This window comes from Phascolarctos cinereus, unplaced genomic scaffold, assembly GCF_003287225.1.
Source record: "Phascolarctos cinereus isolate Bilbo 61053 unplaced genomic scaffold, phaCin_HiC Scaffold_2;HRSCAF=192, whole genome shotgun sequence".
Classification (NCBI taxonomy): domain Eukaryota; kingdom Metazoa; phylum Chordata; class Mammalia; order Diprotodontia; family Phascolarctidae; genus Phascolarctos; species Phascolarctos cinereus.
The window spans coordinates 382,463,892-382,608,070 of NW_027555625.1; the positions used below are offsets into that span (position 1 = coordinate 382,463,892).

At 45.0% G+C, this 144,179-nt stretch overlaps 2 protein-coding genes across 4 annotated transcripts; both read right to left on the reverse strand.

Annotated features, from left to right (window-relative positions):
• Positions 1 to 6,139: 6,139 nt before the first annotated feature.
• Positions 6,140 to 93,774, reverse strand: CAMK2A (calcium/calmodulin dependent protein kinase II alpha). Of its 3 annotated transcripts, XM_020964251.2 has the most exons (19): positions 93,463 to 93,774; positions 78,397 to 78,491; positions 71,427 to 71,486; positions 63,918 to 63,972; positions 62,549 to 62,614; positions 62,161 to 62,233; positions 56,217 to 56,319; positions 54,883 to 54,966; positions 51,636 to 51,730; positions 44,460 to 44,582; positions 43,358 to 43,441; positions 41,482 to 41,524; positions 37,946 to 37,986; positions 33,115 to 33,147; positions 31,961 to 32,009; positions 22,746 to 22,821; positions 19,092 to 19,186; positions 16,158 to 16,386; positions 6,140 to 11,923 (listed from the first exon to the last, which is right to left on the reverse strand). In XM_020964251.2, the coding sequence occupies exons 1-19, from the start codon at positions 93,522 to 93,524 to the stop codon at positions 11,920 to 11,922; spliced, it is 1,470 nt and encodes a 489-aa protein (XP_020819910.1). In that variant the 5' UTR covers positions 93,525 to 93,774; the 3' UTR covers positions 6,140 to 11,919. The 3 variants fall into 3 exon arrangements, with proteins under 3 accessions (XP_020819910.1, XP_020819912.1, XP_078006643.1); XM_020964253.2 differs by lacking the exon at positions 33,115 to 33,147 and having other exon boundaries at positions 93,463 to 93,767; XM_078150517.1 differs by lacking the exons at positions 6,140 to 11,923; positions 33,115 to 33,147 and having other exon boundaries at positions 16,154 to 16,386.
• Positions 93,775 to 110,742: 16,968 nt separating this feature from the next.
• On the reverse strand, positions 110,743 to 122,718 carry ARSI (arylsulfatase family member I). Its single transcript, XM_020964314.2, has 2 exons — positions 122,080 to 122,718; positions 110,743 to 113,954 (listed from the first exon to the last, which is right to left on the reverse strand). The coding sequence occupies exons 1-2, from the start codon at positions 122,409 to 122,411 to the stop codon at positions 112,538 to 112,540; spliced, it is 1,749 nt and encodes a 582-aa protein (XP_020819973.1). The 5' UTR covers positions 122,412 to 122,718; the 3' UTR covers positions 110,743 to 112,537.
• Between the last annotated feature and the right edge of the window lie 21,461 nt (positions 122,719 to 144,179).

A 144,179-nucleotide genomic window follows, 5' to 3' on the forward strand; every position in this document is an offset into this window, starting at 1 on the left:
CACTCTGACCCATGTATCCCTTCTCCCCTCCTTCCCTTTCAGGTTGGAGGAGGAGAGGGGAATATTCTGTTGCCCCACCTAGACTTCAAAGGACTTTGAGTTTGGGGGTGGAGAGGGGAATCTTGTCTCCTACTAAGATTGTTTTTCCCATCAATAGATATGCATGATCCCAACCTTATCTCCTCTAAGTATATAGGAGAAGGAATAGGTGACTGCCACAGAGTTGTAGCTGGTCTCTAGTTTCTGCCGACCAGGAAATTCTTTGAGTTCCATATGGATCTAAAATCACTGACTGTGCCCCTTCCCCTCTCTGGGCCTCAGTTTCCTCATGTATAAAATAAATGGGCTAAACTACATTATCTCGCTTCCTACTCTCCCATTCTAGGATTCTTTGCCCACACTACTAATCTTAGACACCAAAAGAATTAAGGCATAGGAGGCAAGGGTGGAGTAGAAATGCAGTGTCCTTCCCATCAACTCTCTCTCCACTTGACCCAGCCCTCAAAACTCCTGCTTTGGTTTCAATGACAAGCCCTGTGGGACTGGAAGAAATTTTCCAGCAGTCTTTCCACAAGGTTAATCATTAGGAGACTAGCATGGGGCCTTATGCTGAAGTCCCAGGAGGGGAGAGGCAATAAAATTTTATGGTCTCAAAGGCTTACTTTAACCTTGGTTCTGTTTACCCAAATTGGAGGTTTAGAGGTTAAGGCAGAACTGGGAGCCCACTGGGCCAGAGGTAAATAGAAAAATAAGCTGGGAGAGACCAGGCTGGAGGAAGGACGCATCAATAGCCAGAGCCCAATGGAGCACCATTGTTGAAGTTGGTCAAAATTGATAGAATTGAGTCCATAGAGGAGATGGGACCAGCAGGATGAATGGAGATAATTAAATTGCTGTATCCAGGGTAACTGCTGGTTGGGGAGTTTGGAGGAGTCACTGGCCTTTCTTTAGCTACAGAAGGCCCTTCTACTGGAATAGTCTGGGGCCCCACCTCCCCACTCCACCTAGATCTCCCTTCTCCAAAGGCCATGGGAAAGGTAACCAGACCTGACTGCCATGTCGTGGGGGTTCTGGGCTAGTCAATAGCAGGGGAGGAAATGGAGGACATGTGTGATGTCACCCCATAGGAGGAAGTGGTTGGCTCTAGGAGAAGGCAATTCTCGTGGGAATGGAGTGGGGGAGGGGGGAAGGGCAGAGCTCCACCCTAGCTTATGCAAATACTTGCTGCCAGGAAGAGAAGCATACTGAAGCATTTATGATAGATGAGGGTCCTGACAACTTCCACTTTTCGTAATTTGAAGAGACCATGGGGTAGCGATAGAGCAAATGAGCCGCTTCCTGGGAAAAGGAATTTCTATTACTCACATCTATACCCATTCAATACCGACTAGCTAGACAACCGTCTCCTAGACACGCTCTAGCCCCCATACTCTGCTTTTCACCCAGAACTAGGGTAAACATAGACATCATTCATATGGACCAAACGTGGATGGAAAGAAATTGATGAGTTCTTGAGCTGAAAAGGCATTGGAGAAAAGTTGCTTAAGTGGAGGGGGTGGAGGAAAGGGAATAAATACTTATGTAGTGCTTACTATGCGCCAGGCAGTTTACAAGCATCTCATTGGATCCTCACAACAACCTCTGTAGCTAGGGGTTATTGTTATCCTCATTTTATAGTTGAGGAAACGAGGCAAACAGGGTTAAGTGACCTGCCCCCAGGTCACACAGCTAGCAAGTGTCCGAGGCAAGATTGGAACTCGGGTCTTTCTAACTCCAGGTCCAGTGCTCTAACCTCTTCACCATCAACTCAGCCTCCATTGCTGTCTCCATAAATTGAGAATAATAGCAGTATGCCATACAGGGTTATTGCAAGGATCAGACGAGATAACATACAAGTGCTGGCCGGTATTATTATAGCATTATAGCGTTAGACTTGAAACAGAGCTGAGAGGCCAGCTAGTGATCCCCCTCGTCTTACAGATGGGGAAGCAGCCCTAGGGAAGTAAAATGACACTTTTATCTGTCTTTTGGGCTCCTCTGATTCCCTCAGTGAGTTCAGACCCTTACTTGACTCAGAGTGAGGAGAGTCTCTTTCCATTCCCATGACTTGCTGTTGTTTTTCAGTCGTGTCTGACTCTTCATGACCCCATTGGGGATTTTCTTGGCAAAGAGACTGGAGCGGTTTGCCATTTCCTTCTCCAGCTCATTTTACAGATGAGGTTTCTGAGGCAAACAGGATTAAGTGACTTGTTCAGGGTCACACAGCTAGTGTCTGAGGCCAGATTTGAACTCAGGAAGATGAGTCTTTCTGTCCTGGCACTCCATCCACTGTACCCCCGAGCTGCCCATGACTACCCCACTTCAAACTAGAGGAGCAAGACAGAGCTAGTCGTTTTCAGTCCTGCATTCCTACCAGCAATAACATTATTCTTTTCCTCACGCTTATAAAACTCCTATGACACAGGTTCAACAGGCATTATTCACATTTTAGAAAGAGGAAACTAAAAGGTTCAGAAGGGTTAAGTGACATATCCATGGTCACACAGCTAGCGTCAACAATCAAAGCAAAGTCTTGCCTTTGCACCAAGTCCACTGCACTATTATGCCCTCTAAGGGCTGACGTAAGCGTCCTTTCCTCTGTGAAGCCCTCTCCAAGTACTTCAGTTGATCCTGACTTCTTCATTCTCTGAGCTCTTCTTGTCCCTCATTCATTCATTCCACAAATATTTACCAAGCACTTGCTATGTACATATCCCCATTTCGGGGGTGGTGGGGACAGATGGCAAGACACAGAGAAGTGTTCCACAGCTTATAATCTAGTGGGGGAGTCAAGATACACACATAAGGCAGATGCATGTGACAAAATGGAGCAGAGTTATTTGCATTCAGAACATTGCCAAAACCACGAATGGCAGCCGATGAAATCATCAGGGGAAAAATCCTTTGGAAGACAAGAGGAGACTCAGGCCGCTCTGTTCTGGGGAGCAGCTATTGCTCAAGCACAGGGTGGAGGATACGTGGCTAGACAGTGGTTCATGTGAAAAACGGCCAGAGGGGCTTTCATGGACTGCAATTCCAATGAGTCAGTAACGTGATGCAGCTGCTATAAAAGTTAATGAGATCTGAGGTTGCACTTGGAGGATAGAAGCATGCATTCATAGCATGTCCCAGTTAAGGGGGATCTTAGAAAGCATATGGTCCGACCCTCTTCTTTCACAGAGGGGAGACAGGTCCGAAGTCATAGAAGCACTGTATCTAGAATGGGAAAGGTGGCACTGGTCAGATCTTACCTGCTGAACTGTGTTTGAATTCTGAATACCACATTTGAGAAGAGGCATTGACAGAAAAGTGAATAAGTGATTAGGGGACTTTTTGAAACCGTTTGCTATGAGGATCGGTTGAAAGAAATAATTTAGCCCCAGAGGAGATCTAAGAGGGACATAATTACCCATCTTCAAATGTCAAAAGGGTTATTATCATGGAGGGGGTGAGGATTAGAATTTTTCTGTGTTACCTCAGAGGGCAACACCGTGAAAGAGTAAAAGCAATACGGAGATAGATTTCAGCTCAATATAAGGAACAGCTTCCTAAAAATCAAGGCTGTCAAATAGAATGACCTGGTTTGAGAAATAGTAAGATCCTCATCACTAGAGGTACTCAGAGGCCATGTTATTACAGAAGGAATTCCTATACTGGGTAGAAGTTTGGATCAGACAACCTCCAAGGTTCCTTCTAAATCCAAGTCTGCTCCAATACATCTTCAACATGAGAGGCCTTTCTTTACATATTTAAAGGCTGCTACTATCCCCTCCTTTCCCCCACTCCCTTTCCCCAAGTCTTCTCTTCTCCGGGATAAACAAAGTTCGCTCTTCTGGCCACTTCCTGTTGTCCACAATTTCTCAAAAATTGCTGATAGTAGTCTGGAGATGACATCTCCAAGTTTTTTTCAAGGCCCTGGTATAGAATTTATCTAGGCCAAAAGACTGAACTCATTTTAAAAAGCTGGGTGAAGCCTCCCTCTGTTAGAGATCCCCATGGATGCCTCACTGTGGCAGGGGCAGCCCTAGGTTGCCAAGGCTATCCCAGGTTTGCATACCCCGTACCAAGACTCCAGGAATGGGACTAGTGATTAGTCTAAGAACCAACCTAAGTTCAGAAGCAATTCATTACCAGAAGTTCAGCCCCCAGGTGGTAAATTTTTGACTACATCACCTCGTGGAACTATTTGCTAAATCATGGACAGACTTCTACATCATTAGTGGCAGTACCCAAAATGATGAAATCACCAATCCTGAAAGATCAAATTGTTGAAATGAGATATGCCCTTACTTGCCGACCTCCTATCTTAATTTTCAATTTCCTTCTCCCTCTCTCTCTAATAGCCGTCTGTTGATAGTATCAACTGACATGAATTTTGTTTTTCTAAATTTCACAATACCTCTGGAAATCACTAGTGTTGTACAACTGAAGCTGAGGATCACAACTCTGAAGCTACACTAGGCCCCTCCCTTGCCTTTAGCTAGTAAGTTACAAAAAATCTGGTCCCATGATGCCACCTGCTGAAAGAAACTTGGAATAGTCTTGGCATCAACACGGAAAGAGGGATATCAGAGCTGGGGTGGGGGGAGACTTAGAACACAGAACAGAGACCACTGGAGCGAAGAGGAGACCTAGAACAGAGAAGACAGAATATCAGAGAGGGAAGGAGCCTTGGTCCAAAAACCAGAGAATGCTAAAGCTAGAAGGAGCCTAACAACACAGAATTTTGGAGCTGAAAAGATTTGAGGAGCGACTTAGTCCAATTCATTCTACAGGACCCTGGCCATAGGAAGTGACGAGCAGCAGCCCAGGCCTGAAGATCTCTCTGTATCTCTCACAACCCTTGGTCAGTAACAAGAAGTAGAACTTCTACAGTCCGCCAGGCTCCAAACTAACCCTGTTCATAGCTCTCTCTCCTCTCAGGCGCCAAAGCAGCTGCCAGAGGGATTTGCCCAAGTGGAAATGCCCCTACTACACATTTTTTGTGTCTAACAGGTCCTTTAAAGGGGAAATCTCACTTTCCTGTTACTCCTGAGTCTACTTAAGGTTCAGATTCAATGTACCCCAAATGGAATCACCCTCCACCCCATGGGAACTCTCTCCTCCTAGAACTAACTTTAACAAATCACTTAGAGCTCATCTCATAACAGAAGAGCTGAAGTACAAAAACCATAGCAATAGCAAGCTGCAGTCAGGATAGATCACATAAACTACAAACGAAGAACTGAAGTTAGGTGACTTAAGCAAGGTCATACAGCTGGCTAGTAAGTATCTGAGGAGGGACTTGAATAAAGCCCTTCCTGAATCCAAGTCCAGCTTTCTCTCTTCTGAGCCAGGCTTACAGTCTAAAGGGGAGAAGAACAAGTAGGCAGATATCTCGGTGCCCTTCGTACCAGTTAAGAAAGGAGGAGTGACCCAAACAGCCTTGAGCGTGGGGAAGACTATGGCATCAGGGATCCTGGATGGAAGAGCACTGGAGACGGGCTATGAGTAAAGACAAAGACAAAAAGAGAATCACAAAATCATAGATTTGTGCCTTTAAAATTGGAAGAGAGATCAGAAGTCTCTTAGAGAGGTAGGATGGGGCAGTGTGAAACTCTCTGGATTTCAGAGGCAAAGAACTTGGCTTTGAATCCTGACTGCCACGTATAGCTTGAAGACTTTGAGTAAGTCACTTAACCTATCTGGGCTTCAGTTTCCTCCAAGGTCCCTCCTAACTCTAAATCTGTAATACGAAGTCATCTAGTCCCAACCCTTCATTGCTCAGATGAAGAACTGGGTGACTTGCTCAAGGGGACGCGGAGCTAAATAGGACAGCTAGGATTGGAACCCAGGTCTTCGGTCTCCAAACTCAGCCCTGTCTCTCCATTTGATCGTTCTAAGACATTGTCCAGTCTATTCCCCATTCCCCAACTTGAATGCTTTCTGATGGTATCTGACAGCTCCAAGGGGGCCAGCTGGGCCCTCCAGGGGTTCTCCCTTGCCAATTAATTCTCTGAACCATGATTTGGCTCAGAGACCAGCTGCTTAGATGCTGGTGACCTAGTCTCCCCCTCACTCTATCTCAGGCTACCCAACAAGAAACAACCAAGGCTTGTCATGCACAGAAGTTAGTACTCTTTATTGCACTGGAAACATCAAGAATAAAACAGATAGCACCCTCACTCCCTCCCTCCCCCTCCCAAATAACATAAAATTGGAACAGCGATTATTCAGGTCACAGCCACAGATTCCCCAAAAACAACCCCCCCAAAAAACAGTAACAATGCAGCACGGGCACACTGGCAAACATGCCCCAAATGAGGTCCCCTCAAGCCTCATCCAGACCAGAGAGGAGCAGGGGCCAGGCTTTGCTCCATGAGCAGAGAGGTAAAGGGCGGGGGGAGGGGTGTTTTTAAATATGCTTTTAAAAATATATCCTCTGCTATTTTTTTTTTGCAATCACATGGGCTCTAGAGATCCACACACTAAGTTTGGGTGCTTGTGTCCTGCCCATTTGAGCAGAAATCATACCTCTAAAATGCGCAAGAGTTAGAAAAGAGAAAGCCTACTCTATATCCCCTTTGCCTTACCTTCCCCCAACCCACCTTCATCTGCTGGCCCTGCTTGGAGGGTGGAATGAGGGACGAGTGGGTGTCTCTGGGGCAACAGTGCTAAGGATAGAGAAGAAAGCTCACCTTAAGAAGAGAAAGAAAGGATGAATGAACGGGCATTGAGGGAAGAGCGTACTTGCTTGGTCATACGCTAATAGGATGTTGGAGCTAGAAGGAAGCTTTTGAAATCATCTAGTTGTTTTGTACTTGAGAGACCAAGGCCAAGAGAGGTTAAGAGATTTGTCCAAAGTGCAGCTAAATAGCACACAGCCAGGACTGCAAATTCAAGGTTTAGTGTTTCTCCCACCCCCGTTCTTATTGTTACTCAGCATCGATGAATGACAATACTTTTGGGGTACGGCCAGATAGCTCCATGGTTAGAGTAGGTAGTGCTAACAGTAATCATGGGATCTGACTTCACTAAGGGCTCCTGCGACACTGAGGGAGCCTGAGTGAAGATTACTCCAACACTCACCTGCTATGTGTTGCATACTCTCATTCCTCTTCCATCCCCACTGAATATCTGGTGTCCCTTTATCTGAGCTAGCCACCAAGGAGGACCAAGGTGCAATGCTCTCCTCCAATCCCCAGTCAAGGAATTTTCCCCAACACTTGAGCGATTGGGCTTGGGAGTAGGGAATGGGGCAGAGAATGACCCCAGCAGAAGAGAGACGGGTTTCCTTGCCCCCCACAAACTCTGACATATCTACAGGGACTATGGAATTACAGCCTGAGAGCTGAGGTGGGCCACCCCACTACCTGAGGGTGATGAATTGGGGAGGAGGAAGAGAGATGATCCTCACATATTCACACACAGACACACACACGCCAGCATTCCGATGACTCTAGGGTCTCTCTAGAATCACAGAATCTCAGAGCTGGAAGGGACCCCAGAGGCCCTCTAGACCAACTCATACCTGAGAAGGAATTCCCTCTACAACATTCCTGACAAGTGGTCATCCAATTTACACTTGAGGCTCTCAAGCAAAAGGGATCTCATTGCCTCTCAAACAAGCCCTTCCACTTTTGGATGGCTCTGATTATTAGAACTTTCTCTACATTGAGCCAAAATCCGCCTTTCTGCCACTTCCATCCACTATTCCTTGTTTGGACCTTGAGAGCCAAGTTGCCTTTGCCCATGGCAGCTCTACAGATACATGAAGACAGAGATCATGCCCACCCCAAGACTTCTCTTTTCCAAATTCAACATTGCCAGTTCCTTCAAGCAATCCTCATACAGCATGGTTTTAAAAGGTGTTCAAAAGACACAGGGGCATATGTGGAAATGAAATGGCCACTGACTCAGTTCCACTATGAGTGACTTTTCCTGCCCATCTAACTGTTTTGGATGCTACTATTTAAAGCCACTGCAGGGGGCAGGGTGGGGAAGGGACAGCTTGTCCCAAAGCCTATAAGGCACTAAGGGGTGGGGTGACTTGGCTCTGGAGAGAAGAAGAAGAAGTGGAAAAGAGGAGGGCTGGTACTGGAATTCCATTCAGAACAGGCATGGGGATAAGTAAATCCTTCTTCAGTTTATTATCTGTAAAACTGGGGTGGCCAGGGGCAGCTAGGTTGCGCAATGGATAGAGCACCGGCCCTGGAGTCAGGAGGACCTGAGTTCAAATCCGACCTCAGACACATAACACTCACCAGCTGTGTGACTCTGGGCAAGTCACTTAACCCCAATTGCCTTACCAAAAAAAAAAAATTAAGGTGGCCATTCCTGCCTCACCTCCCGCACAAGGCAATTTGGAAAATAGACTCAGATAACAGATGTGTAAACGTCTTGATAAAAAGTAACAGATAGAACACTGTTGGCAAGGGAATAAAAGAATACCATGGCTCAGATGCTTGTCTGGGCTGAAACTTTAGGGCTGGAAGGGACATTGAAGCTCATTTGGGCCAATGACCTACTCTACCCTCATCTTCAGATGAGGAGACTGAGGCCCCTAAAGATAAAGAGGTCAGGCAGGGAGTTCTTAGTAAAGCCAAGACTAGAATGCAGGCAGGCAGGGGGACACCATAAAGTTGAAAAAGATAAACCACAAAATTCCAGGGCTCTTTCCACGATCAGGCTACCAGGTAGTTGTTAGAGTACCAAGAAAGAGATTGAGGTTGGAGGAAAGAAGGGAAGGGGGAGGGGGCGCGGAGAGAACCCTTCTTCTCTTCAGTGTCTAAGAGAAGTCTAGAGTTTCTCTAGCTGCCCCCAATATGCTCAGGGCCCCGTGGGGGACCAGAGGTAGGAGATCATAGACTTGAAAAGAGTAAAGAGTCTCAGAGTTCATCTGGTCCAACTCCATCATTTTACAGACAGGGAAGCAAGGCTGGAGAAAGGAAATGACAAGCTCCTGAGACCTGGTCCACTGGGTTGACGGGAGAGTGGGCACTCATTCTAGGACAGGGGAAACCTATAATTGAAAGATTACCCTGGAAAAGTGGGCTCTAGGGGAAGACATGTTAGAAGCTTGGAGGAAATTAGACTGAGCAAGCTCTGGTCACTATAGAGCCCAAGAGCACAACCAGGGAGAGCAAAAGGGCTTCCTAAAAGGGACAAACAAAAAGGGGCCATCGGTGGAAGACCATTTAGACTGCAAAGGAATTAATCTGGGGAGCCGAGTGAGAAGGCAAGGACGCTCTCTGCCTGATGTTCTGGAAGATATTTCCCACTAAAACACTACGATTTAGGACAAGCATCTGCTTGTCGCTGTACTGGTAACCTGATTAGCACAAGTACACATTCCCTACCTCTCACCCCCTACCTCAGCCCCTTACAGAAGAGACCTGTAAAGCAAAGAGGACCATGACTTAAAACCGTACTGACCCAATGATGTGGAGAATAACTCGTTAGGTTTTCTGTCCCCTGCCTCCAATGACCCAACTGATACACCTCAGAATTCTAATTACCCTGTCTTTCCCCCACCTCCAGCTACAATTCCCCCACCCGCACAGGCCCCTCTTCCCACTTCCCCATCCCCACAAAAGGAGCCAACAAACCCAAAGGTGCTGGGAAATGACCAGGGATGGAGGACTGTCTGTCATTCTGCAGGAGATCACTCACAGAGAAGTCAAGCGGGGAAGACTTAAAAAATGCCCAGATTAGAAATCATTCAATAGTCCTGTGCTTACCCTCGCTCCACACACAGGACTCATGTGGAGGTCAGTGGGCTGGATGGGAGCCATGTCCCAGAGCTCAGTCTATGGCCCCTCATTAGCTGGGCCTTCCTGTCCTAAGATAGTCAGAAGAAATGATCTTGCTCTGGCAAAACATGGCCATACAAAGGCCGTGAGACACAGAAAGGCAGCAGCGCAATTCCAAATTGAACACTGAGAATACGATCTCTTTTTTTTTCTTTTTTTCTTTTCTTTTTTTTCGTCCAAAACACATGATTGGTTTTGTTCATTTTGTCAATAAACTTACTGCATATACAGTGTAAGGTCATGCAAGGAACACAGTGCAGACACAGCCCTGCTGGAAGGGCCAGGGTATCTTACGTCAGAGTCAATCCGGGGGAAAGGGAGAAAAACCAAGGGAGTGTAAGAGCAAGAAAGCAGGAAACTGAAGGGTGAAATAAACACTAGAAATACCATCAGACCCCACAGGGAAAAGGCCACACAGCATCAGGCCACATAGGGTCTCCCTGACCTCTCCCATCCACTGCTGGAATGCCCTGTTAAAGGTAAGGTCCACTGAGCCACACAGATGGCTTGGCTCTTCATAAAGGTCCAGGGGAAGCTTCTGGTGGGGAGCCAGGAGGCCAAGACATTCCTCCAATGGGCCAAGTTCTCTCTTGTCATTTCTGACATCCTCCATGGCCAGCTGTGGTCAGATGTGGCCAGCTGTTTCACTATTCACGTCAGCATGCAATGCTTCTCCCAACTCCAACTCTGTCAGCAGAACAGGAGGGAACCCAGCGGGGCTGATGCACAGGAGAGGATAGAAAGGAGAGACTCCCCCAAGGATGAGAGGTAGTGCTCACCTATACCACAGACACCCAATTGTTACACATCTATAGCTTCAGAAGTTAAGGGGAAAAGAGAGAAAGAGACAGAAGTGAAAGAAACAACTACCCTACCCTAAACCACCCTTCCCCAAAGTAATCTGAGATGTTTAGCTATTACATAAAGATCCATTTCAGCAAGTACATGAAATCAATTTACCAAATACACAGAAGTTTGGATATCAAAAGGCATGCGGGCAAAGTAGAAGAGATTCCTAAAGGTTGCTTTTAGTTTTTCTTTTTTCCCCCAAAAAGATGATCAGCTTTCCTCTCTCAAGTGTTACTAAAGCAGAAACTCTCAATCTATGCTGGAAGAATGGGTTCGATGAAATCCCTATTTGAAGCAAACGGCCCCACCAAATCAACAAGAAAGGACAAGTTCCCTGGTCTAGCACCAGTGTTCTTAACACTGATTGTTTTCCCCAAAATAAAAAAAATGAATGAATAAATAAAATCGGTTTCAATTTTCACAGAAGGAAAAAAAAGGGAGAGAGAGAACAGTAGGAGGAGAAAAGCAATTCACCAAGGGAAAGGAAAGAACATAGAAGGGAGGGATAAAGGCGGTAGCTGTATACGAAAGCCCAAGGTAAAGAATCTGGCTAGTTCATGCTTGCAGCCAGATTCCCCAGTTTCCCTGCTTTGCCATAAATGACCTTCTCTATTGGGTCAGCTGCCCTTCTCCCAAAAGTGCCTCAAAAGAGAGGCAGAAACACAGAAGGCAGGCCTGAGACCTCAGGAAGGCTGGCAAACAGGGACCTGCTCACTATGCTAGCTAGGCTTGATTTCCCCATCTACCTGCTTCTGCAAGGAGTGCTAGACTGTGGGAATTAAGGGTTGGGTGCAATCAGCAGCATAGCTAACAGAGCTATGGACTTGGGAAATTGTCAGCTCCTAGGCCTGGGGCAGGGGGAGGGAGGATGGGGAGAGGGGTCCCTTCCTTCCACATTGTTCTCTGTCCCAAGAGTTGGGAGCAGCTGACCCAGGCAGAGGAATGGTAATCTGGGCCCCTGGGCCTGGCTCATGCACACAATCCAAAACTGAAAAGCAAAACAGGGAGAGAAAAACAGGGAAAAATGCAAGTAAATAAATAACTGTGGCCGTTTGCTCTCTGGTGCATGATGGCTTGAGTTGGTTGGCAGGTTTTCTTGGCTTCTGTGGGGAGCTTGGTGGTGGGGATGATGATGATGGTGGGAATTCCAGCACATGGTAGAACCAGCAGCCACATGCCACAGATGAAGAAGGGTGGATCTCCGTGGTACAGCCAGGGAGTGCACAACCCGATCAGAGCTTCAACTGAAAAAAAGAAGTTGAAGGATTAAAAGAGAAGAACAAAGACACTCAAGGTGACAATAATAGGTAGAATATACTTAGGATTACAGGTTATAGAAGTATAGATTTAGAACTAGAAGAGACCTTAGAGGCAACTAATTCTTCCCCATTTTGCAGATGAAGAAACTGAGGCACACAGCAGCATGTAGACAATGCAGTATTTGCCCAAAGTCAAAGTCAAACTCAACTCAACTCAAACTCCTCTACTTCTGTCAAAGGCTATTCTTCCAGATCTCTGGTTTATAACCTAGGGGTCATCCTTGACTCACCCTCATTAACCTCACATAACCAACTAGTTGCTAAATCTTGCTGTTCTACCTCTACAACATCTCTTGCATCTACCCCTTTCTCCTGCCCACACAGTCACTACTTTAGTTCAGCCCCTGCCCCACCTCTCACGGGGGCAGCAAGGTGATGCAGTGAATAGGGAGCTGACCCTGGAGTCAGGAGGATCTGAGTTCAAATCTGGTCTCAGACATCACTAGCTCTGTGACCTTGGGCAAGTCACTTAACCCTGTTTGCCTCAGTTTCCTCATCAGTAAAATGAGCTAGAGAAGGAAATAGAAAACCACTCTAGTTTCTTTACCAGGAAAACCCCAAATGGGGTCATGAAGAGTTAGACATGACTAATTGACTGAACAACAACAATCCCTCCCATCACCTGTTGCCCGAATTACTGCAACACCCCCTTTATTGGCCCCCACCTCCCTGTCATATGTCCTTCCCCACTCCAGTCTACCCTCTCCACAGTTGCCAAAGTGACTTTCCTTGAGTACAGTTCTTTTTTTTTTTTTTTGGTGAGGCAATTGGGTTAAGTGACTTGCCTAGGGTCACACAGCTAGTGTCAAAGGCCATATTTGAACTCAGGTCCTCCTGACTCCAGCGCCAGTGCTCTATCCACTGGGCCACCTAGCTGCCCCTCCTTAAGTACAATTCTGACCAGGCTCTTCAATATACTCTAGTGGCTCTCTACTATTTCTAGAATAAATTATAAACTGTTCAGTTTGAAAGTCCTTTCCAACCTGGCCCCAACCTATCTTACCAGCCTCATTGTCTAACCAAGCTGGCCTCTGTTTCTCATACAGACAAGGCACTCCATCCCCCAAGCTTGGAATGTCCTCCCTTCTTACCTACAGCTCATAAAATCCTTCTCTACCTTCAAGACCCAGCTGAAAAACCATTTTCTACTCCAGAGAGACTCCCCTGATCCTCCCACATGCTAGCACCTTTCCATCCCAACCAACTTGTGTTTATTCTCTTTACAACTTTTCTGTCTATACTTATTCAGCATGTTCCAAAGGTCCCAGTGCAATATTACGCATCAATATCTACGTGACACTGTGGGCAAAGCACTGAGCCCAGAGTCAGGAAGACCTGAGTCCAAATCTGGCCTCAGATAATGACTCTTTGTGTGACCCTGGGCAAGTCACTTAACTTCTGTTAGACTTAGCTTCTTCATCTATAAAACAGGAATAATGACAGCAGCTACCTCAAAGAGATATTTGTAAAAAACCCTTCATAGAGGGCCTGACACATGTAGGAGCTATATAAATGCTTATTCCCTTCCCTAAAGCACTTAGTATAATGCCTGGCCTGTATAGTAGGCACATAATTAATGCTTTTTCCCTCCTCTCTCTCCCCAAATAGAATATAAGTTCCTTGTGAACAGAGGTGGTTTCATTCTCTGTATTTGTATCCCCATGTCTTTCTGATTCAAAGCCCAATATTCTATGTACTAAGCCATGTTGCCAAAAAAAAAAAACACCACAGTCAACATTTGACTAGCTTTCTTTCATAGATGTGGCTCCTTTTCCTCTTCCTACAGTCTAGGAACTTCACAGAACAAATCCCTTTAATAAAAGGATTTGTTCTATAAAACTTGGACTCAGTCAAAAGGCCACACTCAAGGACCCAGAAGGCCACATGTAGCCCAGAGGCTGCAGGCTCCCCACCCCTGTGACCTAGACCCTTAATGTAATAACTGCACAAGTTTCTGTCCTTGGTCTCTTCTCTTCCTGTGCTGTGTATGACAATCTGACTCATTCCCACAACTTCATTTCTCATCTCCACGCAATGATTGCAAAGTCTCTCCAGTTCTTCCCAGCCTGTCTCCTGGTTCTACATCCACACCTTCAATGACCACAGGACCCTTCCACCTACATAGATCCATAGCCTGGTACCACCTGTCTCATTCTACTTCCCTGCACATACTGCCCACTATGTCCAACATGGGCAACTTGCCACCTCCTATATATACCATATGATTTCCCAACCCCAAATCTTTGCATATGCTATCCTCTAAACCTAGAATGCAACCCCTCCCAATCTGCTAAATTTCTTACCAATATTATAAAGCCCAGATGAAATGCTACCCTTTCTGGGATGATTTCCCTAAAATTACAGTCAGTAATGACCTCTGCCTTTCAGACCTTGCTCATGCAAAATTTTGCACCTCTCTAAAGAAATCTATAGAATATGTCTTGTTGAACTCTCTGCATATATTATGGCCATATGATAACATGTGAGCTCTATGAAGACAGAGACCATATCTCATCTAATCTTCATATTTCTCAGAAAGGATGACAATGGTTTGCAAGTTGTAGGTACTTAATGAATGCTCCTTTGAATACATCAAGAGATGTCGCTATTTAAAGGAATTCTATAGTGAACCCTTTTGCAAAGTAATACAAATAAGTTTGTTTTCATAAATTCAGCTACACTACTTAGTGGTTCTGTGACCTTGGAAAAGTCAGGTCACCTTTCAGGGCCTCAGTTTCCTCATCTGTCAAATGGAGGTAATGACAACACTACTTCCCTCACTGATTTTTGTTGCAAGACAACAGGTTTACATTTGTAAACCTTAAAGGATTGTAAAAAATGAATGCGTTCATCATGGTGTGCCTAGGCAGAGCACTTTGCCAACATCAAGGCATTATATCAATGTGAACTATCATTATTAGGTGGCTTGGGAGGAGAGAAGGGCGGAGACGAGGGTGAAGATGGGGGTGGGAAGGGGAGTGTATTGAAAAGACACTGAAGTGTGACCTCTGAACTTTTTTTTTGGAGGGAAAAAAAGACAACAATCAGAATAGTTCTACTACAGAAAACATGTTTGAAATGTAGAACAATTAAACGTGTATTTTTAATGTCAACCATGTAATTATTTGGGCTAAACCAACAGGATTCATAAAAGATAAGGCAAATGCCTTTTCTTTTTTAGCTGAGTTTGGGAGTATGAAGGAGTAAGGAAGGGTGGAACACAGCTTTTATAAATGTTCTCAAATTCTAGATAGCTATGAAAACCCTAAAATCCTGTGGGGGTTAGGTTCTAAAACAGACTCCCTAACAAGGATGTGGGTTCACCTGACTCTCCCACTTACTAAGTTGTATGACCTTGGGCAAATACCTTAACCTCTCTGGTTCCCACCTTTGTAAAATAAGAGGATCAGAATATCTAAATTCTTAACATCCTTTCAGTTCTGGCACTCCATATCGTATGATCTGGAAAGAGTCTGGTATAGTGAAAGGACCACAGAGGACCCTGCTCTGACAATTACTACCTGTGTGATTGCAGGCAAGTCACTTGACCTCTTGGGGCTTCAGTTTCCCTATTTGTAAAATGAGGGTATTGGATTAGTAATCCCCTCTAAAGCCCCTTCTGCCTTAGATCCCATGATCACATGTCTAAGGCCCCTTCTATCTTTGATGTTCCGTGGTCTAGGGTTCCCCTCAGTTCCCACACTTAATTCTACGGTCTCTTCCAGTCCTGTCATTCAATGTTCTGAGTTTCCTTCTTGCTCTAACGTTTTAAAAAATACATATACAAAATAGCCTCCTACAATGCTACTTGTACTTCCTGCCTCAAAGGGTTGCTTCAAGGATCAGATGGAATAGTGTTAAGAGCTAGAGAAATGTCAGCTATTACTGGGACTACAATTGTGATAATTTCCAATTAAAAATAATCTAAAGAATCATACACTGTTTTGACACCAATGCATCCTAACCTAATTAGAATGACTGGGTTAGAGTAAGTGGTTCTGTATTAACAGAAGATTGTCTGCCTAGGAGTTAATGACTTAGGCTCTGTTTGATATTCAATCAAACCACAGCTACCCTTTCGGATTCCACCCCTGGGAAGGCTCAATATAGGGGTCAGCCTGACATGAAGAGGAGGAAAGAAAAAGAGAAAGGATCTCACTGTGGTAGGACTGAAGGTGCTCCAGATCTGTGGAAGTGGACGATCTGCCATTTGCCATCCCGGCGGTGCCAGATGCGGGTCTCCTCAGACTGGGCAGTGCGAGGGATACCACTGGCGTCCACATACTGTGTGATGCGGATATAGGCAATGCAGGCTGACTCATCACCCATCAGGTGGATGTGGGGGTTCAGGATGGTGGTATGGACAGGCTTGCTGTTCCTGGACCACACTGGAGATAAGGGAGTAGGGAGAAGGGAAGGGTAAAGAGGGAAGGGGACAAGGAGTAAAAGTGGAATGGAACCATTGGATTGTACATGAGCTGGGAGACCCTGAAGTTTCTCATCATTCTCTTTCCTTCACCAGCTCCCCCCAGAGCCCCCTTAACTGAGGGGACCTATCATCTACATTCGTCCAGAGGTGGAAACTCAACCACCAGGCCCTATCTTGCCCCTCAGACATCTGGGGGCTAAGGTAAGTTTTCTAGGAGACTAAATCCTTTTATTGGAGAAGTTTCAGGAAAATGAGACCTCTCTCTCCCCAGAATGCTCTCCATGAGGGTAAGAGGGGGCAAAAAGTTTAGGAGGAATTACTACTGCAGAAAAATACTTCCCGGTGTTGAAGAAAAAGGTCTCTCTGCAACAGATGAGGCAAGGAGCCCATCATCCCCGCTCCAACATCAGGCTAGTTCAGACAGCAATGTCCACATAGATCCCCACAGCTTAAAACCAGAGCATCTCACAGTTGGAAGGAACTTCAGGAGTCATCCCATTCAACCTTTCACCCAGTACAGGAATCTACAGAATCCTTGACAAAAAGCCACACAGAACTCTAAGGGTCCTTAGAGATCAGCTAGGTCAACCCCTAATATTTTTTCAGGTAATGACAATAGTTCCCATTTCCATTGCGTAATGACAATAGTTCCCATTTCCATTGCATTTTAAGGTTTGCAAAATACTTTGCTCACAATCCCATGAGGATGATAGTATAAATATTCTCCATTTTACAGAAAAGGGAACTGAGGCTCTAAGAGGGAAAATTACTCACTCGAGTTATGGTGAGCATGTTGCTGAACCAAGACCCTAAGCAAGAATGCTTGGCTCCCAGCTCAGTAACCTGCCTAATCTAACGCTTTGGCCCCTTAAGAACCTCAGGGTTCCTCGGGTCTCCCTTTCAGGGCAGGACAGGATTAGAAAGGGGTGCTCAGGAAAATTAGCATAGAACCAAGGGGCCAAGAAATCAGGCTGTAGGCAAGGTTGAAAATCAATGGCCCCAGAAACCAAGTCCCAGGGTATCTCTTTGGCTTTCCACCATTGCCAGCGCATATCAGGAGAACTATGGAATGTTTTGCAATTCTATAAGAGGGTTGGTTTTTATTCTATCTCTCTTACTTTTTTACATGGCAAAAATGATCCATCCATCTGTTGGCACAGTCAGGAAGAGTGGCTGAGGCCTTCTTTGCTCTCCAGGCACAGAATCTGGGAGGAAGCCCCCAAACTCCAACCCAAATGGAACATTTAATCAGCTAGACTGTGACCAAAGAGTCATGATGGAATGAAGGCTTCCTGACTCATTCCCCTCCTATGAAGAGGAGACAACATGGGGGGGGGGGTAGGGGTGGTAATAGAAAGGGTAATAGAAAGATCATTAGCTCAGGAGCCAGGAGATGTGGGTTCTAATCCTCTCACTGGCTGGGGGAGCTTGAGTAAATCACATCTCTAAGTATATTTCTTTTTCTATAAAATGTAGGTAACAATACTTACCCCAATTACCTCACAGGGTTGTTGTAAGGAAATCAAGTGATCAATGAGCATTTATTAAGCACCTACTATATGCTAGCTCAGTACTTAGCACAATTCCTGGAATACAGCAAGGGCTTAATAAATGTTTATTGATTGAGCAAGTGAGTAGGAATACAAAGACAAATGTGGAACTGTCCCTGCCCTGAAGGAGCTTAGGTTTTTTTTTTTAGGCAATCAGGGTTAAGTGACTTGCCCAGAGTCACACAGCTAGTATCAAGTGTTTGGTCTGAGGTCAGATTTGAACTCAAGGGCCAGTGCTCTATCCACTGCACCACCTAGCTGTCCCAGGAGCTTGGATTTTCTAAGAAAACACTTGGGACTCTCATAGTACTATGAAAATGTAAGCTATTATTATCATCAGTCCTGATTGTCCTGCTATCTCAGTGGGTGTCCTTGGGAAAGTCCCTTGCCCTCTCTGAGTATAAGTGTTCTCATCTATAAAAAGGAGGTTGGGCTGACTGCTCCATTAAGGTTCCTTCCAACTCTAAGACTCCATGAGGGCCCCTTAGGGTAACATAGCTGGGAGAGTTTTCAGAGCCAGTTAACAGGGAAAACAGGCAAAGGCAGAAACAGTCCTGCGGAAGCCCCAGATCAGCCCCCAGGTATCATGCTACCCCTGCTGGGGGAATGCACAGGACTAACAGACATGAAGAACAGAGACCCAGCGGCATGGCACACAGACAGGGGCGGGGTACAGCAGTGTGAGGTCCTCCCCGGCTCTCGCCCAGCTAACACACCCAAAGCTCCATCCCAAATGGCCAGCCGGCCTGCCTGTGAGATCAGAACCACGCTGGAGAGAACCTGCGTGCCCTGTGATAGCCACACTTTTCTCAGGGACCCTGGGGGAAGGGCTGCCTGCCCCCTGTCCCTCCTGTGAGCCCCGAGGTCCCTGCCTCTATCTACTAAAGGGGAGGGCTGGGGAGTGCAGTCTGCCTGGCCAGGGTTAGGAGAGGTATCTGAGATGGTACCAACCCACGTTCCGCATGGGGCTTCCTGCAGGCTTCTCGGGGTCTTGAGCTGCCCGGGGGCCCTGTCTGTCACACTGCTATTCCCAGGAGGCTGAGACACGCTGCCAGCCGACAGGACAAGCAACGAGAGGAGACAACAGGCACCACGGAGGGAAGGAATTGCTCACGGTTTTCAAAGTAGAATCGATGGAAGTCCAGGCCTTCGACCAGGTTTCCCAGAGCCTCAGGTTCAAAGGCTGTCATCCCAGGGTCACACATCTTCCTGGGGAAAGCAAGAGCAAACAGGGACCTCCCTGGACCTCAGTTTCTTCATCTGTTGAATGGGGATCCTGGGGCAGGATTTTACTAGATAGTATAATCCCTTAAGGTCCCTTCCATCTATTCCTGATAAGTCTTTCCTAAGATCCTTTCAAGCTCTGACCTTCCATGTTCTGTTTCCTAAGATCCTTCCAGCTCTGACATTCTATATTCTGTGTTCTACAGTCCCCTAGAATTCTAGCATTTTATTTTCGTACCTTATCCTATGAATCTTAATGGAGACCCAGAGGACCCTACCTTTCTTCCTTCCCTTCCCTCTGCTGCTAAATACTGGCAGAATCTCAGGGTGGGCAGGACATGTTGGCTTCTTGTGCACTCACTTCAGGGGTTCACTTTACACACTAAGATATGCAGAGATCTGAGTAAATATTGATTCACTCACCTGACCACACATGCACAAACAGGCACACTTAGGGCTTCAAAGGCCCTGTGTTCTGTGGAAGCAAGAAGCGTCTCTGCTCACTCCTAACGGGACCCTTCTCTACAGTTAGCACATAAAGTGGGCCTTCCTCATTTTGTCCCTTTCCGCAGGAGGGTATGCCACAGAGCAAACACCCTAGGCTCTCTCTTAGCCCTAGGGTTAGGTAGATCCAAAGTCCAGCACATGCAACACCAGCTCCTCTCCAGTGAGCCTGGGCTTGAGCACAAGGAAGCCCATCCAGGAATATTGATCCCCTCACCCAGCCCTAACATTTGCCCCAGATAGCTGACAAAACACGCAAGTAGGAAGTGTCCCGACTCCCAGGGGGCCATCAGCCAAGCCCTTGAAGCAGAGCATGGTGAAAGCAGAATATGGAAAGCACTCCTTTCTCCTTCAGGGCCAAGGGCCCATTTCCCCTTTCTTACAGGAATCCTGCAAGATTCTGACTGAGAGGAGTTATCCAGCCTTCTCCCTTATTCCCTATATCCAAGCAGCTACCAAATACTGAAGACTCTACCCCTACAAAATCTTCTCCATTAGTTCAGGCCCTTGTTTCTTCCCCCGGCCTATTGGAATAGCTTGACTGGTCTCTCTGCCTCCAGTTCCTGTACTCTGTAATCCATCCTTGACGCGGCTGCCAAATAAATCTTCGCAGTGCCTAGTTCTAACCAGGTCACTCCCCTGGTCAAAAACCACCAGGACTCCCCACAGCCTTCAGGAGAGATTACAAACTCCTTAGCCTAGCATTTAAAGCCTTCCATAATCTGGCTCCCTTATCCACCTTTCCAGATTTATTTCATGCTACATTGTCTCCATTCCAATCAAACCGGACTACTCACTGATGCCCAGTCTCCTCTTGCCTTCTCCTGACTTCTTGTAATTTATATAGGCCATTCCTAAACCTGCAATAGACTCCCGCCTCCTCCTCCTCTCTTCTTTTTGGAAACCATCTCTTCCTCCAAGGCTCAGCTCAAGTACTAAGTCTTCCGTGAAGCTTTTTTTGATTCTTTTTGTTTTTTCCAGCTCAAAGTGGATTTCTAGTCCTACCTAGCAATCTAGATCTCTCTTTTACCCTTTTCATATTCTGCTTTGCATTTTACACACGCGCGCGCGCGCACACACACACACACACACACACACACACACACGTCTGTTATTTCCATGCCTCCTTCCACACCCCAGTGGCTTGTAAACTCTGATATGCTTGTCATTTCATCTTTGTATCCCTGAGCCAAGCACAGTGCCTTGCACATAGTAAGTAGATGCTTAATAAGTGTTTATTGAATTGAATGTGAAATCCCAGCCCAGAGGATAAGCTAGAACAAGGTGGAATGAGCAGAGAGTGCATTAAAAAGCAAAGATCGTTCTCTAACAGTGGGTTCCAAAGGGTGGTCTGTGAACCTCTGTGGTCCTGCAAAGTCAAAATAATTTTCATGATAATATTATGATGTTATTTGCCTGTTAAAATTCTTCTTCCTTTCCCAGCTAACTATCTGTGTGAGGCTGGGTCTTCTTCACACACTTCAAGCAAAACAACATATTGCAACAGATTGAATGCAGAAACAGATATGAGAATATAGCTCTCTTCTATTAAGCCAAACATTAAAGAAATTTGCAAAAACATGCAAAATAAACCTGTGAAGACTTACACGAACTGATGCAAAGTGAAGTAGCAACAGTGTACAGTGATCATCTGTGAATGACTTAGCTATTCTCAGCAATACAATGATCGGACACAATTCTAAAGGACTTAAATGATGAAAAATGCTATCCACCTCCACAGAACTGATGGAGTCTGAATGCTGATTAAAGCATACTTTTTCTACTTTATTTTTCTCGCCTTTTTTTGTCTCTATTTGATTTCGCAACATGGCTAATATGGAGATATGTTTTACATGACTGTACATGTATAACCTATATCAAGTTGCTTACCTTCTCAACGAGGGGGGTGGGAAAGAAGTGAGGGAGAGAATTTGTGACCAAAAAAAATTTAAATGAATATTTAAAATTGGTTTTACATATAATTGGAAAAAATAAAATGTTAAAAATACAAAACAATGCCACTCTTCTCACTAAATTGTCTTCTTTTGGAAAATGTTATTTTTCATAGAAACGTTATTTATATTAACACGTAACTGGTTCATTGCTGTCATTTTAAATAAATTCAATATTTTAACCTAGAAAATAAATGTTTCATGTTTTAAAAATAAAATAAATATTTTTAAATTGATCATGCTTTAATTTTATTAATTGTATCAATTAAATAATATTTTACCATTTAATATGGTAAATGTTAATAGGTATAACACACATAGACAAAAGCCCTTCAGAGTTCTCAATAATGTTTAAGAGTGTAAAGGGGTCCTGAGACCAAAACCTTTGAGAACTGCTGCTCAGCAACGTTCTCACCATAGAGAGCATGGATGGAGAAACACCACCAACCAGTATCCCTCCAGGGAGCGTCCAGCTGCAGCCCCTCTACCCTGCAACGCATCTACACACACCCCCACATGCTCCCAGAGCACCCCGGGAATTCAAGGAAGAAATAAAAACATCTGTTCCTTAGGGAAGTAAAGGATCGTTTGGCAGCATAAAGGGAGAGTCTACAGGGAATGAAAGTTAGGAAGGCATGGGAGGGAAGGCAGAAAAAGAAACATAAATCAAGCTGCAGAGAGGAAAATTCTAACCAAGGGAAAAAAACCTTCAAATGAGTTTAATCTAAATGCAAAAGAGGAGTTTGCGCTGATCCATTCCCTCAGCAGACCTTTACAAATAAAAGTGAGATGAATAGGGATGGGATAGGGACTGGCCCTATGCTTTTGTTGGTTCAAGGGAGCTCCCAGGTGAGGAGAGCACCTCTATTAGTGCATGTTGATAACTTTCTTGCCGTTAATGGTCTTAGAGAGTCACCAAGAGCATAGAAAAATTAAATGGTTTGCCCAAGATCACACAGCCAGTCTGAGTCAGAGACAGAATTTGAACCCAGGTCTTCCTGGCTCTGAGGCTGGCTGTCCACGGAATCATTCAGTCACACTGCCCTCCTCCCTTGGCCCAGATATCCAGAAGTACCCATCAAACTCACGTGTAGGACTCAAAATCCCCATTGCTTATTGCTTCGATCAGTTGCTCTGTGACCTTAATGATTTCTTGCTTTCTCACTGCAGGGCAAAGAGAAAATACAAAGAAACACAAAACACAAAAGGAATTTGTAGCCTGGCCAGGAAGAAGCTTTAGCAATGGTCCCCAGAAACCACTAAGTGGGGGGCCAGTTCCCAGTGGCCAAATGGTGAGCCCAAAGAACTCGGCTCTGGGCTAAATTTTTAGGAGCCTCCACTCAGCAGTGGTAAGACATGACCACAAGCAGGAAGGAAGGAGATGCCTTTCTCAGCCTGACAGCCCTTCTATCCTAACTGATAGCCCTGTTTCTACCCTCCCAGTGCAGCCTTCACACGGAGGGAATCTTCCTAAGGTACGTGTCTCAAAAGCCCCAGCCCACCCCACCCCCCCCATCCCTATTTCTTTTTCTGTCCATCTCTACAAAGTCTTGACCCCTCAGCTAATGGGCTGTGGCCCCTCTTGTCTCTTTGCTACTGTCTTAGGAGAATTCTCTGCTCATGGCTCCCCCTCCCCCATCCACCCCAAGAGAAAGATTCAAGTCCCTTAGGGGGTACTGAAGCCAGCATAGAATAACAGGTGCATATGATTCCCACCAACACTAAGGGAAAAGAACATTTCCTATTAATAGTTCATAGTTACACAGATCTTAGAGCTGGGAGGGACCTTAGGGCTTCTTAACCTGGGTCTGCGAACTTTAAAAATATACATGTATGCATGTATGTGTGTATATAAAGCTGTATTTTACAGAACAAATCCTTTTATTAAGGATTGTAAAAATGATCTGGACCCATTCCCTCACTTTACATATGAGGAAACTGAGGCCAGGGGAAGTAAATGACTGAAAGGTAAAGGATCAAATGATATCATATTTATAAAAAGTGCCTGGCCCATAGCAGGCTTTATGTAAGTGCTTAGAGGCAGCTGGTTACATAATGAAAAAAGCTCTGGGCCTGGAGTCATGAAGACTTGAGTTCAAACCCAGCTTCAGACACAAAACTAGCTGTGTGATCCTGGGCAATTTGCTTCAATTTCCTCAACTGTAAAATGGGGATAAAAATAGTACCTACCTTGTATGGTTGTTGTGAGGGTCAAATGACAGGATATTTATTAAAAAAAAAACACTTAGCATGGTGCCTGGCACATAGTAGACACTCTATAAATGCTCAGCCCCTTCCTCGTCCCTTTCCTTCCCTTACTCAAGTTACGCAGTTAATAAGTCAAAGAGGAGGGGATCAAACCCCGGCCTTCTGATTCCATATTAAGCCCTCTTTCCACTTCTCAGCATGGCCTCTCACAAAGTAGTCTGCTCCCAGTCCCTTGAGTTAGGACAAGAATCATTAGCTCCAGTTTACAAAGAAGATGAGTTGACTTGTCCAGTATTTACACAGCTAATGTAAGAATTAGCAATGCAACCTAGGTCTCCTGACTGCAAGTCTTATGCTCTTTCTGGTACCCCGAGCCTCACAGAAGTGCAGAGTTGGAAGGGACTTCAGAGACCATCATACCTGAACAAGAATCCCTTTTCCATCACACCCACACAAATGGTCATCACCACTTGTTGAAACCAAAGGATGGACCACCTGGGTATAAGTCAGTCAGAGGCTAGCGACCCCCTATTCTAAGACACAGTCTGAGGGTGGGATACTTGGTCCTAAATCACAGCCCGAGGATGGACTCTCACTCTAAATCACAGGCAGAGGATGGGGTCCTTCGGAAGTCTTAAGTGATGAAAAGGGAGAACCCAGTATGAGTAATGAAATCCCAGAAGCCAGCTGGCCTTCAGGCAGTGTCTTAAATATCCTGCCCTCAGCAGTTTTCCCCAGGGGAGCCTGATAGTGAGACTGAAACCCTGGGGGAAGTTCTGGCTCTGGAGCTAATGGGAGCTGCTCTGCTGCCATCTTGTGCCTGCTGACCCACCATCAAGTAACTTGATGCTGGACACAAGCTCAAGTAGGCCAGGGCCATGCCTCTCAGGGGTAGCACAAACTTGGGCCCCCAAGGACTACAATTATAATAGCTTGTGTTCCTACAACTCTTTCCCATTGCCAGAACACTGTACTCAGAAAAATCCCCGTGAATGTAGAAAGACAAATAGTCTTTTATATTTTACAGATAAGGAAACTGAGACTCAGAACGACTGAGTGACTTGTCCATGCTTAATCTGGCTAGTGCCAGAACAAGATTCCAACTCTAAGAAGAATCACAGAATCATAACCTGAAGGAGAAGGGAAGGAGGATTTATTAAAAACCTCGTATGTGCCAGGCACTATCCTAAACATTTTTACAAATATTACCTCTTTTGGTCCTCACAACAAACTTGAGAGATAGGCGTTATTATGATCCCAGTTTTACAGTTGAGGAAACTGAGGCAGACAGAGGTTAAGTGGCATGCCCAGGGTCACGCAGCCAGTAAGCATCTAAGGACAAATTTTAACTCAGGTCTTCCTGACTGCAGGCCTGGCAATGTATTCATTGCACCACCTAACTGCCTCAAGCTACCACCTAGCTACCTGAAGGATGAATACTTTCTATGACAGAATAATAACAATGTTTGGTATTCATATAGCACTTTGCAGTTTGCAAAGGATTTTAATGTATTATTTCAGTGACTTATGGGTCAGAACCTGTGATTTCATGGGTGTAAGGACCTATCCAGTGAGGAACTTCTTTCTACCAAAGCAGATCAATGACTGCTCTGCAACCTATGACCTTAGAGAGCTTTACCTGAGGCATTGAGAGTAAATGACTTACCAAGGGTCACATGGCTAGTTGTATCAAACATGTCATCCTGACTCCAATGAGTCTCACAATAACTCTGTAACACAGGTATTACAACTATTATCCCAATTTTACAGATTAAGTAACCGAGTCTCAAAAAGATGGGATTATTTGTCTGAGGTCACATACATAATCTGTGGCAAAGCTGAGCCTTGAAACTTGGCCTTAAGATTCAAAATCTGGGGCTTTTTCCACTACCGCACCATATGGCAATGATCAGATAAGTGGTCATTCCCCATTCACGTGAAGGCCTCCAGAGGCATTGCCATGTACTTCTTGAGCTAGACCATTCTACCATTGGGCGTCTCTAATTGATTCCTTGGTGCAGCTAGGTGGCGCCATAGTGCATAGTGTTGGGCCCAGAAGCAAGTAGACCCTTCACCAACCTCAGACACTGACTATCTGTGTCTCAGTTTCCCTTATCTGTAAAATGAGCTGAAAAAGGAAATGGCAATCTACTCCAGTATCTTTGCCAAGAAAACAGCAAATGGAGTCACAGAGAGTAAGACATGACTGAAAACAACTGAATGATAATCAATACTTTTGAGTCTCAGTCTGCACATTTGTAGCTTCCACCTACTGGTCTTAATTCTACTCATCAGTGCCAAGCAAAAATACCTACTCTTTCCTCTATGTGATCAGTCATCAAGAATTTATTAAGCACTTACCTATGGGCTAGGCACCATGTTCAGTGCTGGAGGTACAAAGACAAAACAAAATAGCCCCTGTCTTTAAGGAATTTACATTCTACATTTGTTGTTGTTCAGTCATGTCCCATTCTTCATGAGCCCATTTGGAGTTTTCTTGGCAAAGATACTGGAGTGGTTTGCCATTTCCTTCTCTAGATCATTTTACAGTTGAGGAAACCGAGGCAAACATTGTTAGATGACTTGCCCAGGGTCTCACAGCTAGTAAGTGTCTGAAGCCAGATTTGCACTCAGGTCTTCCTGACTCCAGGGCTGGGGCTCTATCCACTGCCTGTGCCACCTAGCTGCTCTTCCATTCTACATTGCATTATACCAATAACACCTAGCATGTGCCAACACTGGACTAGATGCTGGGGCTATAGAAACAAAAATGAAAATCTCTACCCTCAAGGTGCTCATGTCTCCTCTGATAAAAGTATATAGAAGATAAATGGGAAAGCAGGGGAGCCAGGGGAATCAGGAAAGGCTCCATGCAGATGTTGCTTGAGCAGAGGCTTAAAGGAAATGAGTGACTTTTCCAGTGTCACAGTCAGTATGTGTCAAAGTCGGGACTCCAGCTTAGGTTGACCTGACTTCTAGACCAGCTGTCTACTGTCCTCTACACTCGCCCCTCTATGAACCCCATAATATTCCCAGGCCCGTAAGCCCTTCCTCTAACATCGTACGTCTTTTCAGAAGCTGAAAACAGATTAACTTTGGGAACCACGAATGTCTGCCCCAGGCCCCTCCTTCTGCCCAGCCCTAATGTGTGGGAATGCATCCAGCAGCTCTTCAGAGGCAGCAGGCCAGGTCCCCACTTGGTTCCTGACATTTCACATAGATGGTGACCATCCTGGCCTCCTGGTGCTTCTTTTCAGAGAGGAGAAACATGAGGCACTAAGAGGTGAAGCATGTTTCTTAAGGTCAAATAGTGAGGCAAGGGCCAAGAAGAGGCCTAAGCTCCTGGTTGGTATATTCCCATTAGGGGCAGAGCCAGGGAATGGTAGAGCAGAAAGCTTCTGTGGGGGAAATGCCAGAGCTGTAGGAGAGAGACTGGGGTCAAGGTGGTGCTTCCTACAGCTAGTAGATGTTTGTGACCCTGGCCTTCACTCTCCTCATCTGTAAAATGGAGGGGAGGGAGGTTTCTTCAAAGGATCATAGCTCTAGATCTTCAGAGCCCATCTAGTCTCACCCCTTCATTTTAGAGATGAGGAAACCAAGGTTCAGGTTGGCGAGGTCACACAGGTAATAATCCTTATACAACCTACCTCATGGGTTTGGGGGGGGGGTTGAGGCAATTGGGGTTAAGTGACTTGCCCAGGGTCATACAGCTAGTATCTGAGGCCACATTTGAACTCAGGTCCTCCTGACTTCAGATCCTGTGCTCAATCCACTGTGCCACCTAGCTGTTCCATCATGAGCTTATTGTGAGGATAGCCTTAGAAAGAGGAGTTATTGCTACGACTTCCCCCTCATACCTCTTTGGCCATCCCAGCTACTCCTCAGTCCAGTGTTCTTATTGCTAGATGGTGTCAACCACTCCAAGGGAAGATGAGTGGAGGGAGCAAGGCACAAAGATTTTTTTGTGTGTGTATCAGTAATTTAAGAATTTCTTCACACACACACAGCAGCATGCACACTCATTTCAGGTTCTCTGTAAAATGTGAGCAGTAGTCCCTTTCCTCCTAGCCCCCATCCCTCCCTCCCAGGGCTATTGAGAGGGTCAAGATCATGAATGTAAGAACCTTTGAAGAGCTAAAAATCATTCTGCAAATACAAGGAAGGATGATAATCTGGGGGACTGCATTTTGTTCTCCTGTTCTTAATGAAGGCCTTCTCAGCTCCAAAGGAAACCTCTTAGCCTTTTACCTTTGCTCAGGTGCTGCTTGTGACAACCCCCTTTGCTCCTCACAAGCCTTAGGACCGGGAGGGACCCAAGAGGTCACCTAGTCCAACCCCCATCTCATTTTATTAGTGAGGAAATCATTAGACTGTCAGCTCCCCTGGGACGGAACTGTCTTTTATTTTTCTTTGAATCCCCAATGCTAAGCACAGAGCTCTGCATGTAGAAGGTGCTTTGTAAATATTTATTGACTGACTGAAACTAAGAGAGGATCAATATTTTTCCCAAGATCATACAGTGAATAAGTTAGAATTCAAATCTAGCTCGTCTAATTCCAAATTCCTTGTGCTTCTCACTGTCTTAATCTAGAAAATATTTACAAATAAATATGTAAAATATATACATATTTACATGTAAATAGGAAAATATTTACATATAAAAATAGAGATACTTATATGCATGCATACATGTTTAATAGAAACATATAAAATATTTATATTTAAATATATTTGTATAGACATAAAATATTTATATTTAAATATATTTGTATAGAAATATATGAAATATTTATATATAAAATATATAACTGTATAAATATGTAACATATTTATATATGAAATATTTACATGGAAGTATATAAAATAATATCATTTAATCAGTGGAAATGACATTAAAGAAGAAAAATTAACATATGCTTTCCCAGCATACCCCAAGGACCTTTAAGCTTTTCTATCAGACTTGGAGGTAAAACCTTCCCTCTGCATTGTCTCATCCATTAGAACTTGGGGCTCCTTGAGGATTAGAACTATCTTACTTTTCTATTTGCATCCCCAGTTCTTTGCAAACAGAAAGAGCTTAATAAATGCTTTATGCATTTATTCATTCACACACTGCGTTGCCTCAAGTTTCCTCGTCTGTTCTTTGCCCTGAGAAGCTAATACCACAGAAACAGCCAAGGGAAACACACAAGCAAGTGTGACAATCCAGTGAATCCCTCCTTCTTGCAGCGTGTCGTGGCAGAGAGAACACTGGCTCTGGACAGAGAGGACTCGGGTTCAAATCATGCTGCTGATGCTAGCTACATGACTCTGAGCAAGTCACTCAACCGCCTTGAGCCTCAGTTTCTTCATCTGTAAAATAACAGAGTTGGGCCAGATGGTCCTTTCCACCTCTAAGTCTATGATGCTGTCAGCCCAGAGATTACTGCTCTCTCATCCCACACCACCTCCAAGAGGAGAGGCAGGGATGAGGAGTTTATGGGATATAGAATCCCAGCCAGGAAAGGAAGCTGGCCAGAAACCCTTAGGGTTCCTCCGTCTTCTCCACTCCGCCTTGCTCTACCACCACTTGCCAGTATCTCACCTTATTTGGGGTACCTTTCTTCCAGAGATGCCTCCACCCTGGTGCCCTTCTCGTTCAAAGCTAGCGTCTTTTTTGGCTCCATACCAAATCCCAAGATCAGAACTCTCTGACATCATTAGACAGCTACATTGCCAAGGCCCCATCCCAACTGACTGAATCATAGCTTGCCTCCCTCATCAGGGAAATATTTACCAGAAGGCCTTCCTCATTTATAATACCACAGATTTAGAAACAGACACATGCTGAAAATTGTGAAGTTAGCAAAAGATTGCCCACGTTAAAATCCCAGCTCGGCTACTTACTGCCTTGCAACCTTGGGCAGGTTACTTATATCTCCAGGTCTCAGTTTCCTCATCTGTAATATGAGGGAGTTGGACTAGATAATCTCTAAGGTGTCTTCTAGCTTTAATTCTATGATCAGAGGCCTAGTCCAATGACTCTCAAAGTACAGTCCAGGAACCTCTGAGATCCGCAAGACCTTTTCAGAGGGTATGTGAGGTCAAAACTATTTTCATAATAATACTAAGATGCTTAAATTCCCAAAACAGTAAATATTGATAGGTATAACACATATAAACAAAAATTTTTTGGAGATTCTCAATAATTTTTAATAAAGTCCTGAAATGTAAAGACTCCCCCAAACGGGGTTCTGAGAACCGCTGCTCTAATTTAGCTACTTTATCTTACAAATAAAAAAATTAAAGCCAAGAGAGGTTAAATAATTCATCCTTAGTCACACAGGCAACAATAAATAATAATAATAACTAACATTTATATAAGCCATAAAGTTTATAAAACACTTTACATACATTATCTTCTCTGGTAATGAGATGGTGAGGTAGCCAGAACTGGGATTCAAACCCAGTGTTATTTCCACTAGGCTACACTGAGTCCAGCAATTCCCACCAAATAGTAAGAAGCTCCCCAGAGGACTGATCACCCTTAGGATTTGTCTATTAAATCTGTGGGAGCCAGAGAAGGAAGTTCCACTTCTCCCTTGAGGCCAATAAACTCTCTCATGCCCCTCTCTCTGCTTCAGGCAGATATCACCGACAACTTTGGTGTTGGCCCAAGCCCCCTCAAACAGCTTCCTGAGAAGGGTGATATACTCTGTAGTATCAATCCTGGGTCCAGAATGGAGATGAAACCAGCCACCTGTCCCAAATCTTTTTCCTAGAAAAAAATCACTTAATCTAAAGGTTCATATGGTTCAAATTGAGCATTAAGAACTGTCTTCTCTCTGACTGTAACTGGTAAGACTTAGGAATGGTTGTTACCCTGTCCAGATGGTGATTGTGTAAAGAAGTGAAAATACCAAGATGATTTATTATTGTTTGCTGATCTGGATCTTCGATCATTATGAGGGTTTCCCAAATAGTATCAGATCCAAAATTAGGGTTAAAAGGGGAGTGGGAAATCAATGGTATCACCTCAACCTTCCAGACTGGTGGCTATAAAAAAACATGGTATCTCTATAAACTATTGGAGTGTTTTGGGGCACCAAGAAAATCAATGTGATGTCCCTTGGGACAAAGATAGTGATGAAAGGAGAGGGATCACAAGTAAGAAACCAGGTCCTACTGTGGTGAGTGATCATAGTGGAAGGTCCTTGGGCTTCAGAATGGATATGGCCTGGAGCCAGGAATTAAGAGAGGAGAAAGACTAGAATGTAGCCCTTGAGTTCTAGGTTAGTTGAGGGTTGGTGACAAACTTTAAATCATGGCCCTAGGGTGAACCAAGAAAACTGGACTTTGGGAGGGGAGTCTACTCAGTCCAGAAGTATGCCATTCTTGAATGGAGGGAGACTGACTTTCTGAGGGCTTATCCTGATATGGCACCCAACCCCTTTCACAGAGGATATAAACCCTTGATGGGATTTAGAAGGGACCAGAGAGGCAGGTAGATCTATAAGCTTTGCAACCATCCAGTTTGACTCAGGTCAATTTATTTTTATGTGTCTTTGATTACTTGTGATTCCACCAAAAAATGTCTGTCCCTTACTCTTCTCCTTGGGTCCCCAAGTGAGTGAGTGTGTTGTGTGTATATGTGGCAAAGGGGCAAAGGAAAGGAGAAGATGCTAGGAGTGCTGAGCATCTTATGGGGCATCAAGGGATAAATGGGGATCAGAGACGGGGAAACAGAACACAGTGAGTCCTGCCTGATCACTGGTGGTTAAGTGATCAAAGAGTAGTTTCTGCCTGGATAAGATCTGGAGCCTGGAAATAAAGATTAAAGAGACTTCTGGTGTCTATTGCAGCTTCGCCCTTGGAGACAGATCTGAAATTACTCTGTGGAATCAAGCACCCCAGTCCTATGGGGTTTTCCCAATAGCAAAGGAGCTTATATCCAGATACTTTTGTCCTGCTCTGATTAGACAATCCCTCTAGGCAGACATTAACTTCGGCATACAGATCCCCATTACAAAGGAACAGACTAGAACTAAGTTAGGCAAGGCTAGAAAGGTTCAACCACAGAGTCTCCCAGAAGGAAAAATGGAGCCAGCCCTCCTACCTTTGGTGTCTTCATCTTCAATGGTGGTATTGGTACTCTCAGAAGATTCCTGGGCACAGAACAGGGGGGAAAACAATAGGAAAGAAATGAACCCCAGGCTGACCATTGAGACCAAGGAACCTGCTCAGCTGATGGCAAGCACAACGGCTTCTACCGACCCTGGTCACCAGAGAACTTAGCTGAGAGTCCAAGAGCCAGACAGGCCCTGGAGCCCAGACAGAGCAGCTAAAACCCAACCTAACTTTCAGGGAGCAATGAGGAAGAGGAGGAGGAGGAGGAGGAGGAGGAGGAGAAGGAAGTGGCAGTGGAAGGGCTGTCTATGGAGGTGTCTTATGGGAATGGATACATAGACAACTCTGGCCTCAGCTGTGAGATGGGAAGAGGCTTTAGCCAGAACAGGGTCGAGGAGTCGTGGAAAGGAGCAGAGTGATGCCATGTTGACTGTACAATCAGGGGGAAATGGTACAAATTTACAGGAAAAAAAAAAAGAAAGGAGTGTGAATTAGGATGAGGGAGAGAGAATTGTGCAGAAGTGGGAGAGAACACATGAAACTACAGTCAGGAAAGATGCACAGTCACACAAAGCGCATTTCTGAGCCCCAAGCGCACCCACTGGTTACACTGACAGGCCTATGGAGATGTCAAGGAAGTCCAGGACTGGGGTTTGATCGGCCCAATGCACACTGGGCAGGCACCTCACTCCACAAAAGACCCCCAGGTGGTGTCCCTATACTGCTACACCCACAAATCTATACTGGCCACCACCGCATCATCATTTAGTAACTGGGTAATTCAAAAAGTTGGATTTTAGGGTGAAAGCTGAGGGCCTTGGGCTAAAGAACTCCAGGGAGAATGCTTCAAGAGAAGCAGACTGGGAAATGGCCTGAGGAGCTGGACAAGGGCCATGTCAACCACTGCCCACAACGGGTCAATACTGGTCCTATACTATGAAATGGATTGTTCCAGAGCACTAGTTTGAAGGTATTAACATAAACACACAAACAACATACATGTTTGCCACATAATACACATATACCACACACGCCCTTGGCCCCCTCTTCCCACCCCACATCCCCAGTGTGACCTCTAGGAGCAAGGCGGGAGTGCGCTGAGGCCCAGCATTACCGGCATTTAGGAAGACGGCAGACACTCACCATTAACTGAACACTGGAACTGGACTTTCTTTTCTGGAAAAACAAGGAGAAGAGATGGGACAGGAAGAGACACAGTGGCAAAACGGTAGAGAGTAGTGGGGAGAGGGAAGTAGAGTGGGGGAGGAAGGAGGCAATGGCCCCTGGGCCAGTGTTAGTAGTACTTCAAAGGTGTTGAAATCTGGCACTCAGAGACAGAGGGTAGTGCCCAAGGTGTGGCATGCCCATGACCCTAGGGACACTTCCCCCACTTACCATAACTCTGAGGGCCAGCCAGATCTGAGGCCCTGCCTAACTCTGTTGGGCCCTGCCATTCAAATCCTCCTAACTCTGCCTGGGCCTTACCCTTCAAATCCTCCAAATCCCAGCCCAGAATCCATCCTGAACTAGAGCTACCCACCATGCCAAGCTTTGGTGAGAGAGGGGGTATGGTGCCCTGGATGCCAGTCACCCCCCAGCAGCCAGGTCGAGACTGCCACAGTTAATTGGCTTTCAAATGGGAATTTGACTCTAAGAGTTGAGAGGCGGTGCTCTCTGACCCCGCCTGGAGCTTGTCAGAAAGGACCCTCAGCTGCTAGTATTCTCAGGGCTTAGCCTTCCAGAAACAAGAGCAGGCCAGGCTTCAGTGAAGTCTCAGAAGATTGGGGTAAACTGGTTCAGATACCAGTGACCAAGACATCTCCAAAGTATCTGAGAAGAGCTGTTAAGTGCCTCTACACAGCGCTCTTCCATCTAGCACTAATTCTAAATCAAGTTTGATTTCCATCACTTTTTTTTTCTGACATCTTACAAATCTGCAAAGAGCAGCGGACAACCCTATTTTACAGATAGAGACAATGAAACCTAGAAGAGTTAAATGACTTGCCCAAGGTCATACAATGACTACTCTAAATAGCCAAGATTCAAATTTGGCCCTGACCATGAGACTATTCCAATTCTCTTAGGCATCCAGGCTTTTTTCTTTCCCAGTCTCAACACTGAAGTGGGAGGGGAATGGGAAGAGGAAGGAGAAGAGAAGTGGGATGGGAGGAAAAGGAATAAGGTAGGAAGATGGAGGAAGAGAAAGCACGGCTCCAAATGATTTTCTCTTTCTCTGACTCTTAAACCAGAAATCCAGGTATGGACTAAGTCCCTGTGTGTCTGGGTGAGGTGGGACTGAGATGTCTCAAAAAGCTCAACAGGGATACCAGTGAGCCACAATGTCATTATGCCAAAGCTCACTGATGACTCATGGAATGCTACCTTCCTGGCAGGGTGAGTAAAGGCTTAGAAGCCACATTCAAGAGCCCAGTTGTTAGGTCCTAACCCCCTCCACAGATATTACAGCCTTCTTCTCTGAAGATCTGGGTAGCACTCCCCACTGGAGTAAGTCTAGTCGCCTATGCCTGCCTGCCCCTTCACCAAGAGCCTTTCTGGCCCAGTCTCCCCTTCCATGGGCATGGTCCTCTAGATGGCCTCCATGCCATGATGCGAGCCAGTGTATGGTGGGAGCCCGAAGGCCTCTGGCAGGGGTTGGAGTCCAGTGGCTGTTCTGTCTTCAGCTGTAACCCAAAAAGACAGGGGGGCTGAGAGACTTGTCTCTACTCACTCAGGTCTGTCACGTGGGGCAGACGTTTCAGACGGAAAAACATGATGCAAACACAGAGCAGCGACTGTACTGGGTTCTGGACACACAGTAACAGGATGGGACACGGCGGGCGGGGGTGGGGAGTGAGTGCACTTATCACAACAGGACAGGATGGGACACCACATGTTGGGGCAGTGAATGGCTTTGGTAGCCTCTGTGAGGCAGAAGGGGTGGGGGTGGACGGGAGAGGGGCCTCATTTCCCCCCCTCCCTCACCATTATATATGCAGGAAGGAGGATAGTGGGGCTGGGGTGGGCAAGAATCAGGGGACTCAGTCCCCCTGTGTAGATGAGCACAGGGTGTAGAGATGAGAGGTTTCCTGAATGTCCCCTATGAGGTTGCCTCTTCGATGGGGACGACTGTTTCTCCCCAATGTGCCCAATCCAATATGTAACCCTTTGGAGATCTATCAAGAAATAAAAGCCAGCACATGCTGGCTGTCTAAAACCTGACTCCTTCTGATTCAGGGGATGGTTTTCATTGGAGATTTTCATTCAAGGAAGAGAAGGCTAGGCTTATTCATTCTGAGGATTCCAGTGACTGGCAATGGCTCCCTGGGCATTCCTGGTCAGAGCTTGTGGCCTTCCCCCACCCCATTCCTGCCTCCCTCCTGAGGCTGCCAGAAGAGAGGAGAGGGTGGTGAAACAGCATCAGGAGGGGATCTCCCAAGGTTGTCCCAGCCAGGCCTTCCCCTGACTAAAAGCAACGCAGGAACCCCAGGATGTTGGCCCTCTTCTGCCTCCCTGCCAGTCTAGGAGACATAAATGGTCTCCGTAGGGCTTGCCATGGGGCAGAGGAAAGGGGTGCCGTTTTGGTCCACATAGGCAATGTCCACTCTGCTGCCCACAGATGGCAGCTTCAGAGTCTGGGTCCGACTACTGCCTCTCCAGCACTGAGGTTCCTTTGTCTCTCGCTTCTCCATCTCTCTGGTCTCACACACAGAGGATCCAACTTCAAAGCCAATTTGCAAAAGCCACGTTGTGGTCTCAGCCCTAAGGGGTTCAGGCCATGCCTGAGATTTGGTGGGGGTAGTCCTGGGGATGAATCACTCACTGCCCCACCCACCCAGCAGAATTCCTTCTGGTTCCTCAGACTGAAGCACCTTTGTCCCAACAGCACAGGACTTACAACCCAACTGACCATGCAGGAGCCTGGGGCCTCCCTTCCTTCAATCCCTAAAATAACTCCTCAGAACCTGCACCAAAGCCCATCAAACCCTATTAGAACTTTCTGCCCTATCTCCCCTACCCTCAAGATACAGAATACTAGGGAATTTAGTCTTGGCCGACAATTTCAGCTCAAGGCCACCTCAACACTAGGCTTTTTCCCAGGAGGCCTATCACCCCAGCTCAGCAGAAAAGACACCAGTCACCAAGGACGGCCACCATGCATCCAAAGTCAGTAACCCCTACCATGTGGCTATCTCAACACAGGCAACTCTCAATTCCCCAAGTAAACAATGATAAGCCATGGCAGGGAAAATATAAAATCATCCAGAGTCACCTCTAATTGACTCTAGAGTACAGTATATGTATATATATATATATATATATATATATATATATATATATATATATATTTATATGTATATATATATATATGTGTGTGTGTGTGCGTGTGTGTGTGCGCGCGCGCGTGTGTGTGTGTGTGTGCGTGTATATTTGTTTGTGTTGGGGGAAAGGGCTTTTTTCATCTTATTAATTAGGTTTGACTCAGGCCAATAATAAAATTAATCTGGGTTTCTGGCACTACCTCCAAACAATGATTGGGATAATCCAGAAAGGCCAGCAATTGAACACTAGAAGCACTAGAATCCACTTAGTTTGGATTATTATAGACTTCCCAAAATCCCACTGTCACTCACTTTAACACCCCATCATGGCATACAGCCCATGTGCTGGGGGAGCTAAGTGTGGTAGGGTGGCAAGGCCTAACCAGGAACAGTAACCTTGCAGAGGAAGAGAGCCAAGGGCAGGGTGAAGCCAGTGTACTTCCTAGAGGCACAAGCACCATTCATCAGAGAGAAGAGGGAAAGGATAGTAGAGAAAGGGAAGAAGTGAAGATAAAGAAGCGTCACTGGGGAACTGGCCACCAGCATGGCATGAGGGTAAGGGGGAGGAGAAAGGCAACTTATACCCATTTTTCTGAGACAGAAGGTCAAGCCCTCTCTCTCTTGGGGAGGGGACAGATATTCTTCAGTTTGGTCCCCTTAGGCCTTGGAACTCTTCAGGGGAGATGCAATAGGCAGGGGATAGAATCATTGTTCAGGTAGCATCCCCAATAGACCACTGAATATGTCTTTGGGAAAAAAAAACAGGAAGGATCTTTTTAGGTCCCAGATATCCTACATTCCTGATGAGTCCTTACTCAGTGGGGCCAGAGACTTATTCCTGCCAAATAGCCCTAAGGGAAATAGAAGGACATCATTAGCTACTTCAGTGGAATTTGGGGGAAAGTATGGAGGCCAAAGTCTCCATGTTCAACCTAATATATGTACCCAAGGCTTCCAGTAACTGAGGCTCATGGACACCTACAAGCTTTTATGGGGAACTTTTTATTATCCTTCTAAATTCCTGAGCACTCACTCATCTGTTTGTTTTCCAGCACTCTGGTTCACTTGGGAGGATTTAAACCCTCTCTCTTTTATTCTTGACCTATCCTTTTTTCCCTGTATTCAAACTTTCCTTTGCCCCCTTTCCCCTAATGTCTCCCTGACTTCTGCTCCCAGACATTCCTATGCCCTCACAGAAGGAAAGAGGGCACCCAGGAGAGACTGGGAGATGAGGAAGGTACCCATTTCTTAATAGACTATCCGTGTGACTTGATTTGCACCGACAGTCAGATGCCCCCGATGTTGGCACCTTCCCAGATGATCAACCTTACGAATATGGCAGGACACCCAGAGCGGTTGAAGTCCCACCCCCTTCTCAGCACACTCACACACACTCACACGCACACAGAGTGTGAGCTCTGTTATCATAGCACCATAGATTCAGAATTGGTAGTAACCTTAAAAATAAAAACCATTTACTCCATCCCCCTCATTTGAAAGATGAGGGAACTGAAGGCCAGAGAAATTAAGTAAACTGCCCATTGTCTTAGGTAGTATGTAACAGTTGGGATTCGAACCCAGGTCCCCTCTGGCTCCAAATCTTGTGCTCTTTTCCACCACACCTGAGGCCCTTTCAGGCATCAAGGGGAGCTTACCTTCACACCGTCATTCTTCTTGTTGCCCCCACTCTTCCCTCCTGTGATGGAGACAAAGTAGAGAGTTAAGAGCACGAGGCAGGGCACCAGGGCCCATAGCGTGAGCAGGAGCAACATCAGAGAGCAGGAAGGCAGGGGGTGAGAGGCTAGGGGAGAGGGACGCAGGGCAGGCCGGAGCCAGAACCCTCCTCTTCTTCTTCTTCCTCCTTTTCCCAGCACCAGCGTCGGCCCCCTGGGGGAAGGGGGAGTTTCCCCTCTCTGCGGGCCGCCGGATACTCGGGCACTTCAAAGAAAGAGAACTCCTCCCCCCAGGGTCCTGGCCACCACACTGCCACAGGGGTCCCCGCTCCGCCTCAGGGGATTTCCTCTGAGCCCCATTCAGCCCGAAAGCTAATCCCAGAGTCTCAAACTCCCGGGACGGTGGTGGTTTGTACTCTCTCTCTGCCTCTGCCCCCTCTCTAATTTTAGCCCCATGCTACCTTGGTCATGTGTCACCCGATCCTCCTCGCTAGACAGCTGCAGGCCCCATTTTGGCAATGAGAAGAAGCAGATGCCCACCCACTGTTGAGGCCGTAGCCCGGGCCCCCCTCCCAGGGCCAGACTGGTGCCTTCTAGCTATAGTAGCCCCTCCCTAGATGCTCAGTTCCGGAAAACATGCCCAGGGTGGGTGCTGGTTACCCAGGCACCAGCTGGAAAGGAGATAAACAGCTGCCCTGGGACTCCTGTTCCAATGAAAATTCCCAGAGGCCTCTGCCTTTCTATCATCTCTTCACCACACACACACACACACACACACACACACACACACAACTGCACTCACCCCTCCTGGATGGGGTACTTATGTTTGGATACCAGCCAGAAAATACCCCAGAATACTCATCCCATCCTGACATTCTGACTGAACCTTTCTCTGGGTATCCTGGACACCAGAGAGGGGAGAGTAAGAAGGAGAAGGGGCCCAAAGCAGTCAGGAGTTTAACCTTGATTGCCCAAAACTGCTTTAAGGAAACCTGGTGAGCCTAGCAGGGTGAATGTCTTCTCTCTCTACCTCCCTTGGCCAACACTCAACCCCACCCCAAGGCCTACCTACAGTAGCTGCTGCAAGCTTAACTGTAACACACTAGACCTTGCCCACTGGCTCCCCTAACCTGTGGGTACTCTGTGCTCACTGTCCCAGCTCAGGGGCTCTCTGATACCTAAGAACCCCACGAAGTTCCTGCTCCTGGGATCCTTCGAGACCTTTTTTTAATTGCACACCCATGATGCCTTGGAGGCTGGAACAATTCATTCCTCGTGTTGGTATTGCACTCTGAAGTTCCCAAACCCTCACATCCATTACCCTACTTAGTCCACACAGCTCTGTAATATAAGCAGGGCGGGGATTATTATGCCCATTATATGGATGAGGAAAGTGACTTGACTAAAGTCAAGTGTTTATTAAGTGGCATAGGGAGGAAGAGACCCCTGGATTACCATCTCTTTCCATTGCACCGTTCAATGTCTTGTCTTTTTTTTTAATATTCTTTTTATTTAAAATTTTAAATAATTAATTTATTTTAAATAAATTAATTTAATATTTTAAATAATTAATTCAAATTAATAATAATTTAAAATTTTAATATTTAATATATGTGTGTGTGAGGCAATTGGGGTTAAGTGACTTGCCCAGAATCACACAGCTAGTAAGTGTTATGTGTCTGAGGTCGGATTTGAACTCAGGTCCTCCTGATTTCAGAGCTGGTACTCTATCCATTGCGCCACCTAGCTGCCCCTAATGTCTTGTCTTTTTGCCATCGTCCTGGCTACCATCAGTATCTTATTTTCTCAGTCTCTCTTGGGAGACACAAATACAGTCTTCTTTAGTAGGGAAGGTCTTTCCTAACCATTTTTCTGACCCTTAAAGCCCTGCTTAGGATCTCTAGGCTGGGATGTTCATTTCTTCATGCATGTTTAAGGAGCTTACGAGGAGTTCTCTAGGAACCAGCCTGCAGAAGACAGAGAATGTAAGGGAAACTCTGGAAGGTGATACATGTTTGGCTTCCAGGCTAAGCAAACAGTATGGGAACAGATAATAGAATTGTATATTTAGTGCTGGAAAAGATCATAGATTCGCAGTCAGAGAGTTAGAGCTGGGAGGGACCTTAGAGGTCATCTTGTCCCAATGCCTTCATCTTAAAGATGAGAAAAGTCAAGGCCAAAGAGGTTAGCTGGATTGGCCAAGGACACCTGAGTATGAGTGGAGGAGCAAGGATGTGAACCAACATCCTCTGACTCTGAATCCAGGACTCTTTCCCCTGTGCAACACAGCCTCGCTTGCTGGAGATGAGCGTTAGGCCCGTCTCTGATTGGCAGCATGCCGTATCTATGCTATGCAAAGGCAAGACAGTGTTTGGCTGGGTCTGTTGGTCGGAGAATGGTTCTCCTTCCAAGTGGGCCTCCAGTTGCTGCCCATGGTGGATAAGATCCTATGCTTTCTGGGAGTAGGGAAATGGGATGAACCTTCACTCCCCTTGCCTGGGGATGGGTGGGACCAAGAAAGGGCGCCGAGCTCATACTGTGACGCAGACCCCTTCTACTGCTTTGATGTGAACTTTTGCCACCTCCATTCAGCTGCCCTGTCAGTCCTCCCAAACCCCTAGTATCTGGCAGCACTGTCACTCACTCATGTGCTCTCAGAAAAGGGTCACTTGGTAAATTCAAGTTCCCATCCTTTCCCCCTCAATGCCAGCTGGAAACCTCAGATACTGCTATGCAACGTTTGGGTGCTTCTCACACACCCCTCACAGGAAGCCCCTGCTGCATCTGCAGGCATCTCTCACCACCCACTTCTACCCTCCTGGCCATCCTCTACTGGAACTGGGGAAAGCGCTAATCGAAGCTTTGCCAGCCTCCCTCTGTGAGGTTGCCTCTAATACCAGGGCTGCTGCTACCTCTACCCCCAGCCCAGGCACCATTCTCACAAATGGCACAGAGAGAAATGATCAAAAGAATATTTTACATTCCTAGAGTCCTTTAGACTCAGTACTTTCCTGATGACAACCTCATATTATTATCCCCTTTTTACAGATGAGGAAAGTAAGGCTCTCAGAGGTTTAAATGGCTTGCCCAAGATCATACCACTAATTAAGTATCAGAGTTAGAATCTAAGCCCAGGTCATCCATCCCCAAATGTGAATCTGTTGCTGCAGCCAATGGGGCAGCTTGTTTAGAGACATATCTGTCAAGTCCATTGGGATTTTTCAGCACTTGGTCAGCACCTCATGTTCCTCTTCCCCCTCCACCCACCCCTCAGCTGTCACCCCAAGTCTTGGCAAAGGACTGGCTGCTTCCGTGTATGTGTATGCTGGGTAGGCAGTGATGGCAGTGGGTGGGGACCAGAGAATAAATTCCCTGTACTCCCTGGGCAGGGGGAGCAGGAATGTTTTCCACCCCTGAACTCTCCCGCATTCTTAGAGCACCATGGATATGGAACCCTGCAATCCCAATGCTGAGTTGGATATGTCAGATCCTGAGGACCAAAGGGTCCCACCACCTACCAGAGAAGTTCCTGGTGGCCAGCATGGTGGTAAGGATAGCTCCCTGAAACAGACAAAAATAGAACGGCAAGAGGGGTGAGGGTGGGAAGAGAGACCAGGGAAGAAAAGGGGAAGGAGGGAGGGATAAGAAAATGTGAAGAGTGGGCAGAGGGAGAGGTTGTTGTGTTCAGAGACCAGGCCTCCCATTCTCCCCCATCCCTTTGTCCATCTGTCCTCAGCATTCCCAAAGAAAAAGTGATTGGCTGGGAAGGGTGTTAGATGGGCACAACTCCAGGGACAAGATTGCGTTGGACAAGAGTATTAATAGGCAGCTCCAGCCTGAGCCAGGGTTGCTGGCTAGACTCCAGGAGGTCGGCCAACTAGGTCTCCAAAAGGCCATGTAAATCTCCTGCCTGAGTCAGATAGGTGGTCACTTTCTGGACCCTCCTTCCTCTTTCTACCCCTGCCTTGAACTTGAGTTATCTCTGCCCCTTTAGAGCATTCAGTACTCTCAAGCCAGCCCACTATCCCCCTAAGGAATTCGAGGCCTTCAGAAATGTTCTCCATCTCCTCAAATTCCACGTCTGTAAAACAGAAGGAAGGAATAAATGATTTCTACGGCCCCCTCCACTTCTGATATCATTTTATATGATAAAAGTTTCTGGCTTCTGCTTCAATTTCTAAGCTCCCTTTGGAGCTCAAAAATCCTGAAGTCAGGTGGGAATCACCTTGGTCCAGATCTCCTCCTGGGATTTCACCAGCCCTTTGGTGCCAACATCCCTTAATAAATATATTCTTCCCTTCTGCCCCAGGCCCCCCCTCCCATTATGGGAGGATGGGAGGCTTTGGGGAACAATGCACACTGTCAGGGAAGGAGATTAACAGTGAGCTCAGCACATCTAAAATAAATCATGCCTCAGCCCCATGTAATCCTGGGGGCTCATAGGCCCATTTAGCTGGATAGGAAGCACCCTTAACTCCTGTTCCTGCACAGCCCATGTAACACTAAGGGGCACAGGATATTCAGGAGCTGTTCTGTACTATATGAATATCAAGAATAGTTTTTTGGTCCAGAGAATTCCAAGTGAAGAAAGTCTCTTCACAGATTTAAATCAGCACCTGTTTTGCACCGTATAGTCAGAGACTTTCCTGGGACACTGGAAGATTAACCTGTATATGTCAAAGTCAGTACTCGAACTCAGGTCTTTCTGAATATGTTGCCTCTCAATAATGATGATACTATAAAATGACAGCCCATTTCTATAACATTTTATAATTTAATAACTCACAAGTGCATCACCTTTTTAAGGTTTACAAAGCACTTTCCTCATCGCAATCCTGGTATAGCATCATTTTCCCCAGATGAGGTGAGTGACTTGCCCATGGTCACATAATTACAGCATCCCAGATTTAAAGTTAAGAGAGACTTTAGAGTTCATCCAGTCAAACTCCTTCATTTTCTAGATGGGAAAGCTGAGGCCCAGAGAGGTTAAAAGAATTACTCTGTCACAGAGCTAGTCAGTGCAGGATTTGAACCTTTGTCTTCCAGACTCTAAGTCCCACTACTCCAAGACTCCAAGTCTAAAGCCATTTCGACTTTCCCAGGGTGGCTCCTATATGTCTGCCCTGATTCCTGTTGGTGAGGTAGTGGTGGGGAGAGATGGGTTTCCTCACAGTGAACAGCTACAGCTAACCAGGCACTCACTACCTGATACCACGTTTCCTCTTTAACTTTCTTGAGTGTGGTCCACTGTTTCTTGTGGCCTAGGCAAGGCCTGAGAATCTCCCAGTTCCCCAGGGGGCTCCCACCCAGTCTTATCCACTATTGCCCCTGGCAGAAATGTGGACCAATCCAGAGTCCAGCAGTCTCAGAGAGGGAACCAGACCAAGGGGTTACCTTCAGTTTCCTCCTTGCATTGAATTTCTTCAAGCAGTCCACGGTCTCCTGTCTGTGCATGCAGGAGGCCACTGTAGATCGGTGCTGGCGAAAGAAGAAAGGGAAAAGGACATGAGCAGGAAGGAGGGGGCTGTGTGGAACTTATATCTAAGGGACAGTTTCAGTTTCCAAACTTGGGGGGGGGGGTAGAGGATGCTTCCCCTTTTAAAACAGACAAATAGGAGCAAAAATGTGGTGTTGCAAGGGCAAAGCCTATCAAAGTCCAACCAGTAGTAAATCCCTATCGATGGGAGCTCACTAAATTATAAGAGTTAATTTAAAAGGAGTCTTCGTGGGAAGGAAGCACTAGAAAAGATATAGCTCCATGGGGAGTGGGAAGGAGGGGCTTCTCACATTTTTTTTACATTGGCTCATATTTCTATAATGTTTTATGGTTTACAAAGCATTTTCCTCACAGCAACCCTATCATTCAAGCAATGTACGTATTATTATGCCTATTTATAGATAAGGAAACTAGGCTTCAAAAAGATTAAGTAATCTGCCGACAGTCACACAGCCAGAAAATGCTGGACCCAGAAGTTGAACTCAGGTCTCCAAACATCAAACCCACTGCTCTTTCCGGTACCACATGGATAGCGCACTGGGCCTGGAGTCAAAAAGACCTGAGTTGAAATCCTGCCTCAGACACTTACTAGCTGTGGGACCCTAGGCAAATCACTTAACCTCTGTTTGCCTCAGTTTCCTCAACTGTCAAATAGGGATAATAATAGCACCTACCTCCCGGGATTAAGAGGATCAAATGAGATAATAATTGTAAAGCACTCTGCCAAAGTCCAGTACATAGTAAATGCTATATGAATGTTAACTATTGTCATTGGCTAATATTTCCAATTCACTCCTCCTAACAAGTCTTTTCTGGAGCAGGGGCCTTGCTTGCCAAGGAAAGTTACAGAGCTTCCTAAACACTCAGACTTATGTGCAGTGAACATGCTGAATGTTCTTTGGTCCCTTGAGAAGCAAACCACCCTTGGCCATGTGATCTGAAGTCCTCAAACCACACCCCAACCCCAAGTGCCCAAACCCCACTCCAGGTATTACTCACAGAGATCCAGGGGTGCTTGAGGGCTTCAGCAGCTGTGATGCGCTTGGAGGGGTTGATGGTGAGCATCTTATTAATCAGGTCCTTTGCTTCTGGGGTAACCGTGTCCCATTCCGGGGATGGAAACTGAAAGGGGCAAATGGGCCAGGTTTGGCTAGCCTGCCACAGGCCATCCCCTGCAATCAGAACAACTCCTGCCTGGCAGGGGAGCAGGCATAGGAGAGCCATGGCCCAGAGACCCTTCTTGTTGGGGTCTAGGTCTACCAGAGATACAAGCAGCGGCCACTTGGAGACCTCAACCTGTCTGAGTAACATCAAAGTTCCAACTGTCTCTGGGAGAGCACCCAGTGCAATGGGAGAGAACAGTGGGCATTTCCTCTGTAAGTGGCACCCTGACCTCTGGGAGCCACACTTTAAGAACTGTCATTTACAGCCTGGCATCTGTCTAACTGAAGGTAATCAGAACTGAGGAAATCCAGAAAGAATGTGACAGATTAATGGAAAGACCTGGGGGTGTCTTCAACATCATTGTCTATAATGCGGAAAGATGCACAGATGATAGAATCAGGATATTATAACAATAATAACAATAACCACTCACATTAAAAATCATCCAAAAAAGTCTAGAACAATGAGCTGAGTCAAACACTATGAAACTGAATAGAAGCAAATATAAAATTCTGCATCTGAGTCTATAAAATAAAAAGTACAAGATGAAAGCGACATGTGCATGAAAAAGACCTAGAGGTTTTTGTGGACCACAAATTCAATATGAGTCAATAATATGTGATGACTGCCAAAACAACTAATGGGATCTTGGGCTACGGGAATCGTATTTCATTCTATTCAATTCAATAAATTTGCAACAGTTGCCTGCTATGAGGAAGGGAAGAAAACACTAGAGTCTAAATCAGGGAAAGTGATGGTCCCACTGTACTCTGTCCTGGTTAGACCACATCCTGAGCACCATGAAGCATCGCACACTGACAAAAGAGAGCGTGTCCAGACGAGAAAGATATGAGAACCGTATCATACAAGTGAAGGAACAAGGGCTATTTAGCATGGAGAAGAGAAGACTTGGGGGGACATGATGGCTGTCTTCATATGCTTGAAGGGCTATCGTGAGGAGGAAAGATTCAATTTATTCTGTGTGACTCCTGTCATCTCAGCACACAAGGAATAACTTTTCTAAGAAATCTATCTGCCTAATAATGGAATGTGCAGCCTTCTGTGGAAAGAATTCTCCATCCCTGGAGCTATTCAATAAAAAGATAGATACTAAGTACAAGGCTTATCATTCAAGGCTTCCTGCAAGAGGTAAGAGGTTGCCCAACTTGACCCCTATGGCCCCTGGTTGCTGTTCAGTCATTTTTCAGTCCTGACCAATTCTTCAAGACCCCATTTGGGTTTTTCTTGGCAAAGATACTGGAGGGGTTTGCCATTTCCTTCTCTAGCTCATTTTACAGATGAAGAAGCTGAGGTGAACAGGGTTAAGAGACTTGCCCAGCATCACATGGCTAGAAAGTGTCTGAGGCTGGTTTTCCTGACTCCAGGCCTAGCGCTCTATCCACTGTGCCACCTAGCTGCCCCAAATGGCTCCTTAGAATGCCAAAATTTAGTGAATCTACAATCTGGGTTTTAGTCCTGGCTCTTACACTAACTTGGCTTTGCCACCGTAGGCAAGCTATTTATCCTTCCTGTGCCTCAGTTTTCTAATCTTTAAAATGAGGTTATTCTAGATGATCTCATAGAATCACAGAATTTCAGAATGGAAAGTCAACAAGTCAAGTCAATAAGCATTTAATAAGAGCCTACGTCTGTGCCAGCCACAATGCTAAGTGAAGAGGACCAGTCTCTGTTTTCAAGGAGATCACAGTGTAATGGGAGAGACAACATGCAAACAAACCATCTACAAACAAGATAGATACAGGAAGGTCGTCAGCAGAGGGCAGGCACTGGTATAGAAGGAGATCAGGAAAGGCTTATGTAGAAAGTGGGATTTTAACTGAAACTCGAAGGAATCCAGGGTTAAGCCTGGAAGAAGGAGGAGGGAGGAGGGAGGAGGGAGGAAGGAGAGAATTCTGGGCATAGGGACAGCCACCAAAAATGCCCAGAGTTAGGAGATGTAGTGTCATGTTTGAGGAACAGCAAAGAGGCCACCTTCAACTCAACAGAGAATACATGGAGAGAAGTAAGGCATAAGCAGACTGGAACAGGAGGAGGTGGCAAGATTGTGAAGGGCTTGGAACATCAAATAGAATTCTATATTTGATCCTGGAGGGGATAGGGAGCCATGGAGTTTGTTGAAGTGGGAAGGGGGGAGGTGTGATGACATAGTCAGGTTGAGTGACTTGCCCACAGTCACACAACCAATATGTGTCAGAGATGGAACTTGAACCCAGGTTTTCCTGACTCTGAAGTTGGGTCTCTATCCATTACACCACCCTGCCACTCAGTAGAGAAAGATACAAAAATCATAATGACAAGAGCTCACATTTCGCTTTATAGTTTCCAAAGTGCTTTTCCAGTAGAATGTAAGCTTCCTGAGGACAGAGATGGTTTCACTTTTGTCTTTTTCTCTCCAGTGCATGGCACATAGTAGGCACTGAATAAATTCTTACTGGATTGGACTGATGGGAATACCTCTGAAGTAATATAAGTGTGGTTATCTCCATTTTACAGGAGGAAACTGAGACTCACAGAAAGTCATTGCCTGGCCAGAGCTCACGTGTAAGTAAATGTCCAAGATGCACCAAATTCAAGGTTTTTGTCACCAAGCCCAGGACTCCTACACTATGCCAAAAAAAAATTTAATTACATATAATAACAATAACAACATCAAAATTCCTTTTTATCTGAAGCCCTGAATATGCAGAATTTTCACATGTTGAAGATTACTGGTGGGAGGACAGAGATGTATCCTGAAATCAAGGGATCTCTAGTCTGACCCACTCCTGAGAAAAGGAGTTCCTCTATAATCACCTAATGAGTGATTGACCAGCCTTTGAGCTGATGACTTCCCAGGGCATCCTGTTTCACTTTGGAAGAGCTCTAATTATTATAAAGCTTTTCCTTACATCAAATCTAATGTTACCTCTTTACAGCTTCCATCCCATTACTCTAAGTTCTACCCTCTGGAGGCAGCATGAAATCCCTCTTCTATACAACAATCCATCAGATATTTGAAGGCAATTATCATGCCCAAAGGGACAGCTAGGTGATATAGCAGATAGAGTGTTGGCCCTAGAGTCAGGAGGACCTGAGTTCAAATCCACCCTCAGGCACTTATTAGCTATGTGACCCTGGGCTAGTCACTTGGCCCTGTTTCCTAATCTGTAAAATGAGCTGGAGAAGGAAATGTCAAACCACTCTAATATGTTTTACAAGAAAACCCCAAATGGGGTCGTGAAAAGTCAGACACAACTAATCAACTAAATAACACCATGGTGCATCACTCCCAATTGGTCCCCATGTCTTCTCTTTTCCAGACTAAAAGTCCCCAGTTCCATCAAATAATCTTCAAGTGACATGAACTAAACCCTTTCACCAGCCTGGAGGTCTGTCTTTGGAGTTTATTGAATTGGGGTAGGGGAGCTTAGAGAAAAGGGGAATTTGTAGAATGCCCTCTGGATAATCTCCAGCTCACCTCTAATACTCCCTTAATTTCTAACTTCTATGATACTATGGTTAAATGATCTCTAAGTTCCCATAATCAGGAATGTCGTTGCTAAATCTTGGCCTAGGTTGATGACGTGTGTGTGTGTGTGTGTGTGTGTGTGTGTGTGTGTGTGTGTGTGTGTGTGTGTTTATAGGAAGGAAATTAAAGTCCCCTCCACATCGGATCTGTACAACAGAATCTACATGCAGCCAGGAGGGTTGATATATCAAACAATCAATGTCCCCACTCTTTCTAGGTGATCTCATCAGCTCCCAGGGTTTAATTATCTCTGTGCAGATGACTCGCAGGTCATCTCTAGCCCCAGACTCTCCTTTGCTTCAGCCTCACATCACCAACTGCCTACTGGATATTTGACACTGGATGTCCCAGAGACACCTCAAACTCAACATAGCAAAACATTACCTTCTTCCCCCTCCCAAACCCACCCTTCTGCCAATCTCACTTATTTCTGCCAAGGGCACCATCATTATTCCAGTTTCTTGGCTTCCTTGGCTAACTTCAGCCCTACCCCTGACTCTTCACACACCCCCCTTCCTCATATATCCAATAAGTTGACAAATCTTACCATTTCTAACTCTACATGGCTCCCATCCTATCTTTTCTCTCTATCATAAGGTCAGCACCTTCGCTTAAGTTCTCATCACTTCTCGTGCAGATAACTTCATTGTCCTCCTAATCGGTCTCCTTGCCTCAATTTCTCTCTCCCTGCTCAAATTCCACACAGATGCCAAAGTGATTCTCCTTAAGCATAGGTAAGCATAGATCTAACGATGTCACTACCCTACTTGGTAAACTCTAGTGGCTCCCAATTCTCTTTAAGATAAAATCCTCTGTTTGGCTTCACAACTTAACCTCACCCTATCTTTCCAGTTTCACTGGACATTAATCACCTCCCCACACCCTATGGTCTAAAAGAACTAGGCTTCTCTCTGCTCTTCATGCATGAAACTCTACCTCCCATCTCTGCACCTTTGCACTGACCATCCCCTGTTGACCATTCCTCCTCTCTGTCTCAGAATCTCTACCTTTGAGACAGAGCTCAAAAAACAACTTCTACATGAAGCCTTTCCTGATCCCCCAAACTGCCAATGCCCTCCCTCCTAACCACATTATATGTAGCTACCTTATACTAATTTGTATTTCTCCTTATATTTATTCTGCATGTATACTTTTACATGTATACGTATTCCCTCCTCCATAGAATGTAAGCTTCTAGAGGGTAGGGTTTTTATCATTTTTTATCTTAGTATCTCCATTGCCTGACACAATGCCTGGCACATAGGAGACTTTAAAATGTTTCTTGATCAATGTGAGGATACAAAAAAGAAGCAATCCCTATTCTTAAGGAGCTTAAAATTATAATGGAGAGACAACATAGACTTATGTATGTGTGTACAAAATATAGGGATAGGGATCAGGCCTGTTATGTGCTTGGTATAGGAAATTCCTATATGAATGAACTTCCTCTAACAATGCAAGCTTGCACTTCCTGTGAAACTTATACTCTTAGAGAGTTCCTAGAAAGCACTAAGAGGTTAAATAACTTGTCCAGGGTTTCCAAGCCAGTATGTGTCAGAGGTGGGACTTGAACTGAGATCTTCCTGGCTTCAAGACCAGTTCTCTATCCACTATGTTAAAACAAAAAAAACACATGATATAATGAAATATACAAAATAAAAATGTAATTTGTGGGGGGAGAGGGGTCAGAGAAGACACAAGCAGCTGTGGGGCAAAGGGATGGGAACCCTACTTGGAGATTCACAAAGAATCAGCCCCATCCCTTCTCTGTAAAAGATTGCCCTTAAAGGCAATGACCACGTCCTCATTAAGTCTTCTCTTCTCCCAAACATTCCCAACTCTTTCTATCCTTCCTTCTATGACTTAATTTCCAGATTCTTCACCACTACTAAACTGTAGGGGAATCGACTCTGACCAGGATAGGACTTCAAATTCACTTCCTGTGCTTGAGAGCCGTGCATGATATAATGAAATTATTTTTCCCTTCCCATTAGTAAAGATGATGCGTTCTTGCTTCTCCTTGTGCCATTAAGATGCTGGGAATTTATAAAAATGTGTTCCATTGGGCTTTAGAGAAAGATACTTCTGAGACTAGGGGAAAGAAGGGAGGAAAGTTCCAAAGAAAGTGAGGAGGAGAAAAAACTCATCCACCTGAACATACCTTGGTCAGTAAAGCCAGCAGTAAAGCCAGGAAAAGATATCCATTGTTTATGAGTCCTAGGATGAGTCTGTTATCTCAGCAATGCAAATGAATTGGGATGGAAAGGGGACAGGGCTAGAGAAGGGAGCGCCCACTTTGACATGGAAAAGAAGGCTGAGTTGGGGGTAGGTGCTGGGGGAGACACTCATCTTTGGTCCGTCTCTGAGGGAGCGTGGCATATGGTCATGGGATGGGGCCAGGCCCAGATGCTTAAGTAGATGAAAAGGGGAGAGACCAGACAGCCCTGGCAGCTGTACCACCCAAGAGGCTGGATTAGGCATATTTTAGAATGAGATTCCTGAGCTCTCTAACTCAACACTTCTATGCTCTATGAACTTTTTTTTGCATGATTCTTTTTCTTCATTGCTAATAAATTCCTCTTGAAAAAATCAGAAAAAAAAAAAACACAAATTCTGTCTTGGGTGTGCTAAGGGGAAGAAGTAAGCACCCATATCAAGACCAACAGAAGGTAGAGGAAAACCGGGCACACCAAAGAGCAGGCAGAAATGGATAGTAGTAGAGAGAGGGCCATGTCCCCTTTCTTCCCTTTTATCCCCACACAGATCTGAATCATGGGCCATTAGAAAGAAGCTTCAGACAGGCAGATAGTGCACAGATTCTTTACAAAGGAATGCTAAATTCTTGCTCCAACCCTTCCATCACTTTCCTTATCAAAGTACAGAATGGTTGATGGTAAGGTAACACCTGGACCTGGGTTTGTCACGGGCCTTCTTTATCTTTTTAGCATTATCTTAAGCCCATTACTTTGTTATTTTACTATTCTAATTTCTAAAATTTGACGTGTCCACAATGCATATTATGTGCCTAGAGCCATACCAGCCTTTAAGAACCAGGTCTTGAGGAGCAGCCAGGTGGTGCAGTGGATAGAGCACCGGCCCTGAAGTCAGGAGGACCTGAGTTCAAATCCAGCCTCAGACCAAATACTTGACACATACTAGCTGTGTGACCCTGGGCAAGTCACTTAACCCCAATTGCCGAAAAGAAAAGAAAAGAAAAGAAAAGAAAAGAAAAGAAAAGAAAAGAAAAGAAAAGAAAAGAAAAGAAAAGAAAAGAAAAGAAAAGAAAAGAAAAGAAAAAAAAAGAACCAAGACTTGAGAATCTCTATGCAAAGGCTGAGTTGAGAACAGGGGTCCTCCTGTCCATAAATCCCACCGGGGGACCATCTCTGGTTTAGAAATAGCAGAATCAGGCCAGAAGGACCACAGTAGGCCCAATGTGCTAAGAGAGCCAAGAAGAAGCAGCAGGATTAAGCAATACTCACATCATAGGCTCCAGCTTTGATCTGCTGGTATAGTCGGTGCTGGTCCTCATCCCAGAAAGGAGGATATCCCACCAACAAGATGTACAGGATGACACCTAGGGAAAAGGAATAAGACTGTGAGATGCTGATGTCAGGAAGAGTAGGAAATGATGAGGGTAGTATTGATGGAAGCAATAACTATGGAGGCAGAAGTATAGCTAGAGACAGATGATAACCTGATCGCGAAATTCAGTGGCCTCATCTCAATCTTCATCCTTCTTTACCTCTCAACAGCAGCTGGTACACCTCCTGGGTAGGCTCTCCTCTCTTGGTATGCTGCCTTCTCATAGTCCTCTCTAACCAGATTTTCTCTATCTCCTCTCATTCCTCTTTCTCTTCTTGCTCCCTAACTACAGCTATCCACTAAGGCTTTAGCTCTGGTCAACTGCTATTCCGTCCTTACATTCTCTCCTTTGGTGATCGCTTCTTCAAATATAGCTCTGAAAAAACAGTCTTTTAAAAAGTTCATTGCAATCCATACGGAGCTACTTTACTATGCCTTTAAACCCAAATTACTCTGGCTTTCACTGAATGGCCAGTAAATAATAGGGCCCAGCCCAAGCCTCTATTGCAATTGTTTGGATTTTGATGGTTTAGAGTGAGTGCAAATAATTATTATTTTCTTTTCAGTCCAGACACTTTGAGAGTCTTCCCCTTCCAGATTGATACTTTTGTGATGGTAAAGTAGGGCATTTTTTGTCTCTACTCTAGACCTTATTCTATGAATGGGTGTTGCCTCAAACAAACTGAGAACTGGAAAAGATCTTAATTTTGAAAGGCCAAGGTCACCCCCTGCATCTTGGGCCATGACCAATCAACAAGACTTGTCTTGTCACTGGACTTCAATGACTCTGGAGGAGAGAGTGAGGCTAATGACTTTGTTCAACTTTGTCTCACTGAAATCCAATTCACACACAAGTAACTCCCGATGTCATTGATCCTCTTTGAGAGGGAACGATGAACAATATCTTCCATTGCCACAACCTCATTATCAGCCAGAACAAGTGAAACAGGAAGAGTCCTGAAAATGAGGTCAGAGGACCTGGGGATCTACCACCTCTGTGGCATTGAGTCAATCCCCTTCTTTCTATGAGCCTCAGTTTACTCCTCTGTAAAATGAAGAGACAGACCAGATGACAACTAAGTACCTCCGATTACACATCTTATCTGTGATCTCCATGAAAATGATTCCCCAAACTAGATCTTCCAGCCTAGAATTTTCTGTCAGGCTCAAGACGCAAATTTCCAAGCACCTGCTAGACATCCGCACCTGGATATCACTGGAATCTCAAGTTAGTTATCTTTAAAGTTGGATTCATTACCTTCCTTCTATAATCCATTCCTCCTTCTCTGTTTCCTATTTCTGTCAATGACACTTCCATTCTCCCAAGCACTTAGGCTCAAAACCTGAGTCATCTGTGACAATTCCTCCCTGCCCTAGCAAACCAAATCAGTCACCAAGACCTGTCGACTCTTCCTTCATAATCTCTCTCCTATTTATCCCTTTCTTTCATTCCCAATGCTACCAGCCTAGTTTAGGACCTGATTACTTCATACTTGGACCATCCCTATGGCCTTTTTATCAGTCTACCTGCCTCCAATCTTTTTTCAGCCAGTCCATCTAATATGTAATAAATATACATAACAAATATATAATATAATATGATATAATATAACAAAATAATCTTCCTAAAGTTATGATGTCCCTGAAAATCTGGGCCTCAGTTCCCTCATCTGTAAAATGAGATAGATAGATAGATAGATAGATAGATAGATAGATAGATAGATAGATAGACAGATAAAATGATTCCAAGTTTCTTTTCAGCTCTAAATCTCTTGATCCTGTCACTCCTTTGCTCAAAAATCTTAAATGGCTCCCTATTGCTTACAGAATCAAATCCAAGCTCCTTAAGATAGCATTTCAAGCCCTCTGCCACCTGACCCTAACCTTTCCTTCCAGCTTTAACTCCCACCATTTTTCCTGTTATACTCTATATCTAGTCAAACCAGTGACCTCACCATTCCCCAAATGTGCCCTGTACTCTCTCTGGTCCTACGCTAGACCAGGTGAGTGGGTACTCTACTCTGGCTTATGACAGCAGAGACATCCAGTCAAACCAGTGACCTCACCATTCCCCAAATGTGCCTTGTACTCTCCTGCCACGACATAGTTGCTCACATCATTCCTTCTGCTTGCAATGCCTTCCCCACTCCCTCCACCTCCAACTAACAAAATTCAAGGCCCAGCTCAGAGCCCACTTCCTCCATAATGCTTGCCAGATCACCCCAAGGGGGTCTCTCCTTCCTCCTTGTCTGAATTCCTCTAGCACTGATGATCCATATCACTCATTTTGTCAGTTATCATATCCTGCCTTGGATTGCAGCTGTTTGTGTGTGCTCATTTCTTTGATTAGAGCAAGCTCCAGAGTATAGGGACCACGCTCATTTATCCTCGTAACTCCCCCAGGCTTTAACACACAGTAAGTGCTCAAGATGGAGAAGGAAATGGCCAACAGCTCCCTTATCTTTGCCAAAAAAAAAAACCCAAGGGATCACCAAGAGTCAGACACAAGTAGAAATGACTGAGCAATAATAATAACAACAAAATGCTCAAGAAATGTTTACTGAATGAATAAAGATGGTAGCAGTACTGATGGAGGTTGTTGGAAAAGTAATGATAGAGAAGGGGCCTTCATCTGATCGGTACAGCAAGCCATGAAAAGGGCAAGGAAGGGAATGAAGAGTCTCCACTTTGTCTGCTCCCATCAGCAGACTTGGACATGCCTCCTTGTCATAGACACATGGACAGCTAACAGGGCTTTTCAGGAAAAGAAGTTTCTGTCACCACCTACCATCAGCAGATGACGAGGTCCCTGTATGGAAGCCCCTGGGTCCCTGTGACCTGGACAACTATAGTCATCCCACGGGTTTGGTAATGTTGCTTCCTGGCCCACAGGGAGAAGGTTAAAGCTGATATATTATGTGCAGGGGGACATGGAGCTCATGAATGCATACCAGACAACATGGGAAAGATCCTCTGGTACACTCCGGGTTATGTGGGTGATTCTGCAGTACCTGGAACCCTCTGGGTTACCTGGATATCTCTGCTGTCGTAAGCCAGAGTAGAGTACCCACTCACCTGGTCTAGCGTAGGACCAGAGAGCTCTCGTGCCATGACTTCTTCTACTTTTACTGCAGTTGAACTTACCACATGCCCAAAGATCCACAGGCTTCCCATATGGGTCCTTTCGGAGAACTTCTGGGGAGAGGTACCCCGGCGTCCCTGCAAATCCTGCTCCCCGCAGACAAAAACAAACAAACAAAAACAGTTGGATTATTGAATCTTAATAGCCTAGAAAAGGTTCCTACTAAGATTATGAGGGGTGGACTAACAATGACTTCTCTTCTCCATTCCCATGGCTATCATCCTCATTTATCTCCCTGTTATTTAATACTTGGACTATTACAACAACCTCTTAACTGTTCTCTCTACCTTCAGACTCTTTTGCCAATCCATCCTGTATGTACCTAACCTACAGCTCTGACCCTTTCACTGCCCCTGCTCAAAAACTTTCAATGACTCCCTATTTACTTATAAAAGTCCCAAATCTTTGATCCGAGGGACATTCTCTACTGAAGAAGTTTCCCCACACACACCCTACCCCTCCAGAAGTATTCCCAGAGTTTGATTTGGATAGCACAGGCTCCAAAAATTGTAGTTGGGAAACCTCAGCCTCATCATGCATGATAGAATGAGCTAGGGAAAGAGAACCGAAAGTATAGGGAACTAAATCATTTCCATTCTGAATTTCTTTTTCCCATCTCTGCTTTGGGTGTGGTGAGTACTGTCATGGTAGAAGGAGTACTGGAAAAGAACCAATACAGAAGGGAAATCTACCAGGAAAGGAGATTCTCTGCCCCGGCCATTCTGTTACTTAGGAACAGAATCTGTCCTTGATCTTGGCTAAATGGAACTTTGAGGCTCAAGCCTAAGTATCCGCCCTACTCCAGGTCTGCTACGCTCTAGGTTGTGGCCAATAGAGTACTGGATTTCAATTCAGAAAATGAGTGTTCTAGCCTTATCACTAACTCACTGTGTGGCCTTGTTCAAGTCTTTTCCCCTCCATAAGCCTCAGTTTTCTCCTCTACAAAATAGGAATTATCTAACTTGCATGACCTCCCTCAGAGGGTCATGGGGAGGATCACGTGAGATTAGACATGAAAGCACTTTGAAAAGAACAAAGTGTTATACCAATGGGACAAAGTATGACTAAGTTATCGCAAAGACCTCAGGAAGCTATTCTGAGCAGCACTGACCAGAGGAGAGGGTAACAGTTGAGATAGCTGAGTCGGTTGGGGTGCTGCGTTTGCTTCCTGGGCCCTGGCCAGGTCGTGGGAGCCTTCAAATTTTTTGCCTTCTTTCCATCTCCCATTTTCAGGGCAGGCAGAGGTGGGGAGGGAGAGATGAGGAGGCCCTTCTAAACCACACCATTCCGCTTTACAGACACGCCAAACTCCATCCTTCCTCCAGCAGCCACTCACCAAACCACGCCTGCTGCTCCCCTTCCACCTCGATGGCCAGGCCAAAGTCAGCCAACTTCACTGCGGCCCCCTTCAGCTTTGACGCCAGGAGCAGGTTCTCCGGCTTCACGGGAGAGAGGGTGAAGGGAGAGGCAGTCAGTCCGGGAACAAGCATTTATTAAGCGTTCGATGTGTGCCAGACACAGTGCTAAGTGCCAGGGATACAAAGAAAAGCAAAAATTGTCCCTACCCTCAACGAGCTTACGGTCTAAGGTGAGACAACATAGGAAGTACACATAATGAGTAGGTAAGAGTAATCTTTGAGGAGAAAGGCAGATGGAAGGAAGGACCAAGAGGGAATAAGATAGACTAAGACCAGGGCCACTGGAAGCCCTGATTTCAAGCTGGAGGCTTCTAGGAGGAGCATCTGGATAGGCAAGGTTAGAATAACCAACACCACCACCACCACGCACATACATACACAGTCAGTTGATTTCTCCTCCAAATCTTCAGTCTCAGAACTGTGATGCCACCTCCTCCAGGAAGTTGTTCCTCATCACTTTTGAGCAGTGAATGACCTTTCCCCTCAGACCTCACATAGCAGCTTGTTTAGTGACTAAAATGTGCGTATTATGTATAATTTTGTATTATCTATGTAGACACTTATCCCCCCCAAAAAAAACCTCACGAACTTCATGAGGGTAGGGACAGCATATTATTTATTTGTTGAAAATTGGAATTGTTTCATTTTTTTACATGGGTACCCCCGGCACTTAGCACAGTGTCTGGTATAACCATTACTTATTAATTTATTACTCTACCTACTTTTAAACTCTTATTTAAACTGTCTCTCCCAGGACCCAAAACAGTGCTCTGAGGAGGCATTTAAAAAATGTTTGTTGAATTCAAGTTGCTGCTCAATGAGATCGCACAGACAGAGAAGGGTTCATATCTGGTCCTGACCCAGAGCTGTCACTAGGAATTCTAGCACCCAGGGCAGATTCAGTTTTCAGGGAAGGGGTGAGAAAATCCATGCAATGGCTAGCAAATTATTTTCTCCTCCTTTCCAAATCCCTGTGATTCAGAATTATAGACTGCCTAAATAAATTCTCCCTTCCCCTGCTACCACTTCCCAATCCTTCATCTCCATCCTCCTCAGCCCTAACCCTTCCGCATTCCCATACTGCTCTGCCTTCCGCCATGCGCTCTGGAACCTCAGTTCTATTGCTAACAAATTTCCCATTGTCTTAGATTTCTTCCACCTTCTTGCTTCTTATGGTAACCTGGCTTTACCAGAAGATACTTCATCCCCCGGCTGCCCTCTCCACGACTGGGTGTACCTTCTCTTAAGCCTCTGGATGCACAGAAGAAAGTGAAATAGGCTTATTCCTTGCTCTCACCTCAGCAACCTCTTGAGGTCCCCTCTATCCTTCTAGATAGTCCATCCAGACCATGGTATCTGCTACCCACTAACACCCAGACCATTCTCTCTCCTTTTCCAGGAAGCTCAGTACCTGAACCACAGTCTTCTCCTCCGCGTGAACCTCTCCCCTCATACTTATAAACTAACATGTTCCCTTCAATACCCTGGCCTCCCCCAGGAGTTTGCCTTCTGAAATGTCCTCTCTCCATTCCCTAAGACAGAATGTACTATGCAATGAGTCTCAAGGGCTCCCCTCTCATTTGCCCAGTGATGGGCATGGGGCTGTTCCCCAACATCACAGACTAGTAAAACTGCAAGGCTGGAAGAGATTTGAGACACTGTCCAATCCAACCCAATTATTTTACAGTCTATGGAAGTCTATGGAAGTGAAATTAATTTGTTGAAGGTCACACAGCAATTCAGCGGCTAACAAGGATGGTAATGGATGTTGCTTTTCAGCCAGAAAAATCTGTTGGAGTCAGAAGGAAAATGGCTGGATCAGTGTCCAGAGAGGAATCTAAGGCAGAGCTCTTGGCTCCTGGGATTCAACCCTTGCGAAATCTGCCCCAGTTACTATTGGCTATGACTAGTAGCATGGTGTTCAGAGAGTAACTGCCTCCAGAATGGCTCATTCACATGACCCCTGCATCTGCAGCTTCCTGGGGTCATGGGAGTCATGCAGGGCTCTGACAATGTATAAATAAGGTCAGTTGGGCTTCAGGAGACATTTCTCTGTCATCACTCCCTTGATCATTAGTGACTCCATCGAGAAGAGAGTTCTGGATCTAGAATCAAGATTTAACTTCAAATCCTGATTTTGATAACCACTACTTCTGGGCAGCTAGGTGGCACAGTGGATAGAGTGTTGGGCCTGGAGTGAGAAAGATTCATTTTCCTGAATTCAAATCTGGCCTCAGACACTTAACTAGCTGTGTGACCCTGGGCAAGTCACTTCATCCTGTTTGCCTCAATTTCCTCATCTGTAAAATGAGCTGGAGAAGGAAGTGGCATACTGCTCTAGTACCTTTGCCAAGAAAACTCCAAATGAGGCCACAAAGAGATAAGACTGAAGTGACTGAGCAGCAACAGCTCTATGATCACGGGCAAATCAATTAACCTCTATAAGTCTCCGTTGGTATCGTTGTTGTTTTTCATTTGTAAAATGAGGACCCTAATGCCCAGAGAGCCTACCTTAGAGAGCTGTTGTAAAGTTCAGATCAGAGAATGCATGTAAAGACTTTGTAAACTCCGTAAAGTACTACATAAATATCAGCTGTTATAATTGTACTGCCTCCATCTTAACTGTCTTTATTATTGCTCACCCTAGTCTACGTTATTACTGCCACTTCTATCAATACTTCCTCCATCATCCCTTCTTCTACCATCATGGCTTCCATCACTACTGACTCCATCCTACCTGCATCCATTATCACAATTTTGGGGCAGCTAGGTGGCGCAGTGGATAGAGCACCAGCCCTGGAGTCAGGAGGACCTGAGTTCAAAGCCAGTCTCAGGACAGACACTTGACACTAGCTGTGTGACCCTGGGCAAGTCACTTAACCCCAATTGCCTAGCCACAAAAAAAACCCAAAACATCACAATTTCCATCATCACGACTTCTGCCATCACTGCCTCCATCATTACTATTTCTCTCCTAATAATAGTCTTCATTTATACAATACTTAAAGGTTTGCAAAGCACTTTATTCACAATAAGCTTGCAAAGTAGGTAGAGTATTCTAACTCCCATTTTCCAGATAAGGACACTGAGGCTCTTTCCACTACACTACACCTTTTCATTCCGGTCTCCACCATTCCTGTCTCTATCATTCCTGTCCCCATCATTACTGCCTCCATAATCTCTACTTCTACCATTACTATCCTCATCATCTCTGCCTTCATCTATCATTACTATATCCATCATGACTGTATCCATCATTGCTGCCCCTATCATCTCTATCTCTATCATTACTGATTCCGTTGTTCCTGACCTTCAATCAACCCCAAATACCGGCCAGGTGAGATGCTGGGAGGCTCCCTCCCCACTAGGCATTGGCAGTTCTCTGTGGCCTAGCATACAACCACAGGTCCACCAACCATCACCTGGCCTAAAAGTACTTCCTTTCACTCATCCACGACTCTGGAATCTGGAGGGGTAAGCCAAAAGCCCTAGACCCCCAAGAGGTGACATAAGATGTCTTGAGAATTGAATGTTAGTCAGAGCTGTCATTGAGACACTTTCCCCTTTTACTTTTGGAATGAGTTTTTAAGCCCAGGCAGTTGATTTATAATTTCTTAGTGGTGGATTTCTGATTTTGTCTTCTGGGCTTCTGAGTGGACCAAAGCCTGACCTTCCAGCTGCCCAAAGATAGACTGGCCTCAGCTAAATATAGTCCCAGTCTGCTTCAACTCACTAATGGCCCATTCATTCTCCCAGGACAGTGTTCCCAAAGAGTCCCCACTCCTGGTGCCAGAGGTGCCCTGGTTTGATGAATGTGCCCCTAATTATCTCTCTGAAGTGGCCTAAATTTGAGCTGCCTTTTTTTCATTCCTGCTCCTGAGCGACAGGCTTAAAACACCAGGGGAATGGAATCAGTGGGAGGGCTCTTAGTTTTCACTTGCTCAGTCTCCTAACCTCAGCTTTTTAAGGGACACACCCAGACAATGCGGCTATCAGGGAAGCCCTAGGCTGGCAACGATCAACACATCCCAGCACCAGCATTCTTATCCAGTTCTGGGAGCCACATTTTAGGCAACCAGGATGGGAGAGATCTTTAAACTAGGATCATAGAACCAAATTTCTAAGGATGGAAGAGATCTCAGGGGCCATCTACTCGAACACTCTCATTTCAGAAAAACTGGAAAGCATGTAGACCAGCATCTCACACTGACACCAAGATTAGTTCCAACATTCTCATTTTACAGTTGGGAATACTGAAGCCCATGGAGGTTAAGTGACTAGCCCAAGGTCACACAGATGTGTCAGAGTTAGGATCCATGACTTAAAAAGATCAATGAAAAGGTCTAGCAATATTTAGTCTGGAGAAGAGAACACATGGGGCATGGTTGGGGATTGGGGTGGGGAGGAAGAGATTGGAGAGGCCATAATCACTGTCTTTAAGTCTCTGACTGTCTGCAATGTGATCAGACTTGGCTTACTTAGCCCAGTGGGGAGAACCAGAAGTAATGGGCAGAAGTTTCAGGTAGGCAGAATGAAATTCAATATAAAAAAGGGCTTTCTAACAACAAGAGTTATGCAAGAATTAAACAAACTACCTTATCAGATAGTGAGCTCCCTGTCATTGGAGGTACTCAAATACGTATGCTATAGAAGATATGGAGCAGCTAAGTGGTGCAGTGGATAGAGTGCCAGCCCTGGGGTCAGGAGGACCTGAGTTCAAATCTGGCCTCAGACAGTTATTACTTGTGTGACCTGGGCAAATCACTTAACTCTGTTTGCCTCAGTTTCCTCATCTGTAAAGTGAGTTGGAGAAAGAAAGGGCAAACCCACTTCAGTATCTTTGCCAAGAAAACCCCACATGGGGTCACAGAGAGTCAGATATGATTGAAGTAGCCCAATACCAACAATAGAAGATAACACTGCAGAGAGTGAAAGACTGTACCAGCTGACCTCTGAGGACCCTTTCAAGCCTGAAGAGTCTGTGCTTCCGTGATTTGATGTTACAGGCCCCAGGTTACTGAGGATCCAGAATACTGGTCAGAGGGAGGTGTACAGTAGAAAACGCGTCGGATTTGGGCTCAGCAGCCCCGGGTTAAACCTTAGCTTTGCCACCGCGTGTGACTTTACACAGAGCAGTCATTCTCTCTGGGTCTTTAGTCTCTTCCCCTGTCAGATAAGAGGGCTGGGCTAGGAATTCTAAGGCTCCTTCCGGCTCTAAATCTATGCTCCGATGATAATGAGTCACTGAATCCGTCTCCTCTCCCTTTCCTGACGGCAGGGCCAACAAGCCAGAAGGCACACGACTGCAGACTTCTGTCTGGCCCAAGACGGCAGAACTAGAATTAATGGAATGGAAGTTATAGAGAAGACAGATCTCAGCTAGATGGAAGAGAAAACTGAGCACAATGTTGAGCTGTCCTGCTGCTAAGGATCTTCAAGAAGAGGCTGCATGAGCTCTGGGCGGAGATGCTGCAGAAGGGGATGCTCCTCAGGGAGGGCTTGAACTAGCTGCTCTCGGGCTCTGTCATGACTGTCTGCAATGTTCTTCCTCCCCAGGCAGCCCAAGCAGGGCCAGCCAGCAGAGTCCCAGGGAAGCGTCCTCCCCACTAGACACCTCCAGCGTGTGCAGCCCTCTGTAGCCTGACCCACAGCTGCAGACACTACCCGACCTGGGAGACCCTCCTTCCAGCTCTCAGACACTGTAAAGTGAGACATCTGAGGCTTGGCTGGGTAAGTCATCAGTATGGAGATCCGTGTGTCCTCACGACCCGTTTATGCGCCACTCCAGGGAGTGGCTGGCAACTCCCAGTCCTTGAAGTCTGGGCTCCCACCCCACATCACCCACCTTCTTCCTCATCTCACCTTCAGGTCTCGATGCACCACGCCCATCTGGTGACAGTGAAGCACAGCCTCTAGGATTTGCTGGATGCAGTGACTGTGGAGAACATGAGGAGATGGGCAGGTCAAACACTTCTGGACAGAATCAGACAGGGGACACATTCTGGGTGGGGCCATTCCTGCAGGAAGGCTCAAAGGGCACGTCAGAGGCTATCTTCTCATTTGGGCGAGGCAGAGCGACTGACAGAAGATATGCAGAGAGAAGGCTTGGCTGGGCAGATACAGATACAGGGTAAAACTCCAGGAAGGAAACGGAGGCCAGCGTGGGCAGGAGACAAGCTTCCCACAAGACGTCTGAGGCTCCAGTCCCCTGAGGTCAGGCAGGAGCCAATGCTGCCTCGCTCACACTTACCTGGCATCAGCCTCACTGTAGTATTCTCGGGCCACAATGTCCTCAAACAGCTCCCCACCCGTGACCCTGAAAGTGAGGGAGACGCGCAGTCAGTCACCCTCAAGCGGCACTGACTGTCCTTCTAGGCCCCACAGCCTAATGGCAAGAGTATTCTCTAGCAAACCAGCCCAGACCCCAAACCTGAGGTCACATATACGTGTGTGCATACACACACACACACACACACACACACACACACACACACACACCCGGGGCTGGTGCACCAGCAAGGCACAGGAAAGCACATACAGCAAAAAAGCCAGGACTATCCCAAGCCTCATCTGCTTCCTCCTCTCTCTGCCTTCTCAAGCTCCTCCTGTCTTTCTCTAGCAGCACAGCGCATGGGGCTACTCTCCCTCCTTGCAGCCCCTCTCTTCCTTAAATACACTCCCTGGCTGAACACAGCCTTCAGCATGTTTGGAAACACCTGTGCACACAATCCCAGATACCAGGGGAGAGAGCTGTACTCTCTTCTCACCTCTGGGGCTCAGTCCCATGCCTCCCCTGTGCTACTAATGCCCCAGGGAAACAGCAGAGCAAACAAGGTTCACAGCATGCGGAAAATGTTTTTTCATGAAATCAAAAAGAGTACAGGCCCCTCCCTCCTTGAGGCTGAAACTTCCCTGTATTCCTGGCCTCCTCTTTGAATTTATTTCAGGCTGGGGTTTGTTCATCTAATGGAAAACCATTCTCCAACATTTGTTAGCTGTGCTACAGTGGGCAAGTCACATAACTTCTCTGAGCCTAAGTTTCTTTATCTATAAAATGACCTCCTAGCTGTAAATTTACAAGCCCAAGAGGAGACCCTACAAGCCTCTCTCAGTCTCTCTGTCTCTGTTTCTCTCTCTCTCTCTCTACAGACACACACACACACACACACACACACACACACACATACACACACACACGTACACACACACACACACCTCCACCCCGTCCAGAAACAGAGAGAAGAAGGCTGACCTGGAGCTTAGAACACACGGACAGCTAATCCACAATCAATTCTATAGTTGTTGTCGCCCCAGGAAGCCAGAAGCTGAGCAAATCCACTTTGCACCAATCATTATTAGTCGTGTGACCATGGGCAAGTTACAACCTCTCTGACCCTCATTTCCTCATTAAAGACCCCAAAATGCCTTTAGGCCTACTCTCAGGAAGACTTCTGAGCCTCTCAGGGTCCTCGATGCAGAAGAGGCCAGCTAAACCCACCCTGTCTGGTCCTGCCACCTCCCTCCCTCCCTGTCTATACTGTGTTGGCCTTGCCCACTGCCTGCCCAGCCTAGGACTGATGCCAGCAAACAGCAGCAAAGGATTCTGGGTTGATACTTACAGGTCAAATATCAGGTAGTGATGCCCCTCCTCTGATATGCTGTCATGGAGTCGGACTGCAGAAAGGGAGACGGCAATAAGTCTTTAGCAATACCTACTATATGCCAGGCACTAGACTAAGTCCTTTACAAGCCCCTTCCCACTACCTCCCCTGTTCTGTTCTTTTCCTCTTCATCTTCCCCCCTTACCGTCCCTCAAATTAAAAAAACCAGAAACATGAGCATCGTTTAGCACGAGCATCACCCCCGGGGGACTGGGAAAGCAGAAAGGGACTGGATCAGGGTCTGCACGCTGTCGAAACGTGAGATTGTGGAAATTGGGCTGGCTCTGATGTCACTGTTGCTTGTGTTTTGTTATCGAGAGGACCATGACGTCAGGAAGGTGATGTCATCACTTGCAAGAGAATTGGATTGAAGTGAGGGAGGGCTGAGATCTGATGTCAGAGAGCGAGGAGCCATCCGATCTGCCCCAGACAGGCACTGGAGTACTACGGGTTGCTCAGAGAGCGAAGCCAAGATTCGGGTTTCTCCATGAGGTGCTGCCAGACTCTTCTCAACCCCCCACAGAAGGGCAGGGGGGCTGCAAGTCAGGCCTTCCATAAAGCTTTCACTCGAGGCCACATACCACCAACTGCCTGAGCTGGAAGTCCTGAGCCTTCTCAGAAGGAGGGGGGCCCACAACAGCTGTCGGCTTCTTATCTAACCCAGATCCCTCCAGTCCAGTTCCACGCCTCTCGGGAAACTAGTTCTCTTATTCCTCCCCTAGGAAAATATGTTCTCCTCCCCACTACTCCTCCTTCTCCTCTGAGGTGGCTCCCTGGAGGCCTACAATTCCTCCCTGCACTCTCTGATCCTGGGGAGCCCGAAGGCCTGGCTGCTGGGTCATGGATTCCCAGTGGGTGCTTTGTGACAGAGGGGATGCAGAGCCCCGGCAAAACAAGGGGAAACTAGTACTAATAATAGTTCACCTTTCCGTAGAGCTTTAAAATTTACAAAGTACTTTGCTCACAACAACCTTGTGAGGTAGATGAGGGAGCCCAGGCTTAAAGAGGCGGAGACTTGTCTGTGCTCACACAGCTTATAAATTTTAGATCAAGGTGGATTTGCCTGTTCCTTGGCCACAGATTACAAGTTTAACCTTAGCAAGCAAGAAGGACAAGGCAGGGGTGTTTGTACTGTGTGGGGCGGGGACAGGGAGATGGGAGCAGATGGAAAGGAATATTACTGTTATTCGGTCATTTTTCATTCTTTGTGACCTCATTTGGGAGTTTTCTTGGCAAAGACACTGGAGTGGTTTGCCATTTCCTTCTCCAGCTCATTTTACAGTTGAGGAAACTGAGGCCAACAGGGTTAAGTGACTTGCCCTAGGTCACACGACTAGTAAGTGTTTGAGGCTGGATTTGAACTCAGGTCTCCTAGGACTCCAGGCACAGCACTCTATCCATTGTGATACCTAGCTGCCCCACAAACCAGTCCCCAATACTGAAGCCTCAACACTCAGCATCCCCCATTGGGCCCCATTCATGAAGGACATCACCACGTAGGATCACATAGAATCAAGAGGCTGAAGGGACCTTAAACATCATAGGCTCATAGGGTTAGAGTAGAAGGAACCTTAGAGGCCATTAAGTCCAATCCCTTCCTTTTACAAACGAGACCTGGGTGAAATGATGTGCCCAAGGTCAAACAGCTAGCAAGAAGCCAGGGTAAGTGCCTGATAGGGCTTCATGGATGAGTGATGGATTTGGAGTCAGAGGTTCTGGAATTTAATTCAGTTCTGCTATTTACTATCCTTGTGACCTTGGGAAAATCACTTACGGGCCTCAGTTTCCTCACCCGTAAAATGAAGGAATCAGACCAGATCGCCTCTGAGGTCCCTTCCAGCTGTCTATCTGTGACCCTATCCCCCTATGCCTGCATTAAAACCCTCCTCAGATGCCTCATGGTGGTATGGGTGGGGACCCTCAGTTCTCAAAGGCCCTCCCATAGCCTTCCACACTCATGAGCATCACAGGCTAAAGATTTATTACTGCACAAGACTTTAGACTTCAACTAGCCCAACCCCTTCACTTTATAGATGAGGAAACTGAGGCCCAGAAAAATAAATAGCAAAGCTGGAATTCCAATCTAGGCGGTCTTATCCTACCCACAGAGTGTTTTCCACATGCCATGCCAGCTCTCCCTGCCAAGCCAGAGGGAAAACAAACTGGAGAGATCTCAGGTATGGGCCCAGGGCTAGACTGTGGGCCTCTTCAACAGATACCAGCCTTCAGCTAAGTTTGGTGAGGTTCATGACCAGCAAACCAGGAAAATTCCTCTGCCCCTCAGGGCTTTCTGTTTGGTTATAGCAGCTTCTGAAGCATTTACTCCTAAGCAGGGAGGGGTTGGAATCTACCTCAGTGGTGAATGCACCCACACTGATGAAATCGTGAAATTTAAGCATGATATTTATGGTATTATAAACCACCCAGATTCCTGCACTAGGTGGGTGGGGGGAGCAGAGACGTGGGAACCTGGGCTAGATGCCTTCTAAGATTTGCTTCCAACTCCAAGACTCTTAAGATTCTTCAGAGGATTATGGAGTTCGAATTGAAGGACCTTAGAGAGAATCTAATCGAACCCCCTTATTCTACTGGTGAGGAAAATGAGGCCCAGAGTGACTTGCCCAAAGTCGCAAAGGCAGTAAGAGGCAGAATTGGCATTTGAACCCATAAGATCATAGATTTGAGCCGTAAGGGATCTCAGAAGCCATATAATCCAACCCTTGTACTTTGCAGATGAGGAAATTGAGGCCCAGGTAAGTTACATGACTTGTCCAAGGTCACATGGCTAGTAGGAAGCAGAGATGGGATTTAGACCCAGGTCTCTGAATCCAAATCCATTGTACCTGCTAGGGAGATTCCTGCTTGGAATTTTTTTAACCTTTGGACCTAGCCCTCCCACCTTGTTCTCTTCTTCCCCACCTCCCGGGAATACATGCTACCTTCTAAGTTGGTCAGAGTAAGTATAGCTGGAAGCTGGAACCTTTTCAGAAGAAAGGGGACCCATAACTTCTGTCCCATTCTTCTCATCCAACCCACGTTCCTCCCATCCAATTCCATCCCTGTTAGGTAACCTGCTCTATTCCCCTTCCCCCAAGAAAATGTGTTCATGGACCTGGTCTCTTCCCCATTGCCCCTCCTCTGCTGAGGCAGCTGCCCACAGGTCTCCCAGGAGGCCTCCAGTTCCTCCCTCTCCTCTTTGATCCATGCCCTGGCAACATGGCCTTGTCCATCAAGGAGTAAGCGGACTGCTTGTGCAGCTTCAGGAAGCTGTCCTCACTCCCCAGTCTCCAAGCAGCAGAGAAGGGGGAGGGGGGATAAAAGGAGGTGGAAGTGCATTCTGGGTATAAATAGCTGGCGGCAGTTGTCACCCTCAAACACTGCAACCCTTCTGGGCTCCACCTCCACGCCCCCAGTTACCCAGGCTCGAATAATACTCAGTCATATTTGTCTTCCTCTCCCCAAGCAATTCTATCTGCTCCTTGCTTCTTTTTTATCCATCCTTTTCTTTCCTTGCCTCAATCTCCTCTTGTTCAGATTATAGAAATAACCCCCTAATTGAGCTTCCTGTCCGCTCCCCATCCCCCACCCCCATCCAGTCCATCCTACAAAGTCGGCCAGATGAATCTTCTAAAGACCCAGGTCCGACCACATCACTTCTCTGTTCAGAAGCCTTTGCTGTCTCCCTACTGGCTTCCGAATGAAGTCCACCTTCTCAACCTGGCATTCGAGGCTCTAAAGATCCTGACCCCAGCCAATCTTTCTAGCTTCATGGCGCATTGTTCCTCTATACGGGGTGTCCCAAAAGTCTTAGTTCACAAAGCTTTAAATCGCACTAAGACCTTTGGGATATCCTATATACTCAGCCCTGCAGAAAAATTCTTCTGTATACCGTACCCCAAACATATCCTATGCTTTCCTGACTCTCCTCTTTTTTTCACGCAATGATTCACTGAGGATATCTCCACGTGTTGATGCTCTACCCATTCTTTAAAGTCCAGCTCAAATGCCGTCTCCTGCAAAAAGGGCAGATCACTGGGCCTGGAGTCAGGAAGATTTCTGCTGAAATTCAGACACTAGAGCTCCGGCCTTGGAGTCAGGAGGACCTGAGTTCAAATCTGACCTCAGACACTTGACACTTACTAGCTGGGTGACCTTGGGCAAGTCACTTAACCTCTCTCTGCTTCAGTTTCCTCAGCTGTAAAATGGGAAGAATGATCGCTCACCTACTTCACAGGGTTGTTGGAGGATCAAATGAAATATTTGCAAAGCATCTAGCACTATACCTGGCAGACAGTAAGAGTTTAATAAATGCTTATTCCCACTAAACAACTCTGAGACTCAGTTTCCCCATATGTAAATTGAGGATGATAATGGCAGGTATTTCATCGAGTACGAGGAATCCAATGAGATAATGCATGTAAAGCCAGAGGCGCTGGATAAATGTAAGCTACCATTATTTCCCGAGTCCCCCTAACAGGTGTCATCTTTCAGTCCCCATTTCCCTTTATGTTCCTTTTTCCACGGCCTAGTTATGTGTTTTCACCAAGGAGCCAGCTCTAACACACTTGCCAGAACTGGTTGTTAAATTGTCAGCATAAGCGGTTACACCTCAGAAATCAGCAATCCCTCTAAATCGGGGCTTGATTTTTTTACTTCATTGATTGTCTTGACTGAAGAAAGTGAGAAGAAAATATTAATAATGCAAATTAAACTTAAAAGTGTGTGTGTGCCTACTTATTTTTTTTTCTTGGAGAGCCCGATTCTTAAACATTTGCCGATATACCCTCGTATTGTTCTAAAAGCACTGTTTGAGCTCAGTAGGAATACTGCGGAAAGCTCGAGGAATTAAGTTATCACCAGATTAGAAGCCCAGGAACTGGAGGCTAATAATAATAATAATAACTCACATTTGTACAGCACCTTAAGGTGTGCAAAGTGCATGCACCTTGTGGAATCCATTACCTTATTGGAGCCTCACAACAGTGCTGGTTTTATATCCTCCCTATTGGGAGCTAGCTCACGCAGGATGGAAACTCTTATTCATCCTGGGCCCCTCCCCCATAGCACCTCGCCCAGGGTCTCCTCCTACGCCACACCCCCAGTCCCATAAATATCTTTTGAATGAGTGACTGGATTAGGGGAGTAGGAGCTACAATAGGAGAGTCGGAGACTGGGAGGAGCCAGATACTAAGCCAGCTGCATAGAGGGAAGCTATAGCCACAATTTGACAGGGTGGTGGGCCAGGCTGGCATTATGGGTCCCAGACAACGATGGCTGAAGCGCTGGAGGCTTAGAAACCAATGACGATAATGGCCTGCCATTAATACAGGCTCTGAAGTCTGTAAAGAACTTTACATATGTTGTCTTATTTGATCCTCACACCAGTCCCATGAGGTAAGTGCTTTTATTATCCCCATTTTACCAATGAGGAAACTGAGGTTGAGAGAGGCTAGGATTTGAACTCAGATCTTCCTGTGTATAAGTCTCCACATTGCACCATCTAGCTGCCTGACTAGTATCAAGCCTGACAGGGGCCCTGCTAAGCTGAAATCTCAGATACCAAGAGGAGAAGAAAGGCAGTAAAGGATTGGGAGGGTGGAGGGGGTAGGGTTCTAGTTCCTTTTTCACTCCAGGCCTTGAATAGCACCTAAGAAACAGGGCTTTGTCCAGAAGGTCCCAGATGTTGGTCGTGGTAGCTAGGTGGCATAGTGCCCAGAATGCTGGACTTGGAGCCAGGAACACCTGAGTTCAAATCCTGCCTCAGGGACAGCTAGGTGGTGCAGTAGATAGAGCACCTGCCCTGGAGTCAGGACTTGAGTTAAAATCTGGCTTCAGATTTAAGTGACCTTGGGCAAGTCACTTAACCCAGATTGACTCCCTCCCCACCCCCAAAAAAAATCTTGCCTCAGACACTTACTTAGCTGTGTTACCCTAGGTCTAGGCAAATCACTCAGACTCAGTTTCCTCATCTATAAAAATGAGGATAAGAATAACACCTATCTCACAGGGTTGTTGTGAAAATCAAATGAGATTTTATATACATAAAACAGTTTTTAAATCTTAAAGCATCATATAAATGCTAGCTTTTATTATTTTGGCATCTCGTAAGATCATAGATTTAGATCTAAAAGAGACCTTTAGACCTCCTTTTACAAGTGAGGAAACAATGAGATTAACTAATTTTGCCCAGGGTCACACACCCATTTTTAGAGGCAGGATTTGAACCCAGACCTTTCTGATTCCAAGTCCAGGACTCTACACACTATTCTACATTGGCTCTATCTACCTCAGGGTTGCCTCAGACTTGGAGGATAAATGGGGAAAAACTTGTGCAGAGAAAGGATGGGTTGTGCATCAGGGAAACCTTTCATCCCAGACGGCTCAAGGCCAGAGAGGGAGAGGGTGACAGACACCTTGTTTTGAGAGTTGAGACCAGGGAATTGGCAGAGATGGGACCTGACTCCAAGAAACAAATCGGGTGGAAAGATAGGAACCGCAGAGGCTTTGGCCGTTGTGTTTGGGGGCTCTCTGGACCCTCCTTTAACCCTAGCTTGCTCATATTGGTAGGTGTAGTAGAAAGAATATTCCACCTGGACGTGGGACTGAATGCCACTCATGTGGCTTAGTCACCTCAGGAAGTTTGGATTAATAGCCTAAATTGTCCCTCCCAGCTCTAAGGTCCTATGGCCCAAGTCATACCTCAGAGGCCTCTCTACAAGCCTGTCAGCCTGAGGCAAGGCCAGCAATAACAGTTTGGGGGTTTTCATCCTTGAGTGGACTTGAGAGGGGCCTATTCTTGCCAGGGTTCCCATTCCAGGTGTGTGAGGCCAGTCTAAGTACACTTGCCACCTCAGGCAACCTACTTTCCCCAGAGAAGTACCCACCCTGCCCTGCCCTGCCACCGAACACTTCCCCTTGGGGGCCTGGGGCTTGCTGCAGAGCTGGGACGGGGAGGGGGTGCTGGGTGCATGTGGGGGTAGGTGGCAGATTGACTCAGCATCACTGTTGGTCGGTTTGTTGTGTGTGGGGGGTAAGGGGGGTACACTGGGAATTTTTTTTTCCCCTTTGGGGACTATTTTAATCTTTCTCGGAGCTTCAGGAGTTTTCCTGAAACAGCTTTTCTGAAGGAGGCTGCCGGCAGGCGTAGGCTGGGCGGAAAAGGCCTTCTCTTCTCCCCCCCCTTCCCCACCCCCACCCCCAGCTGCTTCTTAAGGAATGTGGCTGCCCTCCACCCCCACCCAGTCCCCTCCCTTCCCCTTCCAAAGAGTCCAAAATTACCTCTCCATCTCCCCTTCCCCCGTTCTGTCCAGGAGTCACCACACATAATACCAGGAGACACGAGCCCCATCCTCACCACCCATTGGCACCCCACTCCTGCCCCATTCCTGATCCTCTTACCCACAAGTGCAGCCCCTCTCAGCCATCACTCCCCTTGGTGGAGAGTGGCGAAGGGCAGATTTCTCTTACCAATGTTTGGATGCTTCAGTAGGCGGCATATGCGGGCCTCTCGCTCCAGCTTCTGATGATCTGAAACACGAGGAACTCCAGGTCAGAGCCCTATTGGGTTGGACTGTAGATGGGGGAGCGAAGTAGATTTTTCCTCCCAAAGACAGAGTAGTCCCCTCATCCCCCCTCTGAACCCCAAAACTTCCTGCTTCACCATGGGGGGAGGGGAGGGGAAATTTTCTCATTGATAGAAAAGAGGGGCTTGCATTATTAGCTCATCTCTGAAGTCGCTTCTGAGCTCTGACATTCTGTGGTCCATTCCAAGGTCCCTCCAGCTCTCATAGTCCTTGTCCTAAGGTCCCTTCGAGCTCTGATGTTCTGTATTCTAGATTCTGCAAGGGTGTCAACCAAAGATTGCAAAGGAAGGAGGCCGTCTCTGGAAACCAGGCCGTAAACACACTTGCCAAGGCTTCTCTACTTTCTAACAGCCCTTGCCCCAGAGCTGCTGAAGCTCCTTGGTGCTGATGAGGCCAGGCATTGGCAGCTCATCTTACCGTGGTGAGGCTGAGGCTGAGTTCGGGCTAATTGGACACAGGATCAGCATGCTTAGGAGGCTAGATGAGCTCTATGGCCGAACTAGGGAGGGTGTAGGATGAGACACCTGCGGTAGGAAGTTTGTTTTACTCATTCTTGGCTACCACTTGGAAAATCTTGCTGGAAAATCCTACCTGGGTCCTAGGTGAACTAAGGAGAAAGAAGGGCCTGTGTCCAAGCCCAGGCCTCTGGGAAATTAGAGGATTTTTCTGAGGCCAGGGCTGCTGGCCACACAGGAGAGAGAGGGAAGCCTGCCTCCAGTGTATACCACACACACCATCCCAGCTCTGGAGTCAGGCCTGCCTATCTTTTTTAAAGAATAGCTCAAGGAAAATGGTTCTAGATCATAGCTCCTGGCTCTGTGCCCCTCCTTCCCTGAGATTATTTATTTACCATCATTTTTGAAGGGCAAAGGAGATAAGGACAAGGATAAAGCCTTAGCATACAGAGCATCCTAGTGTAAAACACAACGCCACAGGTACCCTGCCCTTGGTGAAACCACTATCCACAACATCCTTTCTCCTTCTCCTAATCCTTCTAGAGAGGGAGGATGAACTCTTATAGTTTCATTCCTTTTTCTAAGGCCTCTAACTCCTACGTGCTTAGTCTTGGCACAAAGGTGAGTATGGGGCTGGCCCCCAATCATGGAATCATGGATAAGTACAAAGGGGAGAAGGGGGGTGCTACAGGAAATCTAAGGAAGGACAAACAACTTTCATCTGGGAGGGGAGGATAGTTAGGCTTCTTGGAGAAAATGGCATCAGAGTTGGGACCAAAAGGGGTGGGGGTAGGGGAGAATTTCAAAAAAGAAGGAGACAGAAGTTTCAGGAATCCATTTCAGGCATGAGAAATAGTACAAGAAAATGTAGAAAGACCAAGGAGGTCAGGATGAGATCAGAAACAGTGAGTAATTGGGTCTGACTGGAATGCAGAGGAAAGGAATCATACAAAATAAGTTTCATTTCATCAGCTCCTCAAAGCCTGTCCCCCCAACCCCTGCCCAAGCCTCAATTTCCAGCCCCCAGCCCCCTACCCACACCTCTCAGAATTCTGGAGACCCACAGATCAAAACTGACATGCTGCTTTTCTACCAATTATAGCTGCTTCCTATCTAAACTTTCTAGCTTCCAGGAGGGGCTGTTTAGGAAGGAGTTAGAAAATCCTTGACCTTTCCCCATCCCCTTCATCAGGAGAAGTTACTTCCTAGAAAAAAAGGAAAAGATTCTGCAGCAAAGAGATAGACCAACCCAAGAGCTTCTAACAACGCATAGTAAGCAGAGAATCTCTGTAGGAAGAAAGTCAATTTACTTACCTCCCCAGTTCCTGAGGAAGGAGTTAGCTAGAAAGGATTTTCATCAAGTTGGGGGGGGAGGGGGGGAGAGGAGCCGAGGCAGAGAACACACACAGTCTCATTTTCCTGGCAGTTCTAATATTCTTCTATTGAAAGTACCATGCTCCCTCCCTGGGTCCATTTTCCTCCCCATTTTTACTTAAAACCTATTGCCTAATGTCTTTCAAACTTGACCAGATTCCACACAGCTCCAGGCCTAGTCCACTTTGCTTGGTTAAATAGGAAATTGCTCTGCCAAGACTGCAAAAGACAATCAGTATGTCTCGAATTCATCCCTTGTTTCAAGGCAGCATGATGCTAGATAGAGAGTGCTAGACTGAATAAGAAAGACCTGAATTCTGCTTCTCACCTTCACTAGCTCCATGACCCCCAGGGACATTGATCCTTCTAGAGTTTCAGTTTCCCCATCTGTAAAACCTAGATGGGAAAAGCTATAGTTCTTACCTCCCTCAGTTGTCACGAGGAAGGCCCTTGATTAATTTTAATAAGTTATATGAGCTAGTTTACATTTATATCTCATTGGTGTAAAGAACTCCCTCTCAGGGAAATTCCCTTTGCCAATGTGGACTGACACCAGCTCAACAAAGGAGTCATCTGGAGCACTGAAAGGCTAATCGATTTGATTTGCCCAAGGTCGTATGGCCAGTATATTTCATAATCAGCACTTGAACTCAGGTCTTCCTCACTCGAAGGCTGGCTTTCTATCTGCTATGCCTCTCTTCCTCTCCCTTGTTAATTTATAGAGCCACAGAATTAAAGGCTTCACTACTGGAAGAACTATCCAGTCCAATGCCTTGTCTTTGATCACACAGCAAATTACCAACAGATCCAGGACAACGAGCCAGGTTCTGCCCATTTCCCGCCCAATCAGAATAGAAACATCCTACGATCTAAAAGTCAGAAAGGACCAGGGAGATCTTACCCAACAGCTTTATTTTACAGATGAGAAAACTGGGCCCCAGTGACTTGGGAGTCAAAAACAAAACAGGAATATGGAAGCCGAGAGAAATGTCCTTTCTCACACCCCCATTTCCTTTTTCCCATTACTTCAAATGGGTCCTACTTGAGTGCCGAAATTGAAAAGTGAGCCCACTAAGGCACCGGGGGCTGCCTGGGTCCCTCTTGGAAGTCCCACTTCTTGAGCACCACTTGGAAGTCTCTCCTCTGACCAGCGACTCATATTTTTGGATGAACTATAATTTTTTTTTGGAGCCCCATTGATGTAACATTCCTGCCCGTGGCTTTGGCCATAACCTTCACAGAACTGCATAGAGAAAGCGAAGGAGCTGGACCGGAGATGTTAAGCTGATAGGTTCCATTGCTTGTTAAGGCCTGGGATTTTGGTCACAGAGGCTTCATTGTTCTATGGGATGGCTGAGTGCCAAGAAAACCAACCACTCTCCAACCCCATTCCCAAACATAGATGAAATCAAGAGCCAGGCACCACCACCACCATCACCACCACCTCCCACAATGACCTTGGAGCCTTCCACACTCCCTCCCCTCTCACACTGATGTAAAATGCAACAAACATGGTGCAGAGGAGAAGAAACTAGATTTGGAGTAAGAATACCTGGGTTCAGATCTTGGCTTTTCTGCTTATCTACTGTATAATTTCAGGGGAAGTCCCTCCTACCTTTGAGCCTCAGTTTCCTTATCTGTAAAATAAAGTCACTGGACAAGATTTCTCAGGTTGCCTTCTACTCTGAATCCTACAGTGCTGCTCTTCCAATTGGGGAGCCAGGAGTAGACTCCCCTGAGAGCTATGGATGCCTGGAGCTATTCCAAATACTCCCAGGAGTAAGAAGTAAGAAACTCCTTTTTTTTTTTAGTTTATGCCACTCCCTGAATAGCCAGCAGAAAAATCTGCTCAGAGAAATTGCACTAAGCCTCTTTCCTGCTGGAAGGCTAAAATCTAAGGAGGTCTGGGGGATTGAAGGCAATGGGGCTCAATCAGTTGGTGATGCATTGGATAGAGCCCTAGGACTGGAATCTGGAAGACCTGAATTCAAATCCAGCCTCAGACACTTCCTAGCTGTGTGGCCCTGGGAAAGACACTTAACCACTGTTTGCCTCAATTTCCCCATCTGTGAAATGAGCTGGAGAAGGAAATGACAAACTAGTCCAGTATCTTTGCCAAGAAAACCTCCAATGGGGTCGCAAAGACTCAGACACGACTGAAAAAACAACAGAACAGCGACTGAAGGACACGTAGGGGAAGTGAACTTATCCAAAGACACACAACCCCTCAGTGACTAGAACTCTCAGTGACCAGTGTGGCAGTTTGCATAGTGAAGAGAGTGCTAGAGTTGAAGTCGGGAAGGCTTGAGTTCCAATCCTGTCTCAGATACTTACTAGTGTGTGTGATCCTGGGCAAATCCCTTAATCTAAATCTGTGCCTCAATTTCCTCATCTGTAAAATGGGAATGAGAATAGCACTTTCCTCAGAGGAGTTTTGTGAAGATCAAACAAGATAATTAATATATATAAAGTGCTTAGCAAACTTTAAAGCGACACGTAAACGTTACCCCTTCTGATCCTAGAAGTAATCCATTGGATTTTGTGATCTGCTGGACACAAAAAGAAATACAGGCTGAGTCAAGTACTGCAAAGGGTAGGTGGGAAGAGAGGCTCAGTGTTGACCCAAAGGCTTTGGTTACCTCTTAGGGACATGGAAGAACAGCAGAACTGCCCCCTTTACAAGCAGGTCAGCCAGGGGATAGGGGCAAGCACTGTGAGGAACAGGAATCTATGAGTAGCATGGTCCTTCTTTGTTGCTTGCTTCGGGCCCGGACCACCCCCAGTAGGACTCATCCACATGCATTTCTAATTGGGGGTACTCCTAACTGGAGGGGCCCTGTGCAATGGGGAGATTTGTGAATATCGTCCCCAATAACTAGTCTTGGAGCAGGGAAAAAGATGAGCTTTCAGATCCTGGGAGAGAAACGAGAGTTTCTGGGAAAGGGTAGAATCAAGACCTTGGCCTGAGTCAGGCGTGGGCATAGAGGGTATGGACTACAATGTTTTCAGGGGCATCTGGTGCCTGGCTCTGGCTAACCTGACTGACAACAGATTAAGATTCCAAGGAAACCAGATAAAATTGAGAAGATGCCAAATGTCAGCATTTCACAGCTGCTGACAGAAACACAATTGAGCCAGGCCCATTCTATGTCAATCCCGAACAGGTGGATGATGGTAGATCAGGAAAGAAGGTTATTCCTCCAGATTAATGGACATAGAGCCCTTTGGGCCATTGGCATTAATTCTGGAAGAAAATAAAGAAGAGTGAGAAGAGCAGAAGACTAGAAGGCAATGGGCTGGGATCCTCTTGCACCCTGCACTGACTTAGAGAGGTAACCTAGAGTAGTGAGAAGAGTGTTGGACCTGGTGTCAGAAAAGACCTGGGTTTGAATCCCAACTCTGACACTTAAGAGCAATGTGACCCTTGGGAAGTCCCATTACCTCTCTGAGTCTCAGTTTCCTCATCTGTAAAATGAAAATAATAATACACTACCTACCTCACAGTGTCATTATGACAAAATGATTTGGATAACCTAAAATTCTATATCAATGTGAGCATAGGCATTCACAAAATGCACTACTTCAAGCAGGCAGGACCATCCATTCACATAAATGAAAGACTGAAAGATAAAGAAGGCACAGAGTGGTGAGTGCCTAGCAGCTGCAAATCTGACTACTACTATAACCCTGTTTATATTCCAAAAGGTTAAGTTAAATCTAATATGATGAAATTTATATCAATATGTTAAGGTTTCAACGTCATGAGAAATCCCTCCGTCAATGAGCATTTTAACTCATCCATTAACTTAGTAGACAAATTCCAGTCAAACTGAACTACTCATTGTTTCCCAGCTTGGCATTCATCTCCTATCTCACACTTCTGCACACATGGTTCCCTCATGCCTGGAATGTCTGGAATACACTCACTCCTTACCTCCACCTGTTAGCATCCCTGGCTTTCTTCAAGGTTCAGCTCAGATGCCACCTCTTACAGGAAGTCTTTCCTGATCCCCCTGGTTTGTACTTTCTCCCTCTACAGATTACCATGTGTGCTCTTGGTTCTAAATATGGAACAGTCCCTCCCCCCCAAGAGAATATATCCTTCTTAGGGTGAAGGTCACATTTTTAGTTTTGTCTTTGTATCCTGAGTGCCTAGCACAGTGCTTTGAATATGGTGAGTACTTAACAAATGCTCATTGGATTGAATAAATATTAGGAAGCTACCTAATCAACAAGATTAAATGACTTAGCCAGGGCCACACAGCCATTAGGTATGAGATACAGGATTTAAATTCAGGCTTTCCTGGCTCCAAATCTAACAATCTATCCACTATGCCAAGATAGCTCTGATGAAATTTCATCAGGGGAAGTAGAAGATCCTGCACTAGGAGGGGGAAATAAGAGGCAGAGAAGACAGCCGTTTTTAACCTTGGGTTTCTACATACCCAAGTAGAAGGAAAAGGATGTCTACAAAGCACTTCTCTACCTATAGCTTGGCTAAAAGTAGAAGCATACATTAGCCCCAAAAAACCCACAGCATGTCAGATAAACTATAGCCTCTAGCATCCGCATCCTTCAGAAAGAAGCAATGGTATGATTCCAAAGTGCAAGTAGAAATTTATCAAATCAAAGGATTTGGAGCTGGAAAGAGCCTGAAAGAAAGCAGGACATGCGGTCTAAAATCCTTTTATAGAGAAGAAAGCCAAAGCCCGGAAAGTTTAGGTGATTTTCCCAAGGTCACACAGCTGGTAAATGGCAGAGAACCAAGATCTGAAACCAGGTCCTCTGACTCCAAATTCAGGGCCAATCATAGAACAAAGAATTAGAATTGAAGAAGAAGAAGAGGGGGGAAAAGCCATTTCTCCTCCATCCCGTCCTTCCCTCTCCTTCCCCCCAAGCTCTTCTCAGGCAAGACAGGGCCTAGCCTTGACCCAAGCCCAGTTGCTGGGGAATGGGGTATAAAGGTAGGAAAAGTGAAAGAAGAATCCCAAGAGGGAAGGAAAAACCCAGAGCTAAGTCACTTACCTCGGGCTGAGAGCTTCTTCGTGTTGATAATCTTGGCTGCATACTCTTGACCAGCTAACACTTTCACACACCTTCTAACGATGGAAAAGGCACCCCTGGGGAGGAGGAGGGAAAAAAAGGCAAAAAGAAAATTAGGGCCTAGAAGCAGAACTCTAGCCAGCAGCAATAGTCCATGGATAAGTGCTAGAGATGGGGAGAGGCCTCACTCTGGGACAGGAGGTAGGAGAACATGACCCTGCAAGGGAACAGGACCACTGAGGGATGGGGATGTAGGGATAGGGACAAGGGCTCACAGCACCCCAAAATCCAAAGACAAGCTTTTTAAAAATGTGAGAGCCAGAAGATCCCACAGAGGTTATGAGTTCAAATGCCTTCATTTTACAGGTAGGGAAACTGATGTCCCCAGAAAGGAAAGGATTCGTCCAAGGCCACACAATAAGTTAGTGCAGACATGAAACTATGACCCAGGGTTCTGACAATACAGCTCAGTACTTCTTCCAACCCATCATGCTGTCGAGCCGTAGTCCCCACAGTTGGGGAGCTTACAGTCTAATTAAGATCACAGGCTCACAGGATTAGAGCTGAAAGGGATTGCTTTGTAAATCTTTGAGTGTTACATAAATACTAGCTATTAATTCACAAGGTTTATTTTGTTGAAACTTCTCCAGAGCTCTATTCTACCTCTGTATGAGGAGCTAGCGGTCAGAGTGGACCCAGACTGGTACAATGGAAAGAATGCTGGCTTTAAAATCAAAAGACCTGGGTTCCGATCGTGGTTCTGCCACTTGCTGCCTGTGTGATGTTAGGCAAATCCTCTGGATCCTAGCTCCTCATCTATGAAATGGGGCATGCATGGGACTAGATGACCTCAAAGGTCCCTTTCAGCACTAAACTGGGGAAGGAAGGAAGGAAGGAAGGAAGGAAGGAAGGAAGGAAGGAAGCAAGGAAGAGAATGGAGGAAAGGAGGAAGGGAGAGAAAAGAGAGAAGGGAGGAAGGGAGGAAGGGAGGGAGAAAGAAAGGAAGGAAGGAAGAATGGAAGGATGGAAGAAAAGGCAATGTGAGATATAATTGGATCTTAGATCCTGGGTTCAGATTCTAGCTTTGCTACTTAAGTCACAAAAATTTCAAACTAGAAAGACACTTAGAGTACATGAACCACAAAGTCCAAGGGGCCTCATTTTGTAGATGAGGAAACTGAGGCCCAGTGAGAAGTGACTTGCTGTCCCTCACACTGTCAGAGACGGAGTTAGATTTCAAGCCTAGGTTTTCTCACTTTCATTTTCTTCCTTTTGTTTTTGTTGCTGTTTCAAAGCTATATTTACAGGATTGTCTCCTAAGCAGCCTGAGAAACCACAGAAAAACCTCTGAAAACAGCGCAGACGACTCACCCCCCTCTTGTATGGAAAGGAGCAGATGGCTGGGGGGTGTGGGGGAGAGGGGGCTGGTGGCTAGGGAGTGTGTGAAAGGACAGGACAGGACAAGGGCTGGGGGAGGGGGGAGATGTGGGGAGCTTCAATGGGAAGCAGGAGGTTAGCAGAATGAGACCTTCCTGGGGGAGGTGAGAGGGGGTGGCAAGTGTTGAAGGAAGAAGTCTGGATCCTGGCTCAGAGTATGTAATAATAATAGAATAATGTGGTGCTTCAAGATTTACAAAGCGATTTCCTCACCCACATCAACCCCATGAAGTAAGAATTATTATTCCCATTGTACAGATGAATTAACTGAAGGTCAAAGAGTTTAAACGACTTTCTCATGGTCACACAGCTATTGGAGCCAGAATTTAAATCTGGGTCCCTTGACTCCAAGTCTAAAAACGCTCTTTCTGCTCGCCCACACGGACCCTCACACGCTCCTAATATTAGCTCACAGTCTATAGTTGGTTCACCAAGCACTTCCTCCACAACAACCCTGTGAGAGATAGTGAAAGGGTTATTATTCCCATTTTACAGATGAGGAAAGTGTCAAAGAAGTAAAGTGATTTACCCAAGGACGCACGAATGGTGTCAGAGCCAGGATGTGAGTATGTGAGTGCCTCATCGTGTCCCTGGGGGGTGGACCACCACTGGAGCCCACAGTATGGTGTTGGGAGGATATCATCAGATGGCTTTGGGGCAAGGGAGAGCAGAATGCTACAGATTCTTGCAGGGAACAGATAAGACAGGAAAGAAAGAACAAGGAGTTCCTTTCATAACTGGTCTCCAATCCCCTCCACTTGGCACCACCCAGATGGCCCTGGGCTCCCAGCTAAGAAGTGGGAAAAAGGAGGGGCCAGACAGATGGACTGGGAGCTCGGGACCCATCACTGAGAATATGGAAAACTGCTAATGGCCTGTGAGAAGGAACACGGGCCTAGCCAGGGCCTGGGCATCCAGGGAGTCACACGGAGAAAATGGTTTTCTCACTGCCTGCTGAGTAGACTCTTGGGAGCCAACAGCAATGCTTCTGGTTGGGAGCCGCTAACAGTAAAGTCATCTAAACCAGTGCCTTCTAAGCTTCAGTATTATCAGCTGTTACTTGGGGCTGAAGCAACTGGCTAAGCCTACCCACTAAAGGCATTGTCTGTCTTCTCTCCCACCAGCAACGCTGCCCCATAGAAACTTCCTGGTCCTGCTCCTCAGCCCCACCGGCTCCGCCGAGAAACTCAGTCTGGGCCTCTTTTAGACTGTCCTGAAAGGCAGTCTGAAAACAGCCCAGGCTCTGGTGTCCAAAAGCCAGGGTTCAAATCCTAACGCTGCTCCTTACTAGTTGGGTGACTTTAGCAAGGTAATTTAAATTCTCTGGACCTCTTCAACATCTATAAAATGAAGGAGCTAGAATCCCCCTCTAAGGTCCTTTCCACTGATGACTCTCTGATCTCTCTGGACTAAAGGAAGTCAGACCCTTGGACTATGGCTTGGACTTACCCCCAGTACCTGTCCTCTTACAGCTACCAGCATTTCCGTGGGAGGTAGAGACTAGTAAAAATCCATGTGGTGACGCAGCAGATAGAGTGCCAGGCCTCAAGTCAGGAAGACTCATCTTCCTGAGATCAAATCTGTCCTCAGACACTTAACAGCTGCGTGACCCTGACCAAGTCGCTTAACCCTGTTTGTCTCAGTTTCCTCATCTGTAAATTAAGCTGGAGATAGAAATGGCAAACCACTCCAGTATCTTTGCCAAGAAAATCCCAGATGGGGCCACAGAGTCTGACATGACTGAAACAACGTTTCTCTTACCTTTTTCATAATCCTCACAAAAGTCGTCTGTCATCTCTATTTGATTTTTTAAGTAATTACTTTTCCAGGCTTATCATGTATTATTTCTGTTTGTGTACTCTGTGGTCCATCCTTCTTGCTCTTCCTCACATTTGACATTCCATTTCTCGGTTCTAGAATACACTCTCCCACCTTGGGATCCTTCCTCCCCTTCAAAGCTGAGCGTAAACATCTCCCCTGAGGGGAATCTTTCCCCAATGCCTCCGGCTGCTACTTCCTCCCCTCCACCTCAAATTACATTGTATTTACTTTGTAGGTATTTGAGGTCTCTAGTTTTTCTCTCAATAAAATGCAAACTCCTTGAGGGTAGGACTGCTTCATTTTTTTGTCTCTGTGTCTCAAGTACTGAGGACCGCACTTGGAAAATAGGAGGTTGGTGCTTAATAAATGTTTGAATGCTCAATTAATTCTTAAACCTTACTATTATCATCAAGAAGGACCAGAAAAGGAGGCGGATGGATCACATATTGAGAGTGAGAGATAAATGGGTGGCCAAGTGCTGAACCCATACACATGAAATATTAAAAGACCCAGAAGACGCTTTCAGCACATTAGGCCGTCCCTCTGAAAGACATAGAAGAGAATCGCACAGGATGAGGTTTAGATGGATTGCAATCTGCAGATGTCAGTCAATAAACATTTATTAAATGCCTACTGTTCCAGTTACTATGTGACTGCAGGGAATACAAAGAAAGGTAAAAAGACAGTCCCTGATCTCAAGGAGCTCACAGTCTAATGAGGGAGACAACGTACAAATAACTCTGTACAAATAAGCTATGCATAGTGTTACCTGTTCAGTCATTTCAGACTCTTTTTGACCTCTTTTGGGGTTTCTTGGCAAAGACACTGGAGTAGTTTGCCATTTCCTTCTCCAGCTCATCTGACAGATGAGGAAACTGAGGCAAACAGGGTTAAGTGACTTGCCCAGTCACACAGCTTGCAAGTATCTCAGGCCAGATGTGCATTCAGGTCTTCCTGATTCCAGGCCCAGTTGTGCACCTAGCTGCCCATGTATAGTATAAGCTGGAGTTAATCCACAGAGGGAAGGCACTGATATTAAGGGGGAAATGGAAAGCCTTCCTGTAGAAGGTGGGATTTTAGCTAAGACTTGGCAGAAGACAGGAAGAGGAGAGGAGGAGTGAAAATCCTGGAGTCAGGAAATGGAGTGACCTGGCCAAGGAGAAGGGGGGAGTCTGGATTGGGGGACAGAGGGGAAAAGGCACAAGAAGATTAGAAAAGTAAAGGTAGGGGGATAGTAAAGTTATAGAGGACTTTGTATGTCAACAAAGGATTTTCTATTTAATCCTGAACGTGATAGGGAGTCACTGGAGCTTATTGAATATTGACATGGTCAGACTTGCTCTTTAAAAAGATTAGATGGACAGGAGCAGGGAGAAACAGGAGGCAAGGAGACCAACCAGTAGGCTGTTGCAAAAGTCCAGGCATGGGGTGATGAAGACCTGTACCATGGGGGAGGGACAATGAATATTTTCTCAAGTCTGGACCTCTGTGTACGAATGCCTCTTCAAGGTTACAGACCAGCTACTCTATAATTTAGCCTTAGGCAGTTATCTGAGGCCCTGAGAAATTAAGTGACTTGTTCACAATCACACAGATTGTGTCAGACAGATGCAAGATCTGAACCCAGATCTTCCCAATTTCAAGTCTGGTCCTAAATCCATTATGCCAAAGTCTCTCTCTCTCTAATAGTAATAGTAATAATCCTTTATAATTATATAATGCTTTGTGCTTTACGAAGTCCTTTGCTATCTCATTTGATCCTCCCAAACTGCCCTGTTAGGATGCCCATTTTACAGATGAGGAAACAGAGGCTCAAAGAGACTAAGGTACTTGCCAAAAGTCACACAGACAGTAAAAGACAGAACCCATGTTATCATCCAGGTCTCTAGACAATCAGTGCAGGACTTTTTCCTTCTCCAGCCACCCCAGCCTGCTCAGTGCCACACCTCCCCCTGCAACGGGAGGCGTCTCTACCCCAATCCAGGATCCCTGAGAGCTTAGCATCCCTCTGGCAGATGCCACAGGGACACGATGTATTGGAACTGTCTCGGCCGGAGCCCTGGCCTACGCCGACGCAGCAGCAGCACCGAGGGTACACAGAAGGCCTGGGAAATGGAAGATTTTGTCTGATGCTGAAGAACGCTGAGCCAACAGAAGTTCCAACATATTCCTTGTTTTGGCTGCTGTTGGTTTTTCTCGAATGGTTTACAAAAAAAAAAAAGGACACAAAACAGAAAGATCTTTTCCAGCTGAAATGTTCTGATTACTGATGATTGTTGATTCCCAAAAGGCCCACAATCTTTCTGGGAGGGGTTGGGCCAATGGTCAGCAACACAGAGGAATCTGTCTTTGAAGGCCCCTCCCCTTTTTTTCACCTTCCTTCCCAGCAGCCATTTTGGCCTCACTGGGTCATACTTTGGTGATGGTGGGAACGGTGGGGTCTATTTGAAATCCAAGGGTCTCCGTTTGAGTCCTAACTGTCACTGACTAGCTTTGTGACCTCAAGCAAGTCACTCAATCCCCTCTGAACCTGACTTTCCTCATCTGCCAAATGGGAATAATAATCATATTACCCAACAGTGTTGTTGTGAAGATCAAATTAGACAATGTCAATAGTATACTTTATACACCAATATAGTTTATATAAATGTAAGCTGTTATTATTATAACTTACTTAGAATGAGGTACAGGGATCCCTTTGGCATGAGGAGGAGTGGAAGGGCTAGAGGGGATTGCATTTTCAAGGAGAGCCTGGAAAGAACCATGCTTAATTTATAGAAAAGCCTTATTAACGGTGGACTTCTCAGTATTGGTAAGGGCTATTTAAATGTGGGGGTGGGAGGCTGTCTTCTTAGGACTTCTGAAATACTTTTCGTTCACATATATAGCCCTTTACAATTGACATAGCACTTTGAAGTTGTTTACATAGCACTTTATATACATTACCTCATTAGAAATATATCATGAAGAAAGTTGTCTGTTCTTCTTACACATAATACTGTCAGCTCCTCCTTCTGGAGATTAAAAGATCATTTAGGGCACTTGGAGCTGTGGAAAGTTCACATTGCCAAAGTGAGCAGTGGCTGTCCTGAAGGGGCTACTGAGTCTTTCAAGTACCAAATAGAATGAATGAATCAGAGGAAACTGTTAGGTGTTTAACTACATTTCCAGCTTGGATCCAGATTTGTTCTCTCAGAATGAAGGCACTTGGCCTGATTGGAAGACAGAGTGAGCCATCATGGAGAAAGACTAGAGTGTAGAGGCATGGGAGAGGGAAAGAGGGGTTGAAAGGGCAGGACCTAGCCTTTGAAATCACAGAATTTCAGATATGGAAGAGACCCCAAAGTGCATCTGCCCCAACCTCTGCCTGAAGCAGGTATCACTTGGCTTCTTTTGTGATACTTCTATTGCTGAGGAACTCATTACGAATTCAAATAACCCATTACACTTTTGGAGCCCTTCAAAGCAAGGGAGACTGAGCTTTCTAGGCAATCAATCAACCAACATTTATTAAGTGCCTATTATGTACCAGGTACTGTACTAAGCAATGGAAATACAAAAAGAGGTCAGTCCCTGATGTCAAGGAGTTCACAATTTAATGGGGGAGTTAAACAAATGCATACCAAAAAAAAAAGCTATATTCAGGATAAATAGGAAATAAGTTACAGAGAGAAGGCACTAGAATTAAGAGAGGTTGGGAAAGTCTTCCTATAGAAGACAGGATTTTAGTTGGGACTTATAGGAAGCCAGGAGGTGGGGATGAGGAGGGAGAAAAGCAGAATGATTTAGCATGGTCAATGGCCTTGTAGTCAATCTCTTCTCCTTTTGACTTCTCCTTTTGACTCCTCCCACGGATAACACTACCAAAAACCATTGCTGCCTCCATTCCCCTTTCTGGAAGGTTCTCTAAAAGGCATACCTTTGGTTGAGATTCCAGGATAGGCAAGTTATATGACATCCCTGTTAGGAAAAGACAAATGAAGCTGCCTAATGCAGACCCTTCTTAAGAATAGAAGGGACTAAAAAAAAAAAGAATAGAAGGGACTTAGGGGCATAAGATTTAGAGCTGGAAAGGTCCTGAGAGAATATCTTGGCCAGCCCCCTTATTTTATAGAGGAAGAAAATGAGTCCCAGAAAACAGAAATTATTTGCCTAAGGTGATACAGATAAGTTTGACAAATCTTGGATTTGAACCAAAGTCTTGAAGCTCTCATTCCAATTCCCAAACCTTTATTTGCAGAGTGCTCTTAGGGGCAGTACTAGAGGGCTAAGTGGCCTTGGATTCAGAAAGCAGTTAGCAACCAAGGCCCACACTAACCATTGCACACTAGATCTCCACCTCACAGTATAGGTTTGTTCTCCAAGGTCATTGTGATCACTCACATCGGTGACTGTTCCATGGTTTACAAAATGAACCCATTAAACTCTGAGCTCCTTGAGAAAGGGAACTGTCTTTTATCCTTTGTATCTCCAACACTAAGCCTAGTGCCTGGCACTTAACAAACATTTATTGATTGACCCAATATCTGTAATCTCTTTGGATCCTCACAACTCCCCTGAGATACAGTCAAAACAGAAATTATCTACATTTTTCAGGTGAGAAAACTGAGGCCTGGAGAAGGTAAGTCATTTTCCCAAGGTCAGAGAATCTCAGAGTTCCATGAGAAACTCCAGAAGTCATCTAATTTAACTCCTTACCTAGTGCAGGAATCCTTTCACTAACACCTTCAACAAGTGGTCCACCCAGCCTCTGCTTGACTATCACTCTTGATGAGTAATTCACTCTGGAAGCCTCTCATTCTCCCTTTGGGCAATGCTGCTAGGAAGTTTTTCCTTATATGAGGCCAAAAGCATTCATCATTCCCATTCCTGTCCTCTGGGAGCAAGGGGAACCAGAGAGATTTCTCTCCTACTTGATAACCCTTCAGATATTTGCTGGCATCAGCCATGTACCCCCTAAATCATATTTTCCCAAGTAGACCTAATTCCTGGTTTCTAATCTCTTTACCATTCTGGGCTGCTATTCTCTGCAGGACCACCACATTTTTTTTTTACTGGACCTGTGATTTCAATGATATAGGGAGTGCCCAGGTAAGGAAATTCCTCCTCTGCCAATACAGAAGAATTTGCTCTGAAATGTAGTTTGAGAGAGTTGTCTGCAGTCACTGAAGGGTAAAGTGACTCGTCTAGTGCCCCACAGCCAGTATTCCTCAGAGATGGGACTTGAACACCCTACCTGGGGCCTGGCTCTCTTAGCCATATTCAGTGTGTCCTCTCCAGGTCACCCTTCCTAGAACATGGTGCCCGGGGCTGGAGATGATCCTCCAGATGTCATAGGGCCAGTGGAAAGGACAGCAAAAATATAACTTCCCTCGCCTTGTTCATTATGTTTCTATTTATGCAGCCTCAGACCTCATTAGCTTTTTCAGCAGCCCATATCTCCTCCGTTGTATCTCGAATCTCGGGCAGCTGATTTTTCTTTTTAATTCAAGTGCAGAACTTTACATTTGTCTCCATTAGGTTCCACCTAATTAGATTAGGTCATCTGGCTAGTAAGAGGAAGAGCCAGGATTAAGAGCCAGGTCTCCTGGCCCTTTCTCTTATCCTAGGCTGCTTCTCCTGCCCCCTGTCCATTGAGCCCACGTGTTAGGAACAGCCCCTCTCTGACCAAGGGAACCTTCTTGAAACAGTGCCTTGGACATACAGAAGATTTAGAACTGGAGGAACTTCAAAGAGCAGCTCATTCAACGCCTTCATTTTAAAGATTCAGGAAACTGAGACCCAGAGAGGTTGCCCAAGTGTGGCAAAGAGGGCTTCAGAAGATCAGGCAGTAGGGAAGTGGCACCCTGGTGAATGGGTGGGTCGGTGGGTGGGTGTACCACGGTGAAGGTGTTGGGACAGTGCTCCCTTTGGTGAATCTTCCCCGGACCCATTTGTGTGTGTGTGTGTGTGTGTGTGTGTGTGTGTGTGTGTGTGTGTGTGCGCCCGTGTGCAGCATGGTTTGAAGGTGTTGGAACTGTGTCCCTGTAGGTATAGATCTTTGGAAAAGCAGGCTGTCTGAATGTATGCATGTGCGTGGGTATGTGCACGCGCACACACGCGCCTGCAGGCGAGTGTATGCCTGTGTGTGTCCACTGGCACCAGAACCAGCAATGCTGCGTTTTGTAGAGAGAAAGCTCCCCCGGGGGGTGCTGCAAGAAGAGCTTAGTGCGGGGGCGCGGGGAGAGGGCGTGCACTCCGGTCGATCGCAGTCTGTGGGTCCCAGATTGCAGGGGGAGCTGGCAGTGGTGTCAGCGTGTGTGCTGCGAGGGCTCTGTCGATTGTCAGTGTGTCTCAGCCTGTGTGGGGGTGGCTGAGGGGGCGCCTGAGCCATGCTGCATGCGCCAAAGCCCAGCCTGGGAAGAAACTTGACTTTCCTTCCCTCTCTAGAAGGATGGCTCAGGCTTACTTAGAATCAGAACATGGAATCTGAAATGGTCTTAAGGACAGAATGTCAGACCTAGGAGGGACCTTAGAACAAAGAATGTCAGAGATGGGAGGGATCTAAGACATAGAATGTCTGACCCAGAAGGGACCTTACAACACACAGTGTGGTGGCCCTCTTGGGCCTTCTCTGCACCCCTTGCCCCATTCCCCTGTACCCTTCTCTCACCTACCTCAAGGACCTACCCAAAGCTCACAAACTGGCCAGGGTCTTTATTCCTGTTCCGGAAATAAAGCTTCTGATACATTCTTTCAAACTGAGGTAATTGGGAATTGAGTATATTACTCTCTCCCTCCCTCCATCCTAGGATTATTTGCATTTTTAAACCAGAATTTTAGGAAGATCAGATTTAACCCAAAGGGGGGAAAAAAGATCTAATGGGATTATTGAAAGCCAAGAATTCAGAGCTGGGTCTACCAGGGAGGAGGTAAGAGGCTCTGATATCCTTTCCATCAATGGTGATAAGGCTAGAGAACATTTGATCAATGCCATAGCCAGCACTTGGAGCCACCTTTCACATCACCAAGACCTTTCTATGAGAAAGATGGATTATTAGCACGTACTGATTATTAAGTCCCATAATGTCATGACTCGTCTAAGGACTAAAAATAAAATATTAATGCCTTATTATTGCTTCATTTTATCATCAAAACATCTTTGTCAAGAAGAGGTATTCTTATTCTTTTCATCGAATATTATTTCCATTTTGCATATATAAAACCTCAGGCCCAGGAAGGCAAATGGCATTAAAGGTCACACAGTAAGTCAGAAGGAGAGGTAAGAATACAACTGGGGAAAAGGTGAGCTCCTTGCAGATAAAAACCGTCTTCTTTTTAAAATTTTTGTCTCCCCAGTGTTTTGCAAACAGTAGGCACTTAAATGTTTGTTAAATTGAATTGAACCTAGATCTTCAGGCTTCCAAGAACCTTCTAAAAGGCCATGTTATTGTCCAAAGATCTATACATACATAAACACACACAGAGAGGGAGAGGAAGAGGGAGAGAGAGAGAGAGAGAGAGAGAGAGAGAGAGAGAGAGAGAGAGAGAGAGCGCGCAGAGAAGCTGCCCAGGGCTCTTCTACCGAAGGCTTTTTTCTGTGGGTTGGGGAAGGTGGGCAGTGTGCAGGGCTCTGAGTAAGAAGACACCTCCATAAGGAGCTAGAAGTCTTTGTTTTGCTCTTTCACACCTTCCCAGCTGAGGCAGCCCCTGCAGATATCCAGCTCATTTTAACCTTCTTCCTCCCCCCAAGTCAGTCAATGTTCAATCTCTCCTTTCCAAAAAGAAAGGAAAGTGTGGGTTGCACTCATTCTCTCTCTCTCTCTCTCTCTCTCTCTCTCTCTCTCTCTCTCTCTCTCTCTCCCTCTCTCTCCTTTTTCCTCTTCCTCCTTTTCCCTCTTCCTCCTTTTCCCTCTCCCTCCTTTTCCCTCTTCCTCCCTTTCCCTCTCCCTCCCTTTCCCTCTCCCTCCTTTTCCCTCTCCCTCCTTTTCCCTCTCCCTCCTTTTCCCTCTCCCTCCTTTTCCCTCTCCCTCCTTTTCCCTCTCCCTCCTTTTCCCTCTCCCTCCCTTTCCCTCTCCCTTCCTAATAAAACCCACTTCTGAACCTCCTTTTGAGCAATGCTGATGATTACATACTGCCGCAGGATAATTTCCTTCCTCCTTTCTATAACCTGTCATGGGGGTGGGATCTAAAGCCTCAGAGAATGTCAAAGCCACAAGGAGGCATCCCTGCCATGCTCCTCCTCCCTAGCAATGGGTCTGTGGTTCCCCATTCTCCTCTTGGAGAACCTAGCCACTAACCACACCAAGGAAAGGACAAATCTTAAACTGATGGCTCTGGCTGAGGCCCAGACCCAGGCCATCCACTTGCCCAAGGGCATGGTCTCTCCTGCCTCAAGTGAGAAGGCAGGACCCTCCACATGGTTTAGAGCACAAGACTTCTCTGGATTGCAACTTCTTTGTCCTTCTACCCCTTTGACCCAAGATCCTCCCACTTCCCCTGGCCTCACTCCAGGCTATTCCTGCTAGCCTAGGTGAACGTAATCACAGCTCCCATTTCTACAGTGCTTTGAGGTTTAGAAAGCACTTTCCCTTCAACAATCCTGCTAGGCAGGTAGTGAAAGTATTGTTATACAGCTAATCTTATTTGACTTGAACCCAGATCTCCAGCCTCTAATTACAGGTCTCTCTACACTGAAGAATGCTACCTAGACAAACAGGGGTGTGTGTGTGTGTGTGTGTGTGTGTGTGTGTGTGTGTGTGTGTGTGTGTGTGTGTTGGGAGAAGTGTTGAGGAGAGCCAAGAAATGGGCATTTTCTTTCTGAGTCACTCCTTCCTCACCTCAGAATGATCAATCAATCTGGGATTGATTAAACACCTAATTCGTTTAGGCCCACCTTGCCTTGACAGATTCTAGTCATCTCCTTCCCTGGCCTGGCCCCTAAGACTGCCTGGAGAACTGTTGGCTCCATCACATCTGGAATTCGGTTTGTGGCCACTTTAGCTGCCTGCCTACCAGGGTCCCATTGATGGTCCCTTCCTAGTGACCACAAACCTTAGAGTCATCTCTGTTGCCCAGGGAGTTGCCAGAGGATCCTTGTGCCCATCCTCAGCCCCGACCCCAGCTACCTAAGGGTTCAGAAGATTCAGATTTTGAAATCCTCTGGTTCTACCCTAACCCATCTATGAGAAGCCAAGGGAAGGAAAGTGTCTTGCTCTAAGTGACACAACCCATGAGAGACAGCTCCGTGGACCCTCTGACTCTAGTCTGGCTCTTTGGCAGATGAAGTCCTCACAGATCTAGCCCCTCAGTTGGATGAGGGAAACAACCAAAGCCAGTATGCCACAGAGGTGAGTGTGATCTGGTCAGTATGGAAGAAGGAACTGAAATGGCTGTAACACTCTCCCAAACCATTACCCAGTCCTGCCAGGACATTGGTTTTCCCTTGCATTCTTTGCCAGCTCCCAGAATATCTTTACCTACCTGCTGCATACACACACACACACACACACACACACACACACACACACACACACACATACACACACACACATCTGTGCCAATGTCCGGTCTTCTTGCCCAAAGCATTAAATAGCTCCATCTCCTCATGCCACCCCATACACCTTCCACTGCTTCCCCACTGTGTGGCTACATCCTAGCCCAGCAGCACCTCGCACCAGGTATACCACTCCTCAAAGAGCCAACAGCAGGCATTGACATGTGAGTGCCAAGGACCACGGAGAAGCCTCTAGAAGGCGACATTCCAACAACACCCCCACAGACACACAAGATTCAATAATATCCATCTCCTCTTGGGGCAAAACATCACTTTTACTTTCACTTAGAGTGATTGAGTCATCATGTCCCCTTCCCTGTCACCATACAGTCCTATAGCCTCAGTGAAATGGAAAATGGGTGCACCCCAAGAAGCAGCTGCTAATGACTAACTGGAATTGCTGAATCTCTTCAGTGCCTTCACAGGTAGCACAGGTCCCTTTCACCTCCTGAGCAGCAGGGCCACATTCCCCAAGTTCCCCAGCTCTGCCCAACCTCATCTTCCCCAGACCCACTCCACATCTAAGCCCACCTTGAACATGCCAATACACATGACTATCTATGTCCCTTACAGATATTCACAGAACCTTCAGGTACGTGCTTTAACATATGCACACGCATATGCTTGTACCATATATGCACTCGCTGTGACTGGCTCACACATACGCACAGCCTGCTCATGTGAGGGCAGCTTTCCTGAACATATGCATATAGCCAGCCTCCCACACATGTGCATAGCATATATTCAGGTCTTGCGCACACACCCCATACTAGCATGCCTTCACATGGACCTAGCCACCTCCCATATATAAATGCACACACATTCAGTAAGCCCTCATGAATGCATATATGCTTAGATTCAGACCCACACAACTATGCATACCTATATGTAGAAACATATCAGCACACCTTTACATATGTTCACAGACTCACACAGATACATACACACATATATGCACATGTTCATATACTCGGCATACTCTCACGCAATGCGCATACAGATGCTGATCAGCACCGTTTCACGGATCCACACAAGGTGCGTGCAGATGCACAGATATACACTCCCCTACATACATACACACCCAACACGCACAGCCTGACTGGCTGGAACCCACACTCTGAATGTCTGGTACCTCTCTGCCTTGCAAACACTCTAGTCATGAGCAGTAGACAGGGGGTTAAGTGCTCATGGGGCAATGTGGTGTAGTGGAATGAACATCGGATTTGCAGGCAGAAGAATAAGGTTCAAATCCTGCTTCTCCCACTTAATACTTGTATGACCTTGGGAAAGTCACTTTGCCTCAGATGATCTGTTTTTTCATCTATAAAATGGGAGCTTTGAACTAGACAATCTCTAAGGTCCAATCCAACTCCAAACCCTATGACCCAATGCAGATGTCACCTAAGCTAATTCCCACAAGCCCAGTAGGGCTGCAGGCCCCCTGAGGGTAGTGCCCCGGACACCCCCTATCCTCACAGCTGCTAAGACTGTGAAAACAAACTTCTGGAAAGTCTACCTGCCAACTTAACCCCAATCCCTTCCCATTCTGTCCCCTGCATGAACCAAGTCTAGCCAACATTTAAAAAACCAATTGAAGCCCCAGCAACTTGGTATTAACCAGCCAGACCCAGGTACTTCTCTATCCTCCCCCTACTTTGGCAGCTGTACAAGTTCACCCAGGAGGGTCTGCCTCTCCCTATCCCTACAGACACAAAGTGCTCAAAGATGCCTTCTAAGCACCACTCCCAACAACCTCCCCCCATCACCACAGGGTGACCAGGCTCTCTTTAACTCTGCATGGACCAGGCTAAGTACTTAATAAATGCTTATTTCCTTCCCTCCCTCCCTACTGCCAAGGCCCCCTGTGGTGCTAACTTTGGCTGGGAGGAGCTTCCTCAGAAAAGTTGGCTACTCTCCACAGTTCGGGCAGTGTGCATACATGTGCATGCAGTCTGGTGCATCTCTATGAGTTGCATGTGCATGAGTGTGCAAGGACATGCTGAGTGTTTGCATGCATTCATGAGCAGGGATGAGTTCAGTAAGTGTGCATGTACCTGAATACACATACATGTACACACACACACACACACACACACACACACACACACACACACACACACACACCCTGGAGTCTTTGGAAGCCTAATCTCCAATATTCCTCCAGCAAACCAACAGCTTCCATCAGACATCTTCTCTCTTTTCCACCTAGGGGGAAGAGATCAGCCTGGTCCCCTTCCCTCACAAAGGAAACTTACTTGCCCAGTTCCTCAAAGAGCTGATATTCTTCGGTGAATCGGGTGCAGGTAATTGTGGCCATGCTGCCCAGCAAGGCAAGGAGGCAAAGCCAGGTGACAAGAGCTGTGGAGCTGGAGAGAGGAGCTGAGCTGGAAGGCAAACGACAGCTCACAGCTCACTGATGCCACTCCTCTCCCGGGCTCCTCTGGGGGCTCCCAGCTGCTCACTTCCCCAAGCAGAGGGAAATGAGGGAATGGGTTTGATTGGCAAGCTTGGAGATAATGATGAGGGCGATTTGTCTCCTCTAAGCCTCACAAGCCTTCGTCAGCATCCAGGTTCCCATGGCAACCACCTCTGAAACGCCCTGTTTCCGTTGCCCCAGCAACTGCCTCCCAAACACCTGCCGGCCACAGGGCCCAGGTCGGGGGCAGGGAAGGGGGAAAGCAGCACCCAGGGAGAAGGAGGGAGAAAAAGAGAAGAAACTTACTCCCCAGATAAAATAAGTAAATAACCCCCAACCCCACTCCGAACGCTGGGGTGATTGAAACAGATGGGCTAGGATTAAGTGGGGCAAAAAAGGGTTGTCATGGCAACTACCCTTGCCACATTTCAGGACGGTCCCTGAAAAGACAGGATGCTGTTACCCTAGCAACTACATCTTATCCTCCAGAAAAAACAGGTATTGCCCTGTTGCCCTGGCAACATTCAAGTTCCAAGATTTAGAGAGAAATGATGTCTAATTCATCCAGACCCACATACATCTCTTTCTCATTTTACTCTCTTTTCTCCCTGCTCATCTTTCTTCTCTTTCCTAACTCTCACTTCTCCTCTCTCTCTTACCTCTCTCACCTCTCTTTTATTCTTTTTTTCCTCTCTCACCTCTTTCTCAGCTCCAAGCTTTCTCTCCTTTCACCTCTCACCCATCGCCTTTCTTTCTTTAATCTTCCCTTTCTCACTCATCTTTCTCTCTTCTCCACTCTCTCGTGTCTTCTTTCTTTTCTCCAAATACCTTCTCTCTCCCCTCTTGCTCACCTTCCTCCCCTTTTTTCTCCCTCATCTCTGCTGTCTCATCTCTGTTATCACCTATTATGTCTCAGCTCTGTCCACTCTTTTTTTATTCCTCCTCCCTATCCCTCATTCCCACTCTCCTCTCTTCTGTCTCCCCTCCCCCTACCTTCTCCTTCATTAAGTTTCTGCTTTTGTACTGCACCCTTGTTAGAATCACAGGCACTGGGAGGAATCCAGAGGAGAAGCGTCAGATCTGGGGTCTTGGAGACAATCATTCCTTGTGACCCGAGACATAAGATGGTCCTCTCCCAATGCTCCATGAGTGGACTAATGTCCACTCTGCCCCTCCCAGCCCTCCTTCCTTAAAGGAATCACCAAGTTGCTCTCTCCTGGGGGCCCTGTCCTAGTTTCTGTTTTCTGAACGATCCTAGGAGTGGGGGTTGGGACAGGAGCAGCAACCCAAAGTAGTAGAAACAAAGCTGGAATTAGAAGACCTGAGTTCTACCCTGCCTGTGCCATTATGTGACCTTGGGCAAATGACTTCCTCTCCCCCAAAGGTGAGTTTACTTATCTGTGAAATGAAAGGATTGGGGGGCAGCTAGGTGGCGCAGTGGATAGAGCACCGGCCCTGAAATCGGGAGGACCTGAGTTCACATCTGACCTCAGACCAAACACTTGACACTTACTAGCTGTGTGACCCTGGGCAAGTCACTTAACTACAATTGCCTGAAAAAAAAAATGAAAAGGTTGTATTGGTGACCTCTAAGGGCCCTCCTAGTGTGTGCTTGGCCAGACCAGTAGGGATAGTCAAGGTTAGAGGGCTGAGAGGGGAACAGAAACCAGGTCCAAGCTTTGATCCCATCCTCCCTTCCCTGATCTTGCTCTGACCAACCACATTTGAAATAGTTGGCACATGTCTGGAAAGCAATTGTCAGCATTCTCACCATGGAACTCACCTTGCCCACCATCAGCTCCCCTCCCCCGCCCAGTACATATTCCCTGCTGACTTTTATTTTCTCCACCAGCAGCCACATCTACAGGACTCCTTGCCACCACTCACCCCAATACCTGAAGCCTTAAAAGCATTCACCATCCTAGCCATTACCCCATCTTTCTAGAGGAGACAAAGAGAGATCCAGGGAAGTTAGGACCACAGCTCTACTGACTAACCCGGGAATACAAGTTACAGACCTCTTCAAAATCATAAACTTCTATGTTTTCCCAGGGGGAGGGGTACCTTGGTCCCATTTCACAGCCAGATAAACTGAAGCCCGGATAATTGTCTTTTGGTGACGCCAGAGTTGGGGGTGGGGAGGGAACAATTTCAGGCATCTGCATCATTCTCCAAGATTTTCCAATTCCACTCCACCCAGTTATCAGCAATGTTGGCCTCCTTCCTTAATAGGCATTTCCCAAACTCTAATGGACTTGCTTTTATTCCTTTCCAAAATCCCTGTGTCTAGTGATACTCTAGGGATCTAGATTCCAGATGATCTCTCTCTCTCTCTCTCTCTCTCTCTCTCTCTCTCTCTCTCTCTCTCTCTCTCTCTTCTTTTTGTCACACACACACACACACACACACACACCCCATCCCACCCATTCCCACTCCCACTTCCATCTTTTCCCAGCTGCAGGAAATGCCTACCCCTTGCCCAGGAGCCAGAGATGGGAACAGGGAACAGCCTAACCCCTGAAGAGATAGGCTCCTCCAGGTGGTGAATTGAACTCATTAGGTATAGCTGCTTTTTCAAAGGAAAGAAATCAAAGAGGGGCGGGGGAGATAGAAAGGGGAATGAGAGGAAAGGAGAGGAGAGGAGCAGGGAGGGAGGTGGAAAAGAGGGAGGAGGTAATGGCTCAGCCATTAATTGCACCATCACCACCTTCAGAAAAAGGAAAAACTACTTGGTTTTGTTTTTGCACACAATACACTTTCCCTTCTCCCGCCAACGTAGCAATTCTGAAGCATAAAGGAGGGCCCTGTCATATGCCTGGGCACACAGGACTGCCACTCAGCTAATGGGCAGCAAAACATTGGATATGCTATTACCTCCACCTTCAGTACCCACCAAGAACAGGACAGTTGCCCCTTAACAGCCTGAGTAGGGAAACGGGTGGGTAAAAGGGAGAGGGGGAGGAATTTAACTAAGAGAACAGGGCTTGGAGGAAATCTCAGCCACAGAGTGAGGGACCCAACAAGATGTCCTGTGGTTCCCACCTCCTCATGACCTAGTTCCTCCACCTGAATCCCTTCTTCTGCCACCCCCACCCTTTTCCACCGAAGCTGTACCTGTACTGAAAATGCCCACCCTGAGCAGACTACTTGGGGCAGTGGAGGGTGAGATAGAGAGATGACCACTGTGAAAGACTGAGCAGCCCAGCTACAGAAAACCAGACTAGGAAAGGGGATACTGTGTTTTCCTTGTGTCTGTCAATATCTTATCCTGAGTTTCCAGTCCAAGGAAGCAGGCCTTTGTATCTCACAAGTTCCTAATGCCTCCTTTCTCTTTCCTGGGGGGTTAGTATTCCTTTGTCTACACCTAGAAAACCAGGAGAGCAGAGGTTTTATCAAATCATAGAATATTAGCAGTGAAGGAGCTTCAGAACATAGAATGCTAGCATTAGAAGGAGCCTTAGATATCTAATTGAAGATTCTCATTTTATGCAAGAGGAAATTGAAGCTAAGAAAGAGAAAGTAACTTGCTCAGTTCACTGGTAGAGCTGGGGATATAACCAGCCAGGTACTAGTGGAAGTTTAATAACCACCAAAGTGACTTGCCCAGGGTCACACAGCTAGCCTGGGTCCAGTACTCTATCCACTGGGTCACTAGCTGCCCCTCATTGCTGATTTCTGAGGTATAAATGCTCTCCCCAAAAACTTAACAATCAGCTCTCAAGAACCTATATTAGCTATCTTCAGCACACCCCTGACTATAACTCAGATCTCTATAATTCAGGGTTATACCATACTATCATCTTATCTAGCCCTCAGACCTAGTCGGGTAGCAGTTTGTGTGACAAAGATCTGGAGACGGGAGAATCTCAGTTGACCACAAGATCAATAAAGATCTTGAGTATGACATTGTTTCTATAAATAAAAAAAGAAATGATGCCATCTTGGGTTGCACAGAATCAGGACTGAACCATGTCTAGAGTACTGTGTTCCTTTCTGAGCATCACATGTTGGGAGGGACATTGGCAAGGCCAGAGGAAGGTAGCCAGAATGGTGAAGGAGCAAGAGATTCTACCATTTAAGCATCAGCTCAAGGTTTAGAGGGGTTGTGGTCATTGTCTTCAAGTATCTGACGAAATCAGACCTTTTCTACTTAACCCCAGAGAGTAGGGAAAAGTCGATACTGAAATGACTTCCAGTCAACATAAGGAAAAACTTTCTAACAGAGATGGCAAACAATGGATCGTGCTACCTTATGTACTAAGAAGCTCCCCATCACTGAAGGTATTTAAGTAATGGCTATGCCTATTTCATAACAGATATTGCAGAGAAAGCAAGGGCTTTGTAACACAAGATAGGTGAATGTGAGTGGTTCCTCTCTTTCCTTCCTCTCTCCTTACACTCTTTTCTGCCTCACTTCTTGAAAAAACCCTCCTTTCTTTCCCTGGCAGTGCCAAGAGGTGATATGGGGAGGTGAGAGAAGGAAAATGGTTAGGTGATGGGGGATGGCGAAGAGGGAGGAAAAAGATGCTAGGGTGAGGCAAAAGAGTCCTCCTGACTGAACCCCAACTCTTTTAGTGGATGTGGGACAGAAGTAGAGGAAGCTCACAGAGAGGGGAAGGTCACTAGTGGATCATCTTCTAACTCAAAAGAAGTGAATCCTCATCTGGAGAAGGCAGCAAAAGAACGTTGGTCCTCTGATTAGTTCATCATTTTTTGCTGTATAATTACTGCCCCTGATAAGGAGGCATTACAATAAACATACAGACAGCTTCCTTGCCCACCAGACCCATGGGACAGAGAGAAGGAGGGATGGAGGGGAAGAGGGTACTGTCAACAGTGCCCAGTGGTCTGTGGCAGCAGTGACAAGAAGCCAGCGTGTGTTTGTCTATCAGTGAGAGCAGGAAAGGATGGTTACAGCCTCTGGCACTCATACCCCTGCGCATACTGACATCTGGCACACGTGTGTGTGGCTGTCAGAGCGTGTGCACCATGACCTGACACCCAGAAGCACCCAAATCACCAAGTTCCTGCTTTACCATACTGGTATGCAGGCCTACACATGTGCTCAGCTTAGCACTCTGGCCATCTGGGCTTCCTACTGTGCCCAGGGGGCAGCCTTTGAGGTCAAAATAAATATGCTTCCTAGCTTTTGAACCATACCAAATTAGAGGAGCAGGGAGGTATAAGTGACTTCCTATCCATATAACAATGCAGAGATACGTGTTTGGATTCAAGGAAGCACCTCTGCATCACTGGCCAGGACAGTGACATGGGAAGGATACTGAGTCTGTCCATCAACCTTTATTTAAGTGTTCCCATGGACACAGGTGTACAGCCTCCTAATACTAGAGTGCCTGCCCTCAACTCCCAGCTCCCCTGATTCCTCCCTGCACTTAGAAGGTATCCTTTCTGAACCTAAGTGGAAAAGAAGGTTTGCAGTATGAATTTCCAGGAGTAAAGTCTTTTCCCATTACGCAATTTGAGGAATAGGGATAAAAAGGAGCAGAGAAGTGATTCATAAAGAGAAACAGAGGGCATACTGAAAGGGACCCTGATTCACTCACTGAACAGAGGTGCAGCTTGGGACAAAGGCTCTTTTGATCTTAGATTCAAGTCCTGGCTCCAACCAGCACTTACTAGGTATAGGACTCTGAGAAAGTCACTTCACATCTCTGGGCCTTATCTATTTCTTCTGTAAAACTAAGGTAATAATACCTACACACACTATCCACTTTGCAAATTTTAAAGCACTACAGAAATGGGAGTTATCATTATTAACCAGAGAGAATCAGAATCTCAGAGTTGAATGGAATCTCAGACACCATCGAGTATGACTCACATGTGAAACAAGAGTCCCCTCCTTACAACTTGTAAAAGGAATGGTCATCCAGTCTTTGCTTGAAAAACGGCACTCAGGAGTCTATTCTTCACCAAGGCAGCCAGAGGTGTGCGGATAAGTGTTTAACAACCAGCTCTCTAGAAATTAAAAATGTATGCTCCGCATACTTTTAAGTTAAGTATGCATTACCAGTATTTCCTCCATCATTTTTTAAAAGTCTAAACAATCTACCAAGCAATAAATCAAGCTTGTAGTATTTGCCGCTCAGGTATAAATATTTACACTGAAAATTCAACAATTGACTCTTGAGGGACAGCTAGCTGACACAGTGGATAGAGTGCTGGGCCTGGAATCAGGAGGACCTGAATTCAAATTTGGCCTCAGGCACTTACTAGCTGGGTAACCCCAGGCAAGTCACTTAACCCTGTTTGCCTCAGTTTCTTCTTCTGTAAAATGAGCTGGAGAAGGAAATGGCAAACTACTCCAGTATCTTTGCCAAGGAAAACCCCAAATGAGGTCACAGAGAGTCAGACATGACTGAAACAAATCAACAACATCTTGAGAGCTGGTTCAAGCTTAGGGATGGCCTGGATGGTTGGGAGGCTTTTCCCTGTGTCGTTCTCAATTTTCCTTCCTAAATCTCCCTTTCTGCGACCTCCACCCATTGCCCCTACTTCTGCCTTCTGGAGACATCATCTAATCCTGCTTCCATGACAGCCCTTCAAATTCTTGGAAATGACCACCATGTTCCTGCTAAGTCTTCTCTCTTGACTGAAGAGCAACAGATCTTTATATGCCATGATATCAAAGCCTTTTACCATCCTGGTTTCCCTCCTCTGGACACTCTCTAGCTTATCAATATCTTTCTTAAAATGTGGCACCTAAAAATGCTATCCACATCCAAAGAAAGATCTATGAAAGTTGAATTTTTTTTTCTCTTCTGTTGAGTTTTGTTTCCTTTTTCTAATGGTTCCTCCTACTGGTTTTAATTTTTACTTACAACACCACTAATGTGAAAATATGTTTAATAGGGTTCCGCTTCCGGGAGCCAAGATGGCGGAGTGAAAAGGTAGTAGCTCTCACTCTCCCTTATCAACCTCTGAAAACCCAGAAAATATCACCCCAGAAAAAAAAAAACCCTGAAACACCTGAACTAAAAGAAAGACGAGGAGCAGCAGTGCAGTAGCCCAGCAAACGGTCTCCAGTGCCTCAGCAAAAATAAGGGAGGCAGAACTACAAGGGCCCCAGGCAGATAAGTACCCTGCATTCATCTGAAAGGAGGTGAAGAAAACAACCTAAAGGCTTCCTAAAGCCCCGGCCTTGCTGATTCCAACCCAACACCAGTGAGCTGAAATCCTGAAGCCCAGGTGGTAGAGCAGGCAAACACCAACACCTGGACCTCCAGTGCCTCAGTGAGGGGGGAACCGGTGGAAACCAGCTCAGAAAACCACCAGGAGTCTCGGCACTCCACGCAAAGGAATCTCCAGTGCATTAGCAGAAAGAGGGAGACAACACTGCAGGGGCCCCAGGCAGATAAACATCCTGCACCCATCTAAAAGGAGCTGAAGAAAGCTAAAGGAAAGGAAAAGCAGGCAACCTAGAATTGCCTGAAAGTTCCAGCCTTTCTGATTCCAGCCCAACACAAGGTAAGCTGCCAGAAACCTACAGCCTCCAATTCCCAGCATAAGAGGCCCCAGAACGCAAAGCCAGTGACCAAGACCTAGGCTCCCAACACAAGAAGCTTGGGTCAGTACCCTCTGTTCCCCAGCAGGAGAGCTCAATCTCTTTAAAGGCCAGGGAATAAAGAAACCATGAGTAAAAAGAAATGTACCATAGATTCATATTATGAGAAGAGTGAAGATCAAGACAGAAATTCTGAAGAGGACAACATTGTCAACAAACCCACATCTGCAACAACAAAAGGGAATATGAACTGGTCTGAAGCCCAAAAAGCCTTCTTAGAAGAGCTCAAGAAGGATTTTAATAGTCAAATGAGAGAGGTAAAGAGTCCTTCAAAAATACAATTGGCCATTGGAAAAAAAATACACTGAAGAAAACAAGTCCCTAAAAAACACAATTGGCCAATTGAAGAAGGAAGACAAAACTAACAGAAGAGTACTGAAGAAACAAGTCCCTAAAAAACACAATTGGCCAGTTGAAGAAGGAAGTACAAAAACTAACAGAAAAACAATCTGTTAAAAACTAGAATTGGACAAATGGAAACTAATGTCTCTATGAGAGAGCAAGAATCAGTCAAACAGAAACAAAAAAATGAAAAAATAGATGAAAATGTAAAATACCTCATCAGTAAAACAACCGACCTGGAAAATCTCAGGAGAGACAATTTAAAAATTATTGGACTACCTGAAAATCATGATAAAAAAGAGCCTGGACAGTATCTTTCAGGAAATCATAAAGGAAAACTGCCCAGAAGTCCTAGAACCAGAAGGGAAAATAACCATAGAAAGAATCCACCGATCACCACCTGAAAGAGATCCCAAATTGACAATGCCAAGAATATAATAGCAAAATTCCAAAATTACCAGATGAAAGAGAAGGTGCTGCAAGCAGCCAGAAAAAAATTTAAATATCATGGAACCACAGTCAGGATTACACAGGACCTTGCAGCTTCTACATTAAAAGACCACAGGGCATGGAACATGATATTCCTAAGGCAAAGGAGCTTGGAATGCAGCCAAGGATCAATTACCCAGCAAAAATGAGCATCATTTTTCAAGGGAGGGTGGATATTCAATGAAATAGGAGACTTCCAAACTTTCCTGATAAAAAGACCAGAGCTCAACAAAAAATTTGATCTTCAAGTACAGGACTCAAGAAGGACTTAAAAAGGTAAATGGGACAGAAGGATACAATATGTTGTTAATAAGGGGGGGGCTGTTTAAACCCCTACAAGGGAATATGAGACTTGCAACCCTTGAGAACTGTATTGTTATTACACCTTGTTAAAGGAGTATACATAAAGAGGGTGGATATTAGTTGACTTTGATGTAATGATAAAAAAAAATCTAATCAAGTGGGTTAAATGGATCCAAATAAGTGGATCAATCTGATCTTAGAAAATGTACTGAGAAAGGAGGAGGCAGACAAGGGTAAATTACATTACAGGAAAAGACACAAAATCCTATTACAGCAGAGGGAAAGGGGGGAGCATTGTTTGAACCTTACTCTCATCAGATTTGGCTCAAGAAGGGCATATAATCAGTTAGGTATAGAAATCTAACTTGCCCTATAGCAGCAGGAGGGAAAAGGGGAAAGAAAAGGAGGGGAAAAAAGGGGGGGAAAGAAGGGAGGGAAGCAGCAGTAAGACTAAAGGGGAAGAAAAGGGAAAGGGATAATAAAAGGGGAAGGGACTGAAGGAGGCGTGGTCAAAAGCAAAACACTAGTGAAGGGGAGAAAGGAAAAAGGAGAAAGAAAAGCATAAATAGGGGGAAAAGGATGGAGAAAAAGACACAGATAGTAATCATAACTGTGAATGTGAATGGGATGAACTCTCCCAAAAACATTGCAGAATGGATTAAAAACCATAATCCTACAATATGTTGTTTACAGGAAACACATTTGAAAAAGAGTGACACATACAGGGTAAAGGTAAAAGGCTGGAGCAGAATATATTATGCGTCAGCTGAAGTAAAAAAGCAGGGGTAGCAATCCTGATCTCAGACAAAGCAGAAGCAAAAATAGATCTAATCAAAAGAGACAAGGAAGGAAACTACATCCTGCTAAAAGGCACCATAGACAATGAAGTAATATCATTACTAAACATATATGCACCAAATGGTATAGCATCCAAATTCTTACAGGAGAAGTTCAGGGAGTTACAGGAAGAAATAGACAGCAAAACTATACGGGGGACCTGAACCTCCCCTCTCAGCACTAGATAAGTCTAACCACAAAATAAACAAGAAAGAAGTTAAGGAGGTGAATAGAACATTAGAAAAGTTAGGTATGATAGACCTCTGGAGAAAACTGAATGGGGATAGAAAGGAATATACTTTTTTCTTCAGTACATGGCACATACACAAAAATTGACCATGTACTAGGGCATAAAAACCTCACAATCCAATGCAGAAAGGCAGAAATATTAAATGCATCCTTTTCAGATCATGATGCAATAAAAATTATATGTAATAAAGGGCCATGGAAAGATAGACTAAAAAATAATTGGAAACTAAATAATCTAATCCTAAAAAATGATTGGGTCAAACAACAAATCATAGAAACAATCAATAATTTCATTCAAGAGAATGACAATAATGAGACAACATACCAAAACCTATGGGATGCAGAAAGCAGTTCTTAGGGGAAGTTTTATATCTCTAAATGCTTACATAAATAAAATAGAAAAAGAGGAGATTAATGAATTGGGCATACAACTAAAAAAACTAGAAAAAGAACAAATTAAAAATCCTCAACTAAACACCAAATTAGAAATATTGAAAACCAAAGGAAAAATTAATAAAATTGAAATTAAGAAAACTATTGAACTAATAAATAAAACTAAGAGCTGGTTTTATGAAAAAACAATAAAATAGATAACCTTTGGTTAATTTAATTAAAAAAAGAAAGAAGAAAACCAAATTACTAGTATCAAGAATGAAAAGGGGAAGCTACCACCAAGGAAGAGGAAATTAAAACAATAATTAGGAATTATTTTGCCCAACTATATGCCAACAAATTTGACAATCTTAGTGAAATGGATACATATTTACAAAAATATAAATTGCCCAGATTAACGAAGAGGAAGTAAAATACTTAAATAACCCCATGTCAGAAAAAGAAATTGAACAAGCCATTGATGAACTCCCTAGGAAAAAATCTCCAGGGCCAGATGGATTCACATGTGAATTCTATCAAACATTTAAAGAACAATTAATTCCAATACTATATAGACTATTTGGGAAAATAGGTGAAGAAGGAGTCTTACCAAATTCTTTTATGATACAAATATGGTGTTGATACCTAAACCAGGAAGAGTCAAAATAGAGAAAGAAAATTATAGACCAATTTCTCTAATGAATATAGATGCAAAAATTTTAAACAAAATACTAGCAAGTAGATTGCAGCAACTTATCACAAGAATAATACACTATGACCAGGTAGGATTTATACCAGGAATGCAGGGTTGGTTCAATATTAGGAAAACTATCAGCATCATTGAGCATATCAACAGAAACCACATGATCATCTCAATAGATGCAGAAAAAGCTTTTGATAAAATACAACACCCATTCCTATTAAAAACACTAGAAAGCATAGGTATAAATGGAGTCTTCCTTAAAATAATAAATAGCATATCTAAAACCTTCAGCAAGCATTATATGTAATGGGACAGGCTAGAAGCATTTCCAATAAGATCGGGGTGAAACAAGGATGTCCATTATCACCACTGTTATTCAATATTGTACTGGAAACCTTAGCTTTAGCAATAAGAGAAGAAAAAGAAATTGAAGGCATTAGAATAGGCAAAGAAGAAAACAAAGCTATCACTCTGCAGATGACATGATGATATACTTAGAAATCTAGAGAATCAAAAAAACTACTTGAAATAATAAACAACTTAGCAAAGTTGCAGGCTATAAAATAAACCCACATAAATCATCAGCATTTCTATATATTACCAACAAAGCCCAACAGCAAGAGATAGAAAGAGAAATCCCATTTAAACTTACTGTAGACATTATAAAATATTTAGGAGTCTACCTCCAAACAAACCCAGGAACTCTATGAACACAATTACAAAACACTTTTCACACAAATAAAATCAGATCTAAATAATTGGAAAAACATCAGTTGCTCATGGGTAGGCCGAGCTAATATAATAAAAATGACAATCCTACCTAAGCTAATTTACTTATTCAGTGCCATACCAATCAAACTACCAAAAAATTATTTTATAGAGTTAGAAAAAATAATAACAAGATTCATTTGGAAAAACAAAAGGTCCAGAATATCAAAGGAACTAATGAAAAGAAATGCAGGGGAAGGTGGCCTAGCAATTCCAGATCTTAAATTGTATTATAAAGCAGCAATCATCAAAACTGCTTGGTACTGGCTAAGAAATAGGGAGGTGGATCAGTGGAATAGGTTAAATATGCAAGACGCAGTAGTCAATGACTATAGTAATCTATTATTTGATAAACCCAAAGACCCCAGCTTCTGGGATAAGAACCCACTCTTTGAAAAAAACTGCTGGGAAAACTGGAAAAGAGTATGGCAGAAACTAGGCATAGACCCAAATCTCACACCATATACCAAAATAAAGTCAAAATGGGTTCAGACTTAGATATAAAGGCTGATACCATAAGTAAACTGGGAGAACAAGGAATAGTTTACCTATCAGATCTATGGAGAACAGAAGAATTCATGACCAAACAGGAGATAGAGAACATTATGAAAAGCAAAATGGATAATTTTGATTACATTAAATTGAAAAGTTTTTGCACAAACAAAGCCAATGCAACTAAGATTAGAAGGAAGGTAGAAAATTGGGAAAGAATTTTTACAACCAGTCTCTCTGATAAAGGCCTCATTTCTAAAATATATAGAGAATTAAGACAAATTTATAAGAACACAAGCCATTCCCCAATTGATAAATGGTCAAAGGATATGAACAGACAGTTCTCAGATGAAGAAATTAAAGCCATCTATAGTCATATGAAAAAATGCTCTAAATCATTATTGATTAGAGAAATGCAAATCAAAACAACTCTGAGGTACCACATCACACCTATCAGATTGGCCAACATGACAAAACAGGAAAATGATAAATGTTGGAGAGATGTGGGAAAATTGGAACACTAATACATTGTTGGTGGAGTTGTGAAATGATCCAACCATTTTGGAGAACAATTTGGAACTATGCCCAAAGGGCTACAAAAATGTGCATACCCTTTGATCCAGCAATAGCACTTCTAGGGCTATATCCCAAAGAGATCAAACAAATGGGAAAAGGACCCACATGTACAAAAATATTCATAGCAGCTCTTTTTGTGGTGGCAAAGAATTGGAAATTGAGAGGATGCCCATCAATTGGGGAATGGCTGAGCAAGTTGTGGTATATGAATGTAATGGAATACTATTGTGCTATAAGAAATGATGAACAGGCTGACTTCAGAAAAACCTGGAAAGACTTATATGATCTGATGCTGAGTGAAGTGAGTAGAACCAAGAGGACTTTGTACACAATAACAGCCATGTTATGCAATGACTAAGATTGTTAAACTGAACCTTTCTCAGCATTATGAGGATCTAAGACATCTCCAGAGGCCTCGGATGGAAAATGCTGTCCACATCCAAAGAAAGAACTATGGAAGTCGAATCGCTATCACTTATTTTTACTTTCTGTTGAGTTTTGCTTCATCTTTCTGATGGTTCCTCGTATTGTTTTTAATTTTTACTTACAACTTCACTAATGTGAAAATATGTTTAATGGGTATGTAAATGTAAAGCCTATATCATATTGTGCACGTCTTGGGGAGGTGGGGGGAGGAAGGGAGAAAAATTTTCAACTCAAAAGCATATGGAAAAAAGAAAAGAAAAAAGAAAAAAAAGAAAATATGTTTAATAGGAATGTAAATGTATAGCCTATATCAGATTGTGCGCCGTCTTGGGGAGGGTGGTGGAGAAGAAAGGGGAGAAAAATGTTAAACTCAAAAGCATATGGAAGTGATTATTAATAAATCAAAATAAATTAATAAAATTAAAAAGAAAAAAAATGTGTCACCTAGAGTATTCCAACCATAGTCTGACAAAAGCAAAGGAGAACATCTCTCATTCTGGACATTATGACTCTTACGATGTAGCCTAAGATTGTATTATCATTTTTGACTGCCCTGTTACACTCTTAATTAAAACCTCCCCCCCAATATTAAAAACATCTTTTTCATATTAACTGCTATCTAGCCATGCCTTTCCTGTGCTATACATGGGAAGCGAACTTGTTGAACCAATTGCAAGATGTATGTATTTCCTAATTCAATTTCATTTTATTAGATTTAGCCCAACATTCTAATCTTTCAAGATCCTTTTGGATCCTAATTCTGACCTGTATGCTAGCTATCACTCTGAACTTGGTGTCATCTACACATTTGATAATCACTTTCATGCTTTTATTCAAATAACTGACAAAATATTAAATAACACAGGGCCACAGAGAGATCCCTCACACCCTCCATTAAGTACCTCCTTCCAAGCTGACACAGAGCTAATTACCTTTTGCAATCAGCCACTTACTCAGTTCCTAAACATATTTTATATAGCCTACATATCTCCATCTCATCCACAAAAGTAACAGGAGAGATTTCGTCATATGATTTGCTCAAATCTAGGTAAACTATATGTACAGCATTCCTTTGATCTAGTAAGCCTTTCCGAAAAAAAAAAAAAAAGGAAATCAGGTTAGTCTGACATGACATATTCTAGATGATGTCATGCTAGCTTTGTGATGGCTACTTCTCTTTCTATGTGTTTGCTATACTTTGGCCAGTATGTTCTAACAGTGTAAATAGAAGAAAAAAAACAACAATGTAAATAAAATAAAATCTTGAACACTGTATAATTATAATGACCAAGCTTGACTCTGAAAGGGAGAGGAAAAAATACAGCTCCCTCCCTTCTTTGTAGGGATGAGGGACAAGGAGTGTGGAATACAGCATCTGGGGTCAGTTGTTCTGCTGATTAATTTTGCTGAACTGTTTTTCCCCTTTCCTTATTTTTGGTTACAAGCAATAGCTCTTTGAGTAAGAGACAGAAGGAAAAAAACAAAAGCATATTAAGTACCTACTGTGTGCAAGGCACTGTGCTAAGCACTTTACAAATATTATCTCATTTGACCCTCACAACAATCCTGGGAGGAAGGTGCTATTATCCCCATATTTCAGTTGAGGAAATTGAGGCAGAAAGATTACATGATTTGCCCAGGGTCACATAGCTAGTAAGTATCTAAGGTCAAATTTGGACTCAGGGCTTCCTGACTCCAGACTAGCTGTATCTACTGCACCACTTAGCTGCCTCTCAGAAGATGGATATATTTGAAATTAAGCTAATGAAAAAAAAATACCAATAAAAAATCTAAACAAAAGAAATATGTTCTAGAATTTTTACATGACTCAAAAGCAATCACATTGACCTATGGTATGTATCTTCTACTCTCTTCCTTCAAAACAAAAAGGGACATTTGCTCTTTCCCAACATTTCTTCAAAGAGGAAACGATTCTAGATCTAGAGATAGAAGAGAATTCCAAGGTCATCCATCCAGTTCCCTCATTTTACATGCGGAATCTTAGGCCGCTAGATGTAAAATGACTTACCCAAAGTCATATTGGTGACATATAGGGGCAAAAATTTAAATCCAGCATGCTTTCCACTGTACTATATTGGCTTTTTAGGGCAGGAGTGGGGAGGGGGGGATGAAGGATGTGAAAGAAAATGGGAGAAGCCAGAAGACAGCAACTCAACTAGGTGGCCCCACAGAGGGGCTATCATGTAGCCAGATAGCTGCCCCTGCATTGGTCAGACTCCTTGACTGCCCTACGCCAGGGAAGCAAGCAGACATGCAGGACTGAGGAGGGCCAGGGCCCAAGGGGAATGACTCTCCAGAACAAGCGTCAGGGGGTCCACTATCCTGAGCCCAGGGGGCTCTGTCCTCTGGAAGCCAGGTCAAAGTACTGACGGACCTGGGGCTCAGGCCAATTCTATTTTCCCCACTCAAAGGACAGTTTCTCCAAGCTCACAGAGTGCAAACCCCAATGCCCTGATTAGGGGGAAGGGAGGCAGAGAACATAGCCTAGGAAGCAGGAACTAAGTCATCCCTTCTTCTCACCCCACCTCTCATCTCTCCACCTCCTTTCCTCTCCCTGCTTCCCTTGTCTCTTGGCACTTTTCTCCACATGCACCATCAAGTCCTGCTGGCTCTGCTTCCACCATGGCGGGGAAGGTACCTATTGAGGCTGAGGGAGGGAGGCAGAGAAGCAGTCAGTCAATGCAGCAAATATTAAGCACCTGCTACGTGCCAGGCACTGTGCTACGTGCTGGGCACAAAAAGAGGCAAAAGACAATCCCCGTCCTCAAGGAGCTCACAGGAAGCAAAGCCCCCTTTGGTTGCTCTGAGGCTGCATCTCCCTACATTGTTCTTGCAGGCACCTAACTTGTGGTTAGTGGGAAAATAGGTTGGAGGTCAAGCGCCCAGCTGAGAATGTGGTCATCCCTTTGCCCTCTATGCTCGCTCACAGCCGGAGAACTGGTCTCAAGGACTCGCTGCCACCCAGTGGCCAACACCAGCCACAAGACAGCCAGGAAGCAACCTCTCTGCATCCTTCGGGTCTGGCCACCCCGGGGGGCAGATGCCAGGATGGGCAGGAAACCCATTGAACCAAAGGGCTGTCTATCCTGCCCTGGGGACAGGGAGCAGCTGAGGGAATGATAACAAGAACTGACATTTATTTAAGTTTTGCAGACATTTCATTTGAGCCTCACAACGATCCCGTGAGGTAGGTACTACAGGTATTTTCATCTCATTTTACAAAGAAGGAAACTGTGCCTTGGCGAATATGAATGACTCACCTATAGTCACATAGCTAAGTGTTGGAGGTAGGATTTGAATTTGGTTCTTGACTCTGAGTCCAGTATGCTATCCACTATGCCCAAGTAGATCTGCTTCCTCTGAGGGAACTGACTCAAGGGTCACTCACCTCTAAGGTCAAAGCCAGGTTTGTGTCCTGGGGGAACTTGCAGCTAAGAAAGTCAAAGCTAGGTGGAAAGTCAAAGCATTTCTATTCCAACTCCTCCATTTTACAGATGAGGAAAGAAGTCCTAGAATGGGGAGCAATGTGCCCAAGGTCACCGGGAGTCAGGGGCAGGGCAGGGAATAGATCCCAGATCTCCTGACTCCCCATGCTAGAGATCTGCTCCACTGTGTAATACTGCCTCTTACTCACATGGTTTAAGGGTGGGAGTGGAGGAAAGAAAGGAAAGAGAAATGGTTCCCTCATCTCAAGATACCTTCAAGCTGTCCAGTCAAATGTAAGATCCTTGAGAGACAAGGCATGGACTTTTTTTTCACTGTGTCTGCATCCCCTGGACAATTCAGTGACTTGTGTGTGGATGGATTTTGACTGTCTTTTTCCATAGGATAAGAGGTAGGTAACAGTGGCCATTGGGAAAATATTGCTGCCACTCTTTCTGAGGGCAGGGAGAGGTACATCATTAAAGAGAGAAAAAGGGAGGGCCCCAGACAATGAGCAAACTTCAAGAGCAGCAGAATAGTGTTGGCCATCCATACTTTATTGGGCCTGTGTCCCTCCAAGGCACATTAGCAAGTTCGGAATAAACCGGTGAGGCCTCAGGCAAAAGACAGGTTAGCCAGAGTGGTACAGAGCAATTAGGGCTCTCCATGGGGCTGGTCCAGATCAGACCCATCATTTCAGGAGAAGCCCTGACTCCCCAGAGCAATCACCAACCTTCATCCTCTCATCGTCATGTGGCACAACAGCCCACAGCAGCCACTCTCAGGGTCTCATCATCATGGTGCCCCTCCTCAGTCCCCTCACCCCTTGATGAGGAGAGTAGGGAAAGGAGAGCCTTCCCACCTGCAGTGACTGTACCCACGGTGCCATGGCTGGACAATCATCTATGCCAGGACCCATGGCAACCCCTATAAAGAAGCAATCTTTAGATACTGATCCTCCAGCCTTCCCAACCAGACCTCTTCCTACCAGCCCTGGGGCAAAACCAATCTAATGCTTCACTTTAAGGTGAAGCGAGATGGAACTGGAGGGAAGAGGAGGGGCCCCTCTTGCTCTCTTGCCATCCTCCTTAGGCCTCTTCCTGCTGCCCTCAGTCTATTCCCTTTGGCCACCGGCCCCCAGGCTGTGTCAAATCCTTCAGTGGCCGGTTTCAAACGAATGTGATTTTGTGACAGCAGAACCCCTCCCCCCCACCCCCTGCAGCTCATCCCTGAGCTGACAAGTCCTAACAGGCCTCATTTGCCAGAGACAAAAATAACTATTTTCAAAATTCACAGCAGAGCCATCGCCTACACATGCAGCACCGACTGGAACCTAGAGGGAGAAACACGGAACAGGCTGTGCAGAATGAAAACGCACTGTACATTAGAGGCTTTTAACCCCCACAGCCCTCGTGCCTGCCCCTCAGTGTGCACATACACGTGTGCATACACACATGTATATACATACATCCACAATCCACTCCCAACTTCCCTTCCCCCACCCAATCCCAGGGCATACACTGGACAGATGGACACGTAGGTGTGTATCAATGACTTATCAATGACTACACATGTACATATTTATACCCATTTGCACAATGACCTAACCTGTATAAATGTTTATGTGTGTTTGTAATCATTTGCTTAGCCCAGTGCCTGGCACACAGTAGGTGCTTAATGTTTACTGCCTTGCATGTTTGCACATGCCAGAGAGTCACTGGCGACCACTCACTACCATTACCACCACCAGCACCCCCTTCGCCAGAGGCTAGCTGGATGGAGGAAGCTCCCAAATCCTAGAATCATAGCTTCTTAGACGTGGTGGGGATTTCATAGGCCAACTTCCCTCCCCATGCACGAGACCTCTGTAGCAGGCCCAATGGGTACTCACCTACCTAATCATGACTATTTTCCCCATCCTTTCTCTACTCCTCCATACCCTCTCTTAGTACCAACCTTGCTCCCATCAGCTAAAGCTGTAAGGTCTGGTCCTGAACCCACCTTCCCACCCCTCCATCTCTGCTGCTGAGCTTCAGGAGGATTGTTATGGAATTAAGAAGTATCACCACTGATCAGGTTGTGTCTGTTGCCCCAGCGCTGAGCCTAAGGGATATTCCCATTCCTGGACTATCCCCAGTTCACTTTCAGGGCATACCCTCTCCCAGCCCAACCAGCTGAGCTAGCTCCCATCTTCCTCTAAGAGAAAACAGGTGCTTAGGTAACCAGCAGTCTCTTCTCTAAGGGTTTCCCAGCCATGAATGGGTGCCAGCCAGAAGGAGCCCCGGAGGAAAAGTTGGAATTAGAGAACCCCACCCCCAGCCTACCCCCCAGTCAAATGCGGTTGGACATCAGCCTGGTGTTGAGCTTGCGGAAGAAAGAGCGAAGTTTACAAATTTTGCACTTATTTCTGCCCCGGGGAGAACCCCGGCCCCTCCCTTCCCCAGCCTCTTCCTCTTCCTCTTCCCCTTCCTCCTCTTCCTCACTAACCCACGGGCCCCAGGCACCCCCATTGAAGTCAGGGTGGGCCCGAGGATTCTCAGCAGGGTAGCGCACAGGGATGGCTGTCCGGTTGTAATACGCCAGCCGAGCCAACAAGGAACGGACCACATCGGGCCTTTGGGCCGCCAGGTCCTCGCGTTCATAGGGGTCAGCGCTGATGTTAAAGAGCCACACAGACTGGCGGGTGCCATCTGCCAACCGCTCCAGGTTCCACCAACTGCCAGGGAAGTTGGCCAGAGTTTGTGGGGGGATCCAGTCACTGTAGCCAGGATCCCCTGTCAGCAGCTTCCATTCACCGACTCGAATAGAAGCTTGCACAGCGGTATTCCAAATGCCAAAGCCACCCTCAAGGGATCCATGCTTGGCATGGTTGTAGAGAGGGTCAATGTTGTGCAGGATCTCCACGCGAGGTGAAGCCTGCCCCTCGCTAATGGCCGGCCACACATTGTAGCCATCCAGCCCCTCCGCCTCAGACACGCTGCCCCCAGCCAGAGTCACCAGGGTAGGGTACCAGTCCGTGATGTGTACCAGTGCCCGGCTCGTCCTCCTCTTCCTCTTGAGCAGGGGGCTGTGAACAAAGCCGATGCCACGCACGCCGCCCTCCCAATAGGTGCCTTTGCGGCCCCTAAGGGGCCAGTTGCTTCCTCCAGAAAAGGTCTGGCCACCATTATCAGTGGAGAAGATAATGATGCTGTTGTCATAGTAGCCATAACGCTTCAGGGCCCATGTGATATTGCGCACAGCCTCATCCATACAGGTCACCATGGCGGCATATTTGCGCCGAGCCACATTGCCCATGGTACGGTAGCGGTACAGATACTCACGGGGAGACTGCAGCGGTGTGTGCACAGCCTGAAAGGCTACATAGAGGAAGAGGGGCTGGCGGGGACTGTGGCTGGCCAAGATCTGGCTGGCACGCTGGGCATACAGCAGGGTAGAGTACTGGCCGCTCTGCTCCCATGCCACACTCTCACCCTCGTGAAGGTCGTAGCCGCACACACCAGGCCCATCGCAGTTGTCATACGTGTAGTAGTCCACGTTGCCCGTCAATGAGCCCAGGAAGGTATCGAAGCCACGTCGCGTGGGCAGACACGCCTTCTTATAGAAGCCCAAATGCCATTTGCCCACCATGTGAGTTGAGTAACCCGCTTCCTGCAGCTTTTGTGGCAGTGTCACCTGGTCGAGAGGCAGGCAGCTGGGCTGACGAGGACGGATGATGGAGTGCTGGAGTCCTGTGTGGATCTGGTACCTGGTTGGCAGAATGAAGTTAGGAGGGGAGAAAAGTGCAACACAAATACATTAGCATGAATCTGACTTCCCTTTGCTCACCTCGGACCTAAAGATGAAATGAATAAATGAATGAATGAGCATTTATTAAGCATTTATAAAGGCTTAATGTGTAGGTAGGAGGCAACCAGTGGCTCAATGGATAGAGCACTAGGCCTGGAGTCAGGAAGACCTGAGTTGAAATCCAGCCTTAGACACTTCCTAGCTATATGACCCTGGGCAAGTCTCTTCACCTCTGAATGCCTGGCAACATGGATCCACTAGGGAAGGCAACGGCAAACCATTCCAGTATCTTTGCCAAGAAAACCCCAAATGGGGTCACAAAGGGTCAGACATGTCTGAAATGACTGAACAACCAATGTGCAGTCAATAGAATGCCAGACCTAGAATCAAGAAGACCTGGGTTCAAATCTGTTCTCCGACACTTACTACCTGCATGACCCTGGCTGAGTCATTTATCCTCTATCTATCTCAGTTTTCTCATATGTAAAACAGGGATAATGATAGCCCCTACATCCAAGGGTTGTTGTGAGGACAAAATGAGATAATATTTGTAAAGCACTTTGCAAACTTTAAAATGCTATACAAATACTAACAATTATCATCATTATCATTATCGTCATCATTAAGCATATACTACATGCTTAATTTAGCTGGGAACACAAATGGAAAAGCAAGATAATCTGTTTTCAAGATGCTTACATTCCAAAAATGTCCTTCCCTAAATAAAAAAAGAAGGAAAGTCTGGTACAGTGAAAAGACCCCTAAACTAGCAGTCAGGAAAGCTGGGATCTAATCTTAGTATGACACTAGCTGGCTGCGAGCCCTTTTCTCACTCTGGTCCATCTGTAAAATGAGGTGGCTTACCTAGATAAATTCCCCATTAGTAAACTGGGGTGGGGGGGGGGAGTGAGGGGCAGAGTGGACAGCTAGATGGCCCCGTGGATAGAGTGCCAGGCCTGGAGTCAAGAGGACCTGGGTTTACAATCCAGCCTCAGACACTTATTAGCTATATGACCCTGGGCAAGTTACTTAACCCTGTTTACCTCAGTTTCCTCATCTGTAAAATGAGCTGGAGAAGGAAATAGAAAACCGCTCCAGTGTCTTTGCCAAGAAAACCCCAAATGGGGTCATGAAGAGTCATACATGACATATATGCATGACAGTCATATGTCACCAAAACAACTGAACAACAGAATTAAGGAGATTTGACTAGATACATTCCCCATTAATAAACTGAGGGGGGTTCCCTAAGTTGTCTTCCAGTTCTGACATTCTGTGTTCCAAAGACCTTTTTAGTTCTGACATTTCATGTTTTAAGGTCCTTTCGAGCTCTGATTTTCCATATTATAAAGATTCCTTCCAACTCTGATATTCTAAATTCTGTGTCCTAAGGCCCATTCTGGCTCCAGCTTTTTATGTTCTAAAGTCCTTTCCAGTTTTAACATTCTATGTTATAAGGTCTATTTCAGCTTCAGCATCGTCTATTCTAAAGTCTTTCCAAATCTGAAGGCAGGAAGAAGGATGGAGGAAGGAGTGCTGATCTACTGGCCCTCTGCTCTGTGGGAGAGCGAGAGGTAACCTGATATCTTGGACCTTCTCTACCCAGGGACCTCATCACCTAGAGGAAGGCCTTGGCAAACTGTGATGTTACCCATTCTAGTAAGTTCCAATTTAGGCTAAGTCCTCTTATGCACTCAACAAACACTTACTAAGTAGCTACTATCTCACCTCCCTCCCATCTTTGCAAAGGTGGGGGGTTATGGGTGTAGAATATGGCATATGTTATTAAATACAGTTGATAAGTGCATTGGTTTTTCTGGATTGCTTCTTTTCTCTTCTTTTTTATTCTTTGTAATAAAGGATGACACTATGGAGGGCAAGGGTGAGGAATACATTTGGAAATGAAAGTGATATTAAAAAGTAAATATCAATATATTTTTTAAAATACCGACTATATCCAAGGCCTCATGTTAAGTGCTATAGTAGATTCAAAGATAATAAGTCAGTGTCCCTTCTACCCTCTGCAGTCAAGTAGAAAAAATAAGATGTAATAACTATAATACTTATGCATCAATTATCCACAATTCTATCAGTGGGGATTGATCACCTACAGCCAACCTGATAATGAGCCTCTCTGAACTTAGCCAGACTGGGTCTCAGAGGATAAATATAGCATTTGTTACCTGGCCCATCCTGAAAGACTTTCCGGCACAGCAGGACCTGCTATCATTTGTCATCCAGTAGGACAGTCTTAGAGAACCTACCGTCACCTGTACACACAATGAGGCTTTGAAGGAAGCTTTGATTCTAATGTGAAGTAGGACAAGAACACACAAGATACTGAAACAAAATATGATGTGAGACCCCAGGAAGAGGAAATCACTACTGGCTTAGATGGCAGAGGAGTGGGAGAGTGGGGAAAGGATGAAGGAAGGCTTCATAGAAGATGGGATATATCATTTGAACATTGAAAGTCAGGTAGAAATAAGAAATGATAAGATCAATGATTTTAGAAAGACATGGAAAGACTCGCATGAAATAATGAAGAGTGAAATGAGCAGAACCAAGAGAATGTCGTATACAGTAACAGCAATATTGTTTTAAGAATGACTTTGAGGGGCAGCTAGGTGGTGCAGTGGATAAAGCTCCAGCCTTTGAATCAGGAGGACCCGAGTTCAAATGTGACCTCAGACACAGGACACTAGCTATGTGACCCTGGGCAAGTCACTTAACCCCAATTGGCTCAACAAAAGGTCCCCCCAAAAAAAACACCCAAGAATGACTTTGAGCAAATATGTTATTTTGACTGCTATAAATAACCAAATTAACTATAAAAGACATATGAAGGAAGATACTATCTACATCTAGAGAAAGAAATGATAAATAGAGATATGTATAGAATAATTTTAAATATATATAACTATGTCTAATGGTAGCCATCTCTGGGGGGGAAGGGAGGAAGAGGGAAGAAAAAAAGGAAAAAATTTACATGATAATTGTGCTGTATAATTGAAAGGAATAGCAAATTGTACATAGTAGATGTGCAGTTTCATGTGCAATCATCTTTCTTATTGTATTATTTGGAAATGCCTGTTTTATTCCATAAATTGAAAATAAAATAAAATTTTAAAAAAAGAATCCTGTATCTCCTTCCAGATTGCTCAAATAAGTTTGCATTTTTAGGTCAAAACCAAAAAGGAAGTCAGGTAGGATTAAGACAGAGATAGTGGGAAGAAGGAGAGAGGGAGAGAGAGAGAGAGAGAGAGAGAGAGAGAGAGAGAGAGAGAGAGAGAGAGAGAGAGAGAGAGGGAGACAGGTGTGAGCAGCATTATGAGTAATTGATGTGTGAGGATGGATAGTAACCCAGTTTGGCCAGGGCACTGAGTTTGTGGGGAGGAAGATATAGGGCTGGAAATGTAGACCTCCTATAGCCAGAGACAGGAGTTTGGGGTTTTATCCTGGTAGCAGCAGGGCACCCTGAGGGTGTCTCAGCAAGGAGTTGACGTGATGATCAAAACTGCACATTAGAGATAACTCTGGCAAAAAAAAAATCAGTCCCTAGTGGTCAACTCTCTCTTCTGTATTATGCACCATGAAGGAGCTGTGATTTTCTGAGTGCAGGGAACTTTTATTGGTGGAGTGCCTTCCACATGGTGCAACAGAAAGAGCCTTACTTCCGGGGTCACAGGACCTGGGTTTAGATCTGTTTCTGCTACTTACTCCCTGTATGACCTTAGTCAAGTCACATTCTCTCTATCTTTCTGGAGCCTCAGTTTCCTGACCTGTAAAATGAGGAAGTTGGATTAGATTACCCATTCTAGGTCCCTTCCAGCTCTAAAACTATCATCCTTATGAGTTAGTAAATAAGTTGCCTAAGGCTCACCAAGCTTAAAAGACTTGCCCAGGTTCACATACCCAGAAATATCAGAATCACTGTAGGAGCTAAGGTCTTACAAAATCACTCCCAGCCCTCCATCCTATACCATATTGCCCCTATTGTAATATTGCTTTGTTTTAGAATTTTTTGGTCAAGCCTTTCCTTATTTCATCCATTTAGGGAATTCCCAGTGTAGAAACCCCCTCAACTGTTACAAAATGGCAATTCACCTGTAATGTATGGTCTTAGTGGGTTGTCTAGAGACACTAAGAGAATAAATGGTCACATAGACAGTATGTAGCAGGATTTGAACCCAGTTCTTCCTAACTCCAAAGTCAGCCCTCTATTGACCATGCCTCTCAATTATATGTTATGTTATGTTATGTCACATTGTGTTGTGTTGCATTATGCTGCGTTGTGTTACGTCAATCAACAAGTATGTATTAAGTGCCTACTAGATGCACTAGATGTATTGTGCTAAAACTCTGGGTACAAGTACAAAGAATATAATGATCCTTATTCACAATAAGTTTACATTTTAATGTAGAAGACAAGTACATATACAAATACAGTACAGATATAAAATAAATTAATGCAAATATATACAAAATAGTTAAATATATGATAGTTATGTTATGTTTTGTTAGGTTATGTTACATGGACTAAAGTTCTACTCTGATGTTTCCTCAAGGCATAGAAGTGAGCATGGGCTATCAAAGGCTGTATTAGCAAAACACAAGCTAGTTCAAGTCCTACTGGAAAGGTTATCTGTACATGCCTGGCAATAGACCACTGCTGGGTGTGCCTGTCCTGGAACCAGCCTAGATAAGAGTGGAGAGACTCACCACCAGAGAATCAGGAATTGTTTAGCCATAGCGAATCTACTAAGGCACAGAGGGAGTTTAATCTTAGGCAGGGGAGGAAGTACTCCCGTGGATGAAATCCTGTTTCTTTCAAAGCCTTGGGTGTACCCGGGTCTGTATGTCTCTGTATGAAATGCAGTCAAGTTCAGCCCCAAGGGCCTGGGAGAGAAGAAATAAAATGAGGGGAAAGACAAAAACAAAGAAGTGGTAGAGGAGGTGGTGATAAAGGAAGAGGAGGAGGAAGAAGAGGAAGAAAAGGAGGAGACTGAAGGGATCCTGAGAGCAAGGAGGATAACAAAGGGAACCAGAGCAGCTGGGGATAAGATGAAGCAGTTTCCAAGAGACAGAGAACAGAAAACAGGGATTGATTTGAATTGTATTCAAGCTAAGGAAGCCTCAGTGAGGTCTGGAGGTGGGGTAGGGAGAAATAAATGACAGCACCCTTCCTCAACCTCTCTGATTCCATTCTCTCCCCTAAGCTGTCCCCCCTATTCTGGTCTCCTCAACACCCCTCTCCAAACACTGCTACCCTTAGCCATCCACCCCACTGCCTGACTTTTCCTCTTCTTCTACCACCCCTGAACTCCCAGTGGATCACTCCTCTCCCCAATCATCAGAGAGTCTTCCCCTCATCCCCACCTCCAGCTGACCTCCTAAATCCAGATCTACTTATTTCTCAAAATCTTTTCATCTCACCTTCAGATTCCCTTCTGCCTTCTGTTCTTAATTTTCTTTGCATCATCAACACTTAGCAGAGTGCCTGGCATATAGTACAGGGGGTACTTAATAAACACTTGTCAATTGACTTGACAACATTGGGCTGGAAAGGGCTCAATCCCCTTGGCTATCCCTTTTCTCTCTCCATTGTTTTTATATGATTTAACAGAGAAATTACACCACTGAAGGAAGGAAGGAAGGAAAGAAAGGAGGAAGGTAAGGAGGAGAGAAGAGAAAGAAGGAAGAAGGAAGACAAAGATGAAGAGAGAGAGAGAGACAAACAAATGTTAGGAGGTATTCCTAACATATAATGGAGCCCTTCCAAAAAAATGTATCCTGACTATTACCGCCAAAATGGCTGTTTTCCCTTAAGGGATTATTAATTCTTGAATCAGGTCCGTTAATAGCCGACTAGGGGACCAGAATTGAAGAAAGTTGATCTGTTTCACCTTGGTGTGGCCTTTGGTCATGGTCCCAGGGATCTTTACTTAATCTAGTTCTATTCAACATTATTCATCCATCCTTCATTCATTAAATAAGTATTCATTTAGAGCCTAGTATGAGCCAGGCACTGTGCTAGATACTGGGTATAAAAAGTAAGCCCCAAACTAGTGCTTGCCCTCAAGGAGCTAATATTCTACTAGGAAGAGGGGAAATGCCATGAGCACAAGCAAGTAAACCTAAAATGTGTCCAGTAAATTACTAGAGTAATCAGAGAAGGCCTCATTGACAAGGTGGCACTTGAACTGAAACATGAAAGAAACAAGGAATTCTAAGAGGCAGCAGTGAGGAGAAAATGTATTTCAGATCATGCAAAGATTTGGAAATGGGAGATGGAATGCTGGGTAGAGGAAGCGGCAAGGAGGTCAGTTTGACTGGAACATAGTATGTGTGAAGGATAGTTACATGAAATGAGTCTGGAAATGTAGTCTAGAGTCAGACTGTGAATGGGGTTTAAGTGCTAGGACAAGGAGCTTATATTTTATTCTGGAAGAAATAAGCAGCCACTGAAGCATCTTTTATCAACGGCTTAGAGAGAAATGACATGCTTATCAAATCTGCAGTTGCACCAATTCTTGGAATAGTGGCCAATATGGTGGAGGGAAAAACCAAGATCCAAAAAAGACCTATGCAGACTAAAACAATGGAACAAATCTATTAAGATGAAATGTAAGCTCCTTGAGAACAGTTGATGGTCTCGTTTTGTCTTTAAATGTCCTAGCCCAGCACTTTCTACATAGTAGGTTCTTAATAAATGTTTACTGAGTTTAGTCTAATTGAATAAATATAAAGTACTGCACTTAGGTTCAAAAATTCAACTGCATAGGTTCTAGATGACTAGTCCTAAGTAAAGAGCCACTCACAGAAGAAAGACTTGGGAATGTTGGTTGACCACAAGTTCAATATGAGTCAACAGCATAAAATGGTTGCCCAGAAAAGCTAATGTGATCATAGACAGCATGAATGGAAGCACAGTGTCAAGATCAAAGGAAGAGATAGGCCTACTCTCTTCTGCCCTAGCCAGACTCCATCTGAAGAATTTTGTCTGGTTCTGGACACCACATTTTAGGAAGGACATTGACAAACTGGAACAAGTTCAGAGGAGGATAACCAGGAATTGGAATCCTTGCCATATATGAGCAATGGTTGAAGAAACTCGATTCGGGGTTTTTAGTCTGGAGAGGAGAAGGCTTCGAGGGCTTTCTTCAAATATTTTTTATATGAATGAAGAATTAACTTTGCTCTAACTCCGGAAGACAGAACTAAGGCTAGTGGGTGGAAGTGACACATAGGCGGATCTCTGCTTCCCATAATCAATCAATCAAACAAGCAAGAAAGAGCTATGGCAGAATAGAATAGAAAGCCTTTTGAAGCACTGCATTCCCAGCCACTGGAAGGATTCTAACAGAAGCTTGATGACCATATGTCCAGAATATTGTAGACAGTATTCTCTTACTACTCTGGGTGCTTGGGGGTCTTAGCAGATGACCTTCAAGATCTTCTCCAACTCTAAGATTCATTCTATGACTTCATTTCATCTGTCTGACTCTGCAACTAAATAGCTGTGTGAACTTCGGTAAGTCTCAAACGAGGGGAGCTGACTAACCTAGACGTCCTTTCCAGCTCTAATAGGCTCTATTCTAAGATGCCTTCCCTCTCTGAAACTCCATATTCTAAGGGCCCTTCCAGCTCTGCCATTGAGTGATATAGAGGAAAGAATGATAGAAAGGACCTCACTACCTCTGATATTTACTAGCTGTGCGACCACCACCAAGTCACTTAACATCTCTGAGGCTCACTTTCCCACTTCTGTAAAATGAGGAGACCTGTAGAACTTACCTCAAAGGGTTGTTGTGAGACTTAGATGAGGTAACACTATAAAACACTTTGCAGAATTTCATCTATATAATTCTACACTCATTCACACTGATGAGTGGGTGAATTAATATATGCCTCCTCCTAGGGATATTTGCACTTTAAAAGAAGAGCCTGAAGGTGACTAGGGAATACTCCACCAAATATAGAAAGGCCAGCCACGGTAAAGTAAATACTTGGTGAGGAGGGTCTTCTCCGGCCTTTAGTCCCCTAGGTCCATTGTGATCAGTGCAGAAAGTCAGACTACTTACCTGCCAGTGAGGAGCTGGCTTCGAGAAGGGGTACAGATGGGCTGGATGTAATAGTTTTCTAGCTTTACACCCTCTGCGGCCAGTCGGTCCAACGTCGGGGTCTGAATGTCTGATCCATGGTAGCCCACATCATGATAGCCTTGGTCATCAGTGAGGATGAAGATGATGTGGGGCGGAGGTGGGGACGCAGACTGCGAGGGCGATGGGGCAGGCTTGTCCCCAGAGGCCCGAGGCCCATCAGCTTGGTGGCCCGGCTTGACCCAGTCCCACGAAAGGTAGCCGAAGCTGAGGAGGCTGACCAGCGAGAAGCCGGTGATAGCTGACACCGCCATGCTGCCCCCTGACCAGCGGCGGCTCAGCTTCTGAAACAGGGCCAAGGTCACGGCCGCCAGGAACACAAGTCCACAGGACCACTGCACCCTCCAGGCGCCCACTCGCCTTTTATGGGAAGGGAGAGTGACTCCTAAATTATTTTCTTTGCCTTTTCTCCACGAGGTTAAGTCTGCAGAAAAGGAGGAGAAACTACCGGACTTCTGTGCCCAGAGGGGGCTGAGGGTGGCTGCACCCCCAGCCTGAGGACCCGAGCTGGAGAGAATAGATCTAGGCCCCTCCCGCTTAAAGACTCGGGTCCGGGTCCAGCTATGTAACTAAAGGGTCCTCCTTCACAGCTGGAGGCTACCCGGGACTGCTGGGCTCCCTGAACAACTCTTGCGGAGCTTTGAGTGCTGGCTCAGTTAGGGGTCCCGCCGCGTTTCTTCCCTCCCTCTCTCCTCCCTTCCCTCCTTCCTTTTCTCCCTCTTTTTCAGCCAGGAGAGCCCCGGACCCGCCTTCGCTGCCTCCCCAAAGATCTCTTTCTCATTCTCTGGTGCCCGCCCTCCTCTCCAATCCCCCTCCTTTCTCTCTCTCTCCGTATCCCTTTTCTCTAGTTCTAGCCTCCCCGTCCGGCCCTGGCACGCCTCTCGGCAACTTCAACTTCAGCCTGGGTTCAGTCAGTCTTTCTTCGAGATCGTGGTCGCTGCCAAGTCCAGTTCTCTGCAAGCCCCCGAGCGAAGTGGGCTGGGACCCCAGCGAGAGGAGAGGAAGGCTGAATGGGACGGGGCGGGGCGGGACAGTGGGGCGGAGCTGGGGGCACCCCGCGGGAGAGAGGGAGGGAAATCGCAAAGTTTTGACTTCAGCGGGGGCTCCCAGGTGGAGGGGAAGCGCGCACAGCTGTGGCTCCTCCTCTGATGCCTCGCGGGAAATTGGCCGCCTGAGGGGTGCAGTGCCAGTCCCGGTCATGAGATGGGGATCAGAGCCCAAACCCGGGGCTCTGGAACAAGAGTGCTATCTTGAGCGCTCCTAGAGCTATCTGGAACACAGAACGCCACAACAGAAAAGGACCTTAGGAGAACATAGGACGTCAGAGCTGGAAGGGATCATACAACATAGAATGTTAGAGCTGGAAGGAACTTTAGAAAACGAGCATAGACTATTAGAGGTGAAAAGGTCACAGACTAGCTGGTCCCAATCCTTCAACATACAGGTGAGGAAACTAAGGACCCACAGAGGTTAAGTGACTCATCCTAGGAAACACAACTAGCTAGTAGCAGAGCAAATGCCCACGTCTGATTCCTAGTCTGGTACTCATCATTTTTTTTTTAATATAAGAGAAAGATCTTTAATCAAGTACCCTCACCCAGCTGTGATTAGGGTGAGAATTCTCAACCAACCAAGTTATAGTGCAGATCACAAAAGATAAAATGGAGCATTTCAATACATAAAATTGAAAACTTTTTTAATGAACAAAATCAAAACATCTATTGGGGGGAAAAAATCTTTGCATCAAATATCTACAATAAAGGTCAGGACTAAAAGCCCTTGTCAATGAATAACTGGTCAAAGGATATGAATGACAGGTCTGAAAAGAAAATCTGCAAACTATTAACAATCATATTAAAGACTTCCCCAAATCACCAGTCATAGGAGAACTGCACATCAAAACTATTCTGAGGCTTCACCTGGCACCCAGCAAAAAGGCAAAGATGAAAGATAGTCGTGTTGTTGGAGGATTTGCTAAAAGAAAGGCGTACTAATACACTGTTGGTGGGGCTGTGTCTACCCATTCTATAAAACAATGTATAATTATACTTTTTTCTAAAGTGACTATTTTTTTGACCCAGAGATCTCACTATGAGACATATACCCCAAGGGGGTGAAAGACAGAAATTGTAGCCAAGAAATAGAAACAAAGTAGGTGTATAGTGATCAGGGAATGACTAACCAAACCGTGGTACAATCATGTGATGAAATATGACTATACTACAAAAAGCAATGAACATGAATACAGAAAATCACAGGGAGACATGAATGAGTGCAGAATGAAGTTGACTACAACAATGTAAAGTCAAAGAACAAAAAAAAAAAAAACAACCAGAAATTGACATTGAAATTGAACCCAATGAAAAGAGCAAGTTTGACCCTGAAGAAAATGCACCTCCTGCCTTCATTGCTGGGGGACTTTGGGTATGGAATATTTCATTTAGCGGCTTTTTTCCTCTTTATTAATCTTTGTTACAAGAGATGGCCTTCTGGTTAGAGAAGAAGGGAAGGATATATTCAGAAGTAAGTGTAGCAAAAATAAAATTTACCAACAAAAATTAAAATCATCCTAATAATGATAACTCACATTTATTTAGCTTACAATAACCCTGTGAGATAGGTAGTACAAATATCATTATTGTCATTTTATGGAAAAGAAAACTGAAACTTATGGAGGTGATGTAGTTTGCCGACCATGGACACAGTCAAATAGTATTGGCTAGAAACAGCCTAGAGCTACTGATTCAAGTCTGGAGCTGCCTAGTGATAAATCTTATACTTCATTAAGCTAATATTCAACCTACAACATAGGGTCTTTAATTGGGTTTTGGGCAGCTAGGTGATAGCGACTCATCTTCCTGAGTTCAAATCCAACCTCAGACACTTCCTAGCTGTGTGACCCCGGGCAAGTCACTTCACCCCATTTGCCTCAGTTTCCTTATCTGTAAAATGAGCTAGAGAAGGAAATTGCAAAACACTCCAGTCTCTTTTAATCCCAAATAGGATCACAAGGAGTTGGATGCGAATGAAAACGACCCAACAACAATAACAACAACAAATCAAAACTTTCCCAGGTTGGTAGGACCTACCGGAGCTTGTAGTCTACTGTTACAGCCTTTGAGAATCTAGGGCCACTTCTAAAACATAATGATGCTTTAGGAAAGCACTTAAGGGAGGAGGTGGGGAAGAGAAGACAGGTTTGCTTTTTTTTTTGAAAAGGTAAACATCTTTATGAGAATGGACAATGCACACATTGAGGGCATTCTTGATGAAAACATAAGAAGAAAACAGGCAGGCTTTAATTGGTGGCTTTCTATATCGGGCTACATCCGAACAAAAATACAGCTGACTGAGGAATGAAGAGTCTCCTGGACTCCATCAGAGGAACAGGAACAGGGAAAACATTTGTAGAGGCTTAGAGGGAAGTGGGGAGGGGAGAGAGATAGCATTGGCATTCAAGAAAGAGCAAAGGTCACAGAAGGAAGACACTGTCTGCATCCAGAGAAAGAACTGATAAATAAAAGTATGTATAGAATGATTTTACATATTTGTGTTTAATGGTAGCCATCTCTAGGGCAAAGGGGGAGGGAAAAAAAGGGGCCTGCTCTTAAATAAAGGAGAACTATGACCTTATGAGATTTGAAAGGTGAGAATGGAAAAACACCAGAGGTCTAGGAGTTGGGGTCCATGAGATTTGCCAGAAGCCAGATGGCAAGGAATGAAATCCCAAATGGCCTGCTTAGCCCTATCCAGTGGTAGCAGAAATGAAGACTAATCCATCTATCAGCTGGGCCACATCCGGAAGTGAACTTGTTAGGGCAAATGCTATATAGAAACTACTTGCTCCCACTCTCCCCAGAAAACAAAGCGGTATAGAGGAGAGTGTGGGGGAAAATCTTTGTACTTCTATTCTTGCTGTATCTTTTCTGTGAATAGAAGCAGCTATGTGGTTTAATGGATCTCTAGAGTGTTGGACTTAGAGATAGGAAGATCTGAATTCAAATGTGACCTCTGACTCTTAACTGTGTGACCCTCAGCAAGTCACTTAGCCTCTGTCTGCCCCAGTTTCTCCATCTGTAAAACTAGGATAATAATAGCACCTACCTCATCAGATTGTTGTAAGAATCAAATTAAATAATTGTAAAGCACTTTACAAACCAAAAAGTACTATATAAATACCAGCTGTTATTATTACATATCCCTTTGTAAAAGCTAATTGATGCTAAATGGTTCAGTGGAACTGGGGCACTAATGTCTAGTGGTTCACAGTAGGGAGGGAACAAATGAGAATGAGGCTCAAGCCAAGGGCATTAGAGAAAGCCATTCCACTTCTCCTCAGAGATACCTCTAGAACCCTAAAGGGGCAATGTAGCCAAACTCATTCTGAGAGACCCTAATCAGTATCCCAGGATTCTTAGGCTCCCAATTCTTGTTCTTGTTCCCTGGACACCCCCTACCTGGTAGAGGAAACAGGATCATTATAGGCACAGAGGAAGGAAAGTTAAGGAAATATCCTGGAGACAGTGACTGGCCCAGCTTAGCTGGTCTATAAAGTAGACAGAAATAGCATGAGATAAGACTGGAAACAGAGGGTAATGTCACATCATGGAAGCAATAAAGAAGCACTGAAGTTTTGAGTAGGTGCACGATGTCACCATTTCTATGCAAAGGAAAAATCAGCTTGGCAGCCTTGTGGCACTGAGCTTGGACCAGTGAGAGAGTGGATCATCTTACAGGATATGATGGAATTAAGGCTAGGATTGAAATCAAAGGATATGGATTCAATTCACAGCTCAGCTACTTGCCACCTGTGTAACCTTGGGTAAGGCATTAGCTCAGTTTGGGTCTCAGTTTCCTTACGTGTAATATAAGAGAATTGGGTCAAATGATCTCTGTGGTCCCTTCTAACCTTAATTCTGTTTGTTGGTTGGTTGGTTGGTTGTTTTCTCCAGTGTCTTCCACATACCAAGTCCAGGGCTAGGGCTACAGGGTCAGTGAAGACTTGGTGACTCACTCAAGGAATTGTAAAGGGACAGCTCCTGCTCACCACATATACTCCCTAAGTTGAACTTTCTTAGCCTGGAGCCCCAGTCTCCACCAACACCCTGATCACACATAAGCTCATTTTTACTGTCCACCCCATAAGGCCCTTGGCCATGACTTGTGCCTGAGGTGAATATATTATGAGGATAGTCATATCCATGTCCTCCTTCTAGTGCTGATTTTGCCTGGCACATTTTAGGCTCGTTCTTCTTGGTCCCTTCCAGCTAAATGGCTCAGTAGATAGAACATTGGGTCTGGAGTCAGGAAGAACTGAGTTCAAATCTGGTCTCAGACACCTACTAACTGAAAGTCGCTTAACTCTGCCTGCCTCAGTTTCCTCAACTATAAAATGAGGGTAATGATAGCATCCACTTTTCAAGGTTGTTGTGAGGATAATATTTATAAAACTCTGGCACTCTGACTCAATAAATATTTGTTCCCCTCCTCCCTTTTCCACTCTAAATTCTATGATCTTGTGATCCTTTTACACCATCAAAGCACACAATTAGGCACTTTATATTTGCTGATGTTTTGGAAGATGACATACAAAATACTTTCAGTTCCTTCTCCCCACTTGATAAAGGGGACTCTCAAGACAGGCATGTAGTCATCAAGCATTTATCTAGTACTTTTAAGAGATACAAATACAAGCAAAAAGAGAGTCAGACCCTGACCTCAAGGGGTTTACATTCTAAAGGGAGGAAAGCAACACATAAAAGGCAGCTAGGCTGGTGAGGGACAGGCACCTTCACAGAGATATAATAGAGGTCTGGAGAATAAGAAACACAGCTAGGAGGGGAATGAAGCATGGCCAGCTTGAGGCAGTCCCCAAAACAGAAGCTCCCAGAAGGAACTATTCAGTGGGAGAAAGGTACCAGCAGAGGGATATTCCAGACAGGGACGGCCCCAGGCTCTTCAGGGGATCTCAAAATCACACAAGGGAATTCAATCCTAGAGGAAATAAAAGTTCTTATCCTTTCATCTAGGATAGCCCTAGCCATCCATCTGGCAGGTACTTTCAGGCCATCTCCTCGGAGCCTGAATTCCCTCTAAGCCACTTAGGCTTGGAAATCAGAGTACTGGCAGGTGACATGAACCAGTGAGGAGGGGACTGTCCAGCAGCTATGAGAGGGGGCCACCCTGGAGCCTCGAAGGCCAATCCTGAGCAGCTGGGAGCCCCTTGTGTTTAACCCTCCAAAGTTCACTAGTGCCATGAGGGAAGTGCTATTCGAGGAAGATTATTCAAAGCAGAATTCCGGGGCATACAATGGGAGCTCTGTACAGAGCACTGCGTGCCCAAATCTGTTTGCCCAGCCTGCCTGTGGCCTCACCTCTCCCTGTGTTCCCCACAGCCTCCACCCACCCTGACCCCAGCTCTACCCCTAAGCCCAGCTCAAAGAGGATACATATGAAAGACCTTTTAAAATAATCATTGAAAAAACTTTCAGAAGTTCCTTACCTTTTCCCCTGGCCTCAGGAGGACAGGACACAGGAATCCAACTCCCATTCCTGTTCAGCCAGGGCTATGCTGCCTTTCTCATGCCAAAAGGCATTCCATTCCTTCTATTGATGGAGGAGGATTTGCTCACAGATACACATACACACATGAAGATAAATGCATATATATATATATATATATATACACACACACATACACACACACACACACACACACACACACACACACACACAGGCACACAATGTACATACAAAATGCTCACATGTACACACCCATGCACAATACCCAAATATGTGCATACAGTAGAACATAAAATCACTCTCTCTGAAGTCACTAACAGTCTCTTAATTGTCAAGTCCAATGGCCTTTTCTCAATCCTCATCCTTCTTGACCTTTGTATCTTTTGTTTAATCACCGTCTTCTTGATACTTTCTTCTGTCTAGTATTTCATGCCGCTACTCTCTTCTGGCTCCCTTCCTCCATATCTCACTGTTCCCTCTTAGTCTGCTTTTCTGGATCTTCCTCAAGCAAACCCATTCTCATTAACCATGAGTGTCCCATGGAACTCTCTGCTGGGCCCTCTTCCTTCTCCCTCTATTTTATTTTACTTGGTGATATCTATGGATTCAGTTATCATCTTTATGCCAATTGGTCTCAGATTTACTTATCGAGCCCTAACCTCTCTGTTGACCTCTAGTCTGGCATCTACAACTGCCTATTGGTTATGCCGAACTGAATATCCTATGGACATCTTAAACTCAACATGTCTAAGACTGAACTCATTAACTTTACCTCCCAAACCCTCTCTTCTTCATAATTTCCCTACTTCTCTCAAGAGGACCACTATCCTCCTACAACCCAGGTATCATCCTCTATTCCCCACAATCTGTTGATTATATCTTTGTAAAATCTCTCATATATTCCCCCTTCTCTTCTCTGACACTCCCTTCAACCTGGTGCTGACCCTTATCACATCACACCTAGAATAATGTCATAGCCTGCTGCTCAGTGTCCCTGCCCCAACAAAGTCTACCCTCCACTACACTGTCAAAGTGATCTTCCTAAAGCACAGATCTCATCACATCATTCTTCTATTCAATAAACTTTAGGGCCTCCCTATTACCTCCAGGATCAAATATAAAAATCTTCTCTTTGGAATTATAAAGGTTCCAACGAGCCTTGGACTTTTCCTGCCCTTTCAGACTTCTTACATCTTGCCCACCCCCATTTACTCTGTGATTCAGAGACACTGGCTTCCTTGCTGTTCCTTGCACATAACCTGCATATCCTGACCCTGAGCATTTTCAGAGTCTATCCCTCATGTCTGGAATTCCCTCCCTCCTCATCTTCATCTCTTGCCTTCCTTGGCTTCCTTCAAGTCTCAGCTAAAATCCTAGTTTCTCCTTTCCTGATTCCCCCTTAATGCTGGTGACTTTCCCATGTTGAATTTTCCAATCTGATCTGTCCATAGCTTATTTGTATATAGTTGTTTGCATGTTGTCCCCCCCATTAGACTGTAAGGTCCTTGAAAGTAGGGACTATCTTTTGCCTGTCTTTGTATCCCCAGTGCTAAGCATAGTGCTTGGCACATAGCAGGTACTCAATAAATGTTTATTGACTGACTATTGACTGGCTGGACATAACTAAAAGCTAATTAAGTACAATTGATATCAACTGAGAATCGTGGAGGAAGCACCCTGGTAGAAGTCCATGAGCAATACTACTAGAGAACGCCCCCAGCCCCTCAGGGTTACCCCTAGAACCCTGAGGGAAGATGTAGCCAGCCACCCTCTGGGAACCTAATCAGTCCATGGGAATGAGGAGTTGGGACAGAAACTTCCTGAGCTTTTGCTAAATGCTTAACTAGTGCTTTAGGATACACAATGTTCTTTCCTCATAACACCCCTGTGAAGTTTGCAGCACACACATTATTATCTCCATTTCATTGATAAGAAAAATGAGGCTCGGGGGTTAAATGATTCATCCTGAGTTGTACAGCTTGTACGTAGGTCTCTCTCCTAGGTACACTCATTCATGCACATGTTCACACATACACATACATACATGCTTATATTCCAACTGCATCTTAATTCATACACACACACGAACAACACACACATCTCTACTTATTCATATGCAAAATGCAAATATACACATTTGAACATTTAGTGGAAAAGGTCCAGGAATCTTAAGAGAGGCAATTGGAAAGAACAGAACTACAGATTGGACAAGTGGAAGACCATAGTTTTAGGATCCCCAATCTCTTGGAGTACAGGCTAGTTCTGGGGACATAACCAGGCCTTTAGTACCATCCCCTGACAATTCAACATTTCCTCTTAGGCCTACAGCCTGGGTAGGCCCACCCCCTCCATTCCCTATGCTCATCCTTTTAGCATACATCTATCACAATGCATTCTCAGGCCCTTCATCTTGAGAACAACCAAGGCCCAAGGGTCTCTAAGGCTGCACATTCGATCCAGGTCAGCAGGGGACCATACACAAAGTAAAGAGCCATTTCAACTTTGCTCAGATGAAGAGGTAAGACTTAGAGATCTCTCAGTCTAGCTTCCTCAGACCAGGAGCCCAGCCTACTCTTGGTCAGGAGTCTCTTTGCCTATAGCCCCAGAAAGTGTGTCTATTTTCCAAACCCAATGAGCTTCTCTTTTTCAAGGTGTTAGCTAAGTTTCCCTTGCCTACCCCCTCACAAAGTCTGTTTCTCTGTTGGTCTTTAGTTCCTATAACACAACAATAACAACAACATGCCACTTCTTTCACCAACCATCTTCCTACCTCCAGTTGAAATGCCTAGCTTCTTTTCGAGCCATTATTGTCTTGGTTTAGAGGCATTTGAACCCTCCCAGAGGACCAAGCATTGTCTTCTTGTTCACCTTCAAAGCTGGCCGCTTGACATGAAGAAACCAGAACAATTTCATCAAGGACTTCCTCAGTAATCCCTGTTCATATTTATTCCTATTATTTTTATTACGTTGGCTTCAGCTCACCAGTTCAGCATAGGAGGGTCTTTTTATATCACAGACCTGTTATTAAATGTTTCAGCTGTCCATCCCAGTAGCATGTCATCCACAAATCTGAGAAGCAGGATATCTTCATTCAAATCATTGATAAAAGGGTTGAAGAAAATAGGGCCGTGGACAGAGCTATGGCCCCCGAATGCCTACAAGCTACTGAATAACAAGGATATCCTCCATGATCTCAGACAATGCTGACATCTCATTCCCTTTTTTTTTTTAGGCAATTGGGGTTAAGTGACTTGCCCAGGGTCACACAGCTAATAAGTGTCAAGTGGTTGGTCTGAGACCGGATTTGAACTCAGGTCTTCCTGACTTCAGGGCCAGTGTACCACCTAGCTACCCCTGATATCTCATTCTTGTTCTCTCAGATACCTTCCTGGGCCAATCTTGGTGTAGCCACAATTCCAGGGACGTCCCATGGAGGCTTCTAGAAACTATTCAGGTAGTGTCTCTATCACTCCAATTTTCCATCACTTTTGAGAGTCAAGCCTAGGCAAGCAAGACAAATCGCTAAGTGTTAGAAGGGCATCATGGGAAAAAAAATAGGAAAGAGATAAAAGTAAAGACATTGATAAAAGTAAAGATGAAAGTTGTCATTTCTTTTAAAAAAATTATCCAATTTAACACAACTGCACAACAAGAAGGCCAAAAAATTTCAGAGTCCATAGTAGCCAACAAGCATTTGATCTCTTTGCCAAGTCAACAAATAAGACAACCAAAGTCAACACCCATTTTACCTATTTAGACTATAAACTCATTTGTGAAATGCTAAGGAAACAGATGATTCTGTCATTTTATGAAACAGTAAAAAGAGTTGATGGGAAAATAAGCCTACACAAAAAACTCAGCAGGAGACCGAACTACGCCATCATAGTGAGAATGTATTGAGATGAAGCTGGAAGGAGTTAACAGGTTTGAAACACAACAAATCGGTTGGCATTTCTATATTAAATTATGGTCATCATTGATGACAGTGGATTTATCCCCTTTTTAATGTCTAATGCAATATGCTATATGAGGAAAGTACACTCCAGAAAATAAGGCAGGAAGAGTAACCGTACCTGAAAAAATACAAGGGAAATCTGTACCAAAAAATGAACAATTTCAAATACAATAATAATTGCTAATAATAATCGATGTATAGCCCATCAAAATTTACAAAGAGCTTCACATCATTATTTCATTTAAAGGCAGAGATTGATTTTCAAGCTATCTCAAAGAAGAGACTATTCCAAAAGAATGGAAAAGATCAAGAGTATCCTCAATGAAAACATGGGAAGGAAACAGACTTCCACTGATGATTCTGCACAGCAGTACATATCTTCACGGTTATAGGAATTGATTGAAATGTGTAGAGAATACAAGATTATGATACATTTATTGCTTTTTTGTTATAAAATAAAATATTTAAGTCATTCTGAAAAACAATTTGGAATTATTCAAAGAAAGTAACTAAAATGTTTCAGATATCCCTTTGCTTGCCATATACCCCCAAGAAGATCAATGACAAAAGGAAAGGTCCTCTACATACCAAAATATTTAAAGCAACACTATTTTTGTAGAAAAGAACTTGAAATAAAGAAGATGCTCTTCAACTAGGGAATGGCTACAAGTTTTGAACATAAATTTAATGGAATATTACCATGCAATAACAACAATAATAAATATGATAAGTATGAACGGATGCCAAGTGAAGTAAGCAGGTCCAGGAAAACAACATACACAATGATGACGATAATGGAAATGGAAAGAACAACAATAATAATAATAGCAACTGAATGCCATGAAATTATAATGGCCAAACTTGGCTCCAAAAAAGGGACATTCAAAGGGATACCCTCGCCCTCCTTTTCAGAGGTTCAGGACTATGGCTGTGGAATAATGCATACAATGTTAGACTTTTTCAATACGTCAGTTAGTTTTACTCAATTTTTTTCCCTCTTTTTTTTTGTTCTTTATTATAAGGCACAACTGTATGGCAAAGGATGGCAAAAGGATACATTTGGAAATGTAAAAACAAAATATATCAATAAAATTTATTTTTAAAAAAAGAGACTGACCAACTAAACCGCACAAAAAAACTCAGCATATTAAAATACATGTCGCCCACATGCAGTGGGATGGGCTACTCATCAAATTCATCCAACAGTACATATATTGTGGGTGGGCCCAGAATTGAAAAAGAAAAGAGTAAACTAGAATCACATTTTAGAAATTTTACAGCACTTTTTATACTATCTCCTACCACCAAAACTCATTAATGCCAGTCGTCTGCCATTAATACTATGTGGCCAAAAATCATGAAACATCACAAACAAAAAAAATTATCAATGACCCAAAGAGCTGTAGAAAGACCTATGATAGGAAGAGTTAGGCTTGTAGAATATTCCAAATAAAAATTTGTACATTTGGAGTCATGTGAAAAAGCATCATCAGGGTCATATATGATCAGGAAACAAGGGGTACTCCTCATGTGACAACAATGAGGGACACAATTAAGAGTCCAAGTATCGCCCTAGTTTCCACAAAATATTAAAGAGTCCAAGTAAAACCTCCTGCACATTGGATAGCTCCACTGGGAAGAAGTGATGGGAGAATAGGGAGGATGTATGGAAGAATATGGACAAGAATCACACGGAATAAGAAGGCATGGATTGGTTGATAGTCTGGGATGTGTACTAGCAGATGGAATGATTATAACTCTGAGACGATAGATCCATTAACATGAGATGATATGATACAATACAACACAACACAACTCAGCACAACCCAAAGGAATATGATACTGTATATATCAATACTGTATACATATGTATATATTTATATATAATACTGTATATAAATTTATGTTCAAAACTTGTAGCCATTCCCTAGTTGAAGAGAATCTTCTTTACTTCAAGTTCTTTTCTACAAACTCAAGCTGCCTGTTTACTCTTGCTCTTTGATTGATTCACCTCTATTTCTGGGCAGCCTGATGAATATGATGATACGCTTATGAATAATCAGAATTTCAAGTCCATTGCTGATATGACCTAAGCTCTCCTCTCTTTGGTCTAAAATTCAATGTCTGATTCAGAGGAGGGAAAGTTCAATGTAGGGTCATCAAAGAATACTTCCTAGATGACATAGGACCTAAAGGTAGACTTGGAATGGAAGGATGAGTCAGACAAGTGGAGAGGAAAAGAGAGGGCATTTCAGGCAAGGAAATAAAAACGGTCTTGTATGGGTCACCATGGGCTAGACTTGCTATACAGTTACTTACAATGGTGGTAGTGATCATGAGGATTATTGTGTTGTGAATTAAAATGATTACTCTTATTCAGTGAAGGGGAGGATGGAAGAGAGAGGAAAGGGTTGGAGGAGGGAGGAAGTACGGAAAAGTAAGAGTATCCTAGTTTTGATTGGAAGTATCCAACGTTAGCCCAAGCCTAATTTGGCTCCCATATGCCCTCTACCAGGACAGTTCTGTGCCCGCACCCCAAACCCTGCTACCCACTTCCTCCTCCCACCTCACACCATCCCCACCCCCTCACAGGCAATACCATAGCAAAAGCAGCCACAGGCAGGTTATTCTTGGCCCGGAAGCTGAGGGGCCTGCCGGGTGGGCAGATTCCAGGAGAGCTGCTGCCCACTGGAGGTCTGTACAACTCCCCCATAAGGCCCCCACCCAGGCCAGGCACAAGGAGCCCTTTCTAGCTAAAGACCCGGGGTGGAGCTTTATGGGGGCCGTGGGTCACCCGATGCCTGGTTGTTTATTGCTCTAGCCCCAGACCTTGCCTAACTCTGAGTAAGAAAAACACACCTGCGAGCCAAAGCCTCAGGCAGGCACCTGCAGCCAGAGCCATGAAAGCAGGGGCTACAGTTGATTCCTCACCCTAACCATCACAACTACCCTCAGGTACCTCCCAGGGACCTTTCTGCTGATCCAGTAGGTCAGGCACCGTGGGAGGGAAGGAGGGAGCCCCAGAAGGTTTAAAAGAAAGGGGACCCTGAATAGTGATGGACTCACTCTCGATTACAATTCACACTTGAAACCTAGGAAGGCCACAGTCAGCCCAGCCTTCCAATAGGGACTCAGAGCCAATCGTTCGTTAATTCATTCATTCATCCAACAAGCATTTATTAAGCATCTACCGTGGAGTAGAGCACTATGTTCCAGGCTAGAGGAGATACATGATTTAGATAAGGCTACCTTCTGGCCCAGCAGAGTTCTGCAACAAAAGAGAAAAATCCGAATCACTCCCATCCCTCCCCAACTCCAGCCTCACGGACAGTGACTCTGGTTCTGCCAACTCTTCAGGGAAGGCCTAGGCAGAGCAGCAAAGAGTATTTGGGTTGGGAGGGATGTGCAGAAGTCACTGGGTCTGTCCCTTCCCTATGCCCCAGACATAGGGGCATATGCCCCCAGAATTTCTTCTGTTTATAAAGACCTCCAGGGAAGGAGATTCCATAGCTACCTCCTTCCCATGCTGAACATGTGGCACTACAATATTTATCTCTTTTAATAGAATCTCAGACTTAGAGCTAGAGTGACCTTAGAAGTCATCAAGTCCAACCTCCTCCTTTTCCAGATGAGGAGATTGAAGCCCATTGAGAAGGAATGACTTGCCTGAGGTCACACACTTTGTAAGTGACAAATTCAGGACTGGAACCCAGGACCACTGCCTCCAAAGCCTGAGCCTTTTGTACCACATATGTTGCCTTTCTTTCCCCCTACCCAAATCCTATCTATTCTTCCAGAACCAGTCCTAGACCCACCTGTTCAAAACCTCCCCCTTCCCTCCAAGTCCCAGGAATCTCTCTTTCCTGATCTCCAGGCACTTACTGTTTTATAGCACTTATTAATAATGGAGGGAAATAGTGAAGCTGCTCCCACTCCTCTAAACACTTTTCCTCACAAAAGCCCCAAAATAGGAAAGCAGAAGCCTAAACAGCTGAAATGATTTGCCCAAAGTCTTAATGCTAGCAAGTGTCATAGCCTAGAATCAAACCCAAATCTCCCTGTTCCACCTACTATACCGTGGTACTACTCATCATCTTTATCACATGGTTTATCACTAACAAATCACCTGTTTGACAAAATGTAGTATGTCCAGTTGCAAAATGGTTGTGGAATTGATTCTATGAATTCATGTATTATCTTGTATTGTCCTCATGTTATAATTCAATGGGAAACCTCACTGAAGGCATTTGGCATTCTCTGTCTTGAAATTACTTTGTATTACATTCTACGTACTTTGTATTTACTTTCTTGAATACATAATATACATGTTCAATCCAACCAGGAGAATGGAAGCTCCTTGAGGGCAGGGACTGTTTCAAGTATTTTCCTCTTTGTATCTCAGGAAATTGGCCAAAGGTCTTAAAACAGAGTAGGCACTTGATAAATGTTGGTGAATTGATTCAAATTATTTTGTTTGTTTTTGTTTTTTTGGCTAGGCAATGGGGTTAAGTGACTTGCCCAGGGTCACACAGCTAGTAAGTGTTATGTGTCTGAGGTCGGATTTGAACTCAGGTCCTCCTGAATCCAGGGCCAGTGCTCTATCCACTGCACCACCTAGCTGCCCCAATTCAAATTATTTTATATCCTACTCTCAAGTGCCCGTCTCATACCCCAAATCCTCTGTGTCTCAGGGAGTAGCTATGTTCCTTAGTCATGTTTCCTTTCTCCTAGGCTTGCCCTCCTTTCCCCTTTCTCCCCTCCACCTCTGCTTCACCACAAAGCCCCCATCCCCTGGCACTGCTGACTTTGGCAGCCCTAGGCACATTCCAGCTGTCTCTCTATGTACAGAGCTGTGGTCTGACCTGGTTCCTATGCCTGCCTGCTCCTTCCCCCTGGTTGTCTGACCCCACAAGCACTTTCCAGTTACTACAGCTCACTGCTGTTACACCCTTTGCCTTCCCCAGAACTGACTTGGGCCAGCATGGCTAAACAACAGTTCACGTGAAAAAAAATCTGTTTATCTGGGCGTTGCAGTGGGCTCGAAGCTCAGTAAGAATCCATCGAGTGAAAGAGCAGCTCAACCATAAATTTCTCTGAGAGGCAGAAATAATATCCAGAATGAGGGAGATGATAATCTCAGTTACAAAACATCTGGATGATTGTGTTTAGCTCTGGGCACACATTAAAGGAAGGACATTGACAAACCCAGATACACCCAAAGAACAATGACCAAGATGGCGAGGAGACTGGAAACCACGTGCTCAGGGTATTAGCTTAAAAAACTAAGGAAATTTAGTTGAGGGACATGGCAACTGACTTCAAGTATCTGACGAGACGGCATGTAACACAGGGATCATAATTAAGAATAACTGGTGCAAAGGGAAGAAATAGAAACAATTGGGGCAAAGTGGAAAAAGGGCAGATTTGGGCTCGTCTTCCATTTTGCCTGTGGTCCAGGGCGGGAGGACCCTCCCAGAGAAGGTTCTAGAGTGTGAAACTCTCTAACTCTAGACTCAAATGGACCTGGCTTAGTCGTGGGAAAGCCTGACATGGAAAAGAGAGAGTCAGGATCTTCTTACACTCTCTGGTTCACTCTATCCCCATGCCTGAGTTCCAGGGAAAATATCCTAAACAAAGCTTAGTTTGGCTTATGTCTATGGTCTCTTCTAAGAAGGATTAGCGTGTCTCTTTTAGAAATGTACAAAGCCGTCATCAGGTCTAGGACAGCTATGTATTTCTTTTACCACAAATGAAATGCTTAAAACACAAAATGCTCACAAAAATGTATTAACAAATACTTACAATGTAAAACAGTAACTATCACATATCATACTCTCCCAGGAGGTGATGACATCTTTGTTGAACTGCAGAATTTCACATTTGCCTTGAATCTGTACTTCCTGAACACTCAAAGATTCCAGATATTCTAGACTTCCTGGGGCCTGGCTTGGTCTTTCATGGTCCTTTCAGCTGAAGCATTCTCCTGGAGTTCAGGCATCTCCTTTAAGAAGTGATGTGGATGCAAAAAGTCCCCTCCCCATAGCTCCACCCCTAATCAACAATAGCACTGACTCGGGAATTCCTGATCTCTCTTACTCAAGAAGTTATTTCCAGGGCTGGAAACATCAATTTCACAATATCACTTGTCCATGGGATTTAGCTTAATCACATCCCTCACCTATATATAAAGCAAAACTACCAAACGATTACAGTTGGCCTGCTTTGTAAGGTAATGAGCTCCCCAGCACTGGCCATGTTTAAGTAGAGGCTGAATGTCCACTTTCAGAATGTTGTAAAGGAAATTTCTAGGCAGGTCATTCATGCTAATTGACTCCTATGTCTAAAAGACACTCTAGAGAAATGGTTCTCAAACATTTTGGTCTCAGGACCCCTTCATACTCTTAAAAATTACTGATAATCCCAAAGTGCTTGTGGTTCTGTGTTATATCCATTGCCATTTACCATATTAAAAAAAAACTTTAATGGATACATTTCTGAAACACTTATTTATTCATTCATTTTTAAATAACAAAAATAAACCCATTTATGTTAATCTGCTTTTTAAAATTTTTATGAAAGAAAGCTATATTTTCCAAAATGAAAAAAAAATTTAATGAGAGGACTGGTATTGTTTTACATATTTTTCCAAATCTCTTCTAATGTCTGATTTAATAGAAGACAGGTAGAATCTCATATCTGCTTTGGCATTCAATCTATTGCAATGTATTATTTTGGTTAAAGTATATGAAGAAAATCCAGCCTCATACAGATATATAGTTGGAAAATGGAGGCATATTTGAAGAAGCAAATAACATCCTAGCATTACGACCCTTTCAAAAGGGTGGGGAACCTGAGGCCTCGAGGCCATATGTGGCCTTCTGGGTCCTTGGGTGAAGCCTTTTGATTGAGTCCAAGTTTAACAGAACAAATCCTTTTATTAAGGGTTTTGTTCTGTGAAGTTTGGATTCAGTCAAAGGGCCACACTTGAAGACTGAGAGGGCTGCATATGGCCTCCAGGCTGCAGGTTCCCTACCCCTGGTGGGGATACCCAGGGGTCCACAGACTATACTTTGAGAGCCTCTCTTCTAGAAGTCAAAGAATTGCCCCAGATTTTCCAATACTTTTATTTGGATAATCCAAGGGATCTCTGACCTCATCTGAATGGGCCTTCCCTCCCTTACAACCTACTCATGCTTTCTCATCCTGTTCTATTCTCCATGCCCTGCCAAATCCAGAGCTTCTTCCCCACACACCAAAGACCTTCTTTCAGGTCTTATAATATTTCTTGGCTATCAATGCCACACTTTTGAATACACTAACAAACAAGTCCAGACTGGCGCCTGGTCCTAATTCTGTATTTGGAAGCAGTCCTCTTTCAAAGGAAAACAGGGAAAAGAATAGTCTTCACATTCTATGCTCATTACAATATTGTTCAACGAATGTTTAAATGTCCCATAGGATTCAAAATATTATGCTAAGCACTGGAGGTACAAAAATATACATAGCCGCTACTCTCAGGAAGCTTGCAATCTATTGGGGGTATGAGAGGTAACTTGTACATAAATACATAGAGCATTTTTTTTTGTGGTATCAAATAATTGGAAACAAAGCAGATGCCAGTCAGATGAGTAAACGAATTGTCATGCGTAACTGTAGCGGAATACCACCGCGCTATGAAAAACCACAAATATGAGGCATTCAGAGAAACATGGAAAAATGTATATAAACTGATAGAAAATGAAGTTATGAGAGAAAGTAAAACAACATACTCAGGGACTACAACTGTGGATACAGAGATATACAGAGAAGAATGAGAAGAAAAGGTAATTGTAATGACCCAACTTGGTCCTGGAAAAAAGTTCAGGAAATGTACCTCCCTCCCTTTTTTGCAAAGGCGGTGGATTATAGGCGTAAAATATTGCATATATAGTGAAGTGTTGGTTTTTCTGAGTACTATGAGAAATGTGAGCAGGGAGAAATCATTTTCACGTGGCAAGATCAGAGGAGGCAATGTAGAAGAGGTAACATCTTGAGGCAGTGTTGCCAAATGCATAGCATACTGGCCCTGAAATCAGAAAGACCTGGATTTAAGTCCATCTTGTGTGACCCTGGTCAAGTAACTCAGTTATTTCAAGACGCAATTTACCTCAACTATAAAATGATGAGGTTCAACTAAATGGCCTCTAAGGTCCCTGTCAGCTATAAATCTATGATCCTAAAATTCTGGTCGGTTCTTGATTGAAGGGAAAGTCTTTGACTAACAGAGATGAAAGTTGAGAGGGACTCAAAGGGACTGAATCAGGGAGCTGAACCTCAAAGCCTGTTTCCATCTCCTTGACCCATGTTCTCTGAGGCAGGCAATGCTTCCAGGATGACTGATCCAAATTCCTTTGAAAAGAAAAATATAATTTTCTTTTCCACTCAATGGCACCATGTTTTCCTTTCCCCCTGTGTTTATTTCAGTGAGGAAATTGGACTTGAAGGTTTTCACTACTTGAAAGCAAAAAGAGAGAGTCATTTAAAACATTTTAAAATATGCCCACATTTTATTTGGAAGTTAGATTTTTTCTTTTAGATTAATAACAGCTTTTTGGAATCCATGAACCCTGTTACTCTTCCAAGGTTAAAAAAAAATTTCCCCTGCATGCCTGAGCTATTAGTAGCTGCTTTAATCCTGTTAGAGTAGCCTCTTCTTTGGCACCACAAGCTACAGGCTGAGACCAATCAAAGGCTCCCACCCTTCTTTGAATTCCCCACTACAGTACCCCACTAGGTCAGGAAACTGAAAGCCTTTATCCCATGGATGACTGGCCCAGAGGCCCTGCCTTGTAGTGGAAAAATCACAGTCAGGAGACCTGGGTTCTAATTTCAATCTTGCCACTAACTGACTACATGGCCTCAGGCAAGTTATTAATTCTTTGTAGGCCTCAGTCTGATGGAGGTTGGACAAGGATCATAGAGGATTTAGTGTTGGAATTGAATGTTAGAGTTCCCCTAATTCAGGAGTGAGTTCTTAACCTTTTTTTGTGTCATGGCTCCTTTTGGTAGTCTGGCAAAGCCTATGGATCCCTTTTCAGAATATTTTTTTTAACTCATAATGAAAGGAAATGCTAAATTTCAGTTAGAAGTTTGTGTGAGTAAAAATGTAATTTTTTTCCCATCCAAGTTTTTTCATCCAAGTGGTTAAGAATCACTATCCTGGCCCAAACTTTTCAACTTACTGATGAAAAAACTAAAGCTCTGAGAAGTTAACAGACTTGCCTGAAAGTCCTCAGATACTTTCCTAAGGTCATATAGGTTGTTAGCAGCAAAAACAAGATTTGAACACAGATTCCAGAACTTGGACTCCAGGTCCAATGTTCTTTCTTCTATGCCACTGCCACTTCTTCCTCCTTCTCTACTCTAAAATCCCTACCAGCCCCCAAATTCTATTATTCAATCATTTTAACAGTTAAGACAATAGCCCAAGATCTACCTGGAGACCCGTACTGAGGAGTGTGCTGATAAATGTTTAACAACCAGCTCGCTCACTCTCTCGCTTTCTCTCCCTCCCCCCCCATATATGTGCATATATATGTATATATGAAACACATTTTTAAGTTTAATCTGCATTATTAATATGTTCACCACCACTTTCTTAAGACTAGACAATCTATGAAACAAGCCCTAATTTGTGGTATTTGCTGATTTCTGAGGTCTAAATGATCGCACTGAAATTTTAACAATAGGCTCTCCCGACCTGGTTCAAGCTAGTTCCAGAATACCACTGTCTGTATCTATCCACTTAAGTTTCTTTCCTTCCCCCAGGGAAATTCAGTTCAATTCCACAAGGACCCACCAAGTGCAAGGACCCATGCTAGGTTGTGGGGATGCAAGACAAAGAACAGGGACTAGGAAGCCTGAGCAGTAGGAAGCTTCCTGGGCCGTCAAAGGGCCTGTGGTCAGTCCTAGGTCAGCTCCTTTGCTACCATTATGATCCAAGGCCTTCCTGTCTCCTACCTCCAATTTTCTCTCCTGTTAATTAAGAGCGGTGAACTAGATGGTTCCTTCCATCTCTAAATCCTATGACCCTATGATCCTCTTCAATAAAACAACCACCCTATGACAGCAGGTGTGAAAAGGTCCAATAGTAATAAAAATTAAAATCATAATCATAATAGCACTTCTATCAAGTTTTTAAGATTTACTTTAAGATACATATTTTTAAAAGATTTGCAAAAATTTACTTTCTTCCCAACAATCTTAAGACATAGAACATGTAAGTGACCTCTAAAGGTTTCATCCAGTTCTAATTTTATGATTCTAAATATTACTGTCCTCATTTTACAGATGAGTAAAGGGAGGTCCATAAAAGTTACATGATTTGCCCATAGACAGCCCATGTCAGAATCAGTATCTCAGGCCTAATCTTCTTTCTCCAAGTTCTGGGCTCTCTTATGACCCCTGAGTGGCTCTGGAAGCTGAGAAAGGTGGCCTTATTTCCTTACTCTAGGTAGGGAAAGTACCCTCTCTCTCTTACCTCTTCACTATACCTCCTCCCAAGCTGTCCTCTCCCCCCAAGCTCGGCCAAACACCAGACGGAAACTCTCTGATTTTCCTCTGTTTTCCTTTTTCTTTGGCAGAAGCTGCCCTGTTTTCTTTCTGGCCCTCTCCTCTCCCCCTCCTCTTCTTGGCCGGCAGTATCTAACCTAACAAGTCCACAAAGTAAGCCCCCAGGAGAAATATGCTCCCCGAACACCAACACAGTCCTGTCTATAAAACCTTTCAACTTCAGAAACTTGTAACTACAGAAATCTGTCCAAACATACCTGGGGGCAGCTGTAACTATTGGTGTTGGCCAGTCACCAGGCCTTTAATGAGGAAATACTTACAATCCAAGTTTGGGAGCCAGGCCTTGGAGAGCACAGGGATTGGGGGTGGGGTGACGGGTTGCAGAGTAATTAATGTCATGCCCTGGCACCTGGGGAACCTCAACACACAATTGATTGTCCTCAGAAAGAGAACTAATAACTAACTCCAGTTAACCCATTACAGCTAGGGGCCAAATGGATCAGGCAGGTCAGAGGTAGCCCCTAATCCCTAATTCCCCTTCATCAGTTCTGGCTGAAATGTCCAGACTCACCTGGCACTGTTTGGCCCGAGTAGCCAGACAAATGAAAGGGGTGCTTTGCTCCTTTGAAGGCTAGGGAAACACTTCATTCCATGACTAATCTGGAGGGAACTGATGTGGCAATCCTAAGGGCTAAGGCTCAGAGAGAAGATTCCTCTTGCAAGGCTCTATTCAAAATGTATTTTGGTTCAGACCTATGATTTCATTAATGTAGAAAACTTGGTGTAAAAATTCCCTCCACCGAAGCCAATCTGAAACTCACTCGTAACTTAGAAGCTTAAAGAGTTACCTGAATAAATCACTAATAAGACAAATGCAAATCAAAACAACCTTGAGGTTTCCTCTCACAGCAAATTGGCCAAGAGTCTGAGATGGGACAAAGTTCAAGCGGCTTTTTAGATGGGTATACTAATACACTGTTGCTGGAGCTGTGAA

Bases quoted from the DNA above. Each gene is read 5' to 3' on its own strand.
- CAMK2A (XM_020964251.2), bottom strand. From the start codon at position 93,524: ATGGCCACAATTACCTGCACCCGATTCACCGAAGAATATCAGCTCTTT. The intron at 54,967-56,216 runs GTGAGTGGCTGC...TGCGGGGAGCAG, and splicing joins GGAGCAGCAGGCGTGGTTTG to GATTTGCAGGGACGCCGGGG. The intron at 37,987-41,481 runs GTAGGTGGTGGG...TCTCCATCACAG, and splicing joins GGCCACCAGGAACTTCTCTG to GAGGGAAGAGTGGGGGCAAC.
- ARSI (XM_020964314.2), bottom strand. From the start codon at position 122,411: ATGGCGGTGTCAGCTATCACCGGCTTCTCGCTGGTCAGCCTCCTCAGC. The intron at 113,955-122,079 runs GTAAGTAGTCTG...TCTGCCAACCAG, and splicing joins AGCCAGCTCCTCACTGGCAG to GTACCAGATCCACACAGGAC.